Source organism: Camelus ferus, chromosome 16 (genome assembly GCF_009834535.1).
Source record: "Camelus ferus isolate YT-003-E chromosome 16, BCGSAC_Cfer_1.0, whole genome shotgun sequence".
Taxonomy (NCBI): domain Eukaryota; kingdom Metazoa; phylum Chordata; class Mammalia; order Artiodactyla; family Camelidae; genus Camelus; species Camelus ferus.
Window position 1 is genome coordinate 23610695 of NC_045711.1, and position 132068 is coordinate 23742762.

General features: G+C 49.5%; 1 protein-coding gene, 3 long non-coding RNA genes and 1 other non-coding gene across 9 annotated transcripts; 1 reads left to right on the forward strand and 4 right to left on the reverse strand.

The window, feature by feature from the left end:
* Nucleotides 1-3202: 3202 nt before the first annotated feature.
* On the reverse strand, nucleotides 3203-51656 carry SEC14L1 (SEC14 like lipid binding 1). 5 transcript variants are annotated; one of them, XM_032456744.1, is made up of 18 exons: nucleotides 51455-51656; nucleotides 50133-50234; nucleotides 49057-49149; nucleotides 20449-20598; nucleotides 20197-20328; nucleotides 19093-19221; nucleotides 18051-18285; nucleotides 16822-16931; nucleotides 15208-15397; nucleotides 13509-13597; nucleotides 12774-12844; nucleotides 11683-11854; nucleotides 11233-11367; nucleotides 9281-9415; nucleotides 7098-7349; nucleotides 5830-6053; nucleotides 5475-5576; nucleotides 3203-3746 (listed from the first exon to the last, which is right to left on the reverse strand). In XM_032456744.1, exons 3-18 carry the CDS (start codon nucleotides 49117-49119, stop codon nucleotides 3731-3733), a joined length of 2205 nt encoding a protein of 734 aa, XP_032312635.1. In that variant the 5' UTR covers nucleotides 49120-49149; nucleotides 50133-50234; nucleotides 51455-51656; the 3' UTR covers nucleotides 3203-3730. The 5 variants fall into 5 exon arrangements, with proteins under 5 accessions (XP_032312635.1, XP_032312637.1, XP_032312634.1 ...); XM_032456746.1 differs by lacking the exon at nucleotides 50133-50234 and having other exon boundaries at nucleotides 20197-20295; XM_032456743.1 differs by lacking the exon at nucleotides 50133-50234 and having other exon boundaries at nucleotides 51455-51655.
* A 13395-nt stretch (nucleotides 51657-65051) lies between these two features.
* On the forward strand, nucleotides 65052-68437 carry LOC116656722. Its single transcript, XR_004311620.1, has 3 exons — nucleotides 65052-65062; nucleotides 65561-65562; nucleotides 68069-68437. It is a non-coding gene; the product is annotated as an uncharacterized LOC116656722 (long non-coding RNA).
* A 1583-nt stretch (nucleotides 68438-70020) lies between these two features.
* LOC116656721 lies at nucleotides 70021-78417 on the reverse strand. The gene is made up of 2 exons (XR_004311619.1): nucleotides 71880-78417; nucleotides 70021-70339 (listed from the first exon to the last, which is right to left on the reverse strand). It is a non-coding gene; the product is annotated as an uncharacterized LOC116656721 (long non-coding RNA).
* Nucleotides 78418-80910: 2493 nt separating this feature from the next.
* On the reverse strand, nucleotides 80911-82876 carry LOC106728706. The gene is made up of 4 exons (XR_001364975.2): nucleotides 82618-82876; nucleotides 82361-82479; nucleotides 81792-81957; nucleotides 80911-81433 (listed from the first exon to the last, which is right to left on the reverse strand). It is a non-coding gene; the product is annotated as an uncharacterized LOC106728706 (long non-coding RNA).
* On the reverse strand, nucleotides 82138-82324 carry LOC116656888. Its single transcript, XR_004311895.1, has one exon.
* Nucleotides 82877-132068: the final 49192 nt, after the last annotated feature.

Below are 132068 nucleotides of genomic sequence, written 5' to 3' on the forward strand. Positions count from 1 at the left end.
TCCAGGGCCTCGAGGGGGCGACCTGCCCTCCTGGGAGCGCTGCAGGGACCTCCTCGCAGGGCCACTCGGCAGGGTCAAGGTTTACCTGTCAGTAGGTGGATCTGGACGTCTGGAAACCTGGCAGGTGCCTGCCCTCCCCGCCGCCGCTGGGCCAGGGCCGCCTTCCCCACCAGGCCCAGAAGGCCCAGCACCCAGGGCCCAGGATCCTTTGGGGGACCCCCCAAAATGTTTTAACTTCTTTTAAGATCAGAAGAAAATATGAGCAAAGTCGTCCCTCGGCATCCCGGGGTGGGGGTGGCTCCAGCGCCCCAGTGGAGCCCAAACGCTGCGCAGGCTCGAGTCCCTCACAGGGTCGCACGACACCCGGAGGATCTGTGTCCGCAGGTTTCGCATCCGCAGATTCGACCAACTGCGTCTCGGAAAGAGCACGGCTAGTGGAACCCGCGGATGAGAAACCCGCGGATACGGAGGGCTGAAGGGGTCTTCATGCTGAATGTGAGTCCAGTCGAGATTCCATCCATCTTTATATCCTCCGGCCGTAAAATATACTCGTTCACGTTGTTTCATGGAGGAAGGCAAACGTGCGCGGCCGGGGATGGTCAGAGTAACACAGTGAGGCCGGAACCCAGTGGGAATTCATTCCACGTTCACTACGCAGGTAGCTTGGGGTGTCTGTCCTGGGGCAGACACTGTCCGAGGCCCTGACAGGGACAGAGTCATGGTCATGGAAAGACGTCCCGCCCCGTGAGTGCGTGAGCTGTGCCTCCCTAAGCCTTGCGATGAGCCTCTCACAGACGGTGACGTGTGGGGAGCAGCCGGAGGCCAACGTGGAGGCGGAGAGAAGATGCTGGAAGGCCTGGGAGCAGCCCTCCCGGGGTGTGCCACCTGTGTCCACAGCCCCTGGGTCCCGTCGTAGGCATGGGGCCCAGCTTTATTCAGTCTACCCATTCAGATGTTAATCTCATCAAAAAAACACCCAGAACCTTCGTTCAACCAAAAATCTGGGCCCCACGGCCTAGTGAGATTGACACATAAAATTAACCGTCACACCCCTTCCGAGGTAAGACTTCAGTGGACACGAGGGATGGAGAGTTTCCTGCCTTGGCTCAGGCTCCGCAGACAAGAGCTGAAAGGGGCATCATTACCCCAGCGGGGCGATGGGGATGCGCGTCTCCCACGTGGCCACCAGGTGGCGTCAGCGGAGGCAATCCCCTGGATGGGGCCGTGACCACCTTTGGCGGCTGGAAAGGGGCTCTACCTTGGGGGCTGAGGCTGGGTTTCACTCTCTGGCTGTAGCACCGGGGACTCAGATCACAGGTGTAGACCAGACTTGCAAAAGGGAAGGGGCAGGACTTGGCAGCCAGACGATTCCATGGAAATCTGGGTTGCTCTACGGATGGAGCTGAGGGTCCCCCTTTCTGCAGCCTGGCACTTGCCCCAGCTGTTTCCCAGAAATAGCCCAGAGGCCTCTCTCCCCATCTGTCTCACTTTGACAGGGCAGTTGGGGCTGGTGCACAGAGGCTCAGTGATGTGAATTTCCACGGGCTCGTGACTTGCTCTGTTTGCTGCTGTCAAATAGGGTCCCGGTGACTGACTGGGATCTCAAACCCAAAGGCAAGGTCGGCTTTCCCTCAGTGCAGGGTCCTTTCTAGAAGGGAGCCCTGGCGGGTCAGTCTGGGGGTTCAGAGGGGCCCGACTGCTCCAGTCCCCACGGGCCTCCCTATAGCAGCCCTTGGCGTCCACTGGCTGCTGGATGGAGCGACCCCGGGCTGGCCCACGCACCGGGCACTCCAAGCTCTGGCGGACCCTGCTCCTAGTCCACTGGAGACCCCACAGTCGAACACGTGGGTCCTATGAGTTTGGCTGGTCTGTGCCTCTGTCTGGGGCTGATGAGGACACCTCATCACCCAGACCTGCTGTAAGTGGTGTCATGGTTTTTCACTTTTTGTCATGGGCTTTTTCACACTGCGGAGAATGTTGCAACCAACTCTGCCATTTTAACCATTTTTTAGCGTCCTAGTCAGTTGTCTGTTGGTTTCAGTTGCTCTGTTTTTACATGGGGACGACACTACCATCCTCCCACAATCCCCTGCTTCCCAAGGCTCTCGCTTTTCAAAGAAAATTCACTGCTTTGCTTTATGCCAGCGCTTTAATGACAACACTCCTGCCACAGCTCCAGGACTGACAGGTGGCCTGTGGTTTGGGCTCTGCTGACGTCTGATGGGGATCTGGGCTAAGGGAACGGCACACTTACTCACGGATCAACACGTGTTACAGGTTGGGGGCCAACATGAAGACCTGATGCCCACCGTGAGGACTGGACCTTCTGTCCCACTGCAGCTCTGAGTCAGTCGAGCGACGGGCGGCAGGTAACAGATGCTTACAACCTCATCTGATTTTTAGGCTGCTCTGGCCGCCACCATGAGAGTCTGATGCTAACCCAAAGGCCACCTGTGACAACAGGCACCAGGAGGTGGCAGAGCACAAAAGGGATTTGTGGGAAAAACCTTTCCCTCCCTCGGTGACAGGCTGGCTGAGCCATCCAAGTCATGTGTGCTGCTGAGGCAGGACCAAAACACGTGCCTGGTCCTGACTGCCAGGGACGAGGTCATACCCCAGGCCGAGCCAGGGTGTGAGGGCACGTTCCGGCCTCACCTGCTCCCACCCCACGTCCCAGCCAGTCCCCTCAGGCCACTCCCACCGAGGCCAACTAGGAAAGTCAGGGACCTCATGGCTCCTGATGGGGGGGGGGGGGCGCCCCACCGCCCCTCCCCCCCGGTCCAGCAGGCCCCACTGCAGGACCAGGGGTAGGGTGGCCCAGGTTTCTGAAGGCCCGCACCCACCCATTCTGCTCTCTCTGGGCCCTCACTGATGAAGGATCCACTTTGTTACTAAAGAAACGCTGCCTCGGGCATCGTGCCTGAGATGGGCCTGACCCTGTGGAGTTTCAGGAAAACTGCAGCACTTCCTCCTGGGGGAGCGAGCGGACTGTCAGTACCTGCCCGCTCCTGACTCTGCAGCTGACGACCTCCATCTCTCTGCGGGACAGGGCGCAGGGGTCCCGCGCAGGCTCCTGCTGGTCCCGAACTTCTGCAGGGCCAGCACGCCGGCCCTGGTCTCCCCCTCCTTCAACCTCTGAAGTTCCTGAGAACGTCAGACTCTTGGAGGGAGACTGCCATGTCACAGGAAGAAAAAGACATTCTTTTCTTTAAACAGTTCACATTTATTGATAACAATAAAAAAATCTTTTAAAGACTATCAGTATTGTATTACCAAGAGTGAGGTAATATGTTTACAAAACATGTACAGAATTTGATACGTAAATAAGGAAATCAGAAAGGAGAATGAATTAAGACACTAGTAATAGAGGGGAAACCGAAAGAATCATTAGTGCTGAAAAAAGGTGAAACGAGAGCAGCATTTTAAAGAGGGCAGGGTGCTGGGAGACAGTGAGCCCTGCCATCGAAGCCGACCTGCCCCGCGGTCCCCTGACGAGGAGAACCGGGTGGTGTGTTACTCAGGAGTGAACCCCGTGAGCATTTGTGCAGTGATGTGCTTTGAACTCTCAAGGACGCAGTCAACTCCTTGGGGAGCAACAGTGCCACTTCTGAATCAACTTAAAAAGAACAGATCTTCAGGCTGGGGGAGGGGGGTGGCTGCAATCAAACAGTCCTACAAACATCCCTGGGCTGATGTGGACTGTCCAAGTGAGGCGTTTTCCTGGCAGCTGTCAGCAAAATCGCCATCTGAGACACAGGAAAGAGACAAAGAAAGAGAGAGACAGGACCGACTTCAGGTCCTTATAATTTGGAAACAGGAAACACTGACGGGGAGCAGCATGGATGCACGAACTAACCCTGCTGTGCTCTCTGGAAAGCAGCCTTTAGGTGCCAATGGTGAGCTTATCTCAGCAAAGGAAATGCAGAGCTATGCATGCTCCAGAAAGGCCAGCAACTGTGGGAGAGCCCACGGGAGTCTTGGGCGAGCGGGCAGCCAGAGCTCAACATGGCCACTTCCCCTGAGGCCCTGCCCCCGACACCCCCGTGGGCACGCGCTCTCCAGTCACACGGCACCCACCTGACGCCACCAGCGCAGACAGAGACAAGGCAACCAGCACAGCCAGGTAAGGGCCGCCGGGGTTTCAGCACACATCCCTCAAAGCACAGCCTCCACTGTGCACACCACACACCACACGTCCTCACCTGGGGGACTAACCCCAAAACAACAACCGGACAGACTCGCAGACAACCTGCCTTTCCCACGAAAAGCACAGAAAATGAGGGCCCACACCAGACAGACCAGCCGCTGTAACTGGGCATCGAGAAGGAAAAGTAAAAAGCACTCTGACCTTGTAAGCTAACCTGCTTCTATGAACGCGAGCCCCCTGCTACTGGGCCCAAGTGCCCACCTGCCTGGGCTGCACCGCCGCCCGCCCAGCCCGCGCACACACGTGGCCGTGGTCTCCTGGGCAGAGAAGCGGGGCTCCCACAGCCACGGGCCGTCCTGAAGTGGCTACACAGTGAGAAGACTGTCAGCTACGGTCAGCCTGGGACGGCTTCAACGTGGCAAATGGGGTTTACTCTGTCTTTGAAACCACCCCCAGCGACTAGAGGGCCACTGGGCTCGGACGCTGTCCCGCTGTGAGGGGCCCAGGGAGGCAGGGCTAGGAGGCGTTCGGGCTGCCGTGCAGGCAGGAAGAGCAACACAGCAGAAGGAAAGGGGAAAGAAGCCCTTCGGCCCAGGTTCATGTAGAGAAATCCTGCTCTGAAAGTATCCAAAAAACGTGAAAAGGAAGAAAGAGAAAATAACGTTCAATGATGGCGGTGTTTCTCCTGGCGTCGTGGGGAACCCCCGGGAGCCCCCGACCCCCAGTGCCCAGTTTCAGCAGCGGCTCCACGTGGCCCCGGGGGCCGGGCTGGGGCGCCCGCAGGCTGCCTGAGTCCTTCCCGGGTAAGCGGCGTCTGCTCGGAGGAGAAGGGCCCGGGTGGGCCGTCCCTGCCGCGGGAGGACCGTGTGGACCACGGCAGGGAGGAGGTGAGGGCTGTGACGCGGGGGGCAGGGACAGGCTGGCAGCATCTGCTCCTCGGAGGAAGGCGGGTCACCTCCGACGGGTGCTGGAGGGATCGATCCACTAACGGACAGTACGGAGGTTGTTGGAAACATTTTTTGCATCAACAGTTGAAACAGAGTCAATCAACCTCATAATTGGTATATAAACTGCTGTTCTTTCAAGAGAGCCCTTGTGCTCTGGTTGGATTTTGTGCACACTGGATACAAAATCTATGGCTACTGAGTTAGAATTACAGTTAAAACTACCTGTGCAGATAGTTCTGGGATCAGTGACTACGTTTACCAGCTGGAGAGCTATCTGCTACCTAGAGGGTGAGAGCAGTCTGCACACTGCGGCCGCCGGGCGGGCGGGCAAGCAGCGGTCCGAGGTGGCACGGCCGTCCCCTCCGCGCACTGGGCACTACCTGGAGATCATGGAGCTGGAGTGAGACTGGCTGGAGGAGGTGGTGGCGGCGCTGAGCTGGGAGAACCCGCTGTGGCTGGACTCCAGGCTGGTCATGGAGCCCCTGTAGGCAGCACAGGGAGGGGGAGGTGTGAGGACCCACCGCCGGCCACCCCGCCACACACTGACTGTCTGGTTGATCCTGCCCCCTGCTCCCCCAGCACTTACAAAGCCAGGGTGGCCGTGCTGGGACCCCAGGGGACACGGCCACCCCACCCCGCCCTTGCACACAGATGATGTCATGAACTGCCAATGACAGATGGCCCAAAGGCCACTCCTATCATCCCAGGACCTGCCGTACGAGCCTCCCCTCTTACCCTGTTGGCCCCGTGGTGGCCCAGCTGTGCGAGGGGAGCCCGCACCTGAAATCCTCGGACCCGATCACCTCAGTGTAGTACATCACTTTACACTTGTGGGAAGACACCTGCAGGGAGGCCAGCACGTCGTCCACCCGGGGCAGGCTGGTGGCTGCACAGGCTGGCATGCTGTGGAACTTCCACTGCAGGATGTAGAAGCCCGGCCACCGCGTCACGTGGGAGCCCTGGAACGAGTCAGGCAGCGCCCTCTGAGGAGGGCTCCCTCCCCAGTTCCTCGCCCACGGCAGGGCTGGCACACGCCGGGTGCACTCGGGCCCAGCAGTGATGACTAACCATCTCAGGAAGGATCTGCTATGCTGGTTCATTACCAGGGTCAGCCCCGCAGCCAGGTCTCTGCTAGGTGCTGGGAAGGCCACGGGGAGTGACCTTCTGAGGCCGTCTGCCCCCAGGACTCAGTCTCTGGAGGAAGCGGCACCCACAAGGTAGGACCACCAGGGTGAGGTCAAAAAAGGTTGCCCGAACCAGGCAATGCTCTCTCTGACACGCTTCCAGTGACCTCACCCACGTACCCTGGGTTAAAAGGATGTCGATCTGAAATAGAATGCCAATCAGTGAAAATTACTGTCTCCCTTAATTCTGGAATTAAAGACCGTGACACAGCTAACAATGTTCATTATTTTAAAAAACACTCTTTTTCACTCTGTTTCTAAGACCACCGAGACGCTGAGTTGCTTATCCCTGAAAACTGTAAAGGCGGCAAAATCCTGCATCTATTACGAAGGCCAGAAGCACCACGAACCATACCATCCGAGCTCCAGCACTCACAACAGCTCGCCCCACAAGAGAGCCGACAGAGCATCTTAAAGACGTCAGAACGCTCGGTAACGACAGGTGACGGCTCCCTGAGTGCTCATCTCTCTCACTTCTCTTGGGGTGCTCGTCCCTCGAGGGGACGCTGCCGCCAGTCCAAGGCCAGCGTGGCAGGAGCCCTCTGAATCCCGGCTGTGCACATGGACTAACGCCGCTTCCCACCTCCCGAGCCGCTTCTGTGGAGGTCCTTCTAGAAAAGACCCCTGCCTTTGGAGACAAGCCCTGGACGCCGCCAAGGTCCGAGTTCTCCTAAGACTCGCTTGGCGACTTGAGTCACCCGCACCAGGACTGAGAGGACAGCCCAACCGCTCGTCCAGACACCAGGCAGGGCAGGGAGGAGCAGGACTTCCCCCTCCAGACAAAGCCGCCCAGCCGCAGGGAGTCCCAGGCCAGCTCACCTGCACGCTCTCCCCCTCCTTGCAGATGAGGGGCGACTCCACCATGCTGTAGTCGCGGCCCAGCTGCCAGACTCTGTCGATGAGCTGCACGTTGTTCCCACCTGGGGACGTGATGCTGTGCGCCCCCAGGGAGTCCTTTTTGGGCGGCTGCGGCGACCTCTTGGAGTGGTAGATGTTAAAGACAATGTCTCCTTTGCACACGTCAAAATCCCAAGTGATCACCGAAGAGGCGTCCACTATCTGAATGAGAATCTGGAACAAGAGGTTGCGTCAACCAACTGAGGTGACCACGAGCCTCTGCGCCACTGTGGTGGCAGCAGTGTCCCCCCCCATAGCTTTTCCACCCTGGCGGGTGCAAATCACAGCAGCGGGCGGCCTCACCCGACTCCGCAACAAGCCCGTCTCCCGCTCACGCGTTCTTTAGACCGACGGCTCCTGCCCCACGTCCCGGGCAAGCTCTGCACTGCCAGCTACACTATGGCCCAAGAGCCCCCCACACGACCTCTGGACAGCACCCTGCAATCCCGGGTCCTGGCTGTAAGCGACGTCTTGATACAAAACAGAAATAACGCAGGACAGGACAGAAGTGGCTCCGTGGGGTGCTCTGGGCTGGAGGCACAGGGAAGGTCCCAGAACAGAGAGCGCGGGTGGGATGGGAAGGAAGTGCTCAGGCAGGGGAGGGCGTGTGCACGGAGGGTCACTAAGGGCCAAGGCCACAGGGCCGGGTGGGAAGAGGGAGCCGCGCAGCACAGGGGTGGGGCGGGCCTGCGGGGCAAGTGCCAATCTAAAGGTTGAATTTTATACTCTGCCCATATGGTTTCCCAGCAGGGAATGATCAGAGTTATAGTTTCAAAAGATTAAAGGGGGAGGGATGTGAGAATTAAAACCAGCTGTGAACAGTTACGTATTCACCAAAATACTTCAGCAGCAGCCAGGCCCGTGCCCCACCCGCCCGGAGGCCTGCCTGCCGTGCCCCATGTGGCATCCGAGCACCTGCTTCTCGTCTCTGGGCCCTTCCCCGGCTGCCGGGCCACTCCTCACCATTAACGGACTGGCACAGAATCTCCTGACAGAGCAGATTCCATACAGCACGAGGGCTGCGTGCAAGCCCAGCAGTGGCACTAATGACACCCACATGGCTCCGCAGGGCGGAGCTCCCCTGAGACGTCGGCCCCTCAGCAGACAGGCACCCCCGTGCCTGCGCTCACAGCGGGGACACGGAGTTCAGTCTTCACCTTGATCCATGCTTTACTTAAGCCCCGAGCAGAACTGGAGAGCTCACTGTTTTGACGGGGAAGCATTTTCACAGACACCCTGTGACTCACAAGCACAGATCACACCACTCAGCCCTCTACCCTGGACGAGAGGTCACCTAGGAAAAGACAAGAACTCGGCCCCCTTGAGCCTGCCGGCCTCCAAATAAGAAATTAATACAAACCACCCTCAAAGACAGTTGTCGGCCCTGCAGACTGCATTACTGAGGCACATCCAACCTGTCTCTGCTTGTTCAAACCACCGCACCACCCAGTCCACTGCCCACGAGTGCCGGCCGCCATGCGGGAGCCACTCCGGCCGGGAGGACGGAGGAGGTGGCACGGCTCCACTCCTGGCGCCACCATCGGCCGAGCACCACTCCGTGCCAGGCGCTGCCGCCCCAACAACCCAGAGTCCAGGAAATGGCCCCACAGCAAACCCGCGCGTGTGAGGACGCAAGGACACTCCTGCTTCTGCACTGCCACGTGACAACCAGGAGAGAGGATGGAGACAGGCTGGTGTTCCTCACTCGGCCAGACTTACAGAAACGGGCAAAGTCCTTAGGAATAATAAATAACCAAAGCTGGGCAAGAAAAAACAGGAAGTGGAATTGGTCCTATCCATCACTGACTAAGTTAAATTCAGGAGTCACAAATCTTCCCACGAGGGAGCCGGGAGACGCGTCCCGTGTGCGAAGCAGCTCGGCTAAACTGGACGCTGAGACACCCAAGCTCCGCTGTGGCCGCATCTGTTCTGAGATGCCCGCTCCTCAGCGTCAACGTCCACCTAAACTGAAGACCGAGGGTCAACAAAAACCTACAGACAAAGGCCAGAAAAGGTATCTGATTCTTCTAAGCTAAACCCACAGGCACCGCACTGAAGAAAGGCCAGCAGAGAGGGACCACCTGTGACTGCGCCCGGCACCGTACCTCGTGTGGGGCCCCTTTGAAGACGCTGGCGGACTGGTAGATGGTTTCGGTCCAGAGCTTGAGGTCTTCGTTCTCCAGCTCCTCTGCTGTCCTGTACAGAGATTTGGGCACCAGGCCCCCCTCTGGGACTTCACACTGGGACGGAAAGGCAGTGGTGAGAGTTGTGCACACACGCCCAGGCCCCCCACCCCGGTCCCCTCAACAGCTCGGAGCTGCTCAGGAAATGGAAAACAGAGGCAGCATCATAAAATCCGCTGTACTGCTTAGCAAAGTCATTGTTAAAAACCAGTTAAGTACATGTGTCTTGCTTTGAATGAGAACAAGTTGAAGCAGATTTGGCACAGAATCCACACCAAAGGCACGCGGGACTGGGCCCAATTACTCAAGCTGGTTTACATAAGAATTACAAGACTTTATGCCGCGCTGTAAAGGGGCAACACTAGGTTAGGAAAAGAGTTTTGTTCTTGGCAGCTACAGGCATTATTTTTATTATATGCGATTATAATCAAGACATATGATCCATGAAGAAGGCTTTGTACCTAACCCAGGTCAGATGATCGGTCCATAACGCCAGCCAAAAAATAAAACCAGGTAGCATCTTTTAAATTTGCTTCAAACAGGCTGATTTAGAATTTGTACACTTCATAAATCTCCTAACTGGCCTTGATATAATGACTTAAGACACAGGTTCATAAAATTCAAGCATTTTCCCCATTATCAGCCCTGGGCAGCGACCACACGGGGAAGAAACAGCTGTCCCCAGGTGGCAGTGCCCTGTGACTGTGATGAGTCACAGCTGTGAGGTCACAGCAGAAGACCCCAGACTGACACGAGGTTAGAGCCTGGCCAGGTGCAGGCAGGCAGGACTGAGCGCCGCCTCTTCCACGCCAGCCCCAACGGCAGCGCACAAGAGCTGAGCAGCCTTAAAGACTGGACGGTGGAGACCTCAGCCACCTCAGGGACTCTTGCTGTCGTGAACACAGCATAGGGTCAGCATGAGAGTCAAGTCTCCTGCTCTAGCCCAGATGCCACCTCACAGCTGGAAGGGGCAGCCGCCGCTCTCTCAGAAGACGGAAGTCGCCTGCGGGTTTCTCCAGACCTGACCTCATGCTTCACTCTCCTGGGCGCTGGGTGATGCAGGGTCCTCGGACTCATTGCTCCTTTGTGCTGCACTGTGATGCCACCTGCCATTCCTTAGAGCAGGACTGAAGGCCTGAGAGCTGCTGGTCACATCCCTCCAGGAATCCAGGAAGATTCCCGAGCCCGACCGTTAGCTACCACCAGGAGTCAAGTCCAGGCGGACACACCTCCGCATGTCAGAGGCTGACTCTCTTTATATGAAGGACGACAGAAATCCCTCCTCTGAGGGATTTACGGCTGCACATCAGCAAGGGGCGCGGGCCCCTTGGGTCTTCTCCACCCTCCCGTGGGGCAGTGGTGCCCCGAGTCTTCTCTGACGCCCTCGTCAAGCACAGGGGACAGACGTGGAGGAAGCTGCCTGATAACCTAGCAACTCAACGCCCTTAAAACCTCAAATTACATAAAGTTCCCTTAATGATCCCCTTTAAAATGTTATCCTGATTTATTGTCAAGAAAGAAATTTATTGAGAACCAATTTGACTTTTTAACAATGTTTTTCAAAAAGGCATGGCTCCTCTAAAACAGGTTTTAAAATCTGATGCACCCAAAGCTCAGTGAATAAAGCAAGCTGCAATTACACGGATTCTAAAACAAGTTCTCATTATTTAAACACGAAGAATGTGCATGTTATCAACAATTACCTAAATGACTGTTTAGTTTAACCCTACAGCAGAGAGATGCCAGCCAAAAACCAAAAACTAAAAGCCAAATGACCCGAACTACCAGTCCTGAAAATCATCTGTGCGAACCAACACCCCCCGTTCCGACCCCTGTAAGCCGCCGAACCCGCAGCTACCCGCCGAGGCACGTACCATGCACTCCCCACTCAGGAAGTCCGGAATGATCTCTCTGTCGATGTAGTCCAGCAGGCCCCCTGGGCCCTGGTAGTCATTTCCTGCATAAATAAGGAACTTCCTTCTGGTGTTGTCATCAATGAACGGGCTAACCTATGAATAATTAGAAAAGAACACATAGTCATTTTTGCTTTGCTTTGTATTTCAAAAACTAAAATTACAGTGATATTATGGAGGGGGTGGGAGCAGGGGAAAGGAAATTCAGGTTTGATACATTTTTCCTGTGAAGCCATGTGTGTGACATGAGGACCTTCAGGGTCTTTTTCCCTAAGACACTTAGCTTTCCATGCTGATTTTGCTTTCTCTTAACTAGCTAAGACTTCAGGTCACAGACACATGTACACAGACACACGCGTGTCTGCCTTCCAGGACTGGCCCCCGGTTACTGCCAGCGGCGCGGAAACCTACCAGCGTCCAGAGGACGGGAAACACCCTGGGGGCCCGCAGGATGAGGAGGCGGCCCAGGGTCTCCGGGTAGTTGGCCTCCACCACCTCGATGATGCGCAGCAGGGCCTTCACACCCGGCCGCCACAGGTGCCGCATGTTCAGCCCCTCCAGGTCCACCAGGCAGGTCCACGAGCTGCAGGTGCAGGCGAGCTGGGTTTAATGCCTGGCACACTCGGCAAACCGCGGCCCATGGCGGCTTGCTTTTCTTTTCGGTATTATATATAGTCATTTGTATCCATTTCCAAAACGACACCAGGTTTTAAAATTACAGTGTAATGGACTCTCCCTGTAACCGCTTGTATCAAGCACATGGGGTGGGTGCGGGAAGACCAGCCCCTGAGATATCAAAGCCCCCAGGAGCTGACAGACAGTGAACCAAAGCCTCAGTCTGACGCGCTCAGAGGCCCTGCCCGCGAGGCCGCAAGCCGGCCCCGCGCCGAGCCCTCCACCACCCGACGGGGCGGGTGGGCATTTGGATGCGCAGCGGGACTGCCCTGCAGGGAGCTACTCCTCTCTAAGAGCTCACTGGGTCAAGCACCATCTCAAGAGCCGAGGACACAGCAGAGAACAGAAGCGCCCAAACCCCTGCCCTCGTGAGACTTACACACTAGTCAGCCCTTCTCAAGGCCAACCTCCGAACCCCGCACACTCGCAGAACAGTTTACCATAACTAGAAGTCTGGTTTAAGAGCACAGAGTAGGCTCTTGAAATGGCCTCCCCGCCACCAAAAAAGGGAAAAAAAGGAGGGAAAAAACCCACCACCTGCCACCCTGGGCTCCCAGAGACCATGCAGACTGCAGACAGGCCAGCCACCAGGCTGAGGTGACGCGGCGCTCACAGGTAGGGACGCCGAAGGCCAGCCACTGCCCCTCACAGCTGACTACTTCACGTTTTACATTTTAATCTATTTTCTACCTTTCAAAACACTATGGAAAACAGTAAACCATTTAGATTTGGTCCTAAAAAGGAAACCCGATTTTGGTTCTAAACTCAACCAGGAAAATGGAACGCATTTTGTCACTAAGCCAGAGGACACGCGGCATCGCAGGCACCTGATAGGCCGGCCGAAGACTTTGGTGTTTTCCTCACACCGTCTCAGCCCCTCTTCGTTTATGGAGAGAACCTACGTATAAAAGGGCCACAAAAATTCCATGATCAGTCTAGGAAGGCAACACGGCTGCTGCCCCCCAGCTACAAGGGGACAGACACAGTGCATTTTAGGAGGCACGTAAACCAAAAAGTCATCTATTTAAATTCCGACATATTTATATGCACAGAACACATCACGGGCAAAGAATCTCACGCTCAAAAGGGACGAGCGCGGGGAGGGCTACACTGGGGTTTGGGCTTAGCAGATACAAACGACTATATATAAAACAGATACACAGCAAGGTCCTCCTGCACAGCACAGGGAACTGTACTCAGTATCTTATCATAACCTATAATGAAAAAGACCCCTGCCACTGGATGTCTCAGGGGACCGGCAGGGGAGGAGAGGGTGGGAGGCAGGGAGCGAGCCAGTGTGAGGGTTGAGGGAGGGGACGATGTGGAACCAGGTCCCCGCAGCCCCCTGACTATGCCGACCATGCCTCCCCACGGTGAAAAGCATCTGTGTAACTTTCATGCCCTCTTTTGAAGTTTTTAAGATATATGAATAGGTCTTCCCTTCTAATTATAAAAGCAATGCATGCTGTTCCAGCAGGACAGCTGTCATATCCCACTCCTGCTGGCAGGGACAGAAAGAGAAGCCACCACAGAGCCTGGGGGAGTCCTCAGGGAGCACTCACGTATCTCAGCAGGGCCTCCTCCCCGAGGGCTCGCACCAAGCCTTTGGTGTCCATCTGCCCCAGCCTGAGCACGTAGAGGGGCCGCCCGTCTGCAGAGGGAAGGAGGGACAGCGTTAGCACCGTTCTTGACACGAGGCTGGGGCGCAGCTCAAAGAAGCCTGACGCCCACACTCCAGATGAGCTCAGCTCTTCCCTGCTCTGCGAAGCAGCAGCTACCTTCTGTGGTGCATATAAGAGCCCCTCCTTCCTCCCCTCCAACATCGTAAAAGAGAAAAACAAAAGCCAACTGATGGAGCAGCTTATAAGCCGGGTCCCAGAGACAGCTTGGCCTGGGGCGGGGGCCCCACAGGGATCACCCTCTGTCCAGCTCAGACCACCTGCACTGACCGTGGCCATCACTGGGCCCAGCCTCCTACTTGACCAGGGGCTGAGCTGAGCTCTGACGTCCAACAGCAGGGGGACCTCAAATACTCACAGACACTTTTCCGTGAATACAGAGGACATCTAAAATTTTATTTCTTAGGGGAAAAAAATTTTTTTTCATTTCATAAGTTACCAAAAAGTTAATGTTAGGGTTTTTAAAAAGCCTAATTAATTCCCACCCTAAGGACCGAGATAAATGAGGACACGTTGGCTCTACCTCCTTAGAGCCTGGAAGTCTGATGGGTGGAGCCTGAGGGGACCCCAGCTCGTTCCATAAACTCTCCGTCATCCCGTGGCACAGCGACGAGGAGGGAAAGGCCTCGGAGGCCCGACTGCACCCTAGACTCCTGCCACTGGGTGTCTCAGAAGCAGCAGGAAGCACAGGGCTGGACTGCACTCCTGGGAAGCAGCTAAGGCCTGTCTTCTGTTGGGAACCAAGGGCGGTGCTGTCGCCCTGACTCAGGCCTCAAATCTCCCCTGTATCTGTCACCTGGTGAGCCTCGCCTCCATAACCCAGGCCTGGACCTGTTCCACTTACAGCAAAAGGTTCTCATGCTCCCAAATCATGTTGAAAGGAATATTTATAAAAAGTCTCTTCCAACATTTAATAAGGCACATTTGTTTATGTGTCACTACCAGACTTTAATGTTTTGAGGGTCGGAAAGCAAAATAAATACATGTTTCTAGTAAAAATTAATAAAGCTATAATTAATCTGGAGAAACACAACAGACGACACCAGGAAACAGGTCAGAGCTATTCAGTCTGAAACAGCCTGCTGGGGCGGAGGAGGGCCCTGCAGGGACCACACGCCGCCCACAGCCAGGCTGCCGCCGCGGCTGGCCAGTGAGGCCGAATCACACACCTCACCAAGCATTTTAGGTATCGCTGTCCTTGGTTTGCGTTTTGCTCGCTCCCCAGGCAGAGCTGAAGTTCTCCACTGTTTTGATGTGGAAAACCTGGCTACATGTTTTCACAGACACTGCAGGGGTTAAGTCAGTGGAAAGTACCTTTACACGTTCTGTGCTCCTGCAAAGACTCTGCCTTCAAAGGTTTTTAAGTAAGTCAGGCAAACCCCACGTAAGTAAGGGATGCAGTGCAGCAAGCTGCCAAGGGCAGCGAGTGGTGAGACGATGCAGTCTCGGGCGCCTCGCTGGCAGCAGTGAAACGGTACCCCCCGGGCAAACTGGGAGAGGGGAGGGACCACGCGCTCACGGCCCGCTTAGTACAGTGGAAGGAGGTCTCTGAGCGTGTCCTGAGCGCCACGTGCACAGATACCTTTGTCGTGATGGTGCCAGCCCCCCGCGTAGTAGTCCTGAAGGACCTGGGGAGGGTTCCAGGTGTCAAGGATGTAGTCCACCTGGTGCTGCTTCCGCCAAGTCAACGACTGGCACATGGTCTCTCTGGCTTTGTCGATGTTGAAGTCCCGGGCGCGTAAGAACCGGAGAATGTGCTCATCTTTTGGGATCTGTGAGGAGAAAGAGATGCTTCTAAGCAATGTTCAAGCTGCTAAGGGAAAACACTAAGTCACCAAGGGAACAAGACTCTAAAACTCTCACTTCTTATCAAGATCGAGCTGCATTATCGCACTATTTAAAATTAGTCACTGCCAGAAAAATCTTCCTTAACGCTTTAAGTCTGAATAACCTTTATACCATTCCCAATGCAGATTCAGCGAAGCAGAGTGAAGGCATAAGTCATTTCTTAAACACCAGGTGCTCCAATTCACTGAGCTAATCTGTATTAGCTTTTCTGTATATATTTCAGTTGAACAAAAATTTAGAATACAAAAAGGTGTTGCTGGTTTTGATGATGGTGGCAATGTCCGGACACAGGGACCTTCTCTAGCTGCCGCTACTGGCCGTCAAGGGTCGGCTTCCCTGAGTAAGAAACAAGGCCAAGAGCGTGTCTGCTCTTCACGTGGCCCAGCTGTCTTCCTCCTCGGCCACACGCTCACGGACGCAGGCTACCGGGGCGCAGGAGATGACAAGGGTGCGGGTGGCACCGACTACCCACCCCACTCCTGGGACAACAACTCCAAGCACAAGATGGTGGTAGGTTCACTCAGAAAGGACCACGGTCATGTGGAAGGGGTAGGGAACGTCGGTTCTGGAACCAAATGGCCCGGCTCCAAACCTGGGCCCACTACTCACTAGATGTAAGACCTTCTAAGATGCAGGAACGTCTCTGTGCCTCAGTTTCCCCATGTATACAACAGGGTGATAAAAACTGCACCCACTTCCCAGCACTGCTGGGAGGATTTCATAAAGATCTTTAAACAGGGTCTGGTACCACAAACGGTAGCTGCTGTTCCAGTGGCTGTGCCCTCAACAGCTGATGCTAAATGGTCCCAGGCTTTGGGCACAGTGACAAGACTGACGGGAGAGAGAGCAGGCCAGCCGCACGCAACCCCTCGCCTCCCACGACTGAGGAACGCTGGTCACTAGACACACAAACCTGCCTCTGCTCCGTACCGTTCCCCGTCAGTCTGAGGATTATAAAAATCTAACTCCTCATGAGGGTATTTACCAAAACCTCATCAAAGCCCAAACATTTCTAATCTCTGCATAATCGGTGAACTACTTCCAAACCTTCTGAAAATGAAAATGTGTGAGTAATTGGAATATAACATTGCTCTGTCACTTGATATCTAATTGTTTTTAAGTGGGACCACTCTCTGTAACATCTAGAAAAATACAGCTACTTATACACAGAAGGGCCTCCTGGCTTGCCACGGAGGCTCAGCTGCCCGCACAAAGGGGCAGGCTCAGGGCCCTCGAGATGGGAGGACATCCCCAGCTACGGTGGGAGGGGACATTCACTCTGAGGAACTGCGAACAGGCCTGGGCCGGGGCCTCGCGGCAGCCCCCCGCACGCGCTGTGGCTTCTCACCTTGCCCTTGTGGGTCTCCTGCAGCCACTGGCGGAGCCGGATCAGACAGCTCTCCTGCAGCGGAGTCAGGTCACCCAGGTACCTCTTGATGTAGTCTGCGTCTAGCTTGTCTGGAATGCAAACCAGGTGACACTGTTTACCACAAAGAACACTGACGCTTGAGGCTTCCAAAGTCCCCCTAACTTGGTGACGCTCACGTGTGACCTGGAGTCTGAGGGGTGAGGGAAACTGCAGGGAGGCAGCCGCCTGGGAGAAGCCAGACGGGTCTTTAAATCCAGTCAGTGACCGAGCCACAGGTAAACATGTGGACCCCATCACACCCGATTCCCAGCAGGCCACCTCTATTTGCAAAATGGCAACTCTATTCATGGTAAAATGATGGCTATTACAGATACTTAATGATGTTTAATTCGAAGTCCTATAAAGAGGACGTACATCGTATAAAACTAAGATTTCAAATTAACTTTAGCAAAGAAAAATTCACAAAGTGAAAAATAAAACATATTCCCAAACCAGGTAAAATACCTGCCACCTGTTAAAAGCTAACCAACAGCACAGCTGAGCTACAAAGAACGTACGGGAAGAAAAATGCCCATGACTCACCAAAACGTCTGAGAGGCATAATTTTCTTATCTCATAGCGAGCATTATCTGAGAGATAAAAAAGGCGTGTGTGTGTGTATGTGTGTGTGTGTGTGTGTAACACACAACAGAGGCAGCACAGCTCTGTGGAGCCTACCACCTACTACTAGCTGTGTGGCTCCATGCAAGTTACTTGGCTTCTCTGAGCCTGGGTTAACTCGTAGATAAAATGAGGACATGAAGCACTTCCTACCTAAAAGGACCTATTATTAAATGGGCAAATATTCATAAAGTGCTTAGAACAGTGCCTGGCCCCTAGTAAGCATAAAGTGTGTTTGGTGATGATACAACTGTGTCAAAAGGTTAGTTCCTACCTTACATTCACTAGAGACCTTCAACTAAAACGAAAACCATTTCCTGGCCTCAATAAAAGAATAACTTGATATAACCCATCCTGTCCTTTAAAAAAAAACTTTTTAAGTGTCTTCATTCTAACAAAAACATAACGTGAGCACGTCACACAGCAGAGGAAGGGGGACAGTAACAGGGTCAGTCTCTCCCCCGGGGAACAGCTATGAAGCCAGAGGGGCCACGACCCGAGGTAACCCCCGAGTCCTGCTCGCAGAATGAAGCCTCCTTCAGACCCACCGTCGGGGGTTCCCACCGCGGGCTCGGGGGCCCCGCCCGGGTTGCTGAGGGGCTCGCTGCCCAGCCCCTCCCTCAGCGCAGGGTCCGGGACAGCGAGCGCCAAGGCCGCCGCCTGCTTCTTGCAGGACGAGGACGTCTCTGAAGAGGGCGCCACGGCAGGCGGGGTCCAGCGGGGCACAAACGTTATGCCTTCCTCTTCTAACTGGCGAAGGTAGTACTCAATTATTTCTTTTCCCTTTAAAGCAAAACCGGTTTCAAGGTCAGCATATACCAAGCATTCAAAGTATTCATCCCTCATTGGTTTTTAAAATCTGTAATCAAAACTGAGTCGCTACAGAATAAATAGGGGGAAAAAAAAGCCAAATGTCTTTTTGTTTTTCAGAAATATTTTACTGCCTCTTCTCTAAAGGTCTGGGAAATAATACCTAAGATGCAATTTTTTACATAACCGGTTAAAAGCCCCGATTTCCCACACCTGTACTCAGTACGTGTTTGCTTCAATCCACCTGCTTCCCAACACGACTTAAAACAAGCCTGCAGAGAGCACTCCTAACCCCGCACCACACATTTCATCCCCGAAATTCCAAAACAACGAGCAGCAGCATAAAAACGAGAAGGCAGGCTCTTCCAGGGCAGAGAAGCCCAACCTACCGTGGCCTGGGACCCCCGAGAGACCACCGGGCAGTGTCTCTTCAGCACAGCGGTGCCTCCCCTGCCCCTGGCACCAGGGCTGTCGGAAGCAGCTGCTCCCCTCCCTTCAACTTTCACCTTCCCCGGACCCCAAGCAGGCAGAGCCAAGGCCAGGGGCTGCACACGCCCCCTCTTCCCTCCCTTAGCAACCAGCATCATCGTCTGAGGCCCATCTGTCCTCCCAGTCCCCGGGACCCCTGCCTAACCCAGTCCTGGCCTCCTGAAAGGACTGTCCTCCCAGTCCCCGGGACCCCTGCCTAACCCAGTCCTGGCCTCCTGAAAAGACTGCCAGCTTATATCATCTCAGACACGCCCGCTTACTCTTTGCCAGAAGATCCCAAAACAGACTCACTTTTTTAATGTTGCTGGTATATTGTTTCATCGCAATTTTTTCCACTGTGCTTTCAAAACCAAAGAAAGATTTAATATCTAAACTTGCAGACTGTTCAAAGCAGGTCCAATCTTCGTTTTCAGGGTGAACCTGCAGGTAAGAGAGGAAGTGTTCCAGAAACTACACTAACAACTGAGAATCCCATCTGTCCCTCAGCTGGTACCCAGGAAAAACACTTACTTGCTAACAATGTTATTATCATGAAAATTACACAGAGAGGTGCCAAATCTTGAAAAGGCTCAATAACGTTTCTAAAATATTCTAAAAATGACTACTGAAAGGAGAGCTTCATTTTCATTCTTGGTTCACTCATTCCCCATGTTTGTCGAGCCGTGTCCTCCACCCTGAACAAAACAAAGACCCTGCCTTGTGAAGCCTACAGCCTAGCAGGAGGACACAGACAGCTGGCTCAAAGCAGAACAGGTAAGATATTGCGTCGCTGTTGGAATGTAAGCGCTATGGAAAACAGCAAAGTTGGTGCAGGGCTATTAAAAGGATGGGAGGGCAGGTTGCAGAATTAAAGCAGGTGCTCAGGGCTGCTTCATCGAGAAGGAGAGATCTGAGCAAAGCCTCAAGGAGGCAAGGACGGGAGTCAAGCAGAGACCCGGGGGCAGAGGGAGCACCTGGAGCAAGTTCCTTCGGGAAGCACGCCTACGTGATGAGTGACAGAGAGACAGCGGGCAGGCCTGTGCCCAGGCAGGACGGCGGAGGTGAGGCTCGGGGGAAACGCAGGGCCTCGGGAGCCACTGTAAGGCCTCCGGGCTTTTCCTCTGAGGGAAATGCAGACTGCAGGGTTGTGAGCCCAGAATGTGTAACATGATCTGACACACTTTAAATGGATCACTTTGGATCTGGCATTGAGGATATACTGTAGGACAGTAAGGGGAAAGCAGAGAGACCTATTAGGGACGAGAAGTTTCTGAAACGGGTTGGCAGGTGGTGAAGACAGAGGCCAGAGACTCAGCTCTACTCCAGGAGGGGCACAGCACCTCAGGCCGGCCCTTCGCTGCATCTCTCAGGTGTCAGAGTGGGGCCAGGACAGAGTGGGGCCCACACGACACTCACGCTGTAGCAGCAGTGCTCGCGGATGACGACGCGGCTAGAGAACGTCTCATTGTGGGCCTCGATGTGCAGGGTGCGCTCCCGAGAATTCAGTGAGTTTTTCTGGATAAAATAAACATAATCAACTCCTGCAATCTTTAAGACAGAAACAGAAAGAAAAAGGGTTAATGAGTAACATCCAACTGCAGCAGATGCTCTAAGCACAAGCTCTTCTTGGTATCTGGGGACCGCCCCGTGAGGCACCCTCTCCGCTACCTTTTTCAGCAGTCTGGGCGCGTCGATGTCCAGCTTGCAGCGCCTTTCTATCACGTGAATGGCCCCATCTTCGCTCCTGAATTCATTCACAGTGTCACTGTCCACAAACATCGGAATCAAAGGACACGTGGGGAACCTCCTTTCATAGGCCTATGAGTAAATTTTTTAAGAGAGGAATTGAACAAAGATGCAACCAGACAGTTTGTCATCAATAGTCTCCCTGGAATAAAATCATCCCTTGATACAGGTCAACGTGTGACATCACAGCTATCTTTGTCTTTAAACCTTAAGCTCTCATGGAAAAACAAGACATCCAATGATCAGGGACTGCAAGACTCAACACAGTAAAGATGTCAACTCTCCCCACATGAATATAAAGGCTTAACACAATCCCTAGCAAAATCCCAGCAAGACTTTTTTCTGTAGTTTATAGACCTTGTCTATACATGTATTTTAAAATGTACATGTAAAGGCAAAAGAATGAAAATAGTTAAAACAATTTTGAAAAAGGAGACTAAACTGGGAGGCACCCCTCTACTTGGCACTAAGGTTTACCATACGCCTAAAGTAATCCAGACCGAGCGGCGCTGGTCACAGAGCAGAGCGCCACAAACTAACCCACACAGACATGCCTGGCTGACTTTTTAACAAAGCTGCAAAAGCAATTTAATGGAGGAAGGATGGCCTTTTCACGAATATTACTGGAGAAATTACACATCCAGAGGCCAAAAAATGTGGACCTCCGTTTAACCCCATACCTTATATAAAAATTATCTTAAAATGGATCATGGACTTAAACATTTTGGTTACATTCTTGAAATGACAAAATCATAGAACTGGAGAACAGACTAATGATTGTCAGGGGTGAGGAAAGAGGTGGGTGTGGGAGGGGAGCGGGTGCGACTGTAACAGCAAGAGGGGGACACTTGGGAGATGCTCCGTGTCTTGCTTGCGTCACGTCAATACCCTGGTTGTGATGAAGGATGACACTGTCCCTAGATGTTGTCACCAGAGGAAATGGGTGAAGAGCAGCCGGGATCTCTCCATAATATTCCTTGTGAAAGTGTATCATTTATATATATGAATCTATCTTATCTCGAAATGAAAACTTAATTTAAAAAAAGGAAGAAAACAACTTACTATAAAATTCATACAAACTTTTAGAAAATGCACTTAGTAACCAGATTTAGTTTGCTCTGTAGCAATCTGTGAAGACTCCTGTAAAGATACTGCTGAATTCACACTAAAACCTAAGCCATCCAGTGGCTCCCGGATGTGTGTGAACAGGAAACCACGGGACACGGGCTGAAGGGGACACATGAGAAGGGAAGCCCAGAGCCCGCCCCAGCACTGCTGCCCAGGGGGAGGGACCACAAGCTGACGTCCTGTTAGACTGCCGGCCGCTCTCCTATCAGGCTGCAGTAAAAAAGGGGGTGGGGGGACCGCAATCTCCCATCTTAAATTAATGACAACCAAGCACAGATTTAAGCAAAAAATGTATGGTGTTGAAAAGACGAATGGAAATGTGAAAATGACGCAGAGAGCTCCGACTTCACCTCTGACAAGGCGCAGGAGCAGCATCACACTAGAAAAAGCCGGCCTTCGTGGGGAAGTTCCCCGACGTCCCCCTGAACAGCTCTGACCACCTGAAGGTAAGTAACACCCACATCACCAGAGCTGTCACGGAAGACCCCAGAAAGCACCAGAGCCACCTAGCCATTCCTCCCCCGGCATTTTCACTGCCACTCTGCTCCGGTGACCCTCAGTTCCCGAGTCCGTACCCCATCTTCTCTCATAACATCGTAAAGTTACCCCAACCTGAAAAGCGTGCTGCACTCCTGCCATTCATACATTTATAAGGTACCAGCGGGCGACGTGGAGGGTGGGGAGGATGACGCAGGTGGTTCAGGACAAGGCGGCAGGGGAATACACAAGCGCCCTAAGAAGCAAGCGCTGTGAGTCCGCAAGGAGAGAACACGCTCAGCTTGGCGGCATGGAGGTTTGGGAGGCTGCAAGGGAGAGGAGGCATGTACACTGGGCCTCCGAGCTGGGAAGGCCTGTTCGCAGGCAGCGATAAGCGGAGAGCATTTCAGGGAAAGTGGACCAGGAGTGAGACTTCGAGGAAGCCTCAGGGCACGGGCAGGGACCCGCAGCCGGCAGGCGAGGGAAAGGGTGGCCTGTAATGACACTGTGACCAGGCACGTCCCTACCAAGCACCATCACGTGGCCAGGCCCCGGGGCACAGGGTGGCTGAGACCAACAGAAGGCCTGGAGCTGACCTCCCCGGCAGGGCTGTGGGGAAGGAGGGAACTCCACCGTGTGACCAGAGTCACCTTTTAGGAAAATTCACAAGAGTCACGCACAGGATGGTCTGGGAGGGAGGCAGGACCCACATGGTGACCAACTGCATTTGCTTTTTAAATGCTTTTCCTTTGGGAGTTGAAAATACATCCTCCAAGCTTACCTACGCCCTTCCTCCACTCAAACACATTCTGAATCCCATAACCTCAATAATGAGATTACAAACCACATGCTATTTTTCTTAGTGCATGTTATAATAACATATATGAAATTTATTCAACTGCTGAGATCATACCACAGTAAGTCTCAATGAGGCCCTAAAATCTGTCAGTATTGAGCGCTGCACACATGAACAATTCTAGAAAAAAGCTGCTTCATTTGTTCAGCACACGGACACTAAACTGACTTTTAAACTTTACTACATTAAAAAAAAAAAACCAACTGTGTCTGTGGGGTGGGTACCTACCTTCACTTTAACCACCCTCACCTCGTTCCCCCGTGTACATCTCTCTAAATAAGTCTACTTTTACTCATAAAAAAAAAATAGGCTTTGTACATTCCAGCACTAAGATATACAAGGATACAAGGGCTTCAAACAAAACGAGTCTTTTTAAGTTACATAAAGGGTAGAGTGAGCACTCAGCAAGAAACAACCCACACTAGGATCTCTCCTATTTAAGCACCTATTAGATCATTTTATAAAAATACCCACAACATCCTTTAAATACTCAAAACAGCATGGTCAGCAGAAGGCATTACCCACACAGGCTAGCCTTGAATTTAAAACACAGTGAAAACTTTCCATTCCCTGTAAAATCATCCATTCATGTAGGCTCATACTTGCAGGGACATTCACTTTCACCACAGCACGACCCGGCCAGGCGGCATTTAAGGCATCCAGGCTAACGAGCCACTAACGCAGGGAACTGGTGCGTTCCTCCCGAAGCTGCGTCGGCGTGGAAAGTGATCAGGAAGCACCTACCTTCCCCTCCACCCATCACCCTGACACCACATACAGGTGACACTCAGCCTCAGGCAGAGACCAAGTGCTATTTTTTTTCTTTTTTATTTTGAGAATTATGTTTTTTCTTCTTTTTTTTTATTGAAGTGTAGCTGATTTACAATGTTAGTTTCACCTACTTCTCTTTGATTATACAGGAGAATAAGGACCTTACTCAAACCCTAAAGCAAAGTCACTCTTCAATAAACATTTTTTGAACTGTGGAATAAAAGCTTACTAAATAAACCAATGAATCCAGCCTTCTGCTTCTGTGCTCACTTACCTTGGCCTACACGTCAGAGATCTGTGAGGTTAATGAATTCTGCCTTCTGTTCACAGAGAAAACCCTAACTGTCTAGAGGGCTACATCTGTCTAAGGAATACTGCAAGAAGCCAACAAAACTTTAGTCTCTGAAATTGCCTAGGATACCAGTACCCTGGTTTTTCAGCATGAACTATAACCCATAAAGTTTATGAAGCCTCTGAAAAACAGAAGCATTCCAATTTTACTTAAAACATCAATATATGCTCCAGCTCCATCCACAGGAAGGGCCGAGAGGCAACACCACCTCAGCAGCCATGAGCACACTGGCCTCCAGCTCTTGTTTTCTAACTACCACTCCCTGCTAGACAGGAAGCTGTGCTCCTCAGAGAAGTGGCTGACTGCACGTCTGCAGCGAGGAAAGGTCAAGGTGCGTCTGAGGCATTTCTCACCAGAAATCAAGGAACTGTTCAATGACTGGTGGGGAGGTGTCAAAACGACACAGGAACCAGCCCGAAGGGGTTCCACTTGCCAATTCTGGATAATTTGAGCACAGAAAGAAAAAAGACGGTAAAGCATTATAAACCACACAGTGATACTCAAGAAAAATGGGCGGAGGAGGAAACTTTACAGGAAAAGATCACCTAATAATCACAAGGGGGAATGACAGAATTAGAAAACCACCATTCTGCAACCATCAATTTACAGTAACTGATTCGGACACCAATCATCAATGGACGCTACTGAAGGGTGGTTATTAGAAAAGACATCACAGTCTCAAATTGTCCTGCTGATTATAGTCACAAAGGGACAACGGTAACTTTATAATGGAAAGATCTAGTAAACATCACCTTAGCCAAACAGTTGAACTCAGGACCGACAACGGGACGATCTGACAATCTGATGCAGTGCAATGAGAGCACAGGCAGGCTGGGGAGGGTACAGCTCAGGGGCAGAGCGCAGGCCTGGCACACATGAGTTCCTGGGTTCCCTCCCCAGCACCTCCATTAAATAAATAAACCTTATTGCTGCCCCCCTCCCAAAAAAAAAAAAACAAGAAGAAAAAGAAAAAAAGCACACACAGCCCATACAGTCCTCATGACAAAACCAGCGCACCTAAGGCTAATCATGAGGAACAATCAGACAAGCCCAACCTCATGAAAATGCACCCAGACGTTAGGTCTGCCCGAGCCCCAGCCCAGGCGGCCGGCTGGCCGGGCGTGCGGTCCTGCGGTGCCTGCTCCTTCTCGGGGGCCTCCCGCCCCTGGCCAGCTCAGGTCAGCTCAGAGACCGAGATGCAGGCCCAGCGAGCTCAAGCCTCTGGTTTTCAGACAAGCCAGCAACCTGGATTTTATGCAGCTTCCCTATTTTTAAAACGCTGTTTGGGCCGAAGAGCCCACACTGGGGGCCTTCAATTGTGTCCTGCATTAAGAACTCTCTGGAGCAGAGACATGAGGAGGACCCATGTTCCACACCTACCAGGCCCAGGCACGGCATCAGAAGGGCAGATGTCATTCTCAAAGCTCTTCTTTCCTGCAAACTGTCTGCAGGGCTGTCAAGTAGTTCCCTGATCACACTCAACAATCATCAAACACAAAAATCAAGAAAGGCTGAACAAAATCAACTCTTCCAGAAGTAATTTCTTCGGGGGGGGGGAAACATTCTTTGATGTCTCCCCTTAAAAGGAAAAGTTACTTTTGTAAGAAAAGTAACCGCTGCAGTCATTTGTTCGCTCCATGTGTCTAACACAGCGGCCGTTTCAATGGGAAAAACACCACCCAAGCCTTTCCCATTTGCCCCTGGGTGGAAAGCTGCCTCCTGGGGAACTCGGCCTCCCCCAGCTTCCTACACCCACTCCTCCTCTTTCATAAAGGGTTTCGGAGCCTGCAATTTGGGAGCTTGGCAACAGTACTTTCAGTTTTTAACCAACCTTTGAATGCAATTTTGACATATTAAAAGCTAGCACTGTGCTCAAGAAAACCGTATTTTACTGAAGACATTTCAACTTGAGAATTAATGAGCTCAACCCTGCGTTCTGTCAGGAAAATCCTTCTAAGAAAAACTCCATTTAAAGAAACTACCTTTAAATTGAACTGTGTTCTCACCCAAGTTAGCCAACAAACTAAGCCGGCTGCTTTCCCAGCAGCGAGCTGGGTGCTGTACGGCGCCAGCCGTGACCCGCATTAACAGGTCTGCTTTTACCCAGGAAAGGGTCGGTTAAGTGAGAAAACTAACTACGGCAGAAGTCTCTCTCAGAAGCTGCCAGTGCTCGGACACAAATACACAGCAGGTGAAGAGAACGTGGCTAACTGACCAAAGTCCCTCAGAGTTGTAATCCTGTGGTGCACTATCAAAGTAACAGACTGCGAGGAGGCCCCCGCATCCGGCGCTGCGCGGAGGTTCTACAACACAGGAGCGGAGGACCAGGAATGGGGCTTCTCTAGGGAGAGGCGACACCTGGGGCCAGGAACGGAAAGGGCCACTGCTCCGACGGGGGAGGCGTGCCCAGCACGTGGGCTGCACTGACACCAAACCCCTCCGCTCGGCGCCCCAGGAAGGCTTCGGTGAGTCTCGAAAGGTGGGCAGCTTTAGAGGAGTAACCCAAAGAGAAGGGAGCACTCCTGGTGGGAGGAACAGGAGCCAAACCAAAAGGGAGCGCGGCTGCACCAGCACCTGGGAGCACGGAGGTCTCTCCTCTGGCAGCCCCTCTACAAGCAGCACGTCTGCGGCTGAAACTCAAACCACGTGAACATCCAGGCCAATCCCGGACAGTAAAAGTGACAATGACCCAGGGAACCTGGGGGCCCTGCACCGCATCTCACTGCAGTTCAGTCCCCACGGGCTCCACGTGCCACCTCTGAACCGAGGCTCCCGATGACGTGCTGTTTGTCAATAAATGTATGCATGGTTAACACCACATTAATAGAACCTAAAACGTGTGAGAATTTGAGCCCTTTTAAAGAAAAGGTATAACCCAGCTTGTCATGCTACACTTCATACGTCCAAAGACACGGCCCCATCCGCTCAGCTGTTTTCAAACTAGTACAAGACTAGCAAACGGACAACAGCAAAACGGCGCACACAGTTGCATTAGATAAACGTTATTTTCAACCCGAAGTCACTTCCCCTCAGTCACCAGTCTTCAGTTAGACCCAGATACCAAGTCATAACAACAGGCTGGATGCCCACTGGTAAGACCAAACAAGAAAACATAACGATTACACTAAAACCAAAAAGAAACATACAAAAATTTAATATACTCCAAGCCATTTCCCTCTAAGATCAAACATATCTGAGGTTTAAATGATTAATTTCCTCTCAGACAACCTCAAATTCAATGATCTTGCTAGCACACTTTTTCCAGAGGTAATATTTAGTCTGGAAAAGACGTTGAGTTCAACCCGTGGGAGAAGGCATCTCAGAGAAGCACGACAGATGCCAAAGTAACCCAATAAAAGGCTGGTTTCTCTTCTAGAATCTTCTCAGCGAAGTGCGATTATGATGAGACTGTGGAGGGTGAAATTACAGCGGGAGGAACAGATGGCGGCCGTGCTGCCCGCGCACCGTGCACCCAAGCGCTCGCCACCCCAGGTACTTCAGGCCTTCTTTACCAGGAATGCGTCCTTCCCTCCCCACACCCACTCTCACAGTTAGCACACACCAATACAAATCAGCTCTACGTGCTTTTGATAAAAAAAGCCATTTCAACATACACCACTCCGCAGCGGGATGGGCAGACACTGGAGAGAAAGGTGGGGAGCCGTGCACCAAGACAGCCGTTTCTTCCACTCATATTGACTCCTTTGCTCCACCAGTTCTGAACATGAAATATTTTTGTTAAAGGATACAAAACTTCAGAATTCCTTCTAAAATCCCTGAATCTTCTCTCAGGAAACAGTACACGGACTCAGGGCATGCGTGCCAAGTGGGGTGTCAGGCCTGCATGAAGGAAAAGTCACTGCACCCAGTGACCATCTGTCCTCTGCCCCGCGGCCCGACTGGACTCCACCTGTACCACCTGCCCTTTAACTGACCTTCGGGCGACTATTAGCAGGCAACAGTGGCGCAATTCCAAAGGACCTGGCAAAACCTACCCACAAAATTGAGACTTCACGTGTGAAAAGTATCACCTCCACAGACAGGTCACTAATCTGATTTATCCCTACTATGACATTTTTAAAGTGTCCAAAAAACCAAACAGTAGTAGGGTTTTTGACCTCTTTGAAATAATGCAGGCTGGTGGACTCTACTCCCAGGGGCAGCGTCCGTGCAGAGCTGAATGACAAGCAGGATGGAAGTGCTCTGAACCCAAAGTCTCCTGTGACGATGGTCTCCCCCCCAAATAGCAGCATGAGTTGGTCCTAAATACAGCGCTCTACCACCTCAAATTTTCCTAACCCTTTGAGTCCTAGAAACAAGTACTAGTATGTGACAAAAAAAAAAAAAAAAAGCAGTGAGCAAAGGGGCAAAGGAGTGGGTACAAAGGGGCAGCAGGCACCATAACGCATGACTGGACAGTGCCCCCCGCCTGCGCTCGCCCCCCAGCGCAAGGTGAGTGTGCAGGTGTGTCATAATCATCTAAATCTACTTAAAAATTGGCTTCTTTACATTTGGCTAAAGCAGGACTACCGTTCGGCTCTTGCCTTAGATACAGCGCACACCAGAGGACAGAGTCGGGTGGGTCCTGGTTAAAGACGGAACAGCCCCGTCCCCGCTGTCTGCGCGGACCCTCACACGGGGGCCCGCTGCACAGTGAAGGCCCGGCTGAGCGCGGGCCACCGCACCCCGTGCCTCGCAGCCCCGCACCACACTCCTCCGCGGGAGCGTCCAGGAAGACCACCTGTGCTAGCACAGTCCTTAAGAGCGACACAGAGTTGCTGGGCTTTCAAATAAAATTCACAGGATGATCCAGTGTGCTTGTTTAGCCGCATCTTTGGTATTTTAACGTAGGTTAGAAAACTGAGGCCCACACTTGCTCAACTGTGCCACATTTCTGCAAGCTCGCAAGACGGACACGCCAGACAACAGCCCGGGGCCCTGTACTCAGTTTGTTTATTATCTTGAAGAAAATCCCTGATGACACTCGGGCTAATCTGGGATCATCTGTCCTTAAAGTGCTGTTACTTGGTGCTCTAGGTCTGAGGTTTCTAAACTTCGGCTCCAGCAACCTTGGAAACTCAGGGTATTTTTCAGGGTGCCCCAAGGCCAAAAGAAACGCCACTGATCAAATCATTAGGGCCAAACAACTTTAAAAGCATTTGTCTTAATAACTCAGTAACTGTTTCAAAAAAATAATACACTTAAGTTGAAGGAAAAAAATTGTCCCTGTTTCACTCCTAAATAGCCAGAATTACTCGTAAAGATGTGTGTGCACCTCTTGGGATCACTGGGTCCCACTGCCCCCCTCCCGCCCCCGCCGTTCCCTACTGAATGGATTCCTCTGCGGTGCCCGCCTTTCAGCACAGCAACCACCGCGACCCCGGCTTCACAAAGACGTGACACCATCAAAGGCAATGCAGTGCGGTGTGGAGACTGCGAGCTACCTTGAACTAGGAGTTTGCAGTGTTTAAGAAATGCAGAGTACGACTGTGTTTCTTCAAAAATTAAAAATATCCTACAGCCCTGGGGTGCTCTGGGGTGCCTCAGAACACAGTTTGGGAACTGTGGCTCCAAGTGCTTTAAATCCAATTCATTTAGTCACAGATCCCTCTGCCTATAAATGCGCTGCTCAAAATGCAAACAAATGAGCTTCAACCCAACTGATTATCCTCAAACTTTCTATTAAATACAAAGGGTCCAGTATTCATGTTAAGTTTCCAATTTCTGCATAAAGGCCCTTAAAAATCTGAGAGAGAGGTGAGCAAACTTTTTCAGTAAGTAAAGGGCTAAACAGTAAATATTTTCAGCTTTCTGGGCCAGATAGTCTCTGTGGCAAATACTCAACTCTGCCTTTGGAGACAGATGCAGCCACAGACACTATGTGAACAAATTGAGTATATCTGGGTTCCAATAAAACTGTATTTATAGAGACTGAAATTTGAATTTCATATACTTTTCACATGCCATGAAATATTCTTTTGAATTCTTCCCAACCGTTAAAAAATGTAAAAACCATTTTTAGCTTGCGTATAAAAACAGGCAGCAGGCCACAGTGTGCCCACTCCTGACTTAAGAGATTTAACTGTAACAGGTTCCATTTAACTATTTTCTCACAAAAATCCAAGTGTTATTTTAACTGCCAACCAGCCAAAACTGTGAAGGACAAAAACTTTCAATAAAACAGAAAGGATTATGAAGCCAATGGACTGTTACTTCCTTGTATTTAACTAAACTGCTCTCCGTTATACAACGGGGTCCCCACAAACGCACGTCTAACTCACATACAAATCTGACTACGTGCATTTAACCCAAAAAAGAAGTGGGGAGGAAAGAATAAATGTGAGCAGTGAGGACAACTGCGCCTCCTCCACTCGACGGACACACGAGCTCCAGAACCATCTCATCTAAACCCCAGCCACTAACCACATGTGGCTATTTAAATTTAATTAAAAGTACACAATATTAAAATTCAGTTCCTCACTCTCAATGGCCACATTTCAAGTTCAAGAAGTTGCTCTGATCTTCTTGGCAGACTCACAATGAAGAACTTAAATCTGTAGCAAACACTCTGACCTGACAACTCCACATCTCTGTCCCAGTCACAGTCCTGAGACTTGTCTGCCAGGCTACGGCAACAGACGCCCTGAAAAACAAATCTTACAATAAACGTCTTCTCCCCATGAACCCAGAGTCATTTACACTTAATGATAAACAAATCTAGTATGAGTTTCAGATCTGTTTGATCAACTTGGCTTTTTTATCTACAGCCTTTTGTCTAGAAGCAGAACAGAAGGCTGGGCCCCCCTATCTAAAATTTCTGGCATCAGAGGGAAATTCCTTTAAAAACAGGCAGCCTCTGAACTCATACCAATCATAAAGCCAACTTGCAGGTAAATATAAGCTAATTCTTCCACAGACAGGTGCCTGGGGTGGCTCAAAGGCCTCTTCTGAAGAGGTTCTGGGGGCAGAGGGACCCCTGTCAGGCCACTGGTCCCTCCTTCTCCTGGCAGACATAGGCCCATCCCTGCAAGTTCCCTTCCTGTTCAACTCTTCCCCCAGCTTTATCCACCATATCCCTCCCTGTCCAGGTCCCCAGGACGCACAGGGCTAGCTCTGCTGTACCCACCATAGCCCTCCCCGTCCAGGTCCCCAGGACGCACAGGGCTAGCTCTGCTGTACCCACCATAGCCCTCCCCGTCCAGGTCCCCAGGACGCACAGGGCTAGCTCTGCTGTACCCACCATAGCCCTCCCCGTCCAGGTCCCCAGGACGCACAGGGCTAGCTCTGCTGTACCCACCATAGCCCTCCCCGTCCAGGTCCCCAGGACGCACAGGGCTAGCTCTGCTGTACCCACCATAGCCCTCCCTGTCCAGGTCCCCAGGACTCACAGGTCTAGCTCTGCTTTCTGCCTAGAATATAACTTGAGTGACTGGTTTTCTTCTTTCTTTCTTTCCCTTTTTTTGGCTTACAGCTTGAAAAGTATCCCTTTGTTTTCTAGTTTACAAGTATTAATCTAGATTTTTAAATAAATTATAGGTTTTACTCTTGATTCTAACAGATCCAAAATGTTAGAAAGATACTATTGAATCAAAGAGTATTATCTTGTTTTAATGCCAATGTTTTCCACTGAGATGTATATAAATTGCGATATATCCACCCAATGGAACAGTTTTTAGCAATACGACTTAGTGAACTATTTTTCATGCACACATGAATGAATCAAAGATAATTATGCTGAATCAAAGAGACTAGGCAAAAAAAAAAGTTTATATGATTCTACTTCTGTAAAATTCTAGGCTATGCAAACTAATTCATGGTAACAGAAAGCAAATCAGTGGTTGCCTTGGGGTGGAGGTGTGTTGGTATGGGAAAGAGGAAGAAACTACAACGGCGCATAAAGAACTTCCAGGGTGATGGGTATGTTCGCTATCTTAACAATGGTGATGGTTTCACAGGTATACACATTTGTCAGAACTTACTGAACTGTGTACTTTAAAAATGTAGTTTATTATTTGTCGCTTACACTTCAATACAAAAAACAACAAAAACATAAATATAAACAGTTTTAACTAGCAGGCCGACTAAGGGAAGCATTTCTAATAGTGACCAGTATTTCCTGGTAAAGAAGCTTCACTTGCCACCGTCCAGCACAGAGCAGGAAAATCCAAGAGCATGTGAAGAGGAACGCAGCATAAAGGCTTTATTCATAATTGACCAAAACCGGAAACAACCAAGGTGTCCTACAAAAGGTGAATGGATAAACAGCCTGTGGTACACGGGTACAATGGCGTCGTCTTCAGCAACAGAGAAATGAGCTAACAAGCCACAAAAAGACGTGGGAGAAACTTAAATGATTATTGTTTAATGAAACAAGGCTGTGTGAAAAGGCTACAGACTGTACGATCCCAACTATGACATTCTGAACAAGGCACAACCGTGGAGAGAATACAAAGACCAGCGGCTGCCAAGCGTGGAGGGGAGGAGGGCGGCGTGAAGGGCTGGGGCCTGGGGGACCTGGGGCAGCGAAACTCATCTGTGGGACACTGCAATGGGGTACACATGACGCTATGCATTTGTCAAAACCCACAGACCTGTACAACACAAAGACTGAATCCTGATGTAAACCGTGGACTTTGGTGAATAACAATGTGTAAAGACTGGCTCAGCCGCCAACAGAAACAGAGCACAGAGACGTTAGTGAGGGGGAGGTGGGAGAGGGTGCCCGCAGACGGCACAGAAGCTCTCTGCTCGATCTTCCGTAAACCTAAAACTGCTCTAAAAGGTAAAATCTATTACATAGGAAAAAAAAAAAGGGCATCAAATAACACCTTGGGCAAAGGTAAGAGCTGTAATGACTTATGCTATAAGAAAACAAAAAGAAAAAACTTTTCCTAAAAAGAACCTAGTGAAATTCATAACATCCGTTTATTCAACAAACAGGCACCGGGGAGCAGGCACCAGGGTCGCATGAATAGAGGACAAGGATCCTCCCTGTGAAGACCTCTCACCCAGGGAGCACCAAGTCAGGAGCAGACCACCACCACCGCCTCCTCCCTGATGCCTACCTGGGTTCACAAAGATCAATGCTGGACATACTCTTCCCATGAAACGAGCATCTCCCCACCTTAAAATGAGGAAACTGAGGCTGAGAAAGTAAAGTCCAGGGACTGGAACCCAGGCTGTCCCGCTCCAGAGAAGGCAGCGTCACGCCTCAGAGCACAGGCCCCGGGAGAGAGGACCCAGCCCCACCCGCCCCACCATCAGAGTAGGTCCCTGGAAAGGTTACTTAATGATGTCGAGCCCTAGTTTCTTCATCTTCAATTCACCTTAGTTTCCTCATCTTCTTTAACGCACAGAATTGTGGAAAATTAAAAAAAGAAAACTTAAAAGTTTTTAGCAGGCCCAAGTGCAATACTCAAAAAATGTGGCTACTGTTCCGCATCTCATGTAAACTTTTCAAAGAGGAAAAGAGTGCCTGATCATTAAGAAAAGACACTGCCATTCAGAGTCCAGGACCCAGCCTGGCTCTGCAGGGAGGAAGAGAATCTTCCTAATGCAAACAGCCTTAAAAACTAAACATTTTCACTTGACATTTACCTTTTTTACTATACTTTGAAAATGCACCCCCAAAATCCACGTGTTCACCAGGCTAAAATGATAATTACGTTTTCCATGGTCCGAAAAACAAAAGATATAAATATAATGACACTATGTTGGAAATCAATTATTTTAAGTTCATAATTAGCCAACTAAATAAAGGAACTAGGTGTAAGTAATACCACATAGGTCCCCCTCCTTCTATAAGGAAAAGAAAAAGCCAACAGAAAATAAAGATGGAAATGATATTATCTCAATTTAGGGATTGAGAGTAAACTATTCCCTCTGTGGTATGAAGTAAACAAGAAATACATGGATTCAGGGAGGTAACTCATTAAGTAGTTACATATACTACACTCAGTTGCTGGAAGCAGAAAATATGGCCCTGAAGATAAACATGAGCGAAGCTGGGAGAGGATGTTCATAAAATAAAGGGAAGGATGTTCTCTGAAAAGGGTTCAGTTACAGGTAGCCCTGACTCAGGCTTTGCTGACGGTATGGACATTTTCCACAGAAGGAAGAAACACAATATACTAGGAAGGGAAAGAACTTGTGTCAGGAAACTAATCGCTCAGCTCCCAGCGCGGCCTGGATACATGTAAACATCAGACTGTTGTCCCCACAGTCCTGGGAGAGCCATCTGCTGCTCTAAGAACAAAAGCCTTCTCCAGGGAATGTGGCACAACTGGCTACAAAGCGCACCAGCACTTGTGGCCTCAAACCATTTTAAATTCCGAGTTCCGGGAGACTTCCCACACACTGCCCCCGCCCCCCTCACCTCCCAGTTACTAGGTATTCCACTCAGCCACCCAGCAGTGTCCTTCCCCTCCACTCCCCCAGTGCTGCCACGTCACACTAGGACACAAACCACGGAGCCACAGGACAGAGCCCACGGAGAGCCTGGTCTCAGTGTCCACAGGCCTTGACCTCCGGTGCCACCCACAAGCCAGACCTCCTGCTACAGAAACAAAAGATGCTGAGCGACCAAAGATGGGGCCCTAGGGGAGAGCTTACTGCCAGCAGGGAACCGGTGCGGACACAGACGGGCCAGAGGGAGAAGGGGGCGGGGAGAAGAAATGCAAACTGGCCCTGTCCAGAACCAGGAAAGCCAAGGGTCTGACTGCCACCCCCCGACCGGAGGGCCAGACCCAGGTTTGTGTGGAGGTGAGCCGGCTGCAGGCAGTCTGGGTGAGCTTGTGGCCGGCTCGGAACTCAGGTCCCCAGGAAAGTCTGCACCGCTGTCAGTGGGCAAGTCAGTCAGGCAGGTCAGAGTCAGTCACTCGGCAAGCAATTTAAACCTCAGTTTCCTCATTTGCAAAGTGAAATAAGAGAAGAGCCTGTCCATACAGGTACACATTTCCAGTTACAAGATAAATAAGTCCTGGGGATGTAATATACAGAATGATGACTAGAGTTAACTATATTGTATTGTATATTTGAAAGTTACTAAGAGAGGTCTTAAAAGTTATCACCACAAGAAAAAAATAAGTAACTATGTGAAGTGATGGATGTCAATAAACTTATTGTGGTCATCATTTTACAGTATGTACATAAATCATTATATTGTAGGCTTTCAACAAATACAACGTTGTATATCAATTACATCTCAGTAAAGCTGGGCGGGGGGGAGAAATGCCTTCCCCACAAAATAAGTGTGAGCAGTACATGAGCTGCTGGCCCAGAGCACCCCACACATGCTTCCCTTATTCCTGGACCTCTCAGATGTCCTCTAAGTGTTTTGTAAATGGTGGTTCAGCAGCGGGATTCCCGTCTGCCCACAGGGGTCCGGCCACCAGGCCTCCTCACTGGTTTGGTACCCACTGCACGCTCAAGGCCTCACACAGCCGAATGCCCTTCCCAGCCCTCCGGGAGATAAGATAACAAGAGCTCTGAAGGCAGAACCTGTTCTGGAACCTTCCCCATCCCCCTACAGCATCCAGCCCTACTCTGCCTTCTTGGTACATGACTACCATTCTCAAACTAAACTGCTTTAAAAGTTTTAAGGTTTAGGTTAAAAACATGATACAGTTGAATCTGAGGACCATTCACAACCTAAAATTCCCTTCATGAAAAAGAAACATGACCATGAGAATCACAAACATAAAGACATCTCTTCCCACCGTTCCACCATACGATGACAAAAGAGAGTCAAAATGTCTACGTCATGTCAGTTTCCACAGCGCTCCGTGAGACCCAGAAGTGAAGACACTGCTATCCCTGTTCTCCACTCTCAGCCTCACCAGTCAACACTCAGTTAAAACAACTGTCAAAGAACCATCATTCCAGATTCACTGTCCATTATTTAAAACAGTCCAGCCAACGAGCCACTCCAGTGAAGCACAGATAGAATGACACAAGAATGTTTAACCCCCTCCCCAACCTCTGGTTGAGTGTCAAACAAAATCCAATTTAAGGACCTGGCTAATCTGGATTCATGGAAGTATAATAAAATCTCTAACTCAGAGAAGTGACTTGAGTAACGTACAAACCCCTTTTAAAAGAGAAAAGTTCCCTTGGACTTTTAGTGTCGACCAGTTATTTTTATTGGAATGTTACCTAAATATGTACAAACAAACTAGGTAAAAACTAATACAATTGTAAAACTCAAACTACGAACATACATTTAACGGGAAGGATGACGATTCCTCTTCCAACATGAATATGGAACCGCTCAGCAGGGCACAGCTGCTTTCAGACTTGGCATGCCCACACCGCCCACTGAGAGATGGCGAGAGATGACTCACCACTCCCACCACTTTCCTCTATTTAAATCTCTGTTGGTATAGCCCCCTGTCTGCAAAGCAACTTAGCTTATACTTGGTTCAAACACATCATTTACATATTAATTCCACCTCTATTCTTTTTGTACTTGCTTTCAACCATTAAAATAGTATTGTTTGGTGGAGGAGGGTATAGCTCAGTGGTAGAGCACGTGCTAAGCACGCGCCAGGTCCTGGGTTCAACCCCCAGCACCTCCATTAAAAAAACTAAGTTAAATTAAAAATAAATAAATAAACCTAATTACTCCCCAAAAAAGTAAAATTTTTAAGAAAGAATACTTTTTATAAAAAAATTTGTAACAAATTTAAAAAAAAATAGTATTGTTTGGTGCCCCCAAAATAAACATAAAAGCAAAACACATACTGTCCGATAGCACTTAGTTATGAATATGCTAGGCATCCAGATGATCTCAACGTTTAAGTATTTTTTTCAACCTCCAAAATAAAAGCGCAATATTAACCAATTCCTGTTAGAGAATTAAAGGTTCTAGTCAGAAAAAACAGAGGTAAAGAGGTAGACACATCTTTAAGCAGATCTTTATACTTAAGGTATCTTGTCTCTGTCAAGAAATCTTGAAGGTCAAATGACTCCCAGGCCTCAGTTATTGAAGCCTCAGGCAGACAAGAACATCTGGAGTGCTATGAAAGGTTTCTCTTCTCTCAGTTTTCTGTATTTAAAACAGTCAGGTGACTGATGCAGGACCTGACGGAATCCAAAATGGGTCATGATTTTCTAAAACTATCCCTAATCCATGAAATGAGAGCAAACTGAGTATAGGTGACAATAAAAATAGCAGTTTTGCATATTCTTCTTCAAATCAAGCTGGATTTGGCAGAGCACCGTTTTACTTTCCGGAGCATAAAAAATAAATCCGTGGACTTCAGAAGAGCATTTGGTGTTCCAGGGAATTGCAGCTGTCAGCTTTTAAAGATGCCATGTGTTTGCCCACATAAAAGAATGTAATGAGCTATGGAAATATTATCTGGTTTCAGGAACCAGAATAAAAACTCCGTCATCAGGAGGCCAACAGCAGGAGCTGGTTTAATCCACCAGGAAAATATCTATCAAGTACTGCTTATTAGACGCCATTATGCGAGCTGCACCTCATAGACCTTGAAGCACCTGACTCTCTACTTTCCCGGCCATTCCCACTCCCTCGGGGCAGGAGCCCGCGACTTCACTGCTGGGCCCCCCGCCTGGCTCACCATCCTGCACCTGCTTTCAGATGCTGCTCTTTCTTTATTAGGAAACTAACAGACTGGCAATCATGAGACGTAAATTAAAGATATATTTTGAGAAGATGGAATAAAATACTGTGGTTGAAATCCTCAACAAACTTGTCTTTTAGATCTGGAATCTATCAGATATAAAAGACAAAAAAACAAACCTAGACAGAATGCACTTATTTTTGGTTGACATTATAATTAAAAACTAAAAGTGTAGAGTAAACACAAATAGCCAAAAAGTGGGAGCAACTCAAGTGTCCACTGATGAATGGATAAACAAACTGTAGTGTGTGTGCGTGTATGTGTACAGGATTGCTCAACTGTAAAAAGGAAGAAAACTTTTGACACGTTACAACATGAATGAACTGTGGAGACATTATGCTACGTGAAATGAGCCAGTCACAAATGGACAAATACTGTGTAATTTCTGTTACATGAAGTACCCAGAATAGTCAAATTTACAGAGATGTAAAGTAGAAAAGGGGTGGTGTTCACCAGGGGCTGTGGGGGGCGGGGGAGAGGTAGTGTTTAATGGGGACAGAGTTTCTGTTTGGGAAGATGAAAATGTCCTACAGATGGGTGGTGGTGACAGCCACCCAACAATGTGAATCTACTTAATACCACTGAATTATGTACACTTAAAAACAATTAAAATAGTAAATTTTATGTTATGTTTATTTTACCACATTAAAAGAGTACAAATCTACTCCAACTGAAAATTGGCAAATAAAGCCATACAAATAATTTAGTTAAGACAAGTTCAAGGAAGCACATGCTTGTTGGTATAAATCTGGTATCACTAAACAGGCTCAAGAACAGCAGTCTAGAGAAGACATAAAGCAAGTACTCTCCTTTCCATACTTGTTAAATCCTTGAAAAGGAGGCATCACGTGATGAGCTGCTACACAACCTGTTAAAGAATCCATTCTTCTTGAAAATTTTACATTAAAAATAAGTTGTAACTGAAACCAACTTCTTTTCTTTCTATTCCATTTGCTACAAATTCAAATTAAGGCACTCTAAACCCGTGGTTCTCAAACCTGAGCAGGTGCCAGAACCACCTCTGTGGAAACAGACTGCTGGGCCCACCCTCAGAAATTCTGATTCAGTGGAGAATCAGAATTCAGAATTGTTAGAATCTGCATTCTAAACCAACTGTGTGTTAAGAAAAGTAAAATGAAGATAACTGGTGTTTGAGGAAGAGCTTTCTAAATATTAAGAGCATAAATCCTGCAATACAACCAGTGATCTCTTAAATCAATTTACTTCTTAAAATATGTACCTTGCAGCTATTAGCTCTGGACTTGGTTTTTAAAACATACACAGGCATTAAACCAGGAAAAAGAAGAGAAACGTGCACACTTGATGATTAGGACTACCTAATGGTACAGAGTAACTTGTTCACTAGGAAAAAGAGTCATGCAATAACCAGCCTCTCGGGTTTAAACCTGTAGAGATCTCAAAAAAGAAAATTATAACACCATCTTATCAGAACCAAGAATTTTTAAATGAATTTTATGTTCTGTAGGAGAACCAAAGTAATGAAATTGTTTAATATATTTGGCATTCCTCACTATGGGTAAAAAGCCACCCAAACACAAAGTGATATATAACCAGGCGTGATTTTCAGTCCACTACAGTATTTACAAGCATCAGTTTGCTGAGTACAAACTCTACTTAACCCACAAAAAACGATCTGCATCAGCTTCCTTCAGAGACGATTTAAGTACACACAGTAAATCCAACCAAAAACATGTTCCGGTGTGGCGTTCTATCCGAATCCCCCTACCGGAAAAGCAGAAGTAATGCAGAAAGTCAGAGCATGCATCCCAAGGCTCACTGACTCTTCAGGCAGATCGATGTCTGAGGGCCGCCTCTGCGCGCAGGGTGAAAAGCAAGACGGCGTGACTCCCACGCTGGAGACGCTCACGTGGAAGGGAAATGAACAAGCCCAGCAACCATGGCAAGGCGGTGACCCACAAGGTGACAACAGGACAGCAGAGCACAGAGAGGGAACCCCTAGGAGAACTGAATCTGACCAGTGAGGGCTGGCCAGGTGAGAAAGAGGGAGAAAGGAACTGCAGGCAGGCTGCAGAAGGCTCTGGAACACAACGGACACCTGGGGAGTGGTAAGTAATCCCACGCAATTCGACTGGGGCACCTGCCGAGGTTCCTGCACATGGAGGCTCGGGAGAAGGTCTCAGGGAGCAGAAGGTGAGGGGCTCCAGAAGAAACTGAACTTCATCTCGAAGGTAGGTGCAGCACTTGAGAATTTTAAACTAGTAAGTGACATGGTCAGATGTGCAATTTGGAGGCTCAGGAGCAGCAGCCCGGAGAGAGAACGAGTGGGTGAGATGGGCTTGGGATTCAGAGCCCAGAGGCTGCTGCGAGGTCCTGGATGTGCAGGGCTGAGCTGTGAGCTGAGGACGAGCCAACTCGGTCAGAGAGGCAGATTCAGGCCCAGCTCAGAAGACATCCCTGACAGGCGAGGGTCCGGCATGGCTGAGCCTGGGGGTGGGGCAAGAGCTGCCAGGGACCCTCAGCTTCAGGTCTGAGGGCCAGGCACGTGGTGGCACCCATCAGAAACAGCGGCTCAGAGGAAAAGGTAGAATTTGCCAGGGGTGGTTCACTGTTTGTTCTGCCTGTGCTTTCTGTTGGGGTGTATTCCTCATTCAGGCAGGAGGAAGGAGTGGATTCTGTTTCAGATGTGCTAAGTCTGCCTTGAAATGATCAGATGGCGATGTCCCAGCATGGAGCTGGCTAGAAGTCTGGAAGCTCAGAGTGTAGGCTGACGATAAGCTTTGAGAGCTTTGGTTTATAAAGTGATAGTTGAAGCCATGGGTTTAAGTGAGGCTGCCCAGGCAGAGATGTCAGGTAAGAGAGAGCTGGATATTTCTAAAACAGCATTAACTAGCAATTAAAATACCTGTGATGTCCAGAAAACAAAATATACAACTGGGGGGGGGGTGTCCCAAAATAGCGAGGAAGAGTCCATCTGTTCCCAAGAAGGCAAGGAGGCTGAGTGAGAAAAGCAAGGGTGACCAGAGGGGAGGACCAGAGGCTTGAAAGGAAGAGAGCTACTGGCGGACACTGAGGAACTGGACGCTCACCAGTAACTCGGACAGTGCAGGGGAGACCTATGAAATACAGAAGGTGGATTTCTGAATGGAAAAAGGCTTCAGTGCAATCACGATATATATACAGCAATTATCCTATATAGAGTGATAATTACATAAACCTACATACATACATACATACACAGACTTTTCCACAAAAAACAAAAAACAAAAAGCAAAACCAAGGCTAGTACTCCTAACACCAGATTGTACCTTTTAAGAGAATTATAATGCAATATACGCTTTCTGTTGTAATACGTAAAATTATTCCACTCGAAATATATACAACTGTCTGTTTCACTCTGTACAGATTAAAAATCAAAGGAAAAGGATCAGTTACCACACCTGACAACCAAAATCCTCTCTTCAGGGAATTTCTCTGTGGGAGCGTCCCCAACCAGACTATCCGGGGTCTGATAAAAGCAGCAGGGACAAAGGACTGACCAGCATGGCTGGACACCTCCCCAACCTCACCAGCCCGGGCTACTCCCCCGGGGCACTCACGGCAGACACTACACAGAAACCCTCTTAATCAGCCCTGCCAATAAGGCAACTCCTTTTAAATGCTCTCTGTATGAAGTATTAGGACCAGTGAAGCAGGCTGAAAAGTAATCATAAATGAAAAAACCCAGTTTAATTTGGGAAAAAATGTTCTGCATCCAATTTGCAACTCAAAATTACAAAGGATAATCACTGGGACAAAGAGGGGTGAGCCGGTTTTAACCATTCGCTTCAGTCCCTACTGGCAAATGTTTAAACAGAGCTGCCGCAAAGTAGCTGAACTGACTGATTTGAGGTCCACGCCTCCTCCCTGGGCCTGCTTGCTGTAATGAACAATTAAATCAGCAAAAGGTTGAAGTAACTGAACAGGACAAATGACCCAGTTTCTCTAACAAAGCAACGGCAGGGAAGAAGACAAAGAGAAAGGAGGATGTCAGGGAACAGAGGACACTGAAGACACATCATAACCGAATGCAAGGGTTTTTTCTGAAACAGGATCCAAACAACTTATTAAAAGACATTGTTTGAGACAGTAGAGAAAGTCCGAACATGGACTCAGATTTAGCTGATATCAAGGAGTTACTAGTACTCTTGTTAAGTGTGGCAATGACACAGTGGCTACCTTATAAAAAGAAAAGGGTCCTTGTGGTTCAAGGTGCATGCTGAAGTGTTTACAGACGAATTAACAAGATACCTGAAATTTGCTTTATATACACCAAGGGGAATGTGGGGGGAGCAGATGAAACAAACTGGCAAAACGCTGGCACTACTGGACCTGGGCCATGAGCTCCTGGCCATTTATTGAACCTGTCTCTCTACTTCGGCATGCTTGAAAATTCCCATCATACAAGGGGGTTTGGGCAGGTTTTTTTGTTATGGGGTTTTTTTTTTTTTTAACAAAAATGGGTAAATCAAAGAGGCAAGGAGCTGAATCAGATCCTGCTTTGTTTCTCCTTGAAATATTCCCTATTGAGCCATGACTGTCTTCACTCCAGCACACTAAAAGTAAGTCCAAATGCATAATGCGTTGTGAGAGTGGGTTTAAGAGAAGGGAAGGTGCCTGGTTCTGTACTAAGCAGTGTGTAAAGGATGGATACTATAATTGTCCACTTTCAAAACCAAGTAATTTGACTACATCCCAGCTTTTATTAAATACGACAGGACTCACACTACAGCATTCAGAAACTTTATAAACGAAAAGAGTGCATTTTCCCCCACTAAAAGCTGACCAGGACCCTTCACAGACGATTAGAGAAACTGGAGCATTTCCCTCCATCCCAGACTGAGTAAAACCGGCTTTAAAGTCAGCGACCCAAAACCATGCAGACGCTTATCCCTTTGACTAAAAATAACTTCTACTGCACATTTTACTTCTAACTCAATTAATGAAGAAGCTGTATTTCAATAGCACACCTAACCATCAGAAACCTGGAAACTACAAAAAGGCCCAGGGAGAATATCTGGGGTGAGAGGAGGAGGATGTGCTTTGAAAAAAAAGATGACAGATAGAACAGTAGTATTTCATAAGTAAAATAAAGCTAAAAACCAACGTGCATGAGACTGAGGTCAGAGGAAGAAAACAAAATCAGAGGAAAGGGGGCAGGGCTCCGAGGTCTTTGAGCCAGGAGGGAAGGGTGAGTGAGTAGACCTGCCTCTTCAGGGCAGGAGGACAGAGCCAGCCCACCCGCGGTGGGGCCGACAGAGGGACAACCTGGAGGCACTGCGTGGGGGGTGGGGGGCGGCCTGTGTTCCAAGACACCTCCTCGGGAGTGCTCTACCGCCCGGATTTCTGTGTTCCAGAAAGAGCAACTTGACTGAACCAGTTGTGAGGCTCTCGCAGACTGCACTGCAGTGTACAAGTCTACCCAGGGTCCCCACGTGTCTCCCCACGTGCCTCCCCAGCTGTCCTGGTATATACAATTTGAATGGATGAAACAAAGCTTAAATATAAACACAAATGTCTATTCAATCTAAAAAAGATCCACACATCACAGCAGTCATTTGCTGACATCAAACTGATCCACTTCACCTTGTGCTTGGAGGGGGACAGGGGCCAGCTGCCAGAAGGGAGGGGAGGACATGCACATGAGGGGGCCCGGCCTCCCCCACCTCCACGTCTGTGGCCTGTGTAATTCTCCACGACAGTCTCTCACCGAAACTGGCCTGTCCCTAGGTCACAGAGGGGGCTGTGGTGGGGCCGGGATCCGGACCTAGTGTCACAGCAAACCCCTTTCTCTCCCTTTCATCCTAGTCTTAGGGGGGAGACAGGAGATACCTGAGAGGAAAGAGAAAAGGAACGAAAAGCCCAGGAGGATGAAACAAACAGAAGACAGACCCGAGCAGATGCTGCCACGGGGGCTGTTCCATCAGGACCCGCATGCGGGCAAAAAGGGCATCTTGGTTATTTTGACCTATAAAAGTACATCGCTTAAACTACTCTCACAAAGTCTGTCACCTGAGTTTCACATAATTTATGAAGACGGTAAAAAAAAAAAAAAAAAAAAAAAAGCCAACTTCATCACAACAGGGCTTTGCTCCGAAGGGAGGCGTTGGTTAACTGAAGGATTGTAGCGTGCGACTTCTTCCCCACGGAGAAAACACAAATCCCTGTCTGAAAACAGATCAGAGTTACATTTCTGATCTGAGTTTCAACCATCAAACCCACTTCTCAAGTCCTTACACTCAAAGCTCAAGTGAACAAATAAACAGACACCCGCTGATCAAACATACCCGAGTGCCTACTGCGTGCTGGGTACCAACGCTGGCGGGAACAAGAGAAACAGCAAAGCCTCTGCCCCTGAGGACTACACAAAACAGAGAGCAACACTCAGAAACCGCTGAGAATAAAAGAAACTCTAATTACAAGCGAAAGTGCCCATCCCTGACTACAGTGTTAAGGAGGAGTCAGAGGAACGGGGAGAAGCATGAAGGGCACCCCTACAGGGAAGTGGGGTGGGTCAAGAGGTTAACATCAGACACTGGGGGATGGTAAACACCTAAGGTGAGGAAGGAAGTATCAAAAGAAAGGGGGGGTGGGCAGGAAAAGACACTGTGAGGACAAACAGCGACAGCACAGAACAGGCCTAAAAGTTCATGCTGGGAAGTCTGCATAATAAAGAATTAAGCTTCAACAGAGAGGGCAGAGCATGAAGCCTTGAAAAAGAAGCAAAGCGATTTAGATCGGATGTGACTGATAACAGATCACCGAAACAGAGGGTTAGGGCAGATAGTAAGAGATCACTTAACCAAAGGACTGACACGTGAAACAGTGTCCGGGCAGGAGAGCACAGGATGGCCCAAAGGGATGAACGTGTCAGTAAGGAAACAACTCCGGTCACCCCCCACCTAGGACGAGGGCTTGGGCTGGAACGAAGGCGGTGCTCGGGAGACAAAGGGACAGAATGTGACTCAAAGGCACAATCTAAAAGATGCGTCTGCTGGCGACACAGATGGTAAAGGGGTTCTGGGAGCACGATGGCCCAACCCAGAGAGCAGGGAACCTGCGAGAGTGGGTGGGTGGAGAGAGGGGACAAGGACGGGACCAAATCCATGAGGACAATAGGAAGCCCAAGCAGAACGGGGACCAGACGAGGTGCCACCTCGGGGGTTACAGAAGGCAGTGCACCATTCCTATCACATGTGCCAACCAGTCGAAGTGGCAGCTGTCCTCAGGCGAAAAAGGACCAGAGACAAGTCCTCGCCTCCCGGCAACTGTCCCCATAGAGATCTCTCTGCTCCCGAAGACAGATTCATGACTTCTTCTCTTGGACGGTTCTCCGTCCCCGCCCCGACCCCCTCTGCCGAGCCGCCCTCCTGCACCGCACTTTCGTTCCAGTGTCTCTCTCTCCGTCACTCTTCCTCTGTATCATTTATTAAGGGGCCACTAACATCAGGAGGGAGAAGGCTGTTCTTGAAAATGCTTAAGTTTTAAAATTTGTGTGTTTACCTTAGAAATCTCAAAATGAAACACTCTGACCCAAGCATCTCAGAAGTACACCTCCCAACCTAAGTTTCTTCTCTGTGGTCCCATCACCAGCCCCCAGGTGTGAGACCACAGATCCTTGAAGGCAGATCGACTGGAATGTCCTTCACTGATTAAATTCTCCTCCCACAAGTCAGGCAGAGTACCCCAGGAAGTGTTTCTGGCTGAGCCTGAAAAAGTTACAGACCTCTTCAAGGACAAGAACCTTCAAAAGACATTCCAGGATACAAATTATGACGGGGGTGGGGGGGAGAATACAATGAAAGAACACAGAACTCTCCATACCCACTGACTGTGGAGGCTTCACCTTCTCTGAGTCTCAGATTCCTCACCCTCTAAAGGGACAGACGCTCCAACAACTGTTTCTGGACTAATATCTAACAAAAGAATGCCCCTAAAATGCTACAAATGCCTGTTGAAAAACCTCCACTTCAATTTTGCTTGTTTACCATTTTTAATCCAAATTAGTTCATGAGAACATTAACCTGATTTTTTTTCTCTGCCAAACAGCAGCTCCATTCCTAGGACTGTGGACCATGCGTGTACACCAAAAGTCATCAGTGAGAATGTCTACTGCAGCACTGTTTGTAGTAGCAAAGAACTGGAAATAATCCAATTGTCCATCAAGAGCAGAACGGATGAATAAACTGTGATATAAGCACACGCGACTTAATTCTACCAGTATACTGACCCCAAAACAAGTAAGTTTTCATTAAATCAATCAAACTTCAATTAACATACTGGGTACCCACCATGTACCTGTGGACACAGGTATCTTCTACCTCAACAGCGTTCTGGCAATTCTAAATCACAGCGAAACTCTTGGTGAAAACGAACAAAGGCATAAAGTGGACAGAGCAGCATTTCTTCCAATGGTCAGTCTCCTATGGGACCCTGTAAACTGGGACTTGGATCTGCCTATTAATACCAGGGACCATCTGAGGGACACACCTGTGTCACTGTCACATGCTGAGATTACTGAAGCACAAGCACTTTGAGGTTCTCACAAATATTTCTGTTGAAGCTACAGTTCTGTTCTTGCATTAACTGGGGATCTCTTTCCTCTGCCTGAATGAATCAAAAAGGACATTTTCAGAGTAACTCTTTTCTACTACTGTTTGTCCTCAATGAGAGAAAAGAAAGCAAGGTAAATACTGAGGATGTATGTTGTACAATTACAGCCAGAAAACTGGCAAACGACACCACGTGAAAATCACTACAGACTTAACAGTCTAGTTTCTATCTAATTCTGGAAGCAAAAATGTCACATATTTCATTTTCAGATTAAAAATATTTTCTAACAACTCAAAAAAAATTACTGCTGCCTCAAAAGGAAAGCAAGTTAAAAATCGGTTAATTTTAAAGATTGTGGGGGATGGTTCAGAATTTCAATTTCAAATCCTTCTGTAAATCCATGCATCAAAGTGGCAAGGCAAACTGTACCTTTTTGAAAATAGTAAAGTAAGGAAAATAAGGAAGTTGAACATTAGACAGTCAAAATACCTCTTTATTAAATCCAGTGTCTGCACCAGAGACCAAACTTTGCCTCCAGTGATGGGGTTGTACCAGATTTTAAAGTCGTCCTTAACATTCTGGAAAACACAATGTACCCTACCCGTGCCTGCCCCTCCACCCCCACCGCCCCACAAGGCAGCTCTCAGCCTCACTCGGCCCCCACACCCCCACACCTCTGCCCTCTCGCCACCAGCCCCTGCCAACCGAAAGGGTCAGGTGACAAACAGGGCAAATAATCCACAGGCCGCCCAGGAACCAACATCCTGGGCCCGGGGGCAGGACCAGATCAAGTCTCTCTAGAATCTGAACTAGGAAACATGACAAGAATCAGTCACTTAGAAACTGAAATAACGAAACTAGAAATGTCACAAAGCTGAACTGGGGCCAGAGGGGCTGTGACCAGCGGAAAAGGCCGGTGAGCCAAAGCCACAGAGGAGGGAAAGGTAGGAGTGAGCAAAGCAGCCAGCTGGTGGGGGGAGACAGGCTTGGGCAGATGGAGGAGGCAGAGTCCCCAGGGGAAGTTCCAGGGACAACTGCTGCCGGGAACCACCCTCCAACACCACGTTCTTGGCGCTCAGCCTGAGCCAGCTAGCATTCCTGGATTTCGGGGCCACCCTGTGGCCCCGCATGTGTTCCCACCAACAGTACCCATCTCAGGCTCGCTGGAGCGGGTCACTGCCCCTCACACCCGAAGCCCGAGCCAGCACACAGAACGCACAAACAGGAAACAAGCCTTTCTGATATGCTATTAACATAAAATACGGAACAGTCCTAGTATTTAAGGAAAATACGGAACTAAAAAACACCTCCCCCCCACCAAAAAAAAAAAAAAGCCCAAACCTCACAGCTGCCAGAGAAGGGGCACAAGGGAACTTTCAGACGTAATGGACAGAAAGGTTCTGCTTCTTGACAGAGATGTATGTCACTCTTTGGTCAAAACTGATCAAACTGTGAACCTAACATGTGCCCACTTCGCTGTGGGTAAATTACACCTCAATTTAAAGAAACAGACACCCTAAATCTAAACTGTTCCCTTGAGAGGACTTGAGTTTTGTTTTGTTTTCCGAAACTAAATTGGTCTGGATAAATCTCACAAACAATGCTAAGCAGGGAGAAGTCCAATGCAAAAATCCCTGAGGTTCTATCTACATATACACAGGAGAGACACAAACTCGCCTCCGTGTCAGAGGCAGAGAGGCGGCCACCTGACCGGGACTGAGTGGTCTTCTTACTGGGCTGGAGTGTCTGCTTCCGCATCCCAGGTCAGCCTGACCCTTTCACTGGGGTGCATCTCACAACAGAGACATCCTCCTGTGCGCACACTGAATTCTACCTTCACAGTAACACGAGACAGAAGGGAAGGGAAAGAAAATCCTACAGAAATCTGAAAGGGACTGGCAGAAGGTGTGTTTGGGGATTTTTTTGGCCTCTGGTGAAATGCTTCACTTCACGTAAATAACAAAATTAAAACTTGAGTTGGATATATAAAAATAGATTAAAAAAACAAATTTCTTCTGTATAGCACAGGGTACTATATTCAATATCTTGTAATAACCTTTAATGAAAAAGAATATATAAACATATACACACACACACACACACACACACACACACACACACATTTGTATATGGATGACTGGGACACTGTGCTGTATACCAGAAACTGACACATTGTAACTGATGATACTTCAATTTAAAAAAAAACAAACTTGAGTTGGGCCACTCGTGGAATTCTAATATGACTCATGAATTTGCTATTAGGACCCTGAAACTCAGTCAGCAGAGTCCTTAGAATCACATAAATTAAACTCCATCCCAGTGCCCAGTTCCACATAGTGAATTCACCCATAAACTAAATGAGCAGCAAAGGGAAAAACCACTCTCCACATCCCTTTTTTATTTGAACAAACAAACCCAAAAAAAGAGCAAAATCCAGAGGAAGAAGTACGTAGTCAGAATCCCACTTCTTTGTTTTCAAAAGGAGAATTAACGCAAACTCATGCATTACCCTGAAGTGCATTTCTTAAAAACACACCTGCAGAGTATGATTTTCAGAGACTTATAGCTTAAAAACAATTCACAAACTCTACAAAGTTATAAGCATGAAAACAGAAGAAGTAAAAGTGGAGCAAGGGAGACAAGCAATATGGCAAACACGAGTTTACAGATCACCAAATTCAAATACCTAAAACAACAAGAAGCCTCAGGGTAAACTGAAAAGTACTCACAGCCATAATTAACTCAAAGGGGTGTTTATACACCCTCACTGGTGACTGGTATTTCTGCACCATGATTGCAATAAAACAGCAGTCCTCTCACACCTGCAAGACACAAATATGTGATAAATAACCATGATGTGGAAAAATTAAGTCTGCATCCACACAACATACTACAGTCTAATGGACCCCAACAGGGCACAACCCCATGCACACAAATACCAAGAGCTGATGCCTAATTATACAAGGGTGGGGGGCAGGGGGTCGCCAAGACGGGGGGTAGGGGGAGATGAAGAACAGCCCAAGCGGAGTGAGGGAAACAGCACCGGCCTGAGGGCGGGAGGACTCTGCTCCCCCATCCACCCTGCTGCCTCTCCAGGGGCTGCTCTGGGTTAGCTGACCTGGGTCCTTTTGAGCAGTGAAATGTCAGGATCTGATTGCTCTGACAGCCCATACAATTAGTTCTTGAATCATTTTCACTTTCAACAACTTCCACTGGAAGCCAAATAAAAACGATGGCACTGGGGCAGAGGACAGAGTATAGCTCAGTGGTAGTGTGCATGCTTAGCATGCAGGAGGTCCTGGGTTCAATCTCCAGTACCGCTATTAAAAATAAATAAATAAACCTAATTATGTTCCCCCCCCAAAAACAAACAAACAAACAAAAACGGTGGCATTTAAGCCCAGGACACACAAAAATAAAAGTGGGAGAAAAAAATACTATTCTATCTCAAATTCCGGAATACTCCTCAAAAGCTAGCTTCAAAGGAAACTTGTCAATCTCTGTTTTCTAACTGCGCAGACTACGACTCTGGGGACTTCGAGTGGCAGAGACACCAAGCACTCTGGCTCAAGGCTCCACTGAAATGTCCAGCCTCAAACAGCAGCAGCATCAGGGAGCAATCAGCTAAGTGCTGGACCTACTTCATGTGTCAAGGAATCCTCCTGCCCTGAGAGATACAACGCGTTCACGCTCTGGTCCCAGCCTCCCTGGATCTTTCTGAAAGCACATTTTTACTTGGAGTCCTCTATGGGAGTTGACTTCCCTATTTAAAAGGAAGGAATAAAAATAAATCCAAAGAGCCTACCTGTCTTGCCGAGGATAACCATTAAGAATGTTATTTTATGCTGAATATGGTAAGAGGATATTCAAAAGTAACAAAATGGAATATCCTCAAGGAGCCCAAAGTCTAGGTGTAAAAAGAGAAAAAATTACGAAGATATATTTTATTTTGTAAGACTCCTCCCTACAGTACCACAATTAAACAGGTCCAGAATTTTCCCTGGTATGTTTAGCATACCTCGCGGAAGGAACAGGTTCGGGGTGGAAAACAGCCATTATCTGGCAGTCTGAAATCTGCTAAAGAATAATTCTGGGTGACCTCAAGGAAGTCATCTCACTTCTCCCCGACTCAATTCCACCTCTGTAAAGTGAGGTCTGGGGTGAGATAATCTTGAAAGACTTCCAGCTCTGAAATCATGAGACCCAGCCAAACTCCTGAATCCACCACAATCAACTGGAGGCCGTCATTAATCTTGATTTGGGGACTGGCAGGTCCTGGTGCGCCGGGACCGCGTTCTATTTAGTTCTGCAAACTTGATCATGCTGGTGCACAGCAGGAATTCAATAACCTTTCAAAATTTTAATTAGGAGAATTAATTTTTAGGGTATCTCCCACAGAAGGAGAGAGCGATTACCGGGTATGAAAAGGAGTTGGGGGAGAATGTTAAAAAAGAGGAATGCTCGGTTAAGACTCGCTAACACCCATTCAAGATTCCACTGCTTGGCAGAACCCAAGGCGACTACTACGCTCAAGAACCTGCTAATTCACGAGCTTCTGAACTCCTGCCAGTCCCCAGCTTCGGATGCTCTGGTCCAAAGAAACGTCCTACGTGGGACTCCAGAGTTACAACGGCCAAGTGGCATCGTGGACCAGGGCAGCCTCTATTGCACGACAATCGGTGCTCAAAAATTAGCCAATGGCCAGACCCCATTGAGTCCACCCCGGGCAGGCTGGAGGGGCGGCCGGGCCCTCTGCTCGGCCTGGGGGTCCGGCACGGCAGCTCCGGCGGGTCACCAGCCCCGGCCGACCCGCGGAGGCGAGCCAGGGACCGGCTGGGACCCCAAACTCTGCTTCCCGCAGGAAGGGTCCTGGCTGGGAAGACTGGCGGGTGGGGGCGGGGAGGGGGCGACCAGTCCCGTAGGAGCGGCCAGCGAGGCGGCGGGCTCTGAGTGCGACGGGAGCAGGGTCGGCTCCGGACCCGGGCCGGGGAGCCAGGGAGAACCGGGGAAGCTGGGGGGGCCGGGGAAGGGCGGGCAAGGCGAGGAAGCGGCCGCGAGAGCCCCGCGCCGCCGGGAGGGGCCGGGCCGGGGGCACGCTCGGAGCCCGCCGCAGAGACGCGCGCCTACCTCTTGTCAGAAGGGCCGGGCCGGGGGCGCGGGGCGGCGGGGGGCGCTCATGCTGGCAGCTCCGCGGTACCGTTGCCGTTCCACTGCCGGCGGCCGCAGCTCGGCGGCCGGTTCCGGGGAGTGGGCCGGGGGGCAGGAGCAGGAGGGGCCCGGCGAGGCTCCAGTGGTTGTTACGGGTGACGGGGAGGGCGGGGCCGGGCGGCCGGAAGGGGCGCGCGTGCGCGAACGCGGCCGAGGGGGCGGAGGCGGGCGCGACGACGGTTGCTATGGAGGGGGGAGGGGTGACGACCGGGCTGCGCAGGCGCCAACTACAAGCCGGCGGGCGTGGGAGGAGCTCGGAGCACGCGTCAGCCCTGACGCACGGCAGGCCTGGCCCAAGGCGCCTGGTCCCGCCCAGTTTTGCGTTACGGGACGGAGCTAAGGTGAGAGGTGGGGCTTGCGAGGAGCCGCGCGGAGGAGAGCGAAACGCGAAAGGGGCCGACTGCGTGGGTGAAGGAGTTCCGCTGACTTGGAACAGGGAAGTCTGCGAGGCATCAAAATAGCCGGGCCCTTCCGGCTTTCCTGAGGCCCTGAGCCCGGCTGTCCGCCTGCTCTGAGGCCCTGCCCCTGGTCTGGTCGGCGCAGGAGGCGCCCCGTGCTTCCTCATTTCTTGTTGACTGCTACAGTGCCCTGACCACATTCTCACGAGTAATGCAGACGAGGCAAACGCCCGGGCTGGGGAGGGGCTGGGTGGAGGCCAAGAGCATCTTGTCAACACTTCCAGGCTGTGCCAATGGAACTAAGCCAAGTGGGTCTGGCGTTTCAGCAAGAGCACAAGCTTTAAAACACAAGCGTGATACACACCGAGACGTTTAGGGGTTCTTAAGAGGAGCTAATGACTAGAAAGGGACAGCACGTATGTCCACCCACACAACGAGGCTGGTTTTATAGCCAACGTACAGTTTCTCCATCAATGTCACTGTTCCGTTCGCGTTCGTCACCCTGGGTGGCTGTACATTTGACGTTGCCACTGCACAGCGCCATTTTTGGAACTGTTTTGGAATTTCCTTCAGGGCCAGTCTACCAGCCACACAAGAAGATTATTCATTTCTTGATCACACCTTGTTTTTCAGCTCAAACCGTCATTCTCCAACGTGATCACCGACACTGCTTACTAAAGTCAGCTAGGGCTGGCGTTTGCCTGCTTGTAAAAATCACATCCACCTTCGAAAGGTGCTTGGAGAAAGAAACAACCCAGTAAACAGCAGCAGACTATGAAGTGGTCTCACCAAAAGTTGACCTAATCCAATAAGCCTCTAAATACAACCACCAATTTACAGGAAATAGAGAACAAAGGAACATGTTTAATGATACCAGGGGGAAGTAATCAGCAAAGTATGGATCATGGGAAATACTGCATGACAAACACATTCTTTATCAAATTCCAAAGGAAAACATAGGGAAAGGGCCAATTTATAGATTGAAAGAGATTGGGAAATTCATATTGAGCCATACGTTTATGATTTGTATGCTTTTTTCCATATACATTATACTTCAGTTAAAAAATGTCTTCCACACTTGAAAGTATATTGTTGAAAAATCCAAATCGTAAAATTCACTACCTGCCATTACTACATCAACATTAAAAAAATAGGCATTTTTAACAGTTTGACATTCAAAAACTGAAAATTATAAAGAGGGCGTGGTTTATAAATAAGTATCCATGCCTACTTTTACAATGAAAGCTCCTGGAGCAACAAGACCTTTTAGAACACCAGTCTGGACAAGATTTTCTTTCATCCTCATTACCCCTTCCTCCGTGTTGGTAATACCACGAGTCTTGAAGAGCTGCTACTGTCCATGCGGTGGGCGTCCCAGCCTCCCTGCTAAGCCTGCAGCTGGAGGAATGTGTGATGGGTCTTTTGCCTGAGCTTTGATGCTTTTCACTGATTCTGGCCGTCAACCGTGGTAGGTCTTCCACTTCAATCTCACCCGCCGTTCCCACCACACTGTCTAAAAGGTCTTTGTTGTAATTGCAAACCAAGAAGAGGTGGTTGGCTCAGACCACGACGAGGGACAGCCGCTGGCCAGGCTGCCATGGATGTCAGGCGAGTCGCAGGATGAACTCCATGGAGCCTCCCATTGCTTCTTACTCTCTGAGTAGGAGCAGAATTGCTTATTAAAGTTGGTTGCTTGCCACACCCCTAAAACCAGCTCCTCCACCAGGGTGCCTTCCCTCTAATGAAAACTTTTAAAGAAAAAAAGAGACTTGAGGTATCAACCACTTGCAATACATGAATTTTATTTCCATCTTGATTTAATAAAATAGTAAAAGCAATTTTTATGAACAAGTTTAAACACTGCTAATAATTAATAAATTATTATTAATTTCTTAGATGGAATAATGGTATTATAGCTAATATTTCTCAAAGAAGCCTTATTTTTTAGGAATGCACGCTTAAATATTTTAGGGTAAGTAATGTGATGTCTAGGATTACGGTCAAAATTGTCCAGGTGGAGAGAGGGAGGAATAAAGGCTTAGATGAAATAAGATTGGTCCTAAGTTGATAATTGTTTATTACTTCTTCTGTACACTTTTGTATATGCTTGAAGTTATCTATAATAAAATATTTTTAATAAAAAGGATGGTTTGTCACCACTGAAGATGACTAATCAAGACATAATTACAAAAGAGATATTTGATAAAATAATGCCATTTGCAGCAACATGAATGGACCTGGAGATCATTCTTCCAAGTGAAATAAGCCAGAAAGAGAAAGAAAAATATCATATGATATCACTTCTATGTGGAATCTAAAAAAAAGACACATGATCTCACTTACAAAACAGAAACAGACTCACAGACATAGAAAACAAACTTATGGTTACTAGTGTAGGAAGAAGGTGGGAAGGGATAAATTGGGAGATTGAGATTTGCAGATACTAACTACTATATATAAAATAGATGAACAGCAAGTTTCTACTGTACAGCACAGGGAACTATATTCATTATCTTGTAGTAACCTATAATGAAAAGGAATATGAAAATGAATATATGTAGTATATGTGTGACTGAAACATGATGCTGTGCACCAGAAACTGACACAACATTGTAAACTGACTAGACTTCAATTAAAACAAAGAAGAAAACGTCTCAAGTAGACATTAAGATACATGAACAGTATCTCTAAGCCGTAGGATCAAGATATATGAACAGATTCTCAGGGTGAATCAATTGAAGGAAACAACATTTGTCTAGATGCATAAGTTATGGTAGGTTTGATGGTTTTTAAATCAGTTTTCTATATTCAATCTCTTATAATAACCTATAGCGAAAAAGAATATGTGTATGTGTGTGTCTGTGTGTATATATATAACCAAATCACTACACTGTACACCAGAAACTAACATAACATTGTAAATCAGCTATACTTCAATTAAAAATAAATCCGTTTCCTTGGGCAGGTAGCCAAAATCTATAAGAAACTGTACTGAGCACCATGCTGCAAAGTTAGGTGGAAGGATCCGGTCCTTTTAAGATGTGTGCACGGAGCCCTCACTACGTGTCCGGCGCTATGTGAGGCGTGGGACGAGTATGCTGTGGAAGGGGAAGTGGGGACCTGTATTGGGATCAGGTTTGGTTGCCAGTGATCAAAACCACAGTATAAAAGTGCCTTGACAAGATAGAAGCCTACGTCCTTCCCATGTGAGTGAAGTCCAGGGCGGGAACGGCACCTCCGTGATCACTGGCAACTGCCAGCTCCCGGAAAACCACCAGGATGTGGGTGCAGGCGGTCTCCCGTCTCCTGGTCGGGGACACAGCTTTGCTGTTACCATGCTGCATCTTCCACCTCCAGCCAGCGAGCAGGAGGAAAGGGTGACGAGAATCAAAGGTCCTTCCTTGAACGGAAGGCGTGTGTGTGCGTGCACTCGTGTGGGGATAACCAGCAGAACAAAGGACAGGGCTGGTGGGACAGCAGTGTTCCAGGAAAGACCCTGCTGTGCCCCGTCTTCAGCTGCACACCTGCTCTCTTCCGCAGACAGATTCTCTCTCAGGTCATGTTATGAGAGTATCTGAAACACCTCGAGTGCGCCCCTAGCTTGCAAGGCATCTGTCGTCACCTCTCACTTGGTGGCTGGAAGTCTTGACGGGTGCTGTGTGAAGGCCGCTCATCAGGTGCCTCAGGGGTGGAGATCGAGGATTCCCTGGTCCTGGCAGGACACTGTGGTCCCTTTGAGGGGCTCAGCTGAGTCCCCATAAGGAGCCTGAGTCTGAAGCTGCCATCCCTTGTGGCCACCTCTGCCTGACGTCAGGATGTGGCGTTGACAGCCTCTGTGGCCTGTTCCCTCTTCCCCGACGGGATTAACCTGAGCTGGGGGCACGAGAACTGGTCCCTCCGACCACACCTTCTCCATCGATCCTAGCGCAGTATCAGGCATCATCTCAAGAAAAGCATGGGGATTTGGTGACCCCAAGAGGACTGGGGCTATAGATTAAGGAGAGGGTCACTGCAGGAAAGACACTGGGAGGCACGTGACAGGCTTGGCTAAGACTTTAGTCTGCAGAGCCCAACCTTGTCTCCACAACAGTACAAGAAACAGGAGGTAAATCTGAACGACCCCTTTGATATTACTAAGTGTCAGGGTAAATGAGATACTCCAGCTGGGCCAAGGGGCCCAGTGGCACTTTGTTCTGATTCTCTGGTGGCCCTACCCACCTGGCATTTGTGCTTTCCACCTTGGTCAGCTGCTGAGACATGTCAGGTCTCTTCCATGTCTGAAAGAGATCACTTTCTCATTTGGTAGTAAAAAAAAAAAAAAAAAAAAGAGGTAAAAGCTTGGCAAGGCAGGACAGATTCTCCTGACAAGGGCATCTGGCAAAGTTTCCAGCCTGGAAAAGTACAAAAAATATAGGTTACCCTACAGGCACAATTTCTTCACTGAGCTCTGGCAGTCGTCCAGTGGCCTTGAGCTAAAATACTATGGCATCACTCCCAACCTGGGAAAACTGCAGGCCAAGAAGCCGGATCTGTAAAAGTTATCATTCAACCTTGCATATTTCTAAAATATTTCATTTCAATCTGGAGAGGCAACGCTCCCCATATCTTAATTGGTTTCCCTGCCTCAGAGTCTTCCCTCTTCCAAGGCACTCCATCCTGCTGGCAAAATTCTCTTTCCAAAACACACACACACACACACACACACACACACACACACACACACACACACACACACACACGAGCCCACTCCGTCACTCAAAAACTGACACTGACAACAGAAATAAATTTAAGCTTCAGAGCCTGCCATCCGGGGTCTTCTAAAAATCTTTCCTTTGTCCAGAATGATTTTAGCTTCCCCTCCACTTCATCTGCTCATTCGTTCATTCCTTTGTTAACTCAGCAAACATTTATTCATCCCCTTAATTCATTCAGACACCATATTAAGCCCGGGAATGTGGGCAGGTACACTCTATAAAAGCAGATTTTCCTTCAAGGTGTTCAGCCTGCTGCATAGGATAGACATGTAAGCAGTGGAAACACAGGCTGTTAAGTGCTGTAACCCCTCCCTGAAGCCTTCCTTTTGCCTCTTCCGTTTTCTCTGTGTCTGTGCCCTGGGCACTTGCATTATAAGGCATCCTGCCTGAGATGAGATTGTAGCAGAGTCGGGTCTGCCTCTCCCCTCAATTTCTAAGTTGCTTGGGTCCTGGGATCACATCCACTCATCCTTCTACGTATCATAGCACTCAGCACTTTCCAGAAACCTAATGAACATCAGTTGGGTTGAAGTGATGAGGTTTAAATTAGAATTTTATTCTGAGCGTATTAAACTCATGTCTCCATCCCGGGGACTGAGCTGACGCATCCTGGGGGTGATGCTTACACGCTTACACACACACACACACACACCCATGCTGTCCCCTGTGTCACCAAACGAGGACATCAAGCCGAGAGAAGCAGCCCAGCTTAAGAGAATTGCTGCAGTGTGCATGAGATTCAGGACAAGAAAGGATGACCTGAGGTCTCTTAGCTTCCAGCTCAGAGAAATAAAAATAGGCAACCCAATTAGACGTCTTTGGGGTTTGTTTCTTTCGCAGAATATTGCCCTTGCTCCTCCTAGCCTGGCGCAGCTGTGTGGCGCTTTCAAGGGCCAGACTGGGACTCAGATTAGCAAGTCAGCACTGCGTCCCGGTTCTGGGCTTCTCCACCACGGGTCACGCAAGGTGGAGGTGGGGTAGCCTCACAGAAGGGATCTGGCGCTAACAAGGGACGGACCCAAGGTCACGTGACAAGGAGGGCCTGGGTCGGGAGGGGAACAGAGCATCCCAAATCCGGTTAGCAAAGCAACTTCCCCAAAGCTCAATGTGGAAGACAGAGTCCGCCTTCAGTTCCCTGGGCAGAGACCGGCCCGCACAGGAAACAGACAGACAGGCCATCAGAGTCCAGAGCTCCCCCAGTTTCTCCTTGGGTGAAAGAGAGGACCACCTCAGACCCCCAGCTCTACTGTCCCCCTAACGCTTTCGTTGGTGGGGGTGTTTCGGTTCATTTCCTGACTTGGGGTGCACCCCGCAGCCAGGCGCCCTACAGCTCTGCCTCCAGAATATTCTGTGACCTCCTGCTGAGAAGCACGCATCTGCTCATTTCACACCTGCCACAGATGCCACCTCCCATCGCTCCCCACCATGGCCTGTGTGCTATCTCATAGCCCAGAGCAGCTTTTGGGATTTTTCTCTTCCAAAGGAAAAAAAAAATTTTTTTTTAAATTGGAGCTGATGGAATTTGATGTCAGAAAAATGTCTCTCTCGGGGTTGTTAAGCTTAGATAAGAAAATGTTTGTGAAAACACTTTGTAAGTCGTTAGGCTCTATGCAAATACTTCCCACAGCCAAGCATCCAAATAGCTCTGCCTCCAGAATGTTCTTTCAGCATAAATTATTATTATCCTGCCCACCCCTAAGGTTGGCTACCGGCATCTTCCTCTATTATTTTGACAAATCCATCCTCAGGTTTCCCCCAAGCAGAAAAATAATAGAGTGTTGTTCAAAAGAGCAGTCCTGGGGGGAGGGTACAGTTCAGGGGTAAAGCACATGCTTAGCATGCATGAAGTCCTAGGTTCAATCCTCAGTATCTCTGTTAAAAAGAAATAAATAAACTTGAATACCCGCCAGCCACAAAACAAAACGAAACGATCAGTCCTCACCTGAATGGCTGTAAGCAGAGACAGGCTGGAAAAATACAGGGGTCTTTCCTGGCAAACCACTTCCTATAATTAGGAACGGGACTTGGCAGGGATCGGGGGAGTGTGTAGAGACCGTCATCTGGCTTAGCGGACACACCGTCTCCGCCACCCCCCAGGTTCACAAAGCTCACTGGACCCAGCGCTGAGGTGCGAGTGAGCACGGGTCCCAGCAGGGGCGCGCCAGCCAGCCCTGCTCCCACCACGGCTCCCACCACTGGCTTCCAGGGCACCAGCAGGCTCTCGGCTGCTCCCAAGCAACGTGCCCAACGTGCAAACACTCTGACGGAAAACCAGGAGCCTGCTCGACCCCTCTCCGTACCCCCAGGGATGCGAGTCACACCTGTGAACTGTTCACAGCACGTTTACCACGAAGGCTCAGGAAGCACCCGGGGCTGATATGTTAAGTTTCCCAGGGCTGCTGTGACAAACTGCCACCAACTAGGTGGCTTAAAAGAAGGGAAATGTTTTGTCATGGTTCTGGAGGCAAATTCGAGGTGCTGGCAGAGCCCTGCTCCCTCTGGAGGCTGGAGGGGAGGATGCCGCCTGCCTCTTCCAGCTTCTGGGGGCCCCTCTCACCCCCTACGATAACTGAATGTGGTAACCTATTTAATTTAGTTACAGTTTAATGATAGCCCCCTCTGCTGCTCGCCAACCCTATGGGCCTGGCGCCGGACACTGTACACGTGTCACCACTGATCCTCCTAAGAGCCCATTTTGCAGGTGGGGACATCAAGGGACACACATCATAAGTAACTTCCAGGGCTGAGAAAGCGACCTTGACACTGACCCCAACACTCACAGGAGTGTTTCCAGGGCATTAACCTCTCTCTGCTTAACTCACAGGTTTTCTCCTTTTTGTTCTTTCTTCCAGCTCACCACATTCAAGACCCAAACGCCCAGGTGTCACCGTGAACAGGCACATGAATGCCCAGGTAGCTTCCGACTGGCGGTGCTTGGGCACCTGATGGATGGAGACACCTGTGCACCCCGGGGCGTTCTGCTGAGCAGGCAAACCAGGAATGTATGTGGCCTTAAAATATTTCCATATGGCCCTTGCATAGCAGGTGAATAGGGGCGAATCATAAATGCTTTAAATAGCATGTGGCAATCACCTGTATGACTTTTAAATGTTCCATGTATTCTTCCATCTGCTCATTGTTCTGAGGTTTATAATAATGGGGCTCCTGAGTGCTTAGCACATGATGTAATGGAAGCAAAAACAAAAAACACAAAAAACAACAACAAAAAAACAGCTTGCAACTTTGAAAGCTAGGGATTAAGTTCAAGTGTGAGAATGCTGAATGAGACTAAAGGCACCCATAACTTGGCAAAAATAATAGGAAGAGTTTTTTTTTTTTCCTTTCTTTTTCTTTTTCTTTAAACCCATGTTTTTGTCGCTTGCTAGCACATTTATTTTTATTTCAGAATAGTGTTCCATGTATGGAGGCACCATAGTTTGTTTATCCAGTCACCTGTTGAAGGACATCTCAGTTGCCTCCAGTTCTGGATGATTATGGACACAGTAAACCCAGCTATTTTCATGTCCCAGCAGCAAAGACTACAAGCCCAATTTGAGTCTTGATACAAAGCAAAATTTCTTCCCTGATAGAAGCTTTCAACCGCAGTTCTAACCACCACAAGGGTAATTCAGAAATTTTAAATATCAGTGTCATTTTTTCAAGTATAAAGATCACACACACTCCAGCAGACTGTCTCCATGCATCCATTCATTCCCCATGTCTTTCTTTCCAAGGCTCGGACTCTGTCCAGGCACCCACCCTCCTCCACCTGCCGGGGCCCCGCCCCTGCTCTAGCAAGTTGACCAGGTGAGCCTAAGGCATCCCTTCTCCTGGGCACTGAGTTCAGGAGTGGGCATGTAACCCACTTCTGAGCACTGAGACCCTCGGGGAAGCCTGCCAGGGATTTTTGGAAATTTCCTGCACTCTTGAAAAAGGAGACACCAAAAAAGAGGGTCCATTTCTTTTCCTTCTTTCTTTTATTAAATTTTTTTGGTGGGGGGGAGATAATTAAGTTTATTTTTAAATTTATTTTAATTTTTATTTACTTATTTACTTTTAATGAAGGGACTGGGGATTGAACACAGGACCTCACACATACTAAGCATATGCTCTGCCACTGAGCTACACCCTCCCCTCGAGGGTCCATTTCTATGTCTGGATCCTGCTGTTCCCACTCTGATTCCCAGGACTGGGACAGCTGTGCTGTGCCCATCGGAGGAAGCAGCTTTTGATGGGGGGGGGAGGTGATGCTGGGACCACAGAGAGGTCAGGTGGAGGAAACAGAGCAGGTCTTTGGTGACACGTCCCTGCCTTGTCCGGGGGTCCCCTTCTTGCTAGACTTCCCACCACCCGAACTCATCAGTGTCCTCCGTGTTCACTCCAGCCTGGGGAAGGGTTTTCTCTTTCTTGTAGCTCAAAGCAACCTGAGCTCGTTTTAGAAACGTGTTGAAATGCAGAAACGCAGAAAGGAGAAAATAAAAGTCACCTATCACCCCACCAGCCAGTAACAACCGCAATTTAGGTTTTGTTGCTTTTATCCAACTCTTGGATGCTGTTAATTGTGACATATAATTACATAAGTAATACGCTTGCTTTTTGTGGAAAAAAAAATCAAATAGCACAATTGCTAAACATAGGAGCAGCTGCCGGAACCTGTCCCTCGGGGAGGACGTGGCAGTCTGTCACCCGTGGTGGGAGCTTTGCCCCCACTGTGTCAGCGCTTTAAGTGCCGATCCTGCCCGCAGAGTCTTTGGAGCACATACAGGGGTGAACTGTAGGTGACTAAGCCTGGCGGAACCTCTGGGCTCTGAGAGTGGGGAGCCAGGAGGAGTGAGAGGAATGGGGGAAGGAGTTATCCCTTCCTTTCTGCAAGCAGGGCTGGCCTTGGCAGAGGAAACAAAGTGGAGAGATCTTGGGCCTAGAGCGCAAAGGATCTGGCTTCAAATTCCTGATTCACTGTTGAAGGCTGTGTGGCCTTGGGCAGGTTCCTTAACCATTCTGAGCCTATTTTCTCAGCTGTAAAATGGGAATAATGATGCCTCACAGAGTTGGTGGAAGGCTTGGAGATAATGCACATGGTACAGACTCAATAAATGGTAGCCGTTATTCAAAATATTTGCCAACTGCCCGTATCTCTTTCTAGACTCTTCTACTACATTCTTAACATCTCTTCCCCCACCCTGCTGTCTTTGCTCCTTTGTATTAGCCAGTGGGTAATTAGTTGCAGACAAAAGGATCCACTCTAGCTGGTTCAAGCCAAAGGGGGTTGACAAAGGGCTAGAGAGCTCAGAGAATTGTCAGGAGGACCGGCGATGCAGGCACTAGGCAGGCTTCCAGGAACAACCGACTCCTCGAGTCACACGGGCTCACCGAGGGAGCTGCCTACCTCACCCAGACCAGGAGGCTGCCAAGTCAGCTTGGCCTCCAGAACCAGGCTCCCTCTGTCACAATCCATGCCAACAAAACAATGCCCTGTTCGCTGTCTCTGTCTCCACATATCAGTTCTGAGTCAAAGTGTCCTGCGGTTGAATCTAAATCACACATCTGAACTCCAGCAGGTTTTACATTTCTGCATTGGAAAGGGGAGACCTGCAGCCTGGAAATCTGATTACGATCAGAGAGTGGAGAGGAGGCTCAAAAGCTCAGGGCAGCCTCAGATTCTGGGTGGGGAGCAGGTGAAGGACACATGCTCTAAAGCTATGTACCTCTGATCTCGTCCCTCAGAGATGGCATTGTAAGATGCTCCAGTTAGATTCTTAGCTGAGCTCAGATGCGAGATGCAAAGCCAGGTGATTCAACAGCCCCGTTTCCAGGGACACGTGCTTCATGGGTCCTTCACAACGCACTTTTCTGTGGGGGGAACCACTTAGGTTTATTTATGTATTCAGTGGAGGGAGTGGGATTGAACCCAGGAACGTGTGCATGCTAAGCACATGCTTTTGACCACTGAGCTATACTCTCCCCTCTACATTGCACTTTTAAGAAGTTGCTTCAGATGGGGTTCAGGATACACTACCCTACAACAGAGCCCTTTGGCATATTAAACATTTTAAGCTGAAGGAGTTTGAGAAAATAACAGAAGCAGGAAATTAATTCTGATCTCCCCTCACTCCCCGATTCTCCCCTGAGACAGGTCATAAAACCTCACAGGGGCCAGGGGTGTGGAGAGAGTATATCTCGGTGGCAGAGCATGTGTGTGCTTAGCATGCACGAGGTCCTGGGTTCAATCCCCAGGACCTCCACTAAAAATAAATATAAAAACCTAATTACCTGCTCCCCCTCTCCAAAAAAAAACCCTCACAGGAGAGATATCCTCCCTAAACCCAGAAGAAAGTAGCATCCTTACCTTCGAAAACAAAGAAGTAAAGGGACCCCGACTATAGAGCTACAGTCATCAAGACAGCATGGTATTGGTACCAAAACAGACATATAGACCAATGGAACAGAATAGAGAGCCCAGAAATGAACCCACAAACTTTTGGTCAACTCATCTTTGACAAAGGAGGCAAGAATATACATTGGAATAAAGACAGTATCTTCAGCAAATGGTGTTGGGAAAACTGGACAGCAGCATGTAAAACAATGAAGCTAGAACACTCCCTTACACCATATACAAAAATCAACTCAAAATGGATTAAAGACTTAAACATAAGACAAGATACAATAAACCTCCTAGAGGAAAACATAGGCAAAACATTATCTGACATACATGTCAAAAATTTTCTCCTAGAAGAAATAAAAGCAAGAATAAACAAATGGGACCTAATGAAACTTACAAGCTTCTGCACAGCAAAGGAAACCAGAAATAAAACAAGAAGAAAACCTACGGAATGGGAGAAAATTTTTGCAAGTGAAACCGACAAAGGCTTGATCTCCAGAATATATAAGCAGCTCATACGACTCAATAAGAAAAAAATAAACAACCCAATCCAAAAATGGACAGAAGACCTAAACAAGCAATTCTCCAAGGAAGACATACAAATGATCAAAAAGCACATGAAAAAATGCTCAATATCACTAATTATCAGAGAAATGCAAATCAAAACTACAATGAGGTATCACCTCACACCAGTCAGAATGGCCAGTCATTCAAAAATCCACAAATGACAAATGCTGGAGAGGCTGTGGAGAAAGGGGAACCCTCCTACACTGCTGGTGGGAATGCAGTTTGGTGCAGCCACTATGGAAAACAGTGTGGAGATTCCTCAAAAGACTAGGAATAGACTTACCATATGACCCAGGAATCCCACTCCTGGGCTTGTATCCAGAAGGAAATCTACTTCAGGATGACACCTGCACTCCAATGTTCATAGCAGCACTATTTACAATAGCCAAAACATGGAAACAGCCTAAATGTCCATCAACAGGTGACTGGATAAAGAAGATGTGGTATATTTATACAATGGAATACTACTCAGCCATAAAAACCGACAACATAATGCCATTTGCAGCAACATGGATGCTCCTGGAGAATGTCATTCTAAGTGAAGTAAGCCAGAAAGAGAAGAAAAATACCTATATGAGATCGCTCATATGTGGAATCTAAAAAACAAAAACAAAAACAAACAAACAAACAAAAACAAAGCATAAATAAAGGACAGAAATAGACTCACAGACAGAGAATACAGACTTGTGGTTACCAGGGGGGTGGAGGGTGGGAAGGGATAGACTGGGATTTCAAAATGGTAGAATAGACTACGCTGTATAGCACAGGGAAATATACACAAAATGTTATGATAACTCACAGAGAAAAAAATGTGACAATGAGTGTGTATATGTCCATGAATAACTGAAAAATTGTGCTGAACACTGGAATTTGACACAGCATTGTAAAATGATTATAAATCAATAAAAAATGTTAAAAAAAAAAAAAAAAAAAAGGGACCCCGGAAGAATCCAAACAGGCCTTGCTAAGTTTCCGCCAGCTTGCTACACTTCCCTCACACTCTCTGACCTATCATATTCTTCCTCCACTCCGTCAAACCCAGAAAAAAACACTCAAGTTTAACTGTTTCTTTGGGTCGGTCTTCATTTCCGTCTGAAGTCTCCCATGTCACAGAAATTTTATATTTTTTTAAATTTTTTAATTTTAAAAATTTTTATGGAAGTGTAGTTGATTTACAATGTTAGTTTCAGGTGTACAGCAAAGTAATTCAGTTATACATATACATACTTTTTTTTTTTAGATTCTTTTCTAATATCTGTTATCACAAGAAATCGAATATAGTTCCCTGTGTGCTATCCAGTAGGTCCTCAGAAAATGTACAAGAAATAAATTTGTATGTTTTTCTCCTGTTCGTCTGTCTTTGTCAGGTTAATTTTCAGACTTGGCCAGGGACCCTCAGAGAGTCAAGGAAAACATTTTCCTTCCCTACGTCTGTCAACTTTCATCTCTGATGGATGAAATCTTACTAAACAAAGGAGCTGAAATTGTCTTTGGTGCAATAAAGGAAAAAAAAATTTTTTAATGGAGGTACTGGGGATTGAACCCAGGATCTCTTGCATGCTAAGCATGCTCTCTACCTCTGAGCTATTACCCTCTCCCCAAGGAAATATTGTGAGTGAGGGCAAATGCAGCCTGAGGGGCAGTGCAGCGCAGAAAAATCCCCATGGTCAGTCCTGAAGCTGTTCCTGCTCTAAGCTGCTACCTTTCCTCTGGAAAACTGGATCAGAACATATTTGTACAGGCTCTGATTTTTTTTTTTTAAATAATCACAGCCTTGGCTCCTGGAGTGAGCAGAGCCAGTGAGTGTGAGCCCAGGCTGGCTTATGCAATCCAGGGATTAGACACACGATAGGAGTGCAAAGTGCTGGAGTGAGTGTAAGGGTCCTTCCAGACAAGCCAGACGGCCACCTCCTCCTTACAGACGAAGACGTTATTAATCACCTGCAATTGCAGATGATAGTTTGCATTCACTCTGCACAAGTGATTTCATCAACTACTCTTTTATCCCACAGGAGGATAAAAGAAGAACTGCCTCTTGTCCCTCGAGAGAGCTGGCATCCCAGACAACGGGGACACCAGCTCCTTTCTGCGGTTTTCCTCCAGTTGGTGCAGGGATCTGAGACTTGTCCTTTCAGGATAGGACAGAAGCCTAGAATTCAGCCATAAGCCCTAAGGAAGGGTGGCCTAGTGATCTTCTAGACTGTTTTTCTCCCCTCGTTGCTGCGGGCGAAGTAGCTCTTGCGACCCTGCTTAGGAGCACGGTAAAGCCAGGGCCGCCTTCATCTCGTTGAAGGTGGTGGGACGGTGACTGGAAGGTACTAGTTATTTCCTTCTCGTTCTAAACCCCCCTGGGACTACACTGCCAGTCAAAGCCTGTGCTCCCTGCATAATAAGACAGGAACGCTGTGCGGAGGCGATGCTAATGGCAGCTAAATATAGATGGCAGCTCCTAGGCGCACCGCCTGCGTGTGTGCCTGCACGCACATTAGAACAATTACGGGAACTCGGAGGCTTCCGCGCTGCGTAATTATAACCTTGACTTGGGAAAGCGTGAAGTTCTCTGGCTGGGGCCAGGGCTCTCCTTATGTTAAAGGGCATTCCTGGACCAGCAGCTGGAAATGCCCTGTCCTTGGTCACCTTTGGACTTGGTGACGCCCAGGGTGGTATTACATAAAGGTGTCCATTGTCACTTGGAATGTGTGGGGCTCAAAGGACAGTCCTACATGGGTGGAGATTAACAGGCCTCATTAGTGAGTCACATTCCTTCCCTTCTCCATCCCTTATAATTAGGGTGTCAGACATCCTTGTTGGTCCCAGTCTCCGTTGATGCCTACTGAGTCAAGGTAATTACTAATAACGCCCCCTTTCACTCTCAGAAGGGACGTAGTAGGTGATCAATATGACGGTCACCGGTTTGTAATCCTCCAGAAGAAGGAGGGCGACAACGCTCCTTGGTGGGTGTGGATCCGAGAGCCAGCCTTGGTAAGAGGGCTCTAGGCTGAACAAAGAGCAGGGAGAAGCAGCTTTTCCACGCCCCTCTAAAGAGCCGTGCCCGCCCCTAATGGCTCGTAGCAGCTGCACACCCCCGGCTGCTGCTGGGGCACCGGGCTGATCAAACTAAGCCAGGGGAGGGGGGAGCCTGTTGGCCTATGCAGGATGGCCAGGCTGGAAAAATCAAATGGTTCCTGCCATCCAGTCGACCCTAGACCTGACTGAGATGAAACGGTCACCTGGCTGCTGACCTCCAAGCCTTCAGGTCGTAGCTTAAGAGAAACGTCAGAACCAGGCTTGTGCAGAGGATACTGGCCCCCTGTGGGACTGGTCTTGTTTGTAGGGTCTTCTCCCCATGCTGGGTCATTTCCAGACCCCCCGTCAAAGGCCAAGTATTCTGTGATTCTACATGGATTCTACATCTACCTGGAGTGATGAGAATGAAGAGGGATGGATGGAATGATAGCCTTATCCTTAAAATATCTCAAAGATCTGATGCCTCCAGACTAAACCCTTTCTCCCCCAACTCCACTGGAACGAAGGACTTTCTAATCCCTCAGCCCTAACGAGTGTTTCTTCCTGCGGGAGGTGGCCAGGGCCAACAGGGGACTGGGTTTTCTTGAGCAGTTTGCTGGTGACAGGCCAACTCCACGGGGAAAATTCTCATCTAGGGCTTGATCTGTGAATTACTCTATAATTCATCAGCTCTGCCTAAAAGCTATAGAACACATCGATCACCATCAGGCTGTCAAAACAGTCACTCAGCTGACGGGAATAACTTATTCGGGCTTTTAAAAAGACCACTCTTTTGCAGAGAGGTTGATTGAGTTTCTGCCTGTGCCCATAAAGTGCCTTTGCATGCAGATTACCACAGGAGGATTTACTGCAGAGAATAAAGTCTGGAAACTTGTTGGGTAGGGGGCACTCAACAGACCCAGAGATGACCAGTTATGGCAAATGAAAAGGATGCCCAAGATTTAACTCTGTAAAGATGGGCAGCGTGGGGTAGGGGGTTGGCCTGGTATCACAGTCCAAAAACCTCTCCTACCCATGGACCAGCCCCCATCACATCCACAGCGTTGGGTGAAGTGGGGTGAGGAATTCTACTGAGTATGCCGTCGGGTCGCTCCTCGGAGGAATGGGAGGAGGTGGAGGAGAGACCCGTGGAATCCCAAGATTGCTTGAACATGATGTTACTGATATAAATATTCGTTTGAATTCCAAATCAAAACTCCTGACTTTTTAAGCAAATAGATACCTGTGCCAGTTCTCCGACTCATAAAGCACAATATGGAAACAATGCTAAAAATGTGAGACTTTAGTTCTGCTGTGTGTGCCCCAGGAGCCAAGGGCTGAAAACCAGGTCCTGAGACTGGCTACCTAAGGACTCCCTGTCCCCGGAGTACACGCCTCTCTAGAACTTTGAGCTTCTTCCACCTGGAAGGTCTCTTTTCCCAGTCTCTGCCCCCTGCAATCCAGCCCCATCCCCCAGATGCAAAGGTCAGGATCAAGTCCTCTTTCCTCTGGGTTCTGGGTCTGTTTTTGCTCACACCATTATTCTAGCTCTCAGAAGATCCTGCCTTGTCTAGGGACCCCCTGACACCAGTTTCCTGCAGCAGCCAGAGCCTAAAACAGCCATGTGAATTTTCATAGGGTTTCAAAATATGTCCTTTTCAGTCCTTTCCTTTCCATTACCGCACAATGAACCGACTTCAAAACAGGCCTTGACCAAGAGGATTTTAGCATCAGTGTTCTCGCTTTGCTCTGCCAAGTACTCTTGGGCACCAGGAAAACACCCCCACGCCATGGCCTCTCCCAGTGCTGGTTTTGTTCCTTTTCATTTAGGAGGCAGTGACTTGTTTCCCTGGGTTTTAAAAGCAAGAGACGACGCTGCTTTGGTTGCAGTAACTCACAGGGTGGTCAGAGCAAAATGTCCCTTTTCTGGGAGGTGAGCAGCCCCACAGAAAGGCGTCAGCCACCCGAAGTGAAGGCCAAGACCCCCCCCCATCCCCCTAGCCCACAACAAGTCTGTCTGATTGCTGAAAACACCTGAGCCCACACTTGGCTGCCACAGGACAAAGGACTCCCAGCTTTAAAAACAATCACGCAGCAGCTACAGACACTCTCCGCCTGCCATTTCCAGTGTAAAAAGCCCCCGTTTGCGTTTACCAGTTTATTTGAAACTGGTGGAGGAAAGATCCGTGGAATCCCAAGATTGTTTGAACATGATGTTACTGATATAAACGTTCTTTCGACTTAGGAAGGAGCTGGAAGAGGGGCAGATTTCTGGAGTGAATGGTTAAATTAAGGACTAAAGGTGAAATAAGAACACAGCTCTGTGACTGGGAGCTGGCAGCCGAGGGGAGTATCATTCCTGTGGTTTACAAGCCTCCAGAAGATGCTGTGGGGACTTAATGTTTTATTTGAAGTTTGTGCCTGACTCTTGAATGAAGAGGCGGGGCGGAGGGAGCAGAGTGGCTTCTAGCATCTCTTAAGAGAACGTCTTTTATCCCAGATACCCAGGTGGCCATACAAATGGTGTCGTAAAAAAAGATGTCACTTGGACGGAGGGTGTAGCCCAGTGGTAGAGTGCGTGCTTAGCATGGATAAGATCCTGGGTCCAATCCCCAGTACCTCCATTAAAATAATAATAATAAAAAAATAAACCTAATTACCTCCCTACACACACACACACACACACACACACACACACGAAGTCACTTAGGCGGACAAGGCACGCTGGCCCTTGCCTCTCTTTTCTGCCCTGGGCGACCTCTGCCAATCTTATCTGTGCCCCACATTTAGCAGCCAGGGTCTCTCTCCTGAGACCAGAAAGCATGGTGCCTGGGAGCATTTTAGGCCTGTGGGTAGGAGAAGAGGTTGTGTTCATTATGGCAGAGTCAGGAGCAAGGGATGGTGTAAGGTGGGAACAGTGAAGACGCACATCTCACAAGTCACTCTGTTTTACTCCGTGGGAAGTGCGAGGCCTTAAGGATCCTCACCTGTGAACTGCCGTTTGTCCCAAAGGCAGTGATAACCTCAGACTGGCGGTATTTCAGAGGCGGGTGAGCAGAGAAAGACTCACCTCGGCTGGCGTTTCTCAACTTGTTCTTTGCTGAGTCTGTGACGGCAGATGCGTTTTGCGGTGCACTCAGCCTATGATCCAGAAAGCACCCAGGAGAGGAGGGCTGGCAGGGAAGGCAAAGGGGTGAGACGGGAGACCAGTGCTGACTTCACACTCTCCACTCTCCAAGGTTAAGTGAGCAGGGGTGGTGTGGCCTCTCACAGACACCAGGTGCCCCCCTGGGGAAAGGAATGTGATGGTATCGCTGGCAAGTGACCAAAACTGTTTCCCAAATGTAATTCACTTGTCTCACATATTTTTAAAAGTCCATGGTAAAGCATCCTTTTATTTCAAATGTTAAACTCTAAGGTTTGATCAAAATTTTAAGCAGGAAAGCTGGCTTCTTTCCAGATAAGATTGCTCTGCATGCCTGGCCGGAACAGAAGAGTTTCCAAGGGCAGTGATCTGCTCAAGGCTTCGATGCTTTTTGATTCATCTTTTAAAACGCTTCAGGCTCACGTATGCTGTTAGCTGCCCAGGACTGCCCTGGCGGGAAGACTGACTACAGCTTAGAAAGACACCATCCATATAGACAGCCAGGATTTCATTCTTCTCATCTCAAAAGCAGTATGTGTATTCCCAGGGAAACTTCTGAAAATACAGATGAGGTTTAGGGGGAAGACCCTTCCACTTAGAAATCAGCATTCTTAACTTTTTATTGGACGCCTGTGGTTGACAGAAGGATGGTTCCCCCAAAGATGTCCACATGCCAAACCAGAACCTGTAAGTCAGGTCACGTGGCCAAAAGGAATGAAAGTTGCAGGTGGAATTAACAAAGGGAGATCAGCCTGGATTATCCCAGTGGCCCCACGGGAAAACAAGCGTCCTGCCCTCACCTGGGTTTCAGCTCAGGAGCCCCCAGACACACTTCTGACTCTAGAAGTGGAAGACAGTCCGTTTGTGTTGTGTCAAGCCACTGAGTTGGTGGCAACTTGTTAGTTACAGCCACCACAGGAAATTAATACAGTCGCTTCCAGGTTTTTTCTTTGCACATGTATTTTCAACCCTGCCAAAAACAGGACCATGCTGCACATAATATTTTCAAATAATCTTTCATTGAAGTACAGCATCCAAACAGAGAATCACAGATCCCCAGCTTACAGCTGGACAGTCACAAAGAGAACACTCCTATGTGACCACAGCCCCAGTCAAGAACTCTTAACATGGCCACACTCCCCAGAAGCCCCTTTGTCCTGTATGGAGATTCCTCAAAAAACTAAAAATAGACATCATATGATCCCGCAATCCCACTCCTGGGTAGATACCTGGAGGGAACTCTAATCCGAAAAGAAACACACACCCCAGTGTTCACAGTATCATTATTTACAATAGCCAAGACATGGAAACCACCCAAATGTCCATCGACAGATGACTGGAGAAAGAAGATGTGGTATATTTATACAATGGAATACTACTCAGCCATAAAAAAGAATCAAATAACGCCATTTGCAGCAACGTGGATGGAATTGGAGATTGTCATTCTAAGTGAAATAAGTCAGAAAGAGAAAGAAAAATACCATATGGTATCACTTACATGTGGAATATTTAAAAAAAGGACACAAATGAACTTACCTACAAAACAGAAACAGACTCACAGACATAGAGAACAAACTTACAGTTACCAGGGGGTAAAGGAAGTGAGAAGGGATAAACTGGGAATTTGAAATTTGCACCCCTTGGGGAGTAAAACAAATGTGAGCTGTCTTGATTGTGGTGGCGGTTTCACCGGTATATACATCTATCAAAACTCCTCAAATCGTTCATCTCACATGTGTGTAGTTTACTGCACAGGAACCATACCACAATAAAGGTGTTAAAAAAAGAAGCCCCTTGTCCTATTCTCAGTCACCCCCTCCCCAAAGGAAATCCCCTCCTGACTTGTACACATAGCCTAGACTCCCCACTCAGGAAGTTTATAAATGAAACCACACAGTACGTACATGCTTTGTTTTGGGTTTTTTCATTGAGGTATAACGTACACATACTGAAAAGTGCAAATTTTAGGTCTGTTTTCACAGCTGCAGACCCTCAACAGCCCTGTGGCTCAGGACAAGGAGTACTTCCTGTCCCAAAGGCTCCCTTTCCTCGGCCCAGTGCCTGTCCCCCTCCCCCAAACAACCAGTGTTCTGACCTCCATCAACACAGCATCACTTCTGCCTGGTTTGGCTGGTTTGTGTACGTACGTGGAATCACATGGTGAGCTGGGACCTGTTTTTTGCCTTCACTCATCAAAATATAAGCAACTTTCCACTGCACAGCTGTACCATGCTTTGTTTCATCTGTTTCTTCCTTTTGCCTCTGGTTGCTTCCAGTTTGAGGGTAGTTCTGAGATGTAAACATCAAAGATGCAGCAGGCTTCTTCCACCCCCAGAGGCAGGTGGGCCAGCAGTGACAAGCCACGCACACAGCCTTCCGGCTCGGTCATCACACATCGTCATCACCCTCTTCCCTGGCCCACTGCTGTGACAGATCCCTGCGAGACCCAGGCCTCCTGGAGGGCACCGAGGGCCCGGCTGGAACGATTGTTTTCTTACAGCCCACAATCTGGGCCACTTCCTCTCCCTGCCACCCGGCAACCAAGAAGGCATCTCCTCCCCGAGCTCAGTCAGCTCGCGTTCCCCCAGGTCGACCAGCTGCCGTTCAGAGCTTCGTGTCCCAGCTGGGAACTCTTCCCCAGTATTCCTTGGAAAACAAAGACTGTTCCCAGGGAGACCAAGTAAACAAGTCCACACCTCTATTCCGGGTAACGTGACAAGAGTTAACACCTGAAGCAGTTGGCCTGCAGTTGGTTCCAGCTATTGTGTTGTTTGCACAGGAAGTCCGGAAGGGAGAGGGGTAGGGGAGCCCAGCGTATTCCAAGGAAAATGTTTGCAGGCTGACAAATTATGACATCACTTGCCCAAAATGTGCGTATTAGGATATTAGCATCTTATGCACTTAGTTAATGTAGTGGGTAACAGTCTGTTCAACTGTAGTGGAACTGGGGTCTCTGATGGCTGGAAACGAGCAGGTATCAGCACCTGCGGATTAGTTTGTTCCATTTAGAATATATGGAATGGGGGCGGGGGGTGTAGCTCAGTGGTAGAGCCCATGCTTAGCACGCACAAGGCCCTGGGTTCAATTCCCCAGTGCCTCCATTAAAAAAAATAACCTAATTACTTCCCGCCTACAAAAAGAAAAACAAGAATATATAGAATGGTCTAGACGCCCAATGCCAGGCATGAAAAATAAATAATGCAGAAAGGAACTAGAAAGTAGACCTTTCACAGTTGGCTTCACTCATCCCTTTCAGAGGCAGTTAGAAAATCTGACTAAACACCCTTTACTCTTGAGTCATCAGGACTTTTTCTTGAGATGACCACAGCTTTAGCAGAACTGAGATGAAAAGTCATTCGGAAAATGACATGACACGTGTTCTACAATAATTTCATAAAGCTGGGGTCCCTCCCTCTGGGCCTCTGTTCCATTTCGTGTGTGTGTGTGGGCGCGCGCGCACGTGCGGGCAGGCGCGTGTGTGCAGGGGAGGGTGCTCTGCTCTGGTCTGCGGAGTCTCCGTTTGTTCCCCTCTCCCCGCGCTCTGAGCTCCATCCATCTCTCCCCTTCTCCTGTGTCTGCATTAACTGGACATAACAGAGAATGGAAATACCTGATAGAGATTTTGTTTAAAATACTGTTAATATTTTTTACATTTTTTTTGAATGAGACCCTCCCTTCACTGCATGTCACCCTGGGAGTCGGCAGGGCCCATGTTCCAGCCCCAGCGCTCACTGGCCATGGGGCCCTGGCAGTGACCGCCCCTGTGTCCCGGGCCCTCTCTCGGCAAAGCGAAGAAAAGAGCCACCTGGCTTCAGAAACCTGTTTGGAGGAGCCGAGGAGACGCAGGCGAAGCCTGGAGCCCAGCGCCAGGTGCGGGTTAAGCGGGCCTTAGGTGGCAGCTCTTTTAGGTTTAGCGCTCTCTGCCCCTTCCCTGTGGGTCCGCAGCACCGCGGCTGGATGAGTGAGACTCTTCGCCCCTGACCCAGAGTCTTGAAGTCACCGAAACTCCACGTGGAGCGGCTATTTCCTCAAGGAAGCAACTCCCTGACGGAAATTACACGCCTGGGGGAATAAATGAGCTCCTGGAGGTGACACATAGCCACTGCCGGTGTGCAGAGGGGAACTCTGTCACCATATGAGGATTCATGGTGGGGGGGGGGGGTCAGCGGCTGGAGAGACGGGGGCAGGGCAGGGGGACGCTCCGGAGCCAGGCTGGAGCCTGAGCCCGCCTGCCCCTAGAGCCAGTCTGCGTCATCTCAGTTTCCTCTTACTTGGCAGGAAGGAAGGAGACGGTGAGTGAGTTCCTTGATTTGTACCAAAATTAGAAAAGAAAAAAAGGCAGGTTGGGAGGAGGGTACAGCTCAGTGGTAGAGGGCATGCCGAGCATGCATGAGGTCCTGGGTTCAATTCCCAGTACCTCCACCCAATTACGCCCCACCCACAAAAGAACCTACTCATTAAAAAAAAAAAAAGGCAGGTTGAGGGGATCCAGAAAATTTTGTTGTTGTTTTCTTTTCTGACCCCCTGCCCCACCTTATATGCCTAAAAGCAGAACTTCCCAAGAGAATTCAACTGTCACAAATCCCCTCCCCAGGCTGGGATGCAGACCTGTGCAGGCAGACCCCTATCCCTGGAGACACCCACGCGCAGATCAGAATCCCCCAGACAGACATAAAACTGCCAGAACTCTCCTCTATTCTTCTAAAGGCCCATTTATCTATCCTAAAAGCCCTTTGTTTCCCCCTAATGTCCTCCTTCCCTTCCCTTCCCCCTTCCCTTACTTTTGGGGGGGGGGGTAATTAGATTTATTTACTCTTAACAGAGGTAGTAGGTGTAAAACCCAGAACCTCGTGCATGTTAAGCAGGCACTCTACGCGCCGCGCTGTCTTCCTTCAACGCTGCAGGCTGTTCTTAACACTTTAGCTTCAGGAATCAGCCAGTGTGGACGAGGGCAGGTGCAAACGAACAATCAGAGGCACAGTCCTCCCTGTTGAAAATCAAGGAGACCCCCCCCCGACCCTGACTCCCTTTTCTTCCAGAATTTCTTCGTCCTCAAATGTCTGTAGATCTTTGTCGTGGTTGAACAAGTCTCTTGCAGATCCCACGACTCTGGAACGTTTGCCCAAGGGCCAGAGAGCCATGTCCTTGAAATGAAGGGTTGTAGCCACTTAGCTCTTTCAAAGGGCAAGACCACTCTCTGTCTTTGCAATTCCGTCGGCTGCGGCCTGTGGCGCTCCTGACATGCTGGAGGAATGCCTAGTCAATAGCAGCGCTGTTTTCCTTCACGTCTACCTTTGTGGGGATGTTTTCTGGGTTGTGACAAAGCTTCTTTGCTTGGTCACACGTTACTCAGGCTCCTGGACCTTCTCTGAGGCCCATCTGCGCACTTCCCTGTAAAATCTGGTTCTGCTGAGTCAGTTTAGCCAGAACCACTCGCCTCCCTCCATATCTAATTAGGTTTCTCGTCCTTCACCATTCCAGGTGAGGTCTGAGCCCCCTGCCCTGCCTTCAGCAAGAATCCTGTTAGGTCAGTGCAGCCAGAACCCCCTCCCGGTCCCCCTGATGTTTCCTCTGAGTAATTTTCCATCCACCGACCCTACCCTGCTCCCTGGCTCTGAACTCCCGCGTTGCCCACGCTGTACTCGGAACTGAACCCAGCCGTGTGTTTACTATGGTCTCCCTTCCTCTGCCGAGGAGGAAGGAATTTTCCTCTACCCTTCTAAGTCTAATTCTTAGACCAGTCAGAAGAACCCACACGAGACAGATGAACACGAGAAGAATCCAACAAAACTTCCAGTACCTCTGTGCACCGCAGAGACCCAGAGAAACCGAGCAACTCGTCATAGCAGCCGAAACCCTCACCTTAAACACCATCTTCAGCTGAAGACAAAAGGGGTGGGGTGGCAGCCTGGGACCCTAAAGGGGAGGAAGGCAACTGGCTTGGAGATGGTAAAGCAAATGCTGGTTGGGCCCTGCGGAGACAGAGAACACAGCGAGGAATTTCAACAGACTTTGCAGGGTCCTCTCTGTCTCCACCCCTGGTTCACACGCTAGTGATCTACCGTGATGCTCCCTTCCCGCAACAGTCCTCCGCCCACATGCTTCAGGCTGTTAGAGGGAAGGTCAAAGGCTCTGTCCGATCTTGGGCCTGATTGTTTTCAGCTGGAAATAATATGCATGTCGAAGAGACGCTTTTTCGGTTGGCAAGTTTTGCTCCCCCACACTACTGCGATAATCCTGAACAAAATTGGCTTTTTACCACTTTAACTACTGTCCAGCTCAGGTTTTTGACAGTTGGGAGATTTTGTTTTTAATTCTGTTTCCTCAACACGTGACTACACAGTTTTAAAGCAAAGAGCAAGGACGTCCTTGAGTGTTTATCGCTGCCTTCTGCTGCACCCACTGAAGTAGGAAGGCCTCCCTGGACCCGGCTTCCACGTAGCCGCAGAGGCCCAGGTGCAGACTACAAGAATCGTTGCCCCTAGGGGTGATGCTGAGAGAGTCTTCCCCGATACAGGATGTTGGCCCAAAGGAATAAGGTCATTTGAGTATAAATACCGCGAGGAATCAACTGTGCATGTGTGGTACAAGGTAAGCCTCCACTTAACCCTGTCATCCGTGAGAAACGTACACAGCGACTAACAACGTCCTCCCTCCCTCCCTCCCTCAAGGTGTGGTACCCAGACCAGCAGCACCTGGGCGCTGGAGAGAAAGGCAGGGGTCCAGGCCCGCCCCAGACCTGCGGCCCCAGAATCTCATCTGACAAACCCGCAGGGGACTGGCCCGCATTGTTTAGGAAGCGCTGACCCAGGCAACACTCTCATCTTTGTTCCTAGAACAAAAGTGCAACTGGATGGGCATTCTTGACCAAGTCAGGTATTTAACTTAAACAGGTAGGATGTCCCTGCCAAAAAGAGGGACTCTAAAAAAAACCAAACCAAAACAAAAAAAAAACAAACAACTGGCCTAAATCAGGCTTGGAACAGAGGCTCTTAGCCTGATATAATTCATATCCTCCTTCTGGGAAGAGATTGGCATCCCTGATAAAATTAATAAAGTTATCTGGGAAACCGGTTACCTACCCACCCAGCTGACTGTCAGAGCCTTTAGCCAGTGTTTCTTTTCGTATTTAGCCTAAAAATGATATTTTTAAAAAATCCCTACCTAAAAATGAACTAAATTGGCCCTCAGGGGCCTCTCCCCTTGCGTACAAGATTGCAACAAAATTTTGTAACATATATTCATCACAAAATTCTCTGGAAAGTCTTCCATTTCACCTAAAAAAATTGAATGGGTAGATTATTAATGTGGTTGACCTCGTGTCAAGTTATGCTGAGAGGCTACCATAAATGTGGGAAGGATCACTGGCAAGAGGTTCAAACAAAGCGCAGCCAAAGAAGCAAAATGTCAATGAGGGGAGAAAGTAAAAAGGCCACGCAGAGCCCTTCTGCACATTCGCAACAGGGTCGCCTCTGAATGATGGAAACAGAGAAGATACAGGGTAACTGCAGCAGAGGATGGAAGCAGGGGCAGGTCGCGAGCGCTCAGCCCGGATCCACTGGGAAGGCAGGCAACAGGCAAGGACTAGAGGGGGTGGTGGGGAGTCCAGAGATCAGTACACACATGGGCTTTTCAGAAACAGGGGGAGGAGTGAACCAGTGCAAAACCCTGCCTGTGCGGAGGGCTGTGGGAAGCAGGGAACTGCTGTTTAGTGCCAGCCTTTGAGTCCTATCAACTTAAAAAAAAATTTTTTTATTTGGGGGGAAGGTAATTAGGTTTTTTATAATGGAGGTACTGGGGATTAAACCCGGGACCTCATGCATGCTAAGCAAGTGCTCTACCACTGAGCTATACCCTCCCCATCCCATCAACTTTTAAAACGAATGCACTATTTATTACTTTAGGGAAAAAAAACTAAGAACAAAAACACCAAGCAGGGTTTACACATATCTAACGTGACCAGAGGAAGCGAGACCTTTGTCATTTTGACTTCTTAATCTCCTCTTTTTATCTCCCCCCATTAACTTTCCAAGGGGCAATTAATTTGCAAGTAATTTGAAACAAAGGTGGCCCACGAGCAAAGGGGATTTATGGGAGCTTTCCCAGAGACTCATCACGGTAACTCAGCCTAACAGATGACAACCCATCAAAGTTTACAAATGCGCACAAATGCTGGGCGTTTGATAGGAAGAAATTGACTCGGCAGGGACGGCAGCAAACAGGAGTCTTACTTGGACTCCATACAGTGATCCAAACATCCTGCTGACGGCGGCTGCCCTTCTAAAGCAGCGTTGTGTGTTGTGTAACTGGCACACAACTGCACGGCTGACAGACTGGAGACACGCGAGCTCCCCCTGACTTAGCTCCACTTGAATTAAATTTGCAACAAAGACCTAGTTTTCTGCTGGAGCCACAAAACTGATCTGAAAAAAACATCAGAATGACTAATTGTTTTCGATGCATTTGTTATGTGTTTCCAACCCCAACAGGCCTGTACATTGTCAAGATTACAGGGGAATGTACTTCGTGTAGTCCTCCTGATGGTAATGTAACGATTTAAATGACACATTATCTACTCTGTTGAAAAGACAAGTACACAGTTCCTCCCGGGGGGAAACAGACAAGAAAACAATCACAAAACATGGGGAGCCCTACGGTGGAGGTGAGCACAGGCGGACAGAGACCCATCCCTGCCGCTGAGACAGGCAGACATTCGAGCAACCTCTGGCTTCGTCTACGAGGTGAAGGGCACAGGGCCTTCATGTGTGAAGAGGGTCATTTGTCCCAGAACTTTACTTGTCATATCTAAACATTTGTCCGTGTCACTCATCTCAGGACATGGAAGTTACAGTTCAACAGAGCCAAGAGTGAGAGATGCCGCCAGCTGCCAAGGGAAAAGTAATGCTCCCAATGCACAGAGCTGGTGTCAGCTCAATGTGCAAATTTCTTAGCACAAGAACAGGAAATACTTCTAATGTTAACTACTTTATTAGGAGGGGAAAATGGTCCACTACTCTGAGTAAAAGCCAAAGTCCCACAATTCCTTACAAGATCCTGCAAGACCTGATCCCCAGGCCCCTTCAGTCCTCCTCATAGGGCGTTCTTGCTCATGGTCTATTATTCTGGCTGCTTCTGCTGCCTTTGCACTGGCTGTTCCCTCTGCTTGGGATGCTGTTCCAGGGTGTCACATGACTTACTCCCTATTTCAGGATTTTGCTAAATTAAAGATCCAGGCCCTTCCCAGCCACCCTAACTAAAACTGCCCACCTCATACCCCACTCCTTCCTACCCCAGTTCCCTTTTTATTCCCCAGCACAATTGTGATATCCCACAACTCTAATGATTTCTGTCTCCCGGGCACTGGAACGTTAGCTCCCTGAGGACAAGATGCCTCTGCTTTGCTCCCTGTCTTGGCCTCACTTGGCCAACATTTGTTTAATCCATCAGAAAGCTGTCAACCAGGTTCATAAACCAAATGTGCAATATTCTACTTAAAATCACACCTCCAGAGTTGTGATTCCTTCTCCCCCGCCAAATCAAGGGCACTTTTCTAGCAGACAGTAATCAGCGATCTGAACCACACTGGTTTTGTACAAACGTCTTTCAGTCTTAATCTGTTCCTTTTAATTTCAAGCATGAGCAACGTTCTGGTCAGAGATGCTTCTAAACCCTTAACACACCGTCTGGGACCTCAAACACTAGTATGTGTTGCACTGGATTTCTCACCAAAGAAAATCTTCCATGCTGAGTAGAACCACCTGTTGTCACTGGGAGTGACTCTGGACAGAAAGCTGCATTAGAATATGCTCTGGTCTCCAAGTGCCCAGCCGTGTCCTATGACCGAGTTTGGTTCAACTGGCCCAAGACATGATAAGTATGTCCCAGGAACTGCCTGCAGCTGGGACACCCTGGCAGATTCCTAAGAGCACAACCCTGCAGATTAACTTTCTGCATAATTTTCTGGTGAAATAAGAGCTTGGCTAAATTAAAACAAAACAAAACAAAGAAACAAAAACCCCCAAACCCAGAAAACTTTGTACCAAGTTACAAGAAAATACAGCAGTCTGGTGTAGGAGTCCACCCCCTAGTGGACAAAGAAAGAAGTTCAAAATCTTGGCCTGGCAACTGTTCTTTGGCTCAATTTTTAAGTTTTCTGCTTTGGGCCGTTAAAAACAACTTCTTAAGAGTCCACACGCTTGATTAACCACGGCTACTATCAAAACACCATCTTTTTGAAAGTCTGGACTCCTGCCTGCTTCAACCCTCTCTTACACAATCCAGAGGAACGTCGTAAGCCCTGAGGCCCATCCCCGGTGCACACAGCCTACCACGCACTCTGGGGAAACAAGCCTGCCGTCACCACACTGTGACCAGCTGGGGTCGACTCCATGAGGGGGCTGGAGCCGCAGGAGCCAGAGTCGCTGGGAAACATTCCAGGAGCCACACCCAGGAATCCACTGGCTCCATGAAATGTTCTCACGTGTCTCCTCCCATGGGTTTGAGGGCTCCGTCCATCACCCGCTCAGGCACCCGGCACACCCACTGTGTGAAACCAAGAACACTCACGCCCTGTGCTGCAGTCACAGACAAGGGCCGGACAGTCAATGTTCAGACCCAGCAGCCGGAAGCAGGACAGGACGCGAAGAGAAGCAGGTATCCCGGGGATGCGTGGGCTTCCGGGGAAGACGAAGCCTCTCTGCCCGGGAACAACCACTCTCTTCTCAGCACCCCCTTCCCTGCTCCTGGCAGGCTCTCTGTCCTAGGAAGTCCCAGACCAACCCAAGGGGACTCCCAGGGGACACGAAGGCATGGTCCTTGTTCACTGTCAGAGTCCAAAAACATCCTCAAAAATCACACCGGCTCTGTCAACGTGAACTTCATTCGCTAACATCTTCCATGCTACAAATGACACGCTACTGCCCAGAGGGACCCACGGCTAATGCTTCCCATTAACTCAGCAAACCAAAGGCTGGATCAACTCCTGGAGGACAGTCCGCAGACACGGAGCCCCGGGGCTGCTTGACCAGACTGACATGGGGACAGACAGACAAGGACCCGCCCACGGCCACAGCGAGGATGCCGACACCCGCACTCCGGAGAAACACCATGTAGAAGAACAAGGCAGCGCCCGGGCACGAAAGCTCTTTATTCCAGAAATACCCACATGTACGCTTTCCCCAGTACACACCCCATCTCAATACAACGGGTTCATTTAGGCAATTACTGCAGCCTCTCCCTCTAAAGACAAACACACACGGGGAAGTGCAGGTCACCGTCCTGTGAACTGTATGCCCTTGTGAGTGGCCCCAACAGGAAAACTAAAACGGTAAAAAGTCAAGAGCCTGGAGCAGACCCCTGCCTCGGCGCTGGGGCTGTTTCGCTCACCCTGAGGCAGGCAGGCCTCTTCTTGTTGGAAGCAGCATCTGTAAAGACCCCAGAACTTTCAGACGCCGCAGACCCCTAGAGGTTTCCAGCTGGATATGCTGTGAAAATGCACTGAAAATCCGAGGGAAAAGGGTAACTAACACTCACAAAGGGACAGCTAACTGGTCCATTGTGCTCCTATGAACTTTACCGAACCCTCACAAGTGCCACCCGGCAGGAGTCACCGTCGTCGTGCAGCATACACCAATCTTCCAGGAAACTCACCTGCAAAGGAAGCACTTGTTACCAGTTTCTACTCTACTGCAGCGAGTCTGAACGTTCAGAGAATTTAAAACTGTTAGCACAATAAAACACCCTCCCAAATCTAAAATCTACCTTCCACCCAAAATACGATGCAGACAGTGCCTGGCAGTGACCAACCAGTCCCCTACTCCTTCCAAGTCTACAAGCTTCATGCCAAGGACTTCCTAACCCATCGCTCCTGGCACACTCGGACATCTGCACACCACCATGTGGGGCCTCCCTCAGAAACCTGCCCATAATGGGCACCATAAACCTGAACTCTGACAAAGCACCCCCAAATTCACCACCAGCCCATTCAGTCGTACATTTTCTCCCCTACCTGTTGCCGTGGTGGTCTCCAGTTTGGTCCCAAGCCTTGAGGTCCCCACCTCCTCTGAAGCCTCCTCTCATGCGTCTGGCCTTTTGTCACATGTCTTCTCAGCTAGGATGGCTCCCTTCTGTTGTCCAGGCACTTACTGACATCACCCCAACTGGGCTGTAGCTCCCTGAGAACAAGGGCTGTAACTGTTCTGTTCATCTCTGTATCCCTAACAATCAGCATGGTACCTGGCCCAAGTTTCAAAACATATTTACTGAATAAAACAAGTCACATTAACGCTGTTTATAGGCTTTTGGAAACGACCTGATCTCTGATCCTAACTACAGTGGTCTTCCTGCAGTGAACGTTCTGTTTGCAGTATCATACATGATCATCAGACGGCTGCTAGAATGTTCACACCTGTTACTGCAAATTCAAAACCCAGGGAAACGGTCTCCTGGGAATTTACTTTAGGTCAGGGTCGGGCTGCCTGGTACAAGGTTGCACCCACAACTGGGAGGGTTCAACAACACAGGAGCCTCTCCCCAGACCACCGGCCTCAGGACCCTGCGTCTCCGTGCTTGACATACCTGGATCCCCCAAACTGATGTCACTCCGAATACTGTCACCGACGAGGAGGCGAAAACCAAGGCTGCAAGTCTTCATCCAATCGCCGGGGTCTGGAGAGCTCTCCGGCTCGGTGGAAACCCTGGGGAAAGGGAGATACAATAAGCTCTGGAGGGTGAGTCTCACTGGATGTTTACACACCCCGGAAACTCACGAAGGCCACCCCCAGCCGGGGAATCCAAGGCTCTTCTGCGGGGCGGGTGCCTCGACAGCCCCTCACCCCGACTGTGGTGCCTGCGTTCGGTCTCCTCCGTCCAAGCCCCAGCTGCAGTGCGAGGAGCGGTCCTTGAAGTTCGGGCCCGCGGAGCTTCATGACGGCCCAGCTGCGGCCCAGCGTCACCCTGCGGGCCGGGGACCCGCCACCCCTCGGCGACGAGAGTGCATCTCTCGGACAAGAGCGCGCCTCCCGGACAAGAGCGAGCACGTTGCCGGGCTCTTCCCAATCCCCGGGAAAAGCCGCCCCGCACACGCACTTCCGGGCGGAAGTGACGGCTTACCATAGAGGCGGCAGCTAGAAGATCACCCTTAGCTTCGAAAACTGGGTCCTCCAAGGCCGCCTTAAAGGGGCCGCAGTCGCGAAATGGTGATTAATGGGCACGAAAGCCCTGGCGGGAAGGGGTGGGCCTTACAAGGGAAGTCGAAGGCCAACTGGGTGCCTGGAGCCGAGCGTGAGCTAGCCCTTTACTCCTAACGCAGCCCAGGATCACGCCTGCTTTCCAGGTGAAGAAAATGGTGCTGCAGACAAGAGGCGCTCCTTTCCCAAGCCTGGCCAGCCGGGTGGCCATCGGCCCTCGCCTTCCTACGTTGGAGTAACAAAGCGGCAGTCTTGCGCTCTGGCTTTAGGGAGAGCAGACCCTCTCTGGTTAGCCACAGGCCCCTCCACTCCGTATCGCATCACACCCTCTGTTCTTCACATTTATAGTACCTGCGGTCCCAGGAGGGTGTTTGAATTTGTAACTTGGGGTCTCCTGGCTGAAAATCCCAACTTACTGGCATTTAGATCCTTCCGAATCTACACAACATTGTAAACTGACTATAACTCAAAAAAAAAAAAAAAAAATCCTTCCAGGGGGAGGGTATAGCTCAAGTGGTAGAGTGCTTGCCTAGCATGCATGAGGTCCTGGGTTCATTCCCCAATAACTCCTCTAAAAATAAACCTAGTTACATCCCCCAACCAAAATAAAATAATTAAAATAAAATCCTTCCAAATCTAGCCTCATTTGCCACCACTCTCTCCCTCCCTCAATTATAGGGAACTTCTCAGCATGCCCGCAAACACCCAACCCCGCCAGCCTCATCTTCCCACCCGAGACGACTGTTGGAGCCAAGTCCTGAGGGACAGTGTTACCAAGGCAAGTTCACATGCCTGCCGCACTATGAGGCCAAGCACACTGAAACGTTGGCGTTTGGAGCAGAGAAAGGTTTACTGCAGGGCCGAGGAAGGAGGACAGGGTGCCTCGTGCCCAAGAAAACCTCAAACCTCCCCGAAGGGTTTCAGCAAAGCCCATTTAAGGCCAGGCAAAGGAGAGCACAAACAGCTCGTGCACAATTCTCTGACTGGTCGATGTTGAGGGAACATTATCAACCCCTGGGAGCCAGAAGGTCTGAGGGCCATGTGTTCGCCATCATCAAGTAGTTCTTTCCTTCCCATTGGTGGTGGTTTTAAGTATCTGAAAAACTCAGGAAATATCCATGAGATCCATGGGTCCTTCAGAGAGGAGCTGCAGCTCTGACCCTGGAAGGCCGCACAGGGTCCTGGTCCGTTACAGCAGGATTTGTCTTTGCACATGTTGCTCCTCTGGCCTGGAAGGCACCAGGGCGCACACCTGGTCCTCTCTCACTCCAGGTGCTGAGTGAGGTCAGAGGTGAGGCCGTCTGTCAGGCTCTGTTTCACTACTTCCCAGGTGTCTTGACTTCATGGGCCTCTGTTTCTCTATTAGTGAGAGAAAAAAGACTGGACCAGGTCCCAGCTTTCATTTATCAGGAAAACTTTTTTTTTTTAGATGCAATATCTTTCAGAAATCCAGTAGTTAAAACATGAACTTTCTAAAACCCAACAACAGAAAGACAAGAAACCTCCCGTAAAAATGGGCAAAGTCCGTTCTCTGCACAGTGATGCTAATGATGTGTTCAGTGTGGCTTGAAGGTCGGTGATCAGAAACCACTACAAACTGATTGGATGCAAATCCTCATAGCTCCTTCCTAGAATGTCGGCCCTGCCTAGGTGTTCTGCAGCTTCCTAGAAACTAGTCATTCACTGTAAATCTCTTACTGAAATGTGTATTTTATTTAATGTAAGTATATTTTGGAACAGATTTGTAATTTGTACGATTTAATGCTTTTGTTATTTTTTTTCTATTCTCATTTAGTTTGTATTTTCATTGTATAGAGCAGACAGAAAGATGTTGGGTCATACAACTCTTGAAAGGAAATACAAAGAAAGTATGAAAAATACTTTATTCATTCTGTCCAAATGCAATGAGAATTTGGCTTTTAAAAATCAGCTCTTGTTTTCTAGTGCAGGTGGAGCAAAGATGTTTCAGGACCCGTTGAAGCTAGATCTGGATGATTTAAGAAAAACAGGGAGAGGTAGAGCTTAAATGGTAGAGCACGTGCTTGCATGCACGAGGTCCTGGGTTCAATCCCCAGTATCTCCATCAAAAAAATAAATAAAATCTAATTACCTCCAACCCTCCTCCCCTGCACAAAAAGAAGCAGGGAGCTCTTTCCCACATGCTGCCCTGAGGAAACGGGCCAGAGGCCAGCCGAAGGCCTGGTGTTTCCGCAGGGGTCACGGGCTCATGAGCCAGACCCTCGTGTTCTGGGGTGCAGGAGCGAGACCTCAGGAATTGGCCCAAACAGTGTCTGATGCCACTGAGACTGCACCTGTGGCCTCCTGAGCTTGCTCCGGTCCCAGGCCTGTCTGGGGGGTGAGTCTCTAGGCCTCGGAGGGCCGGAAATCAGCAGCAGCATCTCGCCAGCCTCGGTTCAGTCCAGCGACTTCAGAGTAAGGACACCGAAGGGAGCCAGGTGAATTTACTCCAGCCTTGGACTTCTGATCCAGTGAAATCAAATGCAGAATAAGTGTTTGTATGGTTTCAAAAAAAAAAAGGGCAAAGGACTTGAATCAACATATCTCCAAAGAAGACATACCAGTGGCTGAAAATCACATGAAAAGACATTCAGTGTCCTGAGTCATGAGGGAAACGCAATCACAACCACAATGAGATACCATACCTGCCCACCAGGAGGGCTGGCATCAAATATCTGAAAATAAGGAATGGTGGGGAGGATATAGAGAAATTGTAGCCCTTGTACATTGCTGGGGAATGTAAAATGGTGCAGCCACCGTGGACCATCGTTTGGAAGTTCCTCAAAAAGTTAAACATAGGATTATCATGTGACCCAGCAATTCCACCCCTAGGTAGTTACCCCAAAGAACTGCAAATAGAGACTCAAACAGAAGCTTGTACACCCGTGTTCATAGCAGTTTTATTTACAAAAGCTAAAAGGTGGAAACAACCTGAGTGTCCATCAACAGAGGAGTAGATAAACAAAATGTGGGCTATGCACACGGTGGAATACTATTCAGCCAGAAAAGGAACACGATTCTGACATAGGCATGGACCTTGAAAGCAGTGACAGAAGCCAGGCAGGAAAGGCCCCACGGTGTGTGATTCTGTTCACGTGAACTGTGTAGCCCAGGCCACTCTTAGGCACAAAGTAGACTAGAGGTCACAGGGCTGGAGGAAGGGTTATGGAGTTTCTATTTGGGCTGATGAAAACATTTTGGAAGTAGATAGGGGTGATGGTTGCACAACATTGTGAATATACTTAATGCCACAGACTGTACATTTAAAAATGGTTAAATGGTAAGTTTTATGTATGTTTTCCCATAATACAGTTTTTTACTAATTAGAAAAAGTGATTAAAATAGCAACTTCTATGTTATTTCTATTTTAGCACAATGAAAAAAAAATGAGAAAGTGGATAGAAGGTCTTCCAAGATCCACTTTTTAAATAACAATGTTGTGTTATTTTCTGGTGTACAGCATAGTGATTCAGTTAAGACTGTCTCCTGAAAGTTTCTGCTGTACAGCACAGAGAACTACGTTCAATATCTTGTAACAACCTTTAATGAAAACGAATATATGTATGGATATGCGTGACTGGGACACTGTGCTGTGCACCAGAACTTGACACATTGTAACTGACTGTACTTCAATTAAAAAAAATCAAAACAAAAGGACTGTCTCCTGGACTACCATCCTCAGTTTGGTTCACATAAAACCCTTTTCTATTCCTATTATATATTGCGTATTGATTTTTCCCCTCCACACAGCGTAGATCTGTTTTGTTTTTATTTTGAATAGGAACAACAATTCTCTGTTTGTTTGTTTTTTGCAGAATCTCACCAGTCTACATTGTACTTAAGTCATGTCGTTATTGAACAACTTCAACTGGCACAGATATGTTTGGGAACAAATCCAAGTGGCTTTGGGGAAGGCTTCGCTCATCGAGTCGGAGCAGAAGCCTGAGTCCTCCCAGGGAGGAGCATCAGCCTTTGGCGTCTGAGTTTCCTGGAGAGCATGAGGACTTTCCTAGAGGACCAGAGCCTTGGAGGCGGGAGTCTGGTGAGAGAGCTTCCTGCTGGGCTGTTTTTGTCACCCCCACCAGAACCACTTGGAGTGAGGAGGGACAGTTCCCCAAGGAAGGGGGCAGGAACAGCACCGGGAGAGAGGTGCCTGGGCAGATACCGGTGGGGAGGGGGGCTGCACCCTGGCCCCTGCTGTGCTCTTTGGTGGTTACTGTTGACAAAAATTAACCAATGTCCATCTGAGGGAGAAACAGAGGATTTTATTTGAGCCAACCTGAGAATTATAAGGCGACCGTCCCAGGAAGCTCTGAGGACGGCTCCGCGTGTTAGCAATTGAAAGCACAATTATATGCATTTTTGAGACAAAGGATCACACATCAAAATGACACGCTGACATTCTACACCACGTTCACCAAAGAGTCACGGTCCAAATCTGCAGGAGGCAAGCAGTCGGTCACCATGACCCCTGACGGGCTCGGGAAAGAATGTTCTCTTCTAAGGAGTTACAGTGCTGGTGTCTGAAGAAGGGGAAAAAATTGTTCTTTATGGAGGAGTGGACACCCCTGCCTTTGAGGAGGTCCGGTTAACGTATACTTGCACGTTAGGGAGGGCCCAACACAGGGCAGGGAGGGCCCAACACAGGGCAGGGAGTATGTTTACACTTACATTTTCTTGTCAGGCCTCAAAAACATAAATTCTATTCCATCACGGCTGTTGGCAGCGCTGCTGACCGCAGGCGGGGTCAGAAACGAACCAGCCGGCCTGGCAGTTCTGCTCGAAGGCCCACCCTGCCTCTCTGCGCGCTGCGGGGCACCATCCAAACTACCGTCTTCCTCCGTTTCTGTTTCTGTTTCATTGGATTAGCAAGGCAGCACAGACACACACAGACCGCGTGCCCCTCAGTTTAAGGACCTGCGCCCTTGATCACCCGGTAAACCATGCAAGCGTAAAGCTCCTTCTTGATTTCTCGCCCAAGTGAAGCGATGACAGTTCAAGAGCCACTGTATTTTCCTGTGTCTAGGTGCCGAAATCCTTATTAGACTAGGCTGTGCACTCCGTGAAAATCAACCCTTTCCCAGGAACCTCCAGAAGGAAGCCGTGCCCTGGACGCCTGGATCTGTCACGCTTAGCTTCCAGGGAGTTTGGGAAGTGCAGCCTTTAACCAGAGTGTTCCTGCGGCCAGGGAGGGGAGTGGCTCTTGGGAGGGGTCTCTGCCCAGTGTCTTGCAGGGTGTTTGGAGAGCTTGCCTGCAGATACCAGGGCCAGGCGACAGCTGGCACTCAGAAAGTGACATTTGCTGCAACAGCAGACGTGCTTCTCTGTCTTTCTTTTCAAAGCGCCCCCCTGAAGGCCAAGCACATTTATATCTGTAGCAGGAGCCTTGCAGACCTGCAGTGATTAACTGATTTTCAGGACCTTTTACTTTGATTTCACAAACAACCTCATCACACAGTGACACATCTCGCAGAAGTCATGACTGAGAATAGGGAGCAGGCTTGGCGTGCTGCCCAATGGTGAGCTGAGTGATCTCCGCTTGTCTTTTGTCCTCTTGTCGGTCTAGTGGCTCCCAGGGGCCCAGAGGCCCGGCAGAGCTCGCTCACCCCTCTGGGAGGCTCTGGGTGTGCTCACTCAGGTCAGGGGGCTCAAACAAGCCCAGGATTCAGCAGACAAGTGCTGCTGTCCGTACCCACGTGGCAGGACGTTTCCCTTTGGAATCCAGAGTCCGAGAGTTCGAATGCCACGGTGTCACGGGGAACATGTGCCTTTGTACCTGACACCCCCAGCGCACCCCCTTTTGGAGGAAGGGAACATCCTGCCCTGGCTTTGAGAGCTTAGCCCCATCCCACTGCTGCCCCCTCCCACCTCATCAGCCATACGGCAGGGGAACACTTCCAACGTGCCCTATCTCCTCCCCAGCACAGTCACTCAAAGCAGGGACCATTACTGTCATCTCCATTTTGCAGATGAGAAAACTGAGGCCTGGAGGTTAGGGATATGGAGCTGGCAGGTGGCAGAAGCAAAATGTGAACCCAGAGTGGGCACTCTCAACACTACATACCCAAACCCCAAGCCCAGCTCTGGAGAAGTATTCCATGCAGGGCTGCTGGATTGAGCAAATCAAGACAAAACAGGTTGCCCAAGTTAAGTTTGAATTTCAGATAAACAAGGAATTTGGTTTTTTAGTTAAAGTATGTCCCAAATAGTGCGTGGGATATTCTTAGGCTTAAAAAAATTCTTTGTGGTTTATCTGAAGTTCAGATTTAACAGGGTATTCTGTATTTATTCGGCAACTCTAATTGCAAGGCAGAAGCCACTGGCACAGCTTTGGGAGAGGAAGTGGCCGAGGGACAGGGAAGCTACCGCCAGCATTACATGGATGCGCAAAGTAAGGGCCAGGATGGTCTGAGTGCCTGTGGCTTTATCATTTGGAGAACAGGCGTATCAATCCCCAGCTACAAGCTCTCCCCAAGCAAAGGCTGGGCAGCGTGTGGCCAGTGGTTCCTGAAGAATTGTTTGCGTGGTGGAGCGGAAGGTAGTGTTGGGAACGCTGGCGTAGGGGGGCAGAAGAGACCAGGTGTGTTGGATTAAAGGGCGAGGTGCCCACTGGTCCACTGTGGATATGGTTTTCAAAGAGCCAGCCCGAGGTCCTGCAGCCGCAGCAGCTGGCAGAACCCATCAAGGAACCGGGGCCAGGAAGTGAGTCCCCCTATGGCCTTGATAGCTCTGGGCGGTGTTGGGCCCAGGCTGCACCTGTACCCTCGGGAGTGCAGGCAGATGGCAGGACACCGAGGAGCCCTTGTGTGCAGGAACTTCCTGCAGGTTTGTGGGCCGAAGCCCCCTTATCACCCCGATCCTCTAATAATGAAAGCTACCTTGTCTTCTGTGGGTGGGGCTGGGGCTCTAACCACTTGACCTCCTCCATCAAAGCCTCATTGAACCCATTTTACAGATGGGGATGTGGGGGCTCAGAGAGGTTAAGTAACTTTGCTGAGATCACAAAGCCAGTGAATGGCAGAGCCAGGGTTTGTTTTTCTTTTTTCTTTTGGACATTTTAATGGAAATTTCTTTTTTTGAATTTTTAATTTTTTAATTGAAGTATAGTCAGTTTATAATGTGTCAATTGGGGCATACGCATAATGTTTCAGTCACATAAACATACATACATTCCTTTTCATGTTCTTTTTCATTATAGGTTACTATAAGATACTGAATATAGTTCCCTGTGTTGTACAGTAGGCCTTGATGTTTATCTGTTTTATATATAGTAGTTATTATCTGCAAATCCCTAACTCCCAATTTATCTCTCCACTCCCCCCTTTCCCCTCTGGTCACCATAAATTTGTTCTCTATGTCTGTGAGTCTATTTTGTAAATAAGTTCATTTATGTCATTTTTTTAGAAACCACATATAAGTGATATCATATTTTTCTTTCTCTTTCTGGTTTACTTCACTTTGTATGATAATCTCTAGGTCCACATATGTTGCTGCAAAATGGCATTATTTCATTCCTTTTTATGGCTGAGCAGTATGCCACTGTGTGTGTGTGTGTGTGTGTGTGTGTGTGTGTACGCCACATCTTCTTTATCCAGTCATCTGTCGATGGACATTTAGTTTGCTTCCATGTCTTGACTATTGTCAACAGTGCTGTCTAAGCCTTTGCTTTTAACCACTGAACAACAGACCACTCTTCTTCATAAGGCTGGGGAACCAGGGAGAAAGGCTTTGAAAGGGGGAGAGAGAACACTCCTCTCTCACCAAATGAAATATTCCTGCCTGGGTTTGGAAGAGGCTCCCTCCCATGGACACACTTCTCAGGATACACTGAGGTGTATAGCGGCTCAATTGGCCTCAACTTACATCTTAGATCAACGAATGAAATGTGAATCTCTGGCTCTACCCCTGAAACTAACATTGTAAATCGACTACACTTCAATAAAAAGTAAGAATTAAAAAAATGAAATTTAGCAAGGGGGCCCTATCAGCCCATGCAATGCTCTTCCTGGGAACACCTGGCCTCCCCTCCCTGAGGGGAGAGGGTCTGACTTCAAACCTGCAGTGCTAGGTGTGCCTAGGAGCCCCCACAGTGATGGAGGGGGGCCCCTCTGCCCAGGTTTTGGTGGCAACTTTGGAGGAAGCTACTGGGAAGCCAGTTGGGAGGGGTGTGACATAGCCCACAAGAGCACGTGTGCCCAGCTGAGCATCCTTGGTTCGGTTCGAATCCCAGGTCTGACCCATTCTCTCTGATGAGAATTAAAAGCGAATTAACATGTAAAGCAGTAAAGCATGGGAGGAGGGTATAGCTCAGTGGCAAAGTGTGTGCTTAGCATACTGGGTTCAATCCCCAGGACCTCCATTTAAAAAAAGTAAAAAGAAACAGGTGAAATTAACTTAAGTAGTATATTTGATTTAATTCAATATACCAAAAATACTGTTTTAATACATAATCAAATAAAAATTAATAATAATGAGAGATTTTACTTTTTTGTTGTTTAAGCCAAGCCTTCGAAATCCAGTGTGTTTTACACTTAGTGCTCCTCTGGGTTTGCACTAGCCCCGTTCTAAGTGCTCTGGTCACATGTGGCTGCCACCAGGGAAAGTGCACGTCTAGGACCTGCAGGCTAGCCAAGCCCATGCCCTGATTCTTAGGGGATAAACAGGGAGAAAGAGAGGGAGATTATACCGCAGAGGCTGGCTGGGTCCTGGCTTCGTGCTGGCCTTTTGTGCATGGTGGCATTTAACCTTCAGAGCAACCTCAGGAACTAGGTATTACCATGCTTATTTTTTAGAGGCTCAGACTTGCCTGAGGTCACTCAACAAACCCTGGTGGACTGCCCCCCACCGCCTGACTGCCCCCATGGTCTGCGGGGATCTGTGATGTCCTCAAGGTCATCCCAGGGGCAAAACTCCAAACCAGCCATTGCTCCCCGCTCAGCCTTCCGGCTGGTCAGCCTGCTCAGGGTTTTGGCCGCCGGGAAAGCTGGCCAGGTCCCTTCAAGGGCAGCCCTGCCCTCCCAGGCCTTCTCCCCAGGCTGCTCCCCAGGGTGGGACGCGGGCCTGGGGAGCTGAGCGCTGGGCTCTCCCCAGGCTGAAAACTGGCCTGGAAGCCGAAAGCAGATCCGCCCCATCCCGCTTTCTGTGGAAGGAGCTGCTGGAGGCTGGGGCTCCCCCCACAGTGCGCCCGGATCCATGCCCGAGCAGAGACGGCGGGGCGCGTCCCCGGTAAACCTTTTCACTTCGCCAGGCATCTGCAGGGCCTCGGTCACTCCGCGGGGCGGCCGGAACCAATTTCCTGAGGATGATCGATTTCTTCTCATCTGCTGCTCTCAAGCTGCGGTTCCTTCTGTGTCCGGGAACAAAACTCTTTCAAGAGAGGCCGTCTCCTGGGACTAACCCTCGGGGGAAGGCATGCTTTGGAAGGGCAGCTGTCCTGGGCTGACCCCACTCGGCCCCTTGTGCACAGCAGTAGGGATGGCTGCCCCCTGAGGCACAAGGGAGGCCTTGGAAACAGGCCTAGAGCTGCTGGGCAGGCGGGTGCAGCCCCCCTAGAGGAGCTGCCTGGCTCTGGCTGAGCACGAATCTCTGTCTTTCTCTGGACTCCGCTATTTTTATAGCTCACATCGGGGAGAAGTTGGCTTGTGAAATGAAAGTGGAAATAATTACTGTTCTCAACAATGCGAACGGATTTTGTCCTGCAGAGATTCAACCGGTTTCTGTCGTCTGGAAAAGACGACCTGAAACATCCTATTTCATGGCCCCGTTGCCCTGTGTTGCATCTGTTAGCAAGTGCGTTCTGGCGTTCCTGATTGCCTGTGTACAGGGCTGATTTTCAAATTGTCCTTTCAACTGGCCCTAATATCTTATTGGTTCCCTCATCAATTAATGAGTTGGAAACAACTACTTATACACGTCCATTTTATATGTGAAGGTCATGTTTTCAACTTTTTGAAAATTATCATTCGTTCCCGCTTCCTCAGCCCCGGGGCATCCCACCCCACGATGTCTCCATCACCTTGTGCTGTGTCTATCTGCCTGTCTCCCCGGCTATACTCAAATGCAGTGACATAAAGCTGTTCATAGCATTTATATATAATTTTTAAAGTCTCCCCTCCATTTGGAGTTAGACCCCCTTCTCTGTTTTTGGTATTGGCTCTTACCTTTTTTTCCTGGCTAGAGTTTTTCGTAAGTTTTTCAAAGAGGAAAAACTTGTTCATTGATGCTCTGTTATCTGTTTCATGAATTTTTGCTTCCACCTTTGTTATTTCTTTTACTTCCCTGTCTTCAGCGTTACGCTGCTGTCTTTCCCCCCTCCCGTCTTCTTAAATTGCCTACTTGGCTCATGTTTTCCACCTTTCTTATTTTTAGGGGTTCCCTGTGCCCTTAAGTGCCATGTTGGCTGCACCTCCCGCGTTCTGATGTCGTATTGGACACCTCCTACGCACTTCTGCAGACTTTCGTGGCCCCTCTTCTTCCCCCAGCTCCTGCCAGCGCCACTCCCTAGAGGGGACATCCAAGTCGAGAATGCAGAAGCTACAGACGTTTTAAGTCACAGCTTTGGAAATCACAGTGTCACTTTGCAGCATTCTATTGTCAAAACAAGTCACAGGGCCAGCCCAGATTCAACAGAAAGAGATTCAACTGTTTGTCAGAGAGTGACAAAGAATTTTCAGTCATCTTCCATTCACCAGCACGGTGAAAATACTGCCTCTCTAGTCTATTTCTATAAAGCTCAAAACAGACAAAATGAACCTACAGGAATAGGTATCTGAATAGTAGTTGCTTCTGGGGGCTGGGGCTGGAGAGGGACTGAAAAACAATACAAGGGGATTTTCTAGGGTGGTGGCAAGGCTATATTGATGGGGGGGTGTTGGTTACATGGGTGTATACACATTTGTCAAGACTCATCAAACTGGGTGCTTCAGAGCTGTGGGTTTTGCTATATATAATTACTCCTTAATAAATAAACAGGCCACAAGAAATACTGCATAGTTGTCTTAGCCTTAGTTCCCCTCCTCCCTCAAAACACACACACACACACACACACACACACACACACACATACACGTGCACGCGCTAACCAGAGCCAGGCACAAAGACTTGTTTATTTGGGAAGTAATCCCAGTGAGCAGGTGTGGGGGACTTGGGGGGTAGAACAGGGGAGGAGGAAAAATCAAGACCAGAAGCATCATCAGTTTGGCCACTGCCAGTGGCGACTGGCACCAGATTTCACCAGGACCTTCTCAGGAGTCCTGTGAAATGCATCTCACAACTGTCTGCCTGGAAGGACAGAGGGGAAGCATCTTTCATTGGCTCCTGTCCCGCATGGATCCAAGCCGACTTCTTGGCATTAACTCCCTGGTACTTCTGGGCTGTTGGTAGCTGTGATAGCCAGCCCCAAGATGGCCACAGTGATCCTCGCTCCCATATCCATAGCTCTGTGTTAGTACCGGTGTGTTCTAGTACCTGTGGGTACAGCCCCACGTATCGGCCATTGATCGATCCAGTGCGTCTCCCGCATCTGGAGGTCAGCACACCGACACTGCAGGATGTTACTTCTTATCAGGTGCCTTTGGTAAGTCTTTAATGAGCCATCCTCCTGTTCTTTTATTCCAGATGTTACCAGATGTGGAGTGTATGGTGAGTCCAATGGATCTGTTAACAGTCACCTGCACATTATCACATCTTCTTTGCCTCCGAGTTGGAAGTGAGGATTAACTGGGCAGAAGGGAACTTTCTGGTAATGCTCTATATCAGTGATCAAGGTTTGGGATACACTATATATTAATTTGTCAAAACGCAGCAAGTGTACACTTCCGATCTGGGCATTGCACTGTATATAAATTTTACCTAAAAATGTAGATAAACATAGAGTTCTAGCTAATGATAGGCATGCTGAATTATTTAGCGAAGGTGGACGGATGACAGCAACTTACTTTGAAATGCATCAGAAATAAGATGCCTGGGTAGATGGGTGGAGGCATGGAGACAAAGCAACAGTCGTAAGGTGTTCATGGTAGCAACTAGGTGATAGACATATGAGTGTTCACTGGATCGTCTTCTCAACTTGGCTGTATATTTGAGAATCTTCATAACCAAATGTTGGGGGTAAGAGCAGGAAACAGCTAGTGGGGAGAAGCCAGTGGGTGCCCAGTCTCTTCCAGTGACCCTCGTCACGGTGGTCCTGGGGGCAGGACAAACTGGGGATTGATTTGAGCTGGTCCTCACCTCCTCCAGGGTTTGCAGTGTAGGTGAGTTGGGGCCGCAGGAAGCTCCTAATTGGGAGGGCGATGTTTTCATTTTGCAAACAAAATTTTTGCAGCCACAGAAATGGCCTAAATTATATCCCCTTGGGGGTAAAGTGTTTTAACCTACTCTTTGGGGAGGCTGCGTAATGAATGAAAACCACCGGTCTGGTCCCCAGTAGATTCCATTTTTAGCTTCAGCTCTATTACCGATGAGCTGGGCTGCCTCAGGCAAGTCACTGAACCTTTCTGTTCTAGTCTTAGTCTCTTCATGTGTACTGTGGGCATAGTTGCATGCTCCTCATAAGTAGGGTTAAATGGAATCCTGTCTGTAAGACGTCTTCTGCCTGGCACAAATAAGGTCTCGCTAAACAGTAGTTTTTACTCTTCTGCATATGTAAGTAAAGAAATCTGCTTGCGCAGAAACATTTGATTTTGCTCAGAACACAATTCAGAAAGACAATAATCATAGGGATTTGAACCAAGACGACATCTCCTCGTGTACAGTATTTCTGACCTGCGGTTATCCAAAGATCCTCTACGTCCACTGTTCCTTAGCTTCTTTGATTCTCCGTGGAGCTTGAAAAGGAACCCTCCCCCATCTCACCACGTTCTACAGCATGTCCATGTCACCATATTAGCCGCTAAGTTTCCCGTCTTCTCCTGTCTTTCTTTCCAAACAGCAGCAGTCAAATGAGCACCATGTACGTGTTTTATAAATTCTTTCTCCCTCCTGTCGATTTCTTGGCAAGTGCCTGATTCCATTACGACCTGGAGAATGAACTCGGGGCCGCGGGAGGCTCGCTGAGTTGCTGTAATGCCCAGGCATTTATTCATCATCCTCTTCCACACTGTTTTCATCCTTGTCACTCAGCACAATAAATGCTGAACAGATCCTGACTCCCGCGAGGCTTCCTGGGTCACAACCAGGAGGCTCTGCAGTGGGTCTGCGCCCTCCTGCCTGCGTGAAAAACGGGCAGAGGGGTAATTGCAAAGTTTTCTTCTCCCGTCTCCTTCTTCTCATTTGTAAGGGCTTCCAGACACACATGACTTATTTATATTCTGACTCTGAAAGAAGCTGGCTCCAAGAATGCCTGCTGGGTAATTGAAAGGATGGTCTTCAGAATCTTTCCACTTCCTGTCACTACATATTCAGTTGTTCCTGAGCACTATGCTGATTTTGCAAGCACTTGCTGAGGCTTTCCAAGGGTTTTCAGAAGACATTTTGGCTTTGTTTACGGTTGCTAGCTGTATTGGTTACAGGAGATGGTGATGTGCTGGGTGGTACCCAGTGGAGCTAGAAAAAGCTCTTGTGGGTTGAGAACGATGGAAATGTCTTTCTGTGTTCTTTTCTCCATGGCTTTCCTGTTCTTTTTTCTTTATTGCACTTAATGACAGTTTGGCCAGGACAGAAGTTAGTGTAGCAGAGGGATAAGACATAGATTCTTGAGTCCGACAAGATTCAAGTCCAAATCTTGGATCCCCAACTGTGGTGGATGAGATCTTTGCTTCTATTTCTTTTTTTTTGGGGGGGGGGAGGTGAGGAGGCGGAGGCAGGGAGGGTGGTAATTAGATTTTTTTTTTTTAAACGGAGGTCCTGGGGATTGAACCTAGGACCTTATGCATGCTAAACAGGCGCTCTACCACTGAGCTGTACCCCCTGCCCCTGCCTTGCTTCTAACTCTTTACTCACTCCCAGTATGAGAGTGAGAAATTGCTGCCCTTTGGCTTGTGACTCTGCCGTCCCTCCTGTGGTTCCGTGTGAATGACGGTGACCCTGAAAAGAGACGGCAGTCGTGGACTGCCCAAGCTGCCCTCAAGTGGACCACCGGGAAGGGCCCAAGGAGATATATGGGAGTTTCTTTAAAAGGGTGTCCTCAGCAATGGAGATGATGTCCAGCTTGAGTCTGAACAGCACCCTGGGAAACCTGGGGGGTGATGGTCTCCATGGAGACCGCCTTGAGAGCAGAAGCTACCCAGGGGAAGATGGGCCAGACCAAGTCAGAGCGAGACGGGCAGCGAGTCCCTTCCACTCGTCTCAGAGCCACAGCTGGGCTGGTGTGGGAGACTGGGACCCGCGAGCTCTGACCTGGCCGTCAGGTAGTGATTTAAACCCAGAAGGATTTGTAATAACTGACAGTGATCAGGAAACAGTGGGATCTGCCTGGGCTTTCTATGGGACACAGAAAGCGGAATTTGACAGAGTGGGGCTTGCGGCATCAATTAGAGAAACTATAAAACCATTTTATGTTTATACCGTCGAGTCTGAGACTGCTCAATAAACCAGCTAAACAATCAATTACAGTTCTCATGTTTTCCCTCCACCCCAGCTCCCCAGCCCCCCTGCCCACGGGAAGAGGTTACAAGCTGCTTTCATCTTTCTGCAGGAGGAAGGAAGGAAAGAGAACGGAGAGAGAGAAGGAAGAAAAGCACCACTGGGTGGCTATTTGCAAGCGCATGCTGAGACCCAGCACCCACCACCTACCACCGGAACGCCCCTAAGTCAGGTGGAACCGCGATTCCCTTTCCGCTCCAGTGATGTGACTTCAGGTTATAATCCGCGTGGGTTATAAACCCATGGAAACACAGCTAAAAAGAGAGTTCACACTTGCGAGCTCAAATGAACCAAATGTTCGCTTCCTTTCTGGGTCTTTTCCCTGCTTTTTCCCTTAAAAGTTCCCCGTTTGAACTTTATCTTCTCCACCAGCATGGTTTAAAGGCTCAGAACCTGAGGCACATCCTTAACTAAAGGGGGTTGGAGGGGTCCCCCAACCCCCAAGCCTGCTTGAAATGCAAATTAAGTCACACACAAAATAGACACCTTGTTTTCCTGAACTTGTTGACGTGGGTTTACACCCACCACACCTCTCAAGCTTTCTCAGTGCTGAGACTCTGAAAATATCCGTCCAGGTTTCCTTCTCCTGTTTTGATGATTTTTCTTTTTTTACGTGGATATCTAGGATCCAAACTGGATTAATGTGTGTGTAAGGAGGGAGGTGAGAGGCACGGTTTACAACAAATCTGTTTCCCCCGAATCATGTAATGCTACAGTTCCCAGCTTCCCTGTGCGTTTCACACCTGACGGGTGGGTGATAGACCCCTGGGAGCCTGCGCAGGGCCGAGCAGATGGCTGGAGGTTCCGGAGACAGGATGGGCCACCGACACAGAGGGAGGGCCATTCTCATAGGTTGGAGGGGGCGGCATTTTCCAAGGAAAGGAGCAGAAAGAGCAGAGCAGGTGCTAAGACCTGAACTCAGGGGCACTGCCTAGGCTAGGAAGTGCCCACGGGAAGGAGGACCCTCAAAATAACAGGCTGGTTGGAGGGTTAAGGGGAGAATTGCGAAGGTTAGTGTAGCAGGCAGTTTGGCCAAGTTGTCACACAAGAGGGCAGTCCAACAGCTAGAACTGTTTCTGCTGTAGCCAGGATCACGTCAGCATTTTGGGAGGCAGGAGTGTGGGCTTTGTGGTCTGACACCCTACCTGGGTCCGCCCTAGCCGAGTGTCCGTGACCAGGTTAACCACCCAACCTCAAAAGCCTCCCCCTCCTCCTTTATAAACTGGAAACAACCCCTGTTCCCCCGGAGACAGGGACGTGCTGAGGACTCGGTGAGAATGTCTGTTAAGCTCACAGCCCTGTGCCTGAGAGAGGCTAACAACATTCGTTAATTTTTCTTCCCCTCTCTCTTCTTTTGATTCCACAAAAATGAGGACCCAAAAACACACACATTTCTTCAGGTGGAAAAAGCTTGAAAGGCATTCCAGCCGGTTGCTTTGGGGGTCAGAGATAGATGGTAAGATGGGAGGGTGGGGGCGCTTTGGGCTATAAAGCAAGACTTGTCTACAGCACCCAGCCTGGAGGGGAGTAGAGCCCCAGCCGTACACCTGCACACACCCCCTCCCAGGTGCCACGTGTCTGTAGCTGGTGTATATTGTCTGGCTTCCAGGTGGCCTGTCACCGGAGGAAAGCACAATGGGGGTCTGAAACTCTGCCTCCAGGACTGTGGGGACTTTAGGGGCCAACTCAGCTTCAGTTGGTTGGAGGGAAATAATTCCCACGTGGACCCATCTCTTCCCAAATGTAAAAAGGAAACACGCCAGTGAAACTGACTTGTAAAGGTTGGCGGGGGAGCCAGGTTTGCTGGAGCACCCCTCAGCTCTTAACAGCGTTCCTCAGCAGTAATGTGGATCCGAGCCACCAACCGCAGGTACCAACTCCCCAAAGGTCTTTTGTGTTTTTTGGTTTTTTTGGTGGGGGGAGAATTAAGCTATCTATTTATTAATTTTTTGATAGAGGTACTGGAAATTGAACCCAGGACCTTGTGGATACTAAGCACGCACTCCACAGCTGAGCTGTACCCACCCCACTCACCTTAGGTCTTGTAAGAGCTGGGTCCTGAACTCATCTCGGAAATGAAAAGGACACAAGTCATATCATTTTCCGTGTTATTTGGTGATTACTGCTCAAGAGACAGAGACAGAGAGACTGACAGATGCGGGCAGAGAGAGGAGAGAGAGAGAGAAAACGCACTCAGGAAGGACTCTCAATATAATAAAGTAATTCAAAGTCCAATTTTTGTCTCTTCAGAGGTTCTCATTTTTCAGGCTGCCGCAGGAATGTCAGTGGATGTCAGTGCTCACATGCAAACACAATTCTCCATAATCCTGCAGCGCCTGGGCCCCGTGACAGCCTGAGTATGGTGCCATGTCACCCATTTGTTCTCCTGACCAGATCTGCCACACATCATCCATCAGTCGCGGTTGGAGGGAGCGGAGTGTTTATATTCCATGCTCTCCGGACACGCCGTCTCTCTCCTACCTGCTGGAAATGTCTCTGCAGACAGGATGCCGTGGGACTGGCCCCAGCTGGTCCCCTGTTCCCTGCCTGTCCCTTTGCCTTGGGTGGTCTCTGAGGTCTTCTGAGCTCAGACTGTTCATCCTGAGGCTGACTGCCTTGGAATGACTTCCCAGTGACACCAGTCAAGTTGTCCTGGAAATCTCCCTTATTCCTGGTTTGGGGAGCAGAGATGAAAAAGGACGGGCGAAGTTGAGCCTCCGGGCCCTTCAATTCTGTGCTTCAAGGACTCAAAGGAAAAGGAACTTTCTGAGTGGAGTGGTAAAGCTGGCTTCGCGATTATGTTGTCTGTGGATGGATGAGAACCCAGATGCAGACTTGGCACCGAGGCAGACAGCGGTGCCCCAGGAGGGGTGGGCGGCGCGTGGGGCACTTATGGGCAAAGTGCACTTGGGGCCCTCAGATTCTCCCCACAGCTTGGCACCTCTCCTCTGCGCCTCCCTCCTGCTACCTGCCAAGCCTCGTTGGTTCCCCCGCACCAGGTCGGCAGAGTGACCGTGACAGCTTGTGCTGGGCCTGTGTGGTGGGTTGGAAAGGGGTTTGTCGGTCCAAAACACTGCAGCTGCCGGCATGTTTGATGGGATTCCAAAGCCATGGGGAGTAGCAGGCAAGTTCTTCCCTTAGGGGAGAGAGAGAAAAAAATGAGGAATGGGAGAGATGAAAAAGTTTTTTTTTCCTTCCCCAATTTGAAACCACATTTCAGGTGAAAATAATGTGTCTCGAAGGCTGTGATAAGATAGAAGAGAAAATTGCTCTTGGAATGTTTAAATGGGTGTCTCCCTCTTATCTCGTGCCCCTGTCCATGCTGAGATGGTGTTTTCTGCTGATTGGGAAAACCCAGGATATGGAACAAAAGCTGTCTTTAAAATGTGGTCTCTGAGAACGTTAGTCTGTTCTTTAAAGTGTTTAATTTCAAGGCTTCAACACTTTTTTTTCCCCAAACGAATCCACAAGGCAGCTGTGGGGCGGAAGCAAGAGGCTGCCCCTTAGTGCTGCGTCTTGCTTGCTGGTCCCACTGTTCCATCTTTTGTTAAGCCACCAGTGCGTTCTTCCAAGCCACTTGGCTTTTCGGATGCTGTATATTTAAATTTGCCTGGAGTATTCCACAGATTGGGCGCTTTTAAACAGCATTTCATTAGAGCCCTGGGTGACCGCTCAGGGAGGGTACAATCCTGTCAGGTCAGTGCACGGCTTAGCCAGCAGCCTTCCTGGCTGGCTTTCATCAGAGAAAATGTGTCACTTGCGGTAGTGGGCTGCCTTGTGCCCCCCTCCATTCATATGTTCGAGTCCTAACCCCTAGTGCCTCAGCATGTGACCTTACTTGGAAGTAGGGTGGTAGCAGGTGTAATTAGTTAAGATGAGGTCATTAGGGTGAGTCCTCATGCAATATGACCCGTGTCTTATAAAAAGGGGAAATTGGGTCCCAGAGACATGCACAGAGCAAAGACAGTCATCCAAAAGCCAAGGGGAGATGCCTGGAATTGATTCTCCCAGTAGCCTCAGAAGGAACCAACCCTGCCGACCCCTTGATTTCAGACTTCCGGCCTCCAGAACTGGAGAGAATAAATTTCTTTTGTTTACAAGTTTCTACGGTACAGCACAGGGAATGACATTCAATATCTTATAGTAACCTACAATAAAAAAGAATGTGAAAAGGAATATATATATATATATATATATATATATATATATATATATATATATGTATATGTGTGCCTGAAGCCTGATGCTGTGCACCAGAAATGGACACAACATTGTAAACTGACTGTACTTCAATTTAAAAAAAGGATTAAAAACATTTCTATTGTTTAAGCTGCAGGTCTGTGGTCCTTTGTTACGGCAGCCCCAGGAAACTCAGACATCATAGGAAAAGCCCCCCATGTGGTCTAGAGAGTGCGGAAGGCGACCCCAGTTTCCCCGTGTGGCTCAAGCATGGACCTGGTTTAGGGCACAGGGGTCAGCTTTACCCAGCCCTGTTTCTCATGCCCCTCCTTGCTTGCCCTCACCTGCCTGACTCACACCTGGGTCCACCAGTCCAGGAGGCCAGGTAGAGGTGAGAGAGGTCTGCTGTCTGGTACTGCTCCTTCGGCTCCTGTGTGCCATCGGGCCCCGCTCTGGCCACCCTAGAGGTACTGGTGTCTCACACATCTTGCCCTGGTCAGCACATCGCTGACTGCCGGGTTGGCGTCTTCCTCAAGGCTCGCAGACCCACGTGGGTAAAACATTTCCTTAACATACTAAAAGGCTGACCAATCGGCCCAGGAAGCCTGGCTTTCTAGAACATTTAAAAAATTTTATTATTTATTATAAAAATTTTTGAGTTTTAAGAGTTCTTTGTATATTTTAGAGAACAGTCCTTTACCCAGTGTATCATTTGCAAATATTTTCTCCCAATCTGTGGCTTGGCTTCTCATTTTCTTAACAGTGTCTTTTACAGAGCAGAAGCTTTTACTTTTAAATAAGTTCAGTTTATCAACTGAGATACCACTGCACACCTAACAGAATGGCCAAAGTCCAAAAACACTGACAATCCCAAATGCTGGACAAGGTTTTGGAGCGACTGAAACTCTCATTCAGCGCTGGGGAATACAAAACGATGCGGCCACTCTGGAGCACAATTTGGTAATTTCTTACAAAACTAAGCATACACTTACCACCTGATCCAGCAATTGCTCTGCTTGGTGCTTACCCAAATAAGTTGAAAACTTACAGTCCATACAGAAATCTGCACGTGGATGTTTATAGTGACTTTATTTACAATTGCCCAAATTTAGGACGGAGATGTCCCTCACTAAGTGAATAGACAAATAAAACAAAGTACATCCATACAATGGAATATTAGCATGAAACGAGCTATCAAGCCATGAAAAGACGTGGGGGAGGCCTCAACGTATATGAAGAAGTCAACGAAGCCAACCTGCAAAAGGCTGCATGTTGCATGATTCCGACAATATGACATTCTGGAAAGGGCAAAACTATAGAGCAGTAATCTAGAATATTTTTTTTCTACACTCAGAATGATTGTCTGGACACTTGTCCCTCAGAAGCCTGCCTGGATCCATCGGGCAGTGAGGGCATCTTCCGAGCCCCTTCCGATGGTGAGAAGCGGGCTGAGGGGCTCAAGCATGTTTGTGCCGACCCCAAAACACGCTCAACACGGCCACCTATGTCCATGCAGCTGGTGCCTGACTGCCTGCCCGTGCCAGGGGTGGGGGTGCTGGTGGGAGACGGCAGAGCCTGGGGACTGATCTGGGGACACTTCACGGGGTAGGGACAACTCTGTAGCCTTTTAAAGATGGGAAGTGATGGAGCTGATCGTGGGAAGTGATTTCTGGTACGAACAAAGCCAGATGTGACCCATGTTTTGAGAAGGGAGCCGGCAAACCCAACGGGGAGGGCCCCAAGTGAGACCAAGTGTCCCTGAAACCAAATTCCTCTGCTGAGTTTATGATGCCAACACCTGTTTCCCTCAAGACGGAAGAGTATCAAAGAAAAGTCGGGGAATTGAAACCGAGCAGGACCCTGTGGGCTCTCTGGGGTACAAAAGCCTTTCCGTGTCCCCCATTTCTTATTTGCAGGAGAAAAGCTTCAGCCTCCTAAACGGTCCCTGCGTTCCAGAGGGCGGATTCAAACAATTACCAATTAGGCAAGAGAGGGAAACACAGAAACAAAGGAGGAGTGGTCGAGAAACAATAGTGCTTGATAAAGCAGGGTCTTAGCTTATATCTCTGCGTCCTTCTGCAGGCGCTAACGCCCCCGCCCACGTGGAGGATGGGAAAAACGTAACTTCAGGCTGAGCACAAGCACTTGGGCCCCAGACCGGCTGGAGCCTGAAGCGGGAGGGCTGAGATTCCTGGAACCCTGTTGCCGCCCCACCAACCAATCAGAGGAGGGTTACACACCTGCAGCCCTCCTCTCAGATTTTGCCTGGAAATGCTCCTCCCTGAAAACCATCAGAGTTGGGGCTTTTTGAACACGAGGCGCCTGTCTCCTCGCTCAGCCCTTGCAATCATCTTTCTCGGCTCCAAACTCTGATGTTTCGGTTTGTTTGGCCTCAATGTGCGCTGGGCACGTGAACTGGGCAGCCTGGGGCTTGGGTGAGGACTGGGGCGGAGGACACAAGCGGAGGCTGTTCTCGACTCCAAGGTAAGAAGAGAACCCGCGTAACGAGTGGTCTGTCTCTGAGGGTTGCTGTGGGCTCAGTCATGCCCCCCCATTCAAGTCCCAACCCCCGGCACCTGTGAACCTGACCTTATCTGGAAGTGGACCTATTGCAGATGCAATCAAGATACATTTGATTAGGGCGGATTAGGGCCCTGATCCAATATGACTGGTGTCCTTATGTGAAGAGAAGACACACAGACCACACCACTGGAGACACAGGCAGAGACTGGAGAGACGCATCCACAAGCCACGGGATGCTAAAGATTGCAGGCAACCACCGGAAGCTGGGAAAGAGGCTGGGGACCGACTCTCCTTCCGAGCGTGCAGGAGGAACCAATCTTCCTGGCACCTTGATTTTAAACTTCTGGCCTCCAGAGCTGGGAGAGAATCATTTCTGTTGTTTTGAACTGCCCTGTGTAGTCCTGTGGTACCGCAGCCCCAGGACACGGTGTGCAGGGTTTCACGTCCGTCTCCATCAGATCCTAACAACCTGGACATGGGTGGTGGCTTCATTTTCCAGAAGACACAGCTCCTGGTGAGCTACAGGGTCAGAAGCTGAACCCTGGCCTCCTGGCTGCTCAGAGGGTCCGTCCAGGGCAGAGATAACACCCCTCTCCTTCCAGGACCCCAAACCACTTGACCTCATCTTTAACATCTTCCTCCTCCTGCTCCCCTGCCCAGACAGGGCCAACCCACTCCCTTCCACAAACTGCCCCCACACCTCTGGCCTCTGGTGAGCAGAGGGGTGGAGCCTAGATGCCAGCGGGAATTCTCCGTCCAACAACTGTTGGAAAACCTTCTTTCACAGGCAGGATAGCAGGGTGTCCAGCCAGACACTTGCTCCCTGCACAGGACCCCCAGGGCCACACCAAGCCAATGGCTTTCCAGACGGGCCCTGGGTTTGCCTCATGGAGGTCTGAGGACCAAGCTAAACTCGACAGCATCCTTTTAAAGGCACAGAGAATTCTGGTGGTCACAAGAGCGCGAAACCCTGTCCACTGTTCTGAAATACTCCTGGCTTCAGGTCTGGGAAGCCACTAGATGGCAGTAAAGGCCAAGCCTGGACCACCCGGCCTCTTAGCCATCTTCCCAGGACGATCATTCGGGGTGTCTGCAGATGTGTTGGGTTCCTATCCAGGGTGGGGCGTCTGTCTGCCAATATCTGGGATGGTGGGAAAGCGATACAGGAAAATTGTGTCCTGGGGGCGGGGGGCCCAACGTCAAAGCCAAGAGAGCAAGCCCCAAACTGGACATCAGTCTCAGAGCCAGGCTGAGAGTGGGAGCCACTGAGTGGAGCCCAGTGGGAAAGAACTGAGGTTGGGGGGAAGGTCTGAGAGGCTCAGAGGAGCAACTGGCAGGGGAGACACTCCAGAGAGAAAGGAGGGGTGTGTGGCTGCCTTTCACGTGGTTCTGCAGCTGGTTTGGTTAACGAGGCTGAGCAGTGCCAACTGGAGAGGGTGCATCCTGGAGCCCCCTGGCCAGGCTTCTAGGGGTATTTGTTTCTCTGGAGGGACATGGGGGATGCTTGTGGGTTAGGACAGGGGTCTGTGTGTCCCCCTCGCCCCATGAGTGGCTCTAAGCAGAGTGTTTGCTCTCAGTAAACATTTAAAGAAAGACTCAGCAATGACCGGTCTCCTGGTCACTCTGAGCATTGTGTCCTTTATTAACCTCGTGCACAAAAGACAGGATCCTTGTGGATCAGTTAGTTCGCCCGGATCTTTGGGAACCTCTGGAGAAGCATCAGTTACCATCTGCCAGCAAGCCTGGCCACAGTTCCATCTCCCTGAGCTGAATCCACCAGCAATCATGTAAGATGCTTCACGGGCTCTTTGGGCCAGATGTTGACAGTGACGAAAAGACACCAGGCAGGCTTGGCAAAGACATTTTAGTTCTAAAACATAAATACAGTAATAGCTAACATTTATCAAGTGTGTATGATGAACCCAGCCTTTTGCGTGCATTACCTAATTTAATTTGAAATGACCCTCTGCGATAGGAAATAAAACAGTAACTCTCGTCTTACAGATGAAGAAACCGATGTTTCGGAGAGGCTCAAAGACCTATGCAGTGTCACAGATCGGAAAGTCTTGCAACCAGGATTCAAAGCAGGCCCTGGCCAGGGGAGCCCGCTCTGCAGGAGGGGTGCTCAGCTGGTGTGTGATAGCCCAGCGCCAGGACGAGAGGTGAGGGGTTAAAATGGCCAGTGAGGGAGGGGTTATAGGAAAGTCTTTGGATTGCAAAGATTGCTTATGGTCCAGTTTCATTTTCCCCCAGATCTCTTTGGAGAACCTTACAAAAGGTGACATGAGAAGAGGGCTCCATGGATAAGACAGTTTGGGGAACGCTGGGTTAAGTAAAGCACACCTGGGTTCTTTGTGGCAGGGTTTCCCCAGGGTTCGATTAAATCCCACGTGGGTCTCTGAGAAAGGAGGAGACAGAGGGGCAATGGTTCTGAAAGCTGTTTGATCACGGAATCCTCACCATCAGGCGTCTGAAGGGACTCGGGTTTCAAAGGACAGACTTTGGGAAACACTGGAAGACTAACCCTCACTGTTTGGTGGAATAATGGCCCCCAAAGTTGTCCTTCCTGTCCTGGAACCTGTGACCTTGGTGGTTTCATGGTGCGCAGTAAAGGGTTAACCTTGCCCGATGAGAGGTTTGTCCTCAGCTCCTGGAAGGTCACTTCTGAGCCCTGGGAAGGTGCCTGCCTGATTACAGCGTCCTTGTTTACCTGGGACCTTGGCTAGCCAGACAATCTGTCTTAACATGTGATCTGAGGGAGGGAGCTAGGGCCACATGGCATCAGCTTGACTTCCGGAGGGGCTGCAGACTAAGACCAGCCACGTGGACGGTCAGCTGTGTCTCCACGACTGAGACCCGATGGAAACAGCACCAAGGCTCAGATGAGAGCTTCTAGCTGACAGTATTCCGTGCGTGTGGTTGCACATCGTTGCTGGGAGAGCCAGGGGCCATACATATGACCGACAGGAAGCCCGTGCGTGGTCCCGCCCGGACCTGCCCCAGGCGCCTCTTCCCACAGCTGATTTTACCCCGCGTCCTTTCACTGCGATAAACTGGTAACTGTGAGTTTAACCGATTTTTTTTTTCTCCTGAGTTCTGGGAGTCTTTTCTAGTGAATTATCAAACTTGAAGGTGGTCTTGGGACTTCGAAACTTTGCACACGGAAACAGGGACTTTGTAGATATAATTAAAGTTGGAGATCTTAAAATAGGGAGGTTATTTGGGATTATTGGCAGGGGGAGCAGAGGTCTCACCACGTGAACCCTGGAAAGTGGGAGAACTTTTTCCAGCTGAATTCAGAAGAGGAGGCAGAGAGAAATGAAGTATGGCAGGCACCCCACCTGCCGTTGCTGGGGGAGCACATGGAAAACATGAGCTAGAATGTCCTCTAGGGGCAGAGACTGCCCCCTGCTGACAGCCAGCAAGGAAGAGGGAACCTCAGTTCCACAGCTTCACAGAACTGAACTTGGTGATCACCCAAAAGGCCTTGGGAACAAATTCTTCCCAGAACTTCCTGATGAGGCTGACACCTTGATTTTGCCCTTATAAAACCCGGAGCAGAGGAACCAGCAGACCAACCTGGACTTCTAACCTGCGGGCTAATTGTGCTAAATTTGTGGCAGTTTGTTACAGCAGCAAGAGGAAGTTAATGCACTCACCCTCATGCCCTCTTTCCATCCCTGTTTTCCAGAACAAATTGCATGATCTCTGGCCCCCTTACAGCAGTGTCCCATCCTGGGTGTCTCCAGGGTCCAAGGGTGAGGCCTGAGTGCCAAAGCTCAGAGGCCCTTTTGAAATTTTCAATATAAAACAGGGTCTTTGAAGCCTGGAGGGAGAGGCAGGGAGGCAGGGAAGATGTGCTCAGCCCAACAAAAGCTATTTTGAATTTCAACACAAAAATGCCAAATCCAGAAGCCTTCTCCAGCACACAGACTGCATGGAAAATTAAAGTTGCTTAAATATAATTATCTGGCTTTATGCTGAGTTAAAGAAACCAGACACAAAAGAGTCCTTTCTGTGGGATTCCATTTCTGTGGAGCTCTAGAATAGACAAAACTAACCTACGTGACAGATCAGAATTGTGTGCTCCTGGGGTGGGAGTGGTGGGGGGATGGGGAGGTGGAGATTGACAGGCAGGACACAGGGAACTTTCTGGAATGAGAGGAGTGCTCTAAGTTTCGATAGGAGCGTGGGATACACTGAGATACCTATTTGTCAAAAGTCATTAATTGTATACTTAAAATATATACATTTCAATATATGCAAATTATACTTTGATTAGAAATTAGAAATTTAAATAATTGTTTAGAAAAAAAATAATCGAGCACCACTGAACAAGCCTTTGTTGTTTAGAGGAAAGAAGCTACATCTTTACAGGTGAAACACACTTCTCTCCAGTGTCCACACAACGCACACTTCAAGGGGCGGGCTTGGCTCCGGGTTCAGCGGGGACGGGCAGATGTTGGTCCGTGTGTGCTGTTCCTCACCCCTGGGGCTCCTGATCGTGTCTGAAGCTCGCTCCTCAGCGTGTGGTAGCCTAGGGAAGGATGGAGATTCTAGTGTCTGGTTTAGGTCTGCCCAAGGCAGAGGCTGGGGCACAGGACCTTCTGAGGTGCCAGAAGGATGGCTTTGGGCACATCCCACAGGCTCCACCGGCCGTCTGTGTCCTGGGGAGCCTGTGAGGCTGTTAGTGCTCAGAGGATTAACCTGAGAGTAGAGGAATCCCCTCAAGCACTGAGGTGTGGCAGGTCCTGGCTGATCCCTGCTGAGATTAGCAGTGGGGTCGGAGTTGACCCAGCCTGCTTGCCTCGGGGGACAGTGGACAGTGCCACTCAGAGGAGGTGGGGGGAGCAGAGAGCTCTGGTGGCTCTGCCTGCTGCTCCTTTGAGCATCTGTTCTAACTGCGTGAAGGAGGAGGGAGACATCTGACCTCCCTTGCCAGGCAGACAGGGACCCGGGCTCTGGCCAGGGCTGAGGAGGGTCTTGACAAGGGTTGGTGTGTGGATGCCAGGGAGGTCTGGGTCAAGGCTACAGGATGTGGTGCTTAGGGGAACCCCAGGCCCCACGGCAGGACCAGGGGAACCGGGTCCCTCCCACCATCAGTCCTAAAGGACGGACAGGCAGAGTGCAGAGTGAAAATTCAAAGTGGAGCGATGTCCTGACAACAAGCAGGATGGCGGCAGGGAGTTGGGAGGCTGAGTCTGAGTGGGTTCTGTGCCCACGGAGGACTTTGAGAGGCGCTCATGAGCAGCCCATGGGTGGATGAGACCCTAGGAAACCCAGGAAGGGCATTTGACTTTATTTTTTTAACCTTTAGATTTAGGGGTACACTGGTAAATTTTAACTGACTCTTTGGACACACACACACACACACAGAAGCCATGATTTATAGTATTTACCAATTCCTGTGGTGTAGATACTCCCCCGCTGTGGATGATTCCAGTCTACCAGCACGAACTCAGACTTAAGTCATGCCGTTCTTTGGTGTTTCCACCTCGTAAAACCAATAGTCATAAGTAACCTCGAGAGCATAGATAATGTAAAACGCAGTAATGAGCGCATGCTGGGATTGGGGATCCATTGTCTTTTTATATAATGTATGTCGTTGTAAGTTTACATCATTTTTTAAAAAATTGTGGCCGTGTTTAACAGTTGGTTTGCCAAAGTCCTGAAAATTTTGTAGTCTTATGAATCAGTATGAGCTGGTTCCAGAACCCCGCTGTTTAGACCAAATCCAAGAAAGAGCCAGAGCAGCTCCGAGCTGGAGGTCTGGACAGAAGCCCGGCCACTGAGAAGTCCAGGTGGAAGAGGAGAGGTTTTTCTAAGCAACACTTGGCATTGAGGTAACACAGCCCTGGGGGTGTCACGAACAGAAAAGGTCCTCAGTGAGTGCTGGCCCAGGAGACGGGCACTTACCTCTCCCTCAGTCCCGCCCCGCTGGTTCTTTGTGTGTGATTTTAATGCCTTGCATTTTACTGAGGATGAGAGGCCCCATGGAGGGAGCTGTCACCTGAATCCGTCACCACCCTCCAGACGGAGTGAGTGAGGCTGTCAGGCTGTCCAGCCTTGCCAAGTCACCAGATGGCCATGGTGGCCCGAGGCTAGGTCGCTAGATAAGATAGGGAAGCCCAGTTAAATTTTAACTCCATATAAATGATGAAGCATTTTTAGCATAAATTATTGCCTGGGACATACTTACACTAAAAAAATTATTTCATGCTTCTTTGAAATTAAGATTGAACTGGGTGTCCTGTATTTTTATTTGCTGAATCTGGCTTTCCGACTAGGCATGAGGCTGTAGGAGATCTGCCCTGTGGTGCCCAATCCGAACTGCTGACCTGTGGGGTTAGGAGCAAATAAAGTAGTGTTGTTTTCAGCCACTAAGTTTTGGGGTGCTTTGTGACACAGCGATAGATAACAGACTCACCATCCCCAGTGATAAGCCTGAAACACGGGCTCTCAAATTTCTCCATCCATTAGAGTCACCCAGAGAGCCTGCAGCTGGGAAAAACTAACTTTCAGGTCTAACCTAGAGAGAACGTTTTTATGTAAAAATGATGTGCCTTTCGTTTTGTAAAATCTTAGACATTTTACTTCGGAAATCTTTGTTTCCTTAGGAAATTCCACTCAGCATTGTTAAGGTCATCTTCTGTTGGGCACTGGTTAAACCATGGTGGTTACACTAGCAAATAAAAATACAGGTTTAAAAATGCCAGTTTGCTGAGGCCCACTCTCGGAGTTCCTGCTTCAGTGGTTCTGGGATGGGGATCCGAGCATCTGCATTTCTGGCAAGTTCTCTGGTGAAACTGGCGTTGCCGGTGTAGGGACCAGGCTTTGAGAGCCTGTGGTCAACGTGACCCAGGTGATAATACACGGCCAGGGACTGGGTCAGGAACAAGCTCGTGACTCCCTTCTGACCAGTGAGTGCTGAGAGGGAGTCTTCTCAGGACCTTCTAGGAAAGTGCTTTCTTCCTGCAGAGGCTGTTCTCTGGGTTTGGTGCCTGGAGGCGTCTCAGCCATCTGGCAGCCCTGAGAGGCGCCAGCCTGGGGCCATGGCCAGCACCCTGGGGAAGGCAGAGCAGGGAGAGAGGGAAGCGGGGTCCTTGTGACGTTGTTGATCAGCCGACACCGGCCTGCTCCCTGCGCTTCCCCCATAGCGCCTGCTCTGGAGACGGCAGGACCCCTCAGCGATAAAGCCAGATTGATTCAGGGTCTCTGTCACTACAGCTAAAAGCACCTAAACCGATTTACCAGCAAGCAGTCCCCAAACGCCCTGACAGACGCTAGAATGGAATCAGTCGCAGAACCTAGCACAGGTCCCTCAGGTGCTCCACGGAGCTCTTCACGGACCGAGCTGGCTGCGATGTTGGGGTGCTGGATTCCGGACGTGAGGGTGGGGAGAGCCCGCTAACCTCTCTCTTTGTGCCCAAGTTTAAAGATGAGAATGTCAAGGCAGGGGGACCGACCACTTGACAGCCAATGTTAGGAGTGCCGTGTGCACCTGCAGTCTTTCCAGGGATGGATGCCCCTGAGTTATTTGGAGATTTGAGAGGAGGCGGGATGGTGGATGGCGAGGGGGACTCTCCAGGTTCCTCTAAGCTTCCCTGGAGTGGGCTGGAGGAAGTGGGGCCACCTCCTAACTAATTTTGTGTGGGGAGACGACTTTACAGTCTTCGAGGAGAATTAAAAGGGATTTACGCTCCTGGGTATGGCTTAAGGAGACAAATAAACCCTCGGTTATTGGATTAGCATCACCGAGGCAGTGACTGATCCAACTTTCCTTCGGGTGCTTTGCGAGCAGGACAGGAGAATCTCAGAAGCGCCTGGCCACTGTCCAAACCCTGCCTTGGGGCTGCTCAAGCCTTTTGTTTCTTGGGAGCATGGTCTAAAAATAAAAAATGAAGTCCAAAGTCCTGAGCACAAGCCGTTCAGATCCCACATCGTGACTGACACCCTTTCTCTGACCAGTATACGTCGTCCCGGAAAGGCGAGGAAAGGGAGAGCAGGGTGATGGAGCTAAGTGCCCACAAGGCACCCGAGGCTCATTTGCACAAGACTGGAGCCTCGGCTGCAGGGCTCCAGAAAATGGGTGAAACAGGAAGGTGTCATTTGTGACCATAAAGGTAATTTGTGTGAAAGCCAGGCTTGGAAGGAGTCACTGGTGTGACTTCTTTAAAAAAAAAAAAAGTTGAGGTCAAATTCACATGACACAAAACAACCATTTTTTTTAAATCGAGGTTCCGGGGATTAAACCCAAGACCTCATGCGTGCTAAGCACCTGCTCTGCCACTGAGCTCTCCCCCCGGCCCCCCACATGATAACCGTTTTAAAGTGAATGATTCAGTGGCATTTAGTATATTCAGTGTTGTGCAAGCATCACCTGTAAGTAGTTCCAAAGCGTTTTTGTTGCACTCAAAAGAAACCCTCTACCCTTTAAGCAGTCATTCCCCAATCCTCTCCCCACTACAACTGCCAATCTTCTCTATGAATTACCTGTACCGGACATTTCATATAAGTGGAATCAAACAACAGGTGGCCTTTTGTGCCTGGCTTCTTTCGCTTCGTTTCATCCCTGTGTGACAGGTTCAGGCTTTGTTCCTTTTTGTGGCTGCATAATATCCCCCTGTACAGATGAACAACATTTTGTTTATCCATTCCTCAGTTGATGGACATTTGGGCTGTTTCAGTTTGGCTACCCTCAATAATGCCGATTGAACATTCATATACATGCATTTGTTTGAATACCATTCTTTAATTCTTTTAAATGTAATCCTAGGAAGTATGACTTCTTTTGGGTAAACCTAAGCATGTGGGCGCTCACGTATGTTCACACACGTACTTGCACACGCATGTAAACAGACACATATCCGAGATACCCACAGATGGGGATCTGGGAAAATGTTACAGCTCTTACGCCCCCAAGTTGATATATGGAGTAAAACAAACCCCACGAGTTGGCATCACACAGGCTCCCACACTTAGTAAAAGCAGAATCCTGCCCCCGCCCCGCCCCGAGGAAGGAATACCATGCTGCTGTTAAGACTCTATTTTGCACAATCAATGACCTTGGCTCACGAGGTTGTGTTCAGTAGAACAGGGAGAAAGCAGGGGTGTAATACGCAGTATCGCTATTTGGTTAAAAAAAATCCGCACGCACAGACGAAGGACCAGGAGAAAATGCGTGATGGGAGCAAGGGTTTTATTTTCCTTCCTTGTTATTTTGTACTTTACCAATTTTCTACACCGAAAATATTAGGAGGAGTAAATGAGTTAATGTCTCTAAATGACTCGGAATTGGGCTTGCTGCACAGTACCCGCTCTGTAGGTATTTGCTCTCATTATAATCATTTCTGCTTATAAGCAGACAAGTCTTAGAGCAAAAATACTCCTTTCTGCCTTTCCTGGGGATTGGAGCATGTGCCGTGAGAGGGCAGGGAGGGGCTGGCGGGGAGGACAGGGGCTGACTCCGCGGACATGACACATGACGAGAAAGGCAGCTTTCCAGAAAATCTCTACCCTGGATGGGGCGAGGAACCCCCCTCACTGAGCTCGCCATCCCGTCTAGAAATTGTGCAGAGAGGGCGTCGAGGTGCTCTCAGAGACTGTTGCTAGGAAAGGGATGAAATAGCATCTGACCGGAGCCAAGGTGACACCTGAGGATGGCATTTGTCCCAGGGGAGGTGTGGTTTCCAGGTATCCAGGAGGCTCTGCCCCGTGAAAAGCACCCAATACAGGGTTCCTCCCCCACACCTAGCACCCTGAGGGGAGGAGGAGGGTCAGCAGGGCACAGGAGGGGGTGTGTTTGTACCCTCCCACCGGCCTCTCAGATGTCAGGAAAGCACCTGGACCCCAAGGGTCCAGATGGTGTGCCTGTGTGACTTTGCCACAAGGGGGAGCTCTGGGCACTGCGAGGAGCGTCAACGTGCAGCCTGTAGAAGAAAAAGGAAAATCATTATCATTTTCTGCTACAGTGAGGGGCAATGTTGTAGGTGCAGCGGATCATTCCTAACCTGGGTGCTGCAAACAGGGCAAAGGAGGGGCTGAGACGCTATTGGAGTAATTCCTCTGCCTGGCCTCGGGACAGGCCTGAAGGTGGAGGCCTGGCCTTCTGCAGAGACATTGGCTCCTCAGGGTGCAAGAGGCCTGGAGGCAGAAGGCTGAGACTTCAGAGGCCCAAAGGGGTCCCAGAGGGCTGAGAGGGTCAGAGCCAGTCCCTCCCAGGCCAGCCAGCGGGGAGGGCAGGCAGGGCAGTGGCTTCTGGGGTTAACAGAGGGCGTGGGCCCCGAATGTCTGCTCAGAGTGAAGGCCTGTCTGCTGGGCTCTCCAGGGCCTCCCGCCACCCAGCAGCTAAGTCCCAAAGGATTTCCAAAGCATGTGGCCGTGCGTGCGTGGTGTGTGTTCTGACTCCCCACAGAATGCCCAGCTGGTGGCCACGGTGGACTGTCTCTGCCTGCAGCTTTCTGAGGTGAAACTTGGTCTCATCTCTGCTGTGAGATGCCAGGGTCCCCAGCCCAGAGCTCGGAACACAAGCACATGCAGACACACAGAGACGTGCTTCCATGCACACACAGATGCACAGGTGCACACACACCTCTGCTGGTTGGAGCTAATGTGACAAGACACTCCAAGATTAACCCCCAAATTTAGAGGCTGGTACAAGCCAAACCTCCAGGCTCCTGGTTACCCGTCATCAGCTCCGCCGAGTCGTGACCGAAGCCGAAACCCAGTGATCTGCCTGTTGACATCCCGTGGAAGGGCCCCTAATGTCATTTGCTTCTAAGTGGGGCTCGCTGTGCTTTTCTGCTTTTCTCAGCAAAGGTGGGGGCAGCTGGCTCCCTGGGAAGAAAGGGCAGACCTGGGCTCGGCCAGGCTGAATTTGCTGGAGGTCCTGGCCTCACCTGGGGGAAATCCAGGCCACCACCCAGGGAGGTGATAGAGAGACAGGGTGCAGGTCCTCTCTTGCTGGCCTGCAGTGCTGGGACCTCAGCCTGGCTCTGCTCCGTGACCTTCCCACCTTGAAAGCAGAGCCGAGGGGTTTTCTGTTTCTGCCGTGGGGTTTCTGTTTCCGCCGTGGGTGCTGCTGCACTGGTGGGTTTGGGGAGCCGCCTCCTTCAGCTTCTGGCTGCAGCGTTTTCCAAGCTGGCTGCCCCGCTGTCCCCTCAGACTCTGCTCTTGGACCCTCTCTCAGGCTTTCCTGCCCCTCCCTCCTATGACCCCCTCAAAGTCCTGCTCCTGTCCTCACATTTTTTTTTCTCACAAAATGGACCTTTCTCCTCTCTTGCACCCTCTTCAGATTTTTGGTAAGAAGGAGTAAGGGGGCTTCCTTTGGGTGATTCCCACCTGAGTCCGTCTGAAAGAGGGTGGCCGTCTGGTCTGCAGGGGTTTGTAGGAATGAGGCCTCCTGCTGGGTTGACTCCAGGATGGAGCTGGGATCCTGGGTGGAGAAGAGAGGAGAAGGGGAGGGAGATTGAAAAAGCCAAGGGGATTGTGAGGGAGAAAAGGAGGGAGTCCTGGCAGAGAGGGGCCTGCCCGTGGGATGTGGGTTCGAGGCGGACCAGCGACGACCCCATGTGGAACTGAAGGAATGTTTGCACTGCCCCCCTGACTCCGTGAGTGCAGGATGGGCCAGCAGTGAGACTTTCTCTCCTTAGAAGTGCCTTCATCCCACACTGTCCCCAGTGCTGCTGGGACAGTCTGGGGGTGACCTGTAGGGCAACAGAGATGCTCCAGGACCCGGCCTGGGGATGTGAGGCCCCAATCCGAGACCACTGCTCGGATTCCCTAGGATCCCCCATCCCAGGGCCAGGGGAGAGAAGGTGCAGATGGAGGCGCCGTGCCCCTCGCAGGGAGCAGGGTGGGCAGACAGGGAGGCATGGTGGATGGGGTCAGGCCGGGGTGGGCAGGACGGCCCAGCCTCCGGAGCTGTCCACACCAGACAGCCAACTAGAGGGTGAGAAGGTGCCCTGGCCATTCAGCAGAAAGCCTGATGCCATGGGAAAGGCGGCCTGGACCCTCCCTGCAGACGGCCTTAAGCCCTCCTCACCGAGGACCCCCTCCTCTGCCCTCAAGAAGAGGCCCTCCCTCGTGAGGCTGCTGCCTGAGTCAGCCCTGTGCTCAGTCCTGCAGCCAGCGTGATGCAACTGGAAAGAGCTGAGTCAGGATTCGAACGCGGGCCTCTCTGACCCCGAAGCCTGGAGTCTGCTGCTGCCGGGCTCCGCTCGGGACCACGTCGGTGATGGTGGAGGCTGAGGCTCTGGGCGCTGACCTGGTGCCAGACTGTTCTAGGTGCGTGGCTCCTCTGGTCCTCATAACCAGCCAGCCAGGCACTGTTTGTATCACTGTTTTATGGACGAGAAAATGGAGTCGTATGTCCAGACGGAGGGCTGGAGAATGAGTATTTCAGGTGGAGGGAAGAAGAATGAGGCATCACGAAGGCATTCGTTCAGCAGGAGCTCGGCCAGGTGTGGGGCTGCAAAGACAGAAGACACAGTGGTCCTGGACCCCCCAGAGGATCCCGGCACAGCAGTGGCAGCGTGGCTGGTGCACAGGGAGGGGGTGGGGGCGGGAGCTGCCAGTGAGGAGGACTCACATGTCACCCCGAGGAGCGTGGACGTTTGCTGTAAGCCCTGGGGCCATCAAAGCAGAGGCGGGGTGTCCAAGCAAGTGAACATCTTTCTGCCGTGCCCCTCCCATCCCAGCACCTTGGGGACAGCGTGTCCCTTCTGTCGTAGGAAGAACAAAATGAATATTTAAAGCAGCATTAAATAGAACCCTGAGTGAACTGATTTCTTTTTTCATATTTCATTCTTTCATTTGGCTGAGGAAAATTCCATTGTGTATATATGCCACATCTTGTTAATCCAATTGTCTGGTTTTTTTTTAATTGCAGTGTGGTCAGTTTACAATGTTGTGTCAATTTCTGTGTACAGCATAATGCTTCAGTCGTACATATACATACATACATATTTCCTTTTCATATCCTTTTCCATTATGGGTTACTAGAAGATATGGAATATGGTTCCCCATGCTGTACAATAGAAACTTATTTATCTATTTTATATATAGTAGTTAGTATCTGCAAATCCTGAACTCCCAATTTATCCCTTCCCCCCTGGTAACCATAAGTTTGTTTTCTATGTTTGTGAGTCCCATTCTGTTTTGTAAATCAGTTCATTTGTGTCTTTCTTTCTTTCTTTCTTTCTTTTTTTTTTTTTGGATTCCACATATAAGTGATATCATACAGTATTTTTCTTTCTCTTTCTGGCTTAATTCCTGAGTGAACCCACTTCTGCCTGGGCGAGGTCGTGGTGTAAGACCTAAAATCAAAGCCCAGTGTACATGCTGCTGTGAACTCTGGTGAAAGCGGGTGGGCTTCAGACAGCTTAGCTGCACATTCCCCTCCCCACTCTGCTCCTGCAGATAAGCCCCCCAGCTCAACAACCGTCCTTATCGGCTGGACCAGGCGCAGTTTCTGCTTATCCCTGAGCAGTGGGCTTCAGTTCCCTACCAGTCCGTGGAATTATTCAAACCAACCAATCACATCCTACCAGGGAACCAGGGCCACCTCACCCCTTTGATACTACAGCGTCTGTCTCCTGCAGCCCCCACTGCTTCTGACAGACTCTGTTCCCGAGAGCAACCCTGTGTGGCCCCGCGTGGTGTGCAGTGTCCTCCCCACGCCCCTAGTCTGTGAACACATGTCGCTAATAACTCCCTGACCATCTCATCTGTCCAGAGCTGGGTGCTGTGTGTTCAGTCTTTCCCAAAACCTCAGCGCAGGAACCCCTTCCTCACCAGCAGGGTCAGGAGGAAAACAGATGTGTTTGGTTTTACAAGAAAGATGCCTCAGTGTGCCTTTGTGGTGAAGACAGCGGGAGGGAGCCTCTGAATGGGGCAGAGCTGACCAGCGGGAGGAGTGAGGTGGTCCCTGGGAACCGGCCTGAGCAAGGAGCAGAGAACCTCGCTGAGGAAGGTGTGTGGGAGGAGGGTTGTCCAGGTGGGAGAGGCCCCAAGTACCGGTGGGTGGGACCTCAAGATGGGAGGCAGCAGGTGGGAACTTTCCTTGACTGGGTTCTCCAAGGAATTTGAGGACTAGTGAGAATACTCAGAGCTGGTCTAGTGCCTGTTCTGGGTCAGGCGTTTTTTTGGTGGTTTGTTTTTTTTTTTTTTTTTTTTTTTTTGCTAGAACTCCATCTAAGTTTCAACTTTGCCTTCAGAGCTGAATGTGATCATTCCCATTTTATGAATGAGGCTAGAGAGGCCAGTCCCTCGCCCACAGGCACAGGCTAGTGGACGCTGGAGTCTAGCTCTAAACCCATGTCCATCTGGGTATAGAGACTTCCCACCCAAGCACGGCTGTGCTGCCTCGGGAGCAGGGAAAGGGGGACGGTGCTGTGGGGCAGAGGCTGGCCCACGGTTCTCGCTGGCCCACTCCTGGGATGTCCTAGTGGCTCCGCATTCTTAGTTTTCATGGACTGGGGAGTAGCCATGGGGAGAAACTCCTTATCGGGGGTCCTAGAGTGGAGTCCCCTGGAGAAGAGACCCCTTCCTGGAGCAGCTGGGGTGCAGTATGGGATGTCCATCAGGCCTGGGTCCCTGGGCCCCTGGACTGCCTACCTGGCTCCTTCTCAGGGACAGTAGGATGGTATTCAATGTGATATTTTAAACCAAGAGGACTGGCAGGGCAGGGAGGCAGCCCACAGCCCTGTCGGCAAGGCTGCAACTTCTGCTCAGCTCACAGGGTATGTGGGGATGTGCAGGAGGCTGGAATTCAGCCTCTGTCACTGCCTTTCAGATGAACTTGGTCTTGACACGAGCTGACATCAGAGCACGACTGAGGGAGTTTTCTCTTTGCATAGTTTTCAATTTATCTTTTGCTATTTTTTCCCCCTAATGCTCTGAAGAGGTTTCAAATGTTCATCAATAAAACTTTCCAAACGTCCATAGATATTAGATCATTGACTGGGGCTGGCATCAGAGCATGAATGAGGGAGGAAGGGGGAGGGTGCCTGAGCAGTGTCCCTAGGGTGGTCACGCAGGCTCCAGCCCCTCCTCCATCCCACCACAATGGGGTCAACCAGGGCCGGAGCTGGAGGCCCTGGTGGGTTAGCCTCAGCACCTATTTGTCTGCTCTTGGTTGCTTTTTTTTTTTTAGGTTCTCTTTCCCACTTTATTTTTAAGTGACATCAATGTTAATATTTATATCTGAATATTATTTGAAGCCTATATTTGAAAACAGGAAATAAGAACAAAAAATTGCAGTCCCGTCCCACCCCACTCTGGCCCAACCACCAGACCTGGGGGAGCTACTTACAGCCCTCTCAGCTTTTTCTTCTGTACTTTGCCTCCATGATTCTAAATAGCATGCTTACACTTATTTTCTTGACTTGTTAAGTTTAGATATTGTCTATTCATTTCCTATTTGGGTAGGTGAGGATTTGGCTCTCTTACACTCTGACTCCTTCTCCCACCCCTATTCTTTCCCACAACCCTCCCAGGATGGTTATATTACATTTTTGGTTAAATAAATAGCCAGTGTTCATTATTATACCTTCCTACTGCCCTTTCCTTTTTTCTGTAGCTTTTTGTTTTTCTTGGTGTTAATCATTGCCTCCATGTTGTATCTGTAGAGTTTTCAGGTTAGCTTTTGACAGTGTTTTCCCAAATGCTTTGAAAAGGTCTCAGATGTCCATCAATAATATTTTCTAAATGTTCATAGGCATTAGGTAATATATCTGTTTCATTCTTTTATTGGTAATCTCTCTTTTTGCCCTGGTCTGGAGCTATCCTTTCCATCACCCTTCGTTTCTCCCATCATTCTGGGACTTCCTTTCACTATTTTTCTGTGGTTGGATTTCCTATAACTTGGATCTTGCATTTTTGTCTATCTTGATTTATGCCCTCATTTTGCTGGAGCACATCCTCCAATAGCTTCCATAGAAGAGGTAAGTGGGAGGTGATGTCCTGGTGACTGAAATCCTTTTATATAGAGGGTTCTATTCTGCCCTGTCCTCCTACTGGCTCCCTGTATGATCCAAGAGACCCAGTCATCCAGAACCAAATCCCAAGCCGGAGCCAGGTGAATTCCACCTCCTGCCCACACACAGCCTACTTCCCTCCCCAGACCTGTCTCTAGTGTGTATCACGAGACAGTTCAGGTGCAAAGGCCCTGAGCTCAGAGTTAGAGGCCTAGATTTGCACCTCAAATCCAGCCACCATAAGCAAGTCACTCAGCTCCATTTTATAGATGAGGGAACAGTTCAGAGGCTCATAAATACCTTCCCATGGTTATATTCAAATGAGAACATATGTGACTTTAAATAGTGTTTAGACAGCACACAGAGTTTGGGATTTTTATTATTCTTGAAGGAAATGAAGTCATTCCTGGGAGTCCGGCCTATTTGTTAATTTGCCAGGCTGCTGAGATTTTCGGGGTCCGTTTTACCTGTCTGCAGATGCTTTGCGGAATTGAGTGACTCTTCTAAAGCCAGAGGGAAGCAGGGTTTCCGGGGGCTCATTTTAAAGCAGAAGGAATCAAAGTGTTTAGAGCAGTGGTTCGGCCCTGACTGAACATTAGACTTACCTGGGGAGCTTTAAAAAAAATCTTGCTGCCCAGGCTATACCCCAGGCCCGTTAAATCAAGGTCTCCAAAGTGGTCCTGCCAACAGTATTGTTAAAAGCTCCCAGAGAATTCCAAGTGTAGCCAGAGTTGAGAAATTCTTGCATCACATATTCACGTTAAAGGATGATTTTCAACTCTGGCTGGGTATTCGTATCCTCCTCTTGGGGGGCTGTTAAAAGTCCTGAAGCCAGACCTCACCCCAGAGGGCTAGACTGACTTGCTTTCAGGCAAAAGCAGCCCAAGTGATTCAAACTGCAGGTAGGCAGGTAGAGAAACTCTGCGCAAAGGCTGTTATCATCCTTCTCCGAGGCCCTCGGGAATTAGAAGGCAGAGGCTGAGAGTGGGTATCTTATGATCCACGGAGCTTCAGGATGTAAAATTTGCGTTGCCTGGAGGAGCCAAGGGGAGCTGGTGTTGCCTCTCCACTGCTTGTTCTGCCTCTGCAGCTGCTGCTGGCGTTTCTTTCCAAACCATTTCCTCCATCGTTGTCCCTCCCCGTGCAGCAGACCCTGCAAACCCGGGGGTGACAGAGTAGAGCTTTTCAGCTCAGCTGGAAAACTCATTGGCAAAGTGGGAGGGGCCGGGGCTGGAGGGTGCGCTTCCTGAATCCGTGCCTGCAAAAGAAACTTGGGGTGGCTCCTTTGCCCACCGGAGTTGAGAGGTCAGCCTGGAGTCTGGGGACACTCAGAGAGGGCACACAGGGGGTCTCAGCCCTAGGAATATACCCTGATGGGGAGATGGTTATCGGGAGCAGAAGACACTTTTTCCCCTGGAGAGAGATTAAGAAATCCGGGTTTGTCCTCCTGCAGAGAACTTGCTCGTTGTCTGAGGCGTGGCTTGCTTACTGCCTCCAGGTGTACTCAGCACCTGCACAGAGAGGACATAAACCTGGTCACCTCCTGGTCTACAGAGGAACAAGGCTTGCCAAAAAGCAGCAGGGTTTGGATTTCACTTCCTGACCGTTAAGACAATAAGAGCGTGGAATGGTCCTCCTCACGAACTGTTGGATTCACTCTCCCTGAATGAATGGCGTAAGTGCCAGGGACTGTTGAGCTGCCAGAATTCCGGAATGAGGACTGCAGCCTTTGCCTTTAAGTCCTCCCCCTGGTGCCATGCCGCTGGAGCCTAGACCAGGCTCAGCATGGAGGCAGGTGGATTCAAGGTCAGCGTTTTCACTCATCCATCATTGACCTGGACTTTGGATGGAGGTTCTCTCACCTGTCAAATAGGATAATTGTTTTACTTAACAGGATTTTGTGAAGCTCAAACGTGATAATGCGAGTGAATTGACTCTGAAAAGCATTTCTGAGGCATGTAAACACAAGGGATTGCAGGGCAAGGTCCCTCTGGCTCAGTGATGCTATGAAGCGTGTGCACAGCCCATGGTCCCCCATGAAACTGGGGACTGTGGAATTCATTGCCTTTGGAGGCTCCATTTGCTGTGTGTGCACAGGAAAGAGGAACGGGGAGCTTGGCCTTTGCCTTTTATGGCAGTCTGGGAACTTGAAGCACTCAAGCCCATCATTCTCAAAAAGCTTTTTATAGTCCTTCAGAAGCTTCTGTCTCCACAGATCCACACATCACAGGTATGCGGCTAGACAGGGCTCATTAAATCATGAGCTAATGCAGGGGCTAATTAAATGCTTCTGACACTTGTTACCATCTGCCGAGGTTGGAGTGAAGTGTGAAAGTTCTGTGTGCTTTATTAAAGCCTTCGAGCCCCCACCACCCTTTGGGTTGAGCTCTTGTGGTTTCAGCTCCAGAACTAAGCAAACACTATTAGAAGATGGATTCGATCCTTAACTGATTTCCATTTTAAACACAAGCTTTGGGGATTATTACAAAATTACTTCAGTTAATTAAAAAAGAGAAAAGCTTTGAAGTAATTTACTAGTGTTTATGCACTTGGTCCCAGAGTGGTCTCTGCGGGTATACTAAATTCCGGGGCTGCGTGGCGTTCCCTGTCACTGACTGCAACAAGGAGAATTCATGAGATTAATTATTGACATTGATTTTCTTTGTCATCAGATGAATCCCTCAGTAACTCTGAAGAATCTTGGTCAGTCGGCCTTGGAAGATTGATCAACTGGTTTCTCCAAAGCAGCCCTTCTCCTCCTTTAAACGTGTGAAGAGTTCATTTTCATGATTGAATGGAGGTGGCTGATGTGTCTTTGTGCCCCCCGCTCCCCCTCCCCAAATGCAGTCTACACCTTCTCTTAATTGATTTTCATGTTTAGATTCAGTTCTAGGAGAAAGGAATTTAAAAACTTCTATGCAAAAAGAGTGGTGTGTCCCCTCTAGCGGCATGTCTACTTTTTCCTTAATGATTTGTAAGGGTTCTTGATACGTTTTCACTCGTGACTCCTTTGTCAAATATGTATATCGCAAATATCTTGTTCCACTTTGTGGGCTGTGACTCCCTAATAAGCAATCAACACCTGCCAAAAGAGAGAGAACCAGCCAGTGTAGACGACTGATAACGATTCCTTATAAAATGGTCTTACAAACACATCAAACCTGGATCTGACCAAGCTGCTTAGTCTAACTACAAATTCACAGGAAATATGGGAGCTGGAGGAATATGTTAAACCAGACCATAGGGGTGTAAGATTCAGCTCATAGGTCTCTCTACAGGACAACTGAGCCCCCTTTTCAACAAATAAGATGCAAGGAAAATTGGTAGATTAAAAGGAACTTAAAACCGTACCAACCAATTACAATGTTTGAAACTCATATGGGTCCTGCTTATAAAACTGTAAAACAATTAGGACATTTAGAGACATTTGAATGCAAACTGGATATTTGATGTTGTGAATGAAGTAAGCTTATTTCTTAAAAGTGTGATAATAGTGTTGCGTTTTTAAAAGCCCTTCCCTTTCAGAAATGCCTACAGAAGTACCTACGGTTGATGTTGAGAATTTGCCTAAATATAATCTGATGGTGGGAGGGGGGAAGGGGAGGGGTAGAATGAAACTGAATTCACCAAGGGTTGATAATGATTGAAGCTGGTTGATGGCCCCATGGATATTCATTATAATATGTCTCTGTGTAAATATTTGAAATTTTCTACAATGAAAAGGATTTTTAAGCAAGGGTTTGCTCCAAGCCAGGATGTCATGTGAAGCATTATTAAAGTCTTAAAAGCAGCAAGTCCCTCTTCACCCTATGATTTGGCTTCCTAGCTTCGCATGCCACTGATCCTTGAGAACCAGCCCCATGGTGCTGTTCCACTGTTCACAGTTCCCTGCTTGGCATGAGGATGGTGTAAAAGCTTCCAGTTGCCTAGCAATGGCTGGCAGCAAATCGATCCCCCGCTCTATAGCACAGTAGTCGAATATTGATTATCTGGGTGATTTGGAGATTTGACTTTCTGGATGAATACATTTTTTTTTTCCTGGGTAATTGATCAGAGCTGTGGCAGGGGTGAGCAAGAGAAATTCAAGAGGAGGGCTGGGATCAGGTAAAGAGACTGGCAAGGATAAAGAGAGTGGTCAGGGCAGGGGTGGAGAGCAGCCAACTGTTGTCAGTGACGTCTAAGGACTCAGCCCTTGAATCTGCTCTCCAAGACCTTCCAGAAGGGGCGGCTCTCAATTCAGCACCTTTGCAGCTGGACAGCACCTGTGGAGGCCAGGTTTCCGTGGGTGGGCCTTTACCCAGCACGTTCCCTCAGCGTGCTGGTGCTGGGATGGTCCAGCTACAGCTAGCTAGTTCAGCTGGTTAGCGCATGATGTTAAACAGGTCAGGGCCCCAGCGTGGAGCCTGATATTGGCCAACTGGCTTGACAAGCTGAGTTAGTTTTGCTCTACTTATAACCGTATTGATAAGTAATAGGGGTTGGCTTTTTGCTGGGGAGCCCGGGTGGATAATGAGCCTGACTCCACATAAGGAGGCCCTAACCCCTGTAAAAGCTACTCTAAGTTCATGTTCTTCTTTGTGGATCTTCAGCAATGCCAATTGCTGCCAATTTCATATTCAAAAGGAGAGCTTGGGGGAACGTGGAAGGAAAGGAAAACCGCCCCCTCGAATCAGTCAGTGATTCCTGCTTAACGGCCAATTGCAAAGCTCAGTGGCATTCAGTCATAAGCACTAATTTCCCACTCATTGGTCTGTAGGTCAGTGGGGGGGTTGGCTGATCTTGTTTGGACTCAGCTGGAATTGGCTCCACGGTGTGAGTGGGACTCAGACCCTCCCCATGTGCTCGCATCCTCATTGGACCTGGAGTTACTCAGGGCACAGTCTAGTCATAGGGCAAGGCAGGTGGGCATGAGGGCAAGCCCATTCACACACAGACACTTCAACCCGCTGCTTATATGATGTCTGCTAACATTTCATGGGTCAAAGAAAGTCCCAAAGTCAGGCTCAGTAGGGCAGGGAAATATGCTCTGCCCGTAGTGTACACAGTGAATATTTGCTAAACAGTAATCTAATTTAGCACACCCCACACCTGAAAGGTGGTCTGTACTCTAGCTTGAAGGGTCCTGAGAGAGACACTGGTGAGAGGGGAAGCACCAACAGTGCACATTCCAGTTAGCAATTGCATGGGCAGGGTCTGGCTCTGACTCAGCTGCCCTCCATGGGTCCCTGAACATGGTAGGAAGTAGGGAAATTACATAGGAAGCTGGAAGCTGCCGGCTGCGATCAGAGAGGCTATGAGAACCCCTGGAGGCTGGGAAAATGTGTCTGCAGCTTTTTTGAGCTGAGCAGTTTTGCAGCATTAGAAGTTCTCCTGTGTGTGTGTGTGTGTGTGTGTGTGTGTGTGTGCGCACGCACGTGCGCATTTCTCCCTCTATTTATAGACTCCTGAGGGGGGCAGGGATAAATAAGGCGTCCATCACCACCAGGCTAAGAAAGCAAAGGGACTGTCAAGTCTGCCAAAGATGTGCCGAAGATGCAGTCGTGTTTGCACAGAAATCCCTGGCACGCAGTAAAGGCTGGGAAGAGCAAAGAGACTGAAATTAAAACACAGGCTGGCTAGTTACTAAATACAATGTTTTCTGGGAGGTGTTAGCAGCTGTTTAAATTTCAGAGCATGGAATAACATGTAATTCTGTCTTATTCAGTGGCAACTACACAAGGCTCTGGCTGGGAACTGACACAGAGGAACTGGAAAGGCAAATGTATCAGCAAATCCCACTGATTCCTAATTGGTACGAATAACAAGTGGGCCCAGAGAGCCCCAGGCTGGTTCCCATGGCTGAACCTCAGAGAGTGGGAGATGCTCTCCTTCCTCCTTCCCTGGAGAAAGTGACAATAAATTATCTCAGCCCTGGCACACAGAAGAACCCTTTCTCTGCCTCCTACCTGCCACCGTGTTTTTTTTTTTTTTTTCCCAATGCAGGATCAAAAATATATTTAGGCCAAGAGGAGTATCTAAGGGCATTCTAGCCCGAGGAAAAAGCAAGAGGAGGTGAGAAGTAAAAATGAAAGCAACAATACCATGTCTGTATCTGTCAACTCTTGCCACAATAATGCTGTGTAACAAACATCATGAAAAGTGGTTCAGAACAACAATCACTTATTCTTGCTCTGGTCTGAGGCTGGGCTGGAATAACTGTATTCCATGTATATTCACTTGGGGACCGAGGCACAGCAGCTTCTGAAACAGGCTGGGACTTAGGGCCTGGGACTCTTTGCTACAAAGCTTGCACCTGGACAGACATCTCCTTGAGCAACAGGATGCAGAGACAATAAGGGACTAAAAGTAACTGCACACAGGCTCAGTTGGGACAAATTATGAACAACAGGATACGAAAAGACAGAAAACTCAGCTGACGTTTTGAGGTGTCAGGGGCAAAAGCAGGGTGCTGGGCATAATTCCTGCACACAGCACCACCCAGGGGGTGGGCAGACCGCCCAAGCCGCCCCTCCAGCCACACTCACCGACCCAGTCCTACCCTCGCCTCATTTAAGGGATCAGCCGGGGAGGAAGCAAGGGAACCTGTTCCTTGTTTTTGCTCCCTCGTGCTGCAGCACGAGTCCCAGTAAAGCCTTGCCTGAACTTCTCTTACCAATTTCTATTGAGTAAAAAGTCCTAGAACCTGGGTCGGTAACAGTACTACAGGAAGCCCTTCTCCTGGCAATGGCTGAAGTGCAAGAGGCAAGCTCCAACCCACCTCCACCTTTGTCATGCCTGCTCCATCCCATTGATCAGAGTCACATGGCCAAGACTAAGGTCAGGGGGCGGGGAAGTACACCTTGCCTTTGGTGGGAAGGTCTGCAAATGCACATCATAAAAGGTGTGGACACAGGTAGGGGCAGTCACAAGCAATTAAACAATTTGTTGGAGTATGGCATGCAAGACGGGGCCAGGAGAAGGCATTGAAGAGACAGGACAAACGGGACGACTGAAGCCTCAGGGTGCTGTGCAGAGAGGTCGGGCTCTTCCAGTGGGCAGCAGGGGGACCTGTCTTGGCTCCAGCTTCTCTAACAAAACAGCAGAGACTGGCGCATTACAACAACAGATGTTTACTTCTCATAGCTCTGGGGGCTTGGAAGTCTGAGATAAAGTTGCTGGCTGACTCATTTTCTGGTAGGAGCCCTCCTCCTGGCTTGCAGACAGCTGTCTTCTCACTGTGTCTTCACAAGGGAGAGAGAGAAAAAGTGCATCCTGGTATCACTTCATTCAAGGGCCCTAATCCCATCATGAGAGCCCCACTCTCATGACCTCATCTAAACCCAATCGCTTCCCAAAAGCTCCATCTTCAAATACCATCTCACTGGAGTTTAGGGCTTCAATATATGGATTGGGGTGGGGGCATAATTCAGTCTTAGCAAGACCCCGAAGGCCTAAGTTCCACTACCCTCACCAGATAGTCCCCCTCCCTCAGCGAGAAAGGCTCCCCACCTGGCTGGTTCCCCCACCAGCCAGACCAGCTGCACCCCACCTGGTCCTCAACCTCATGGGTCTCACCTCCCTGCCAGCCTACAGAGTTATTCAAACACGCCCACTACCTCCTTCCGTGGGAACCCGCGCTCACTTCACCCTCTTGTTACTGTGAAGCCTGCCTCCCACAGCCCCCGCTTCTTCTTCCACAGCCCCCTGAGTGCAGCCCCGTGTGGCCCTGCGCCATCTGTGGTGACCCCTCCCCCAGCTGTGGGTGTCTGTGTTACTGAGCTGCTGGCGACCTCATCTGTCTGGCGTCGTGTGTTCCGCCATCCTGTGGGGTTCAGTGTGGGACTCTCTCCATTACCGGTGGGGCGAATGGGCCGAGGTTGGAACACCTCCCGTCCTGCCTTGGGCTGTTAGATGCGCTTGTGCCCCTGGCCCTCTTTCCCTCAAGGTCAGGGACAGTGTGGCCCCATCTTGGTGTCCCCAGCACCTTGCTTGGCCCATGGAATCAGCCCAGGAAATGTGTAGGAACTAGAAGTTCCCTTCACCCTCCTTGCCTCACCTCCTACCTCGCCCCCAGCTCTCCCAATGTCCTTCTCCAGTTCCCCGTGCCTCCAACACACAGGGTCCCAAATAAATGCTTTTAGTTTGGGCATATCTTGCTTTCTAAGTCTTCTTTGTCCACACCTAAGCTGAGCTGGGGAACTCTGGACAAACATTTACAGACCACCCTGAGTCCTTGCAAAGATTGCTTCCCGAATCAATACCCAAGGCCATTTAAATATTGTCTGATACCAAGCCAGTCCCCCACCCCCACCCCCGCTCATCCCCCTTGCTCAGCTCCAAATGATGTTTAATTGTTCTATAAATTCACTTGCACGGTGTCACACTGCATTTACCACACCTTGCAACATTCCTATTTCGATCTGTGAGCGGCTGACACGCCGAGGGTTGCCACGATTGTCTCCAGGGACATTTTCCCGTAATGTGGCTGATGAAAATACAGCTGACCGCGGGGGAAGCAGCAGCGCGCTGCAGCAGCCTTGGGGGAGCCAGCAGAACCCAGAGATAACGCATAATGTCTTGTGGCAAAACTGATAATGCGCCCGCTATTATATCGACTGGGGCTTTGGCTTCAGTTAATTGCGCTAAATTGCTCGGCTGGAGTTCTGTGCTGCTGGAAGCTGGGCTGCTCCATTCCTCTTCTGAAAATGTCCATTTGTCTGAAGTTGGGTTCCTGTTTCTTCCTCCTGTAACTCCATTCAAATGAGATGGCTATTTTTGCTGGCGGCCGCCCGTGGGAGTGTGAGTTTGGAATGCATTAGAGCTGCGGACTCCATCTGCCGGCCTGTGTGCACCCCTTCTTCTTGGGGCGTGTACCACGTGCCCTGGGTGCTGGGTGCCGTGCCCCCCGCAAGCTTGTTGTCCAGGGGGAGAGACAGACAGGAGAGACAGACATCCCGCCACATCGTCTCCGTGCTGCCCGTTCAGGCCTGTGTGTGGGGCTTTGCAGTCTGTCTAGGAGTCGGTTCGAATCCCGCCTCCCCCACTTTCTAGCCATGGGAACTTGAGCCTCAGCCCCTTGTCTAGAAAGTGCTGAGACGCCTGTGCCCACTTCAGAGTGTCGCGGCATTAAATGGGCCACAGGAGTAGACCATTTAGCACTGTGCTTTGTATAAAGTGAGCTCCCGGTAAACAGGCCCTGTGGTTTTAATGGAGGTCAGTGCAAAGGCCACGGGGCACAGAGGAAGGAGTGACCCGCCTCCTGGAAGGTCAGGGCAGCTTCACAGAGGAGGGGACTGGGAGTTCAGTTGGTAACAGAGCAGAGACAGAAGGAATTGCCTTTGCAAAGTCCTGGTGTGGCCAGAGAGGGCAGGTCGAGGCCCGTCCCTCCAATCTCAGCCAAGTCTGCGGGGTGGTCCTTGCCCTCTGCCGGGGGCTGCCCTGACTTGTCTGCTGCATCAGCTCTGAAATACAGAGGCACCGGTGCTCCCTGGAGACAACCCTCCACCGCTGTCCTGGTGGGTGAGTCTGGGGCACAGTTTACACGGCTGCTAGGGGCCCCCAGAGGCTCGAGCCTGGGCTCCCAACACACCCTTTGCCAGCTTGTCCTTTCCTCCCACTTCCTGGGGTCACCAAATAAACCGCTCATATCCACATCCTTGCCTCAGGGTCCACTTTTGGGGAACCCAGCTGAAGGAGAGGACCACTCCCCTCACCACCCTTCCCCTGGCTGAATCTCGAATCTCGAGAAGAAGAAACCTGAACACAAGCCACGCCCTTACCCCTCACCGCCTCCCAAGCCCGCACGTGACACCTACAGCGGGTGGGAAGTGTGGGGTGTTGGGAGAGGGAGCTTTCCAGCATAGGGTGTCAGCAGGCTTCACTGAGAAGGCGACATTTGTCCCCGGGCATCAAGATGATGAGGAAGTTAGCATGTAGACGTCTGGAGAAAGAGCACCACGCCAGGCAGAGGGACCCGTGCAAAGGCCCTGAGGCAGGAGTGCAGCTGGTGGGTCTGAAGAAGAGTAAGGAGGTCAGTGTGGCTGGAGCAGAGTGAGTGAGGAGATGGATGGGGGCACAGAGGTGACAGGGCCAAACTGTAGCAAGCTTGGAAGCCCCTGGAAGGACATTTACTCTGTGAAATTGGAGCTTGTGGAAAACCGTGAGCATCTGACTGGCCCGTGTAAGAAGTGCCTCTTGCTTCCCCATCGACAATGCACTATTGTTACTGAGGCCAAATTCACTCTGCTCACCGCACGACAGGCCAGTAAATGGGGAGATAAAGTGTTGGGGCAAGGAATAACGACTTTATTTGGAAAGCCAGCAGACTAAGAAGATGGGGGACTAACGTCCTAGAGAACCATCTTCCCCAAGTCAGAATTCCAGGCTCCTTTGGGACTAAAAAGGGGAGGGGGTATGGTTGGTTGGTACAAACTTCTTGGTGTCAGAATCCCTTGTTCTCCTAGCTGTCTGAGTAGGTGGGGTCATGATGTCCCTGTAAACCTCCAACAAGACAAATGTTATTCTCTGTTTGGCAACTTTTTATCTCTATCTGCACTGAAAAGTGTTACACCCTTAAAGTTCAGAGCCTTGAGGATGGGCTCCCCGGTATATCTCAGGCTACAGGCAACATTCTTTTACTTTAAAAGGTGGAGAGCCAGCATGACTCAGCACAGGCAACAGAGCACAGGGTTAGAGCTAAAGGAACTGATCTAATATGGATTCAGATGTGTTGATTCCCTTTTACACTATGTGGGGCAGTGGTTGTGCTAAGAACAAAGAAACAAGACCATTTGGGGGCAACATCGGTAATCCACGAGGTGGTGGCTGGGTGCGAGCAGCAGTGGGAGCTGGAGGAGGTGGGAGAAGTGGGGGTTCCACTCTGGGTGTATTTTGAAGGTGGAGCAACAGAATTTCCTGTGGATTGGATGAGACGTGGGAGGGGAAAAGGAATCAGGAGAGACTCCATGCCACATGCAGGAGGTACCTAGGACAGGGGAGTCCAGAGAGGGAAGAAGGAGAAGAGGAGGGTGAGGTGACTGCAGGCAGAGACCCCGAGTTCTGTGGGTGTGGGTTCAAGTCCCACCTCCACTGCTTACCGCTGTGCGGCTTTGGTCAAGTCACTGCCTTCTCTGTGCCTCTTTGTGAAATCAGGGATTAATAATGGTGTCTTCCTCATGGGGTACCATGGGGACAAAAGGAGATAAAGTCTGAAGCTGCCAGTATAGAGGACTAGGCTTCTGATAAATGCTGAAGATGTGCGATCTGGAATTCGGGACAAAGAGACGCTGTGATACCCCACCGTGGGGTGCCGACCGACCACCCCTCCTGGCCTCTGCTGCCTCCACCCCTGCACCGGCACAGGGAGCAGGAGGTCCAGAGCCAGTCCCCAGATGGAGCCTCGTGCCAGAGATGCCCGGTCGCGGTGGGCTCCTGTCAGTCTTCTCCCAGATCCGCGTGCGGGGTAATGGCCCGGAGTCAGAGACCAGCTGCCGAGCTGCGCCGATTTCTCCTGAGTCTTTGGTGATTATTTATCACCGTCACAGCCCACGGTGATTTATTCTGTGCAGCCAGCGCTGCAGGCCAGGGTGCGAATCTCAGGCCTGAGCTTCCTGGCCTCAGGGCGGGTGGGCGCGCTCCCTCCAGGCTTGGCCGCGTGCCTTCCCCCACCTCCCTTCCCTCTACTCCCCCATCCAGGCCAGATAATGACCGCCAGTGGTCAAGGCCTCATCCTGCTCGTTAAAGGCAATTCATTAAATGGACAATCAAATGCGAGTTGGCGTGCACACTTTGGGTGAGGCTTTTTATATAAGTAAATGGCTAAATCAGGAAAACATCTTTGGG

Coding starts and splice junctions, on each gene's coding strand:
- SEC14L1 (XM_032456744.1), bottom strand. CDS start 49,119: ATGGTGCAGAAATACCAGTCACCAGTGAGGGTGTATAAACACCCCTTT. Junction 11,368..11,682: donor TTCCCGTCCTCTGGACGCTG/GTAGGTTTCCGC, acceptor AATTATTCATAG/GTTAGCCCGTTCATTGATGA. Junction 7,350..9,280: donor TCAAAGGGGCCCCACACGAG/GTACGGTGCCGG, acceptor CTCTTGTTCCAG/ATTCTCATTCAGATAGTGGA.